The sequence below is a fragment of the Scatophagus argus genome, chromosome 16 (assembly GCF_020382885.2).
Source record: "Scatophagus argus isolate fScaArg1 chromosome 16, fScaArg1.pri, whole genome shotgun sequence".
In the NCBI taxonomy this organism is placed as follows: Eukaryota; Metazoa; Chordata; class Actinopteri; family Scatophagidae; genus Scatophagus; species Scatophagus argus.
The window spans coordinates 4,824,099-4,926,425 of record NC_058508.1 but is presented as its reverse complement, the minus strand read 5'-3'; the positions used below and the strand labels follow the sequence as shown (position 1 = coordinate 4,926,425).

The 102,327-nt window shown below is 41.2% G+C and overlaps 2 protein-coding genes across 7 annotated transcripts; one reads left to right on the top strand and one right to left on the bottom strand.

The window, feature by feature from the left end:
* The first annotated feature begins 789 nt into the window (after nucleotides 1–789).
* On the top strand, nucleotides 790–15,305 carry traf7 (TNF receptor-associated factor 7). 2 transcript variants are annotated; one of them, XM_046414074.1, is made up of 22 exons: nucleotides 790–945; nucleotides 2,488–2,659; nucleotides 2,817–2,874; nucleotides 2,993–3,081; nucleotides 3,389–3,505; nucleotides 3,678–3,770; nucleotides 4,111–4,144; nucleotides 4,300–4,522; nucleotides 4,655–4,789; nucleotides 5,014–5,109; nucleotides 5,278–5,399; nucleotides 5,879–5,952; nucleotides 6,149–6,197; nucleotides 6,564–6,691; nucleotides 7,126–7,208; nucleotides 7,320–7,359; nucleotides 7,469–7,585; nucleotides 8,509–8,631; nucleotides 11,040–11,159; nucleotides 11,535–11,666; nucleotides 12,124–12,243; nucleotides 12,540–15,305. In XM_046414074.1, the coding sequence occupies exons 2-22, from the start codon at nucleotides 2,546–2,548 to the stop codon at nucleotides 12,552–12,554; spliced, it is 2,082 nt and encodes a 693-aa protein (XP_046270030.1). In that variant the 5' UTR covers nucleotides 790–945; nucleotides 2,488–2,545; the 3' UTR covers nucleotides 12,555–15,305. The 2 variants fall into 2 exon arrangements, with proteins under 2 accessions (XP_046270030.1, XP_046270029.1); XM_046414073.1 differs by having other exon boundaries at nucleotides 2,814–2,874.
* A 2,125-nt stretch (nucleotides 15,306–17,430) lies between these two features.
* caskin1 (CASK interacting protein 1) lies at nucleotides 17,431–101,177 on the bottom strand. Of its 5 annotated transcripts, none has more exons than XM_046414068.1 (24): nucleotides 100,008–101,177; nucleotides 59,692–59,743; nucleotides 50,268–50,365; nucleotides 50,000–50,145; nucleotides 47,895–47,990; nucleotides 47,653–47,783; nucleotides 45,694–45,802; nucleotides 44,473–44,581; nucleotides 43,877–43,971; nucleotides 42,969–43,086; nucleotides 39,939–40,184; nucleotides 35,910–36,014; nucleotides 35,019–35,137; nucleotides 32,305–32,386; nucleotides 31,596–31,705; nucleotides 28,783–28,893; nucleotides 25,550–25,651; nucleotides 25,280–25,418; nucleotides 24,669–24,812; nucleotides 23,242–24,473; nucleotides 22,836–23,144; nucleotides 22,006–22,624; nucleotides 20,930–21,434; nucleotides 17,431–20,653 (listed from the first exon to the last, which is right to left on the bottom strand). In XM_046414068.1, the coding sequence occupies exons 1-24, from the start codon at nucleotides 100,099–100,101 to the stop codon at nucleotides 20,557–20,559; spliced, it is 4,968 nt and encodes a 1,655-aa protein (XP_046270024.1). In that variant the 5' UTR covers nucleotides 100,102–101,177; the 3' UTR covers nucleotides 17,431–20,556. The 5 variants fall into 5 exon arrangements, with proteins under 5 accessions (XP_046270024.1, XP_046270025.1, XP_046270026.1 ...); XM_046414069.1 differs by having other exon boundaries at nucleotides 22,006–22,600; nucleotides 100,008–101,175; XM_046414070.1 differs by lacking the exon at nucleotides 35,910–36,014.
* Between the last annotated feature and the right edge of the window lie 1,150 nt (nucleotides 101,178–102,327).

Sequence of the window (102,327 nt, the reverse complement as noted above, 5' to 3'; positions counted from 1 at the left end):
AACAATCCCACAAAAGTCAAAGTAACATTATGTGACCTAATCTCTCACTGCCTGTGCGCTTACTTGCTTTGTGTATTTTCTGTGTATCACCCAGAACCTGCATTTTAGTGTCCCATTTATTTCCTTGATAGATTTCCACATACTATCAGAATATGACGTGCGAAGTCTAACGCCTTCACTGCAAGTTTTGATCTGATATGTATAGAGGTTGTGCATGGACATTCTGCCCAATTATGGGGCTGGGCGATTAACTTTTGCATGATTATAATACTATGCAATTTATATGGATCTGTGTATTTCTCATAGTGTTTTCTCATCAGGGAAATGGTGCAGTATTTTCAATGTATTTACTGTGGATGCTGAAACACTTAATAACAACTGTTGATGTATCCTTGTAAAATGTAAATGTATGTAAAATGACAATATGCTGACAGGTCTTTTATGATTTCCTTTTCTCTTTCGGCATTGTACTGATAGTCTTTACCCACGTATGCAGCTACATGATTTAGTACTACGCTTTTTTTCTGCAATGATGATCAGTATCTTCCCATATCACACCACCGAGCACGTGCGTTCATCGTAAAACATGATGGTGGCTGTCGCATGACACTTTGGGCTCTAAAGGAACCAATAACGTCGCGAAATCAGAGCACAAGTGTATATAATGTGGAACAGTCCGCTTTGCAGTTGGTTTGTGGAATTTACTGACAGCAACGAGTCCAATGGCAGCTCCGCGAAGTGAATTGTGGGTGGCGTAGTCCGACAGCGGACAGAACTACGGTACGGCGGTACGCCCTCTACTCAATGTCCCGGAAGTCATTGCGGCATTCGTGCTGTGTGTATGTGAGGAAGAGACAGAGGGAGAGAGAGAGGGGGAGAGAGAGACACAGAGGAAGATTTAGGAATTCGTCTTCAGACTTCAGACTACGCTGTTACAAAATGATGGTAAGTCTACAAACGTAAATCATTTTATTCTTAAATAGCCATCTTACTATCCAAAAAACAACGCATGTTTTCGGTTGGTTGTCAGCACAGTTTGCGAAAGACAGGTACCAGCAGTAATTGCCAGTAGAAAATGTAACATTAGCTAACTTAAGCTAACAAACAAGCCACTTTAGCTAGCTAGCTAATTATCGCAATTTAAATTGGTTGTTGACAAGATTGCAGTTGATTAGAAAATGTGTTATGAGCTGCCGTTTGTAGTAGCACACGGCTAAAACTGTCATATTTTAAAATGTTCGGCCTTTAGCTAGCTAGATGTCAGTCTTCAACTTTGGTCCGTTGTGTGTGTTCCGCCCCCTTGTTCTGTGTCGAGGCTTCTCTTTACGGGAATCTCCTGGCTTGTGGGAAAAAAAGACAGTGACGCTGGTTGCAGCAGATCAGAAGTCCTGGACAGTTTCATCGGCGGATTCTGCAGCCTGTTACCATATGAACTGACAGCCCGCATACCTTTCTGTTTACATCAGTATCTAGTTGTCCGGGTCACTGGTTTTTGGCTGTCACTTTTCCCTCTTCTCTTTGTCTCTGTGTTGCTCCCTCCCTCCCTCCCTCTCAGCTTTCCCTCTGTGTGTTTGAGGGCTTGCAGATGCTGGCCACTTTTCATAGTTTTCGTCATTAAATGGTTCATGAGTCTTGGTGTAAGACAGCTGTTATGTGTTTTTCCTGCTGCCTCAGCTGTGTGTATGTTTCAGGAGGAGGCTTACTAACTCCTACGAGAGAGCAAAATTCATTCTTTTGTAGTGTCAAGATGCTATGTACATTTGTACGACGCAGAAAGAAAACTAATTACTTGCAAATTTGAACTTCCTCTCTGCGTTTGTGTCAGGCAAGACTTGTGTTACTTTTGTATTTAAGTCATTTACATTTCTATCTCACCTTTTTTGTTTTGGAGAATTAATGCCGCTTTCTAAACACAGATATGATTCTGATATGAAAATATACTTTGACAAAGTGCTGGAAAGACAACATAAGTATTTGATGGATATCTTGCCCTATTCCAATGAACATAATTGTTCTCTCTCTGTAAATAACTGATTGAACTTTGAACTTCCTGTTCTGAGTTATTCCTGACTGAATATGTGCTTAGAATCTCATTTTCTTTAACACTTCTACAAAATATGAAAAATAGTCCAGTTGAACAAACTAAACTATGAAACAGTTTTACTGCAATAATGGAAGTGGACTTGTTATGTTTGAGTGTGTTGTTCTTCTTGGAGCCAGTAAGGTTAAACATTGATTCAATAACATTACCTTCACAGTGCAAGTTCCACAATGCACTGTGGCTCTGTTTTTTTTCCAGTTCAATCGTAATGCCAGTTTACTGCTAGCATTACATATTCCTGGTTTGAGCCAGGCTCCTGCAGCATTGCGCAGAGGCAGCTGACTTATTATTTTTGCATAAAGTGGTACAATGTCTGTCTCCTGCTGTCTTTCTCACCAATACACTGTATTTCTCCATAACAATCTCTTTTTCTTTCTTCTTCCCAGGCCTAGCAGTCCAGCTAGCTGCTAGTGTTTCCTTGTGCATTAGTGTGTGCTTTGGGTTATGAGCAGCGGGAAGGCGCATCGCTACAACCGATACTCAGGTGGAGCAGCAGCAGCTGCCACAGCAGCCATCCCCAGTAGCCCCTCCACCCCCCCAGCTGACTCCAGCACCGGGGTGAGAGACATGGACATGTGACATGGAGAGAGATTTTAATCACATACCCAGATTGTACATGTGTTGCATTACACACTCCTAATTACTGCTGTAAATTTAATTACATACTGTTTCTTTACCATCATCTATCCTTTCAAACCTCCTTTCTCCTCAGCAGAGCAAGATGGAGGCCTCATTTGGCCCTACCTTCTCAGCCGTGACTGCTGGAACTAAAGGTAATGCACAAAATCATCTTCCCCTCTATAAATGTTTTTTTCATTTTCTGCATTATAGTTTGGCAGTTTTGCTCTTGGACTTGTTTTTGTTGACTTTGCTTTCATATGTTTTCAACAGAAGGGTCCAGCTCCTACAAACAACATAGAAGAACTCCCTCCTCCTCCAGCACACTAACCTACTCCCCCCGAGATGAAGATGATGGAATGGTACACTCTCACACACACAAACACATCCTCTTACATTTTAATTTTACATTTTTACAACCCCACCTAATGAAGTCTGACGCTAAGAGACATCAACATTTTAATGACGCTTATCAAAGCTGATCGTTTCTTTGGTCCCTTTGGTGAAAAATACATCTGGAGTGGGTGGGTAGAAGTGACCATTTTGTCACTCACCAGTGTGAAACGTCAAATTTTATCTCATAATGGTGGAACACATCCAGATGTTCTGTGATACTGTCAATGTGTGAGTAGATTATGACCTCTTCACTGCTTCCTCTTACTCCCTCAGCCTCCTATCGGTACACCTCGGAGGTCAGATTCAGCCATCTCGGTCCGATCTCTTCATTCCGAGTCCAACATGTCTCTGCGCTCCACTTTCTCGCTACATGAAGAGGAGGAGGACACTGTATGACTACCCAGCAAAAACATATACCACATATGCCAGCAAACACAAACACATGGTCACACTTAAACATTAAAACACAGTACAACAATGGAACGATCAGTTATGGAACTGAAACCCCACCACAAACTTAGCATATAAACAAATATGTGTGTGTGTGTGTGTGTGTGTGTAGGAGCCCCAGGTTTTTGCTGAACAACCCTCAGTAAAACTGTGCTGCCAGTTGTGCTGCAACGTCTTCAAGGACCCTGTCATCACCACTTGTGGGGTGAGTTTACTTTGTTACTTTTCAGATACTTTTCTGATAAAACATGCCAGCGACAGGTGTCCTTATAGCTGATAAAGTAATGAATCGCTGGCAAGATATGAGAAGCCTCCTTTTGTCTGCATCTGTCTGTTGTCAGGGATGTGTTGATTCAAAAGTCTCTGAAGAATTTTAGGTGGTGAATCTGCCAGTGTTATCATTGTAACAGCTTGACAGGCATACCGACAGTAGCCAGTGGAGGCAGGTCTTAATGATGTCCAGCTGTATTAAAAGTTATTATAATAACAAGAAGACAGTGTGGACTCATAAAATTTCATTATTGCTGTTTTTGCTTCTTCCTCAGCACACCTTCTGCAGACGATGTGCCTTGACTTCAGGTGAGCCTTAAAATGTGTGAGAGTAACAGACCCCTGCTGTGATGGACATCTTCACTTATCAAACACAGAGGGGGCATTAATAACATTAAGGGCCGTGGTTGTGGTTCAAAGTGTAGTTTACTATAACCTTACAGTTAAGTCTGTTCTCTTCACAGACAAGTGCCCAGTGGATGCAGCTAAGCTAACGGTTGTGGTGAACAACATTGCTGTAGCCGAGCAGATCGGAGAGCTGTTCATTCACTGTAAATACGGCTGCAGGGCCACAGCCAGTGGTGCAGGCGGGGCTGCGGCCTCCACTTCCACAGTGGCTGGGAAACCTGGAGCGTACGAGGTGGACCCACTGGGCTGCCCCTTCACCATCAAACTGTCTGCACGCAAGTAAGGACTGCAGACAGGAATTTAATGGGATGTTGTCCTCCTGCTGCTTTCCTATGAATGTAATTTGATGTACTGTGAAGCAGCAACATAAGCATTCTTCTTTTCACTCCGCTCCTCACTGTACCTCTGCAGAGAACATGAGGCCAGTTGTGACTACAGGCCAGTCCGTTGCCCCAACAACCCATCTTGCCCCCCACTGCTCACCATGAACCTGGAGGCTCACCTTAAAGAATGTGAGCACATCAAATGTCCACACTCCAAATATGGGTGAGTCCTAAAAGCGCACATCCAGACATTTTAACAGGTCATCCTTTCACTGTTTCTTACATGTTTGCAATATCTCTTTTAGTTTGTCTCTTTATTTCACCATAGCAGTTTTCAACTGCTTTGTATGAAACAAAGTAGATGACTACTTTGTTTCATGTCAAGTCAGTCACTTTCTTCTGTTCATATGCTTGACTTTCCACTTACCTGCCTTTCCTTTCCCACAGCTGCACCTTCATTGGTAACCAAGACACTTATGAAACACACCTGGAGGTGTGTAAATTTGAGGGTCTAAAGGAGTTTCTGCAGCAGACTGATGACAGGTGAGCAGACATGTTGACTGCCACAAGTATGCCAGACTTAACTTATTGTTATCTGAAGAGCTGAGTGTTCAAATATCCAAATATTTGTAATCCCTTTTAAATACAGTAAACTCAGCATTGTCTTCATCGGTGATCTGTATGAAATCTTTGACCTGTGACCCTATTTAGGTTTCATGAGATGCAGCTGACTCTGGCCCAGAAGGACCAAGACATTGCTTTCCTACGCTCCATGTTAGGCAAACTGTCTGAGAAGTTAGATCAGCTAGAGAAGAACCTGGAGCTCAAATTTGGTAAGACACAATAGAAGAAGAAGTTCTTCAGTTATATCTGCTTATTCCACGAAACAAATCTATGTTTTATATATAATATTTAGAGCAGTTATTTGCATGTTTACACAGATCAGGAAGTCGTTCAGCTCCACTGAACAGGTTGCTTGAGCAGATGGGTCATTAGTGTCTAATTCAAGGGCACTGCAAAGGTTAAGCCATGTGTCTGTGTTGTGCTCACGGAGAACAGCGACTGCAGCATCACCTCTGATCATTGATTATCACAGCAGCTCAGTCTATTTGTAAATGCTGAGGCACAAAGCCTGTTTTTCACAGGTATTAGAAATAAACACCACTGCACTTAAAACATGATTTTAGTACATGAACTATTGACTGGAGAAAGTTTCCTAATCATAATGGGCCACCCTGCTTGATCACATCATCATCATTACTGTGTTTTCCCCATTTTTCTCAAAGTTATCATGCCTGTGTGTGGTTTTTAGACGTGCTGGATGAGAACCAGAGTAAACTGAGTGAGGACCTGATGGAGTTTCGCCGAGATGCCTCCATGCTTAACGTAAGTGTTTGTGTGCACCTTATCAAGAGACAGATGCAACTGTATGAGAGAGAGTAAAAGTTTGAATTTATTGTCCTTTTTATTTAGATAGCCAGAATGAAAGGACTGGAGTAGGTGTGTTAGTGTAGCTCTTACTTGATATTCAGTCCCACACAAGTAAAACAAATCCCCCAATTTCCTGTCTGTGTCTCTGCAGGATGAGTTGTCCCACATCAATGCCAGACTCAACATGGGAATCCTGGGCTGTAAGTATCTGGCTGTCTGTCCTCCTTTTCTCTTCCTCAATATTCACTTCTCTCAGCAGAAGAGCACCTTTGATAACCACCTTTGATGACCTGGAACATGTCAAAATTTGACATGTAATCGTTAAAGTTGATTTGAAATGCAAAATCCAGTTCTGACTGGCTTTTCAGGCTATTCCTTCCTCCTCTCCCTTGCTCTTGCTCACTCCCTTCTCAAGCCTCTGTCAGCCTTTTCCTCCCTCTTTTCCTCATTTATTTCCCTGTCCCTTCTTAATCCTCCTGCTTTCAGCTTCAATTATAGTCCTCTCTTATTTAGCTTGGAATGAAGGGCACATATCCAGACTTACCCATCTCTGTGCCTGTTTGTAGCATACGACCCCCAGCAGATCTTCAAGTGTAAGGGGACATTTGTTGGCCACCAGGGTCCCGTCTGGTGTCTGTGTGTCTACTCTACAGGAGACCTGCTCTTCTCTGGATCCTCAGATAAAACGATCAAGGTAAAATCACACACACACAGGCACACAAATGAAAGACTAGCATTCACACATTCACACCTTTCATTTTCTTGGCACCGTCTCCTTGATTTCATTTTCCTCATCAACCACTTATGATCTTTTTTTTTATTGTTTTGTTTGTTTTTTTTCTTTCGTTGCTGCAATATTTTTGGCCTGAACATGGCATTCGCCCACCTACTTAGTGAGAGATTCTGATAACTTCTGCCCACACCTTTGTTTTGTATTGGAAACTTGGAATTACATATTTGTTTCCATGCTAATGAAGGTACTTAAGTGTTGAAAGGCAATTTTTAGGGACATGAACTGAAAAAGGCCAGTGGATAAAAAGAAAGACAAATGCATAGCGTGAATTCTTCCAGTTAAGTTAGTCTTTAGGGTCTTAGTAGTATGTCAAGCTATCTCTCTTTTCCCCTCAGGTTTGGGACACTTGCACCACTTACAAGTGTCAGAAGACCCTTGAAGGTCATGATGGCATCGTACTGGCACTGTGTATCCAGGGGTAATAGATTCCACACATGTACATAAACAACAAATCAGTCATTATCTGGGAATCTGGTAACCTGGGAATGACCTGAAGCGTGACTCTGTGTTATCTTTTTTGTCTCTGTAGAAACAGACTGTACAGTGGCTCTGCAGACTGCACCATCATTGTGAGTTATATTCATCTTCCTCTTCCTCTTTTCATGGACTAACTTACAGCCTGAGTTGTTAGCATATGCTATAATTGTTGTGTATCTTGCTGCTGTGCATCTTGCGTAGGTGTGGGACATCCAAACCCTGCAGAAAGTCAATACTATCCGTGCCCACGACAACCCAGTATGCACACTGGTCTCCTCCCACAACATGCTGTTCAGCGGCTCCCTCAAGGCCATTAAGGTACACTTTTGCACAACCATCAAAGACAAAACATCTTTAAATCAATATGTGTGTGGTAGGTCCAGCAACAGCCCTGAAAACTGATGGATTGGGTCAGTTTTGCCATGTGCATCATCAGCATAGCAATGAAAATAGGCACAAAGTTTACAGATAATATAACCTTATTGTAGCATGCGTGTACTGAAGAGAAGAGCAGGGATGGAGCCCCGACGTACACCAGATGTAATTAGGACACAGTCAGACCACTCAGGTTATTAGGATTTAGCGACTTCTGAATGAAACCATTCCAAAACACTGAGATAAAACAATAAAACTGGTCAGGTTGGTCAGTAGCACAACAACCTTTCCAAACCTATTTTGGCATTAAGAATGTTCGAATTCCTTCTTTAGTTGTGGTGATTTAATCTTCTTTAGTCATTTAATAATTGCTGTTGTTTTCCCTGGCCTCATTGCTGAGATCCGTAATAAAGAAGAGTGTAAAAATGTGGCTCAGTGGAGAAATGGAGAGACAGTGAGGAGTGATGACTGTGGCCTTGTCATTGTTACCATGGTTACAAGTGAGCGAAGAGAAGGGAAGGGGATGATTGCGGTGCTGTGTGTGTGTGTGATGTCAGTCCTCTTACACAGGGACTTTCCTTTCTTACCCAACTCCACTCTGCCTCCTTTTCCTGTCACCCACAATCTCCCTGTTTCAGCTCAATGACATCATGTACTTTCTCATCACTGTGTATTCACTCACTGAGTTCCACTCAAGGTGCAGTATGCATACTGAGTGATTAAAAAGTCAATGAAAGCACATTGTTGTTACTTGAGTAATAACAGTAAGACAAGTTTTATAGAAAAAAATAGTTTGTAACAGTTCAGTTTTTATCATTTCCATAAACTTGGTTTGTGTGTGTGTGTGTGTGTGTGTGTGTTTGTAGGTGTGGGACATCGTAGGTACGGAGCTAAAGCTGAAGAAAGAGCTGACCGGTCTGAATCACTGGGTCAGAGCGCTCGTGGCCTCCCAGAACCACCTGTACAGCGGCTCATATCAGACCATCAAGGTTGGTGGGGGGATGGGGAGATAACAGTACTTTACACACATGTACTTCAAATTCATGTTTTGATTGACTGGTCATCGTTTAGCAACCGTAACTTGACTCAGCGGGACTGCTGAGCTTTAGATTTGGGGTTGTGTAAGTGTACATATGATGCTAACTAGCTTATTACCTGCAGTAGTAACATTGAGTTTTCATTCCCATTTCCTCTATATGGATGATCAACTAGTGGAAATTTTTACTTTTTCAGTCTTTCAGCACAAGATTGAGTGCAAATCTATGACCCTTTTAGGCTTTTTGTTTTAAAACAAGTCAGCTCTTAAACATTAAAAAGCCAGCTCACAGACATTTAGCATTAGCATTAGCTAGTAATATCTGTTAGTAAAGGTCATTGTATAAGCTGTCAAAATCCTGCAATGAAATGCAATGCTGAAACCCACTGTGTAAAGAGAGAATTTTAAGTGTCTGTATATAATATGTATGTGTCGTGCTGATATCTGAATCACTGAGTCTGTTGCAATGTGAATTTTTCCAGCTCAGACGCTCTTAATCAAGTTTTAGTTTTATCGTGAGGTGCAGCAGAATGAAGATCTCAAAGTGTTGTGTTTGGCAGGTGCTCCAGATTTATCTGCCAGTGACAGATTTGAGTGGGATTTGGATGGTGGCTCGTGTTATTTTGGAGTGGGAGCATTAAAATAAAGAGCTGGAAGGAGGAAGAAAAAGGCCCTACAGCCCATACAGGCCCTGTGGTTGTTGTAGAGTTGCCCAAGCTACAAAAATAGCTCCACATGGTTGATAGGAATGATCAGCGTACAGAAGACTTTTTTGGTCAATAAATACATTAAAATACATGCTCTCCTGTGTGCGTGTGTGTGAGAGCACGTGTTACCATGTAAAGTCAAGTCCTTCATGTGATGTTTAGCTATTGTGATTATCAGTGTGCCCCTGTTGTTGTCACCCCTGAACACACAGTCTAGGTGTACATTAGTCAGAGTGCAGAAATGTTATTCCTGTCACTGTGAAAGGGTGTGTATGTATGCATGCGTGTGTGTGTGCATATATGTGCACAGTTAAAGCTGTTTGGCTATATTGTGGTCAGTAATTGGATTCTGTCGTCTCTATATATAAAAAAGGCCTTTGTGTCTCCGTCTGACTGTCATCTTTTATTCACTGCTTCACTGCTGAAAGTACTCTGTGTGTGTGTGTGTGTGCGTGTGTGTGTCTCCTGCCGTCGTGCTCGAGTTGGTCACTAATGAATACCTCAGGGACGCTTTAGAGAGATAAAAAGAAGGACTGAAAAGAAAGCAAAGAAAGAGCGACTTTTTTTTTTTGGAATGAGGGACATCTGTGGAAGACTGAGGGGCGAGGAACGAGAGATGAAAAGACAGATAAAGTAGACTGTGCTCCTTTTTATGGTGCTTATAAGCAGTGGAGTTAGTCTCTAGTACTTAGCTGCAGAAGTCGTTTAGAAAATGTTTTGCTGCAGAAATTGCCATGAAAAATGTTGCCAATATTCATTGAAAAACATCCCTTTGAACATTTTGGCAATTAAAAAACTCTGACACAAAGCAAGTTCTGAGTAGAGAGTTTAAACATAAAACTCTTTTTACTCTAAAATGCAAGAAATCAACTTCTTTTAGTTTATATTTTTAATGTTTGATAAGTTGGACTTGTTAACTGTGGCAGTGCAGTATATATAGTACACAGATGACTTACGGAGTTGGGGTTCACTTTGCATATTTGAGTACTGACACCTTTTTCAGTCAAGAAGTCAGCGCAATAATGTTATTGATATAAAGATATTTATGAAGTTGTAAACCAGTAAATAGTTTGTTTGTGTTCTTGACAGACAGTTGAAACCTTGAATGGCCTGTAATTAATGGTTTCATATTATATTTAACTATACATATCATATCAGTATTATTATATGAACAAGGAAATGACTTGGCAGTATGAAAGGAGTCCCTCACAGTGGTGAACCTACAGAGTCATCATGTGATGACTCTGCCGCTCCCTTCAGTTTAGTGTCTTTTCACACCACGTTTTCTTGGCTGCAGCCTCGCTGTTTTGGTTCTCTCTCGCTGCTTTCTTAAAGTAGTTTTCGCCCACAACACGCTGCTGATTTCAGGGAAAAAGTTCTACTTGCTCAACAGAAACAGACAGAGTAACCACCTGGCTTGTAACATAGTGCGGCATTTAGCAGTGGTTAAACCGGCGTCATTGTGATGAAAATTAACAACTTGCAGCTGTTGAGGAACTCATGTTTCCCACTGCTGATAACTCTGTTTGATATTTATGTGTGTGGGGGGACGTATCATCTTTCCCTTTCCAAGAAGTGCTCACCATCCTCTTTTGAAGTGTCTTTTTTTTGTTTAATCAGCCTCTCTGCCTCCCTCTTTTTCTCTCCCTGTCAGATTTGGGACATCCGGTCTCTGGAGTGTGTTCACGTCCTGCAGACCAGCGGGGGCAGCGTTTACTCCATTGCCGTCACCAACCACCACATTGTCTGTGGCACTTATGAAAACCTCATCCATGTAAGCAACATGCGCACGTACACATAGGCTTTCGTTTTTGATTTCCATTTTACTTTTCTACATTCCTGCCTCACGAGCAAGACTAAAATGTGTCTTGTCTTCCTCCCCCAAAGAATGAGGTCGTTTCTGGCTCCGTTTGTACTTGGCTGTTTGTGTCTCATCCACATAGTGGCAGTGTTGAATGACTCAAGACACATTACACCAAACTAAGATATGAAGTGGGTCAGAACGTGCAACTGGGCCACAATTTATCTGCCCAAACTTCCAACTATTCCAACAAGTCAGAATGCTTTCTGGGACACAGGCAAACAACAGTGATGTCGATGTTTTCATGACGCTGATTATGACGGTGGCGTGTTTGTCTCTCCTCTGTAGGTGTGGGACATTGAATCTAAAGAGCAAGTGCGGACCCTAACAGGTCACGTGGGAACAGTTTATGCTCTGGCTGTCATCTCCACCCCTGACCAGACCAAAGTGTTCAGCGCTTCCTACGACCGCTCACTCAGGGTGAGGACGGACAGTGTGTGTTAGTGGGAATTATCTGTGAACGACATTAAAGGAATGATATTTGGCGTGACATTTTGTGAAAATTAATCTGACCCTCAACAGGAAGGCAAATGAGCTACTTTCCCAAATCATTGTTACTTTGGAAACTTGTAACTGAGAAATTGCTTTTGAGTTTGAACATAAACCTCATGAACCTCCCCTCAGATGGCTGTAGCTGTATTCAGTTTTTGCTAGTTTTAGCTAGTATGACTACTTTGAACTGTGCTCCTTTGGCGTGGAAGATACAAGCAGCAAATACAGGTCGATGGTTGTCGCTGAGCTATGCAGATATTAATCCTCGTTTCATACTAATATAATGGAAAAATAATATGTAAACAAGGTATGTGAGAAAACCTTAAGAGGAGATACTTCTTGCTCATACTGAGACATGCTTAAAGGTTGTGTATGTGTTCTGCAGGTGTGGAGCATGGACAACATGATCTGTACACAGACCCTGCTGAGACACCAGGGCAGCGTAACAGCTCTTGCCGTCTCCAGAGGGCGCCTCTTCTCCGGAGCTGTCGACAGCACCGTCAAGGTACGACTCCGTGTGCTGTACAGCTCTGTCTGCTCGTGCTGCAGGTTCCCTCACACCATTAGAACTGAGTTCTCTGCTCCAATAGTCATAATAATACTAATAATAGGAGGGACTGTAAACCAGCATCGTAAATCGCGTATCACAATAAAAGCACTCTGAAATGAGTTCATATCTCAAAATATATTTATAGCTGTTGTGAATACATCCCATTATGTGTCCTCTTTCTGCGCTTTCTTTACGATATGTTGTGAATTTTCTGGATCCTTTATCGTCATTCCTCTTTTTCTTTCTCTCAGGTGTGGACATGCTAAGAAAACGGTTTGCACTCCAGTCGGTGAACGGTAACCTTTCCACGTGATTTCCTTCTCCACAGCTGTTTATTTGATTGTGATTTAACAGCCACAGACTAATAATAACCGCCACCTCACAATCAAACTGCATCAGGACTATTTTACCAAGCGTTGCTTTTAAAAGTTCAAACTAACTCTCTGACACCTGGAGCTGATCGTCAGGGTGGAGGTTCAGCTGGGGGGGGGGCACGCTCCTCATCGGCGCTGCGTTAAGGGAGCAAAAATCAAACAAGCTGCCTTACAGTTGCACCGCACTGCACCAGAGCCGACGCTGACTGGACGCTGCATCCCCGTAATCGGAGCAGAGAATCAACAGAGATGGTCCTGCCTGCTCCCCGTGGACACACCTGCCATTTAAAAACTCTGCTCATGATGCCTAATGAATACTGTTCAAGTAAGCGTAAGGGCTGGTTTCATAAGCGAGCAGCGACACCACACTCACTACAAATGTTCATTCATCAGGACAGAGACGAGACATTCAGATGTGGACGAGGTTCATTTTGCGAATGTGTGAAGGTTTCTTGGACTCCTACCCAGAAATTTGCTTCACACAAGAAGAAAAAAAAATCTGATGTGTTTCTCAAAGACATCAGGAAGTGACAGCCTGATGATAATGATAGTAGCAGGAATTCAGAAGCTAAAGTACCATTGATTTGGTCTTCTGTTCGGATCTGATATCTCTGTTTCAGTTTATACGGTGGCCGATAAGTAACAGGAAAAACTGCAGTACACATACATTTGCATAGATTGTCCATTAGCGCGTAGACAGTGTTATTTTCATGCTGTAAAACATCCCCCTCGTTCCATTATCCCAATCTCTAACAAGATTGTTTATTCATGTCAAAAAAGAAATAATATCGTCAAATAAGTCGTCAGACTTCTCCACCTGCTCATAATTTTCATGATGAGCACAAAGAAAAAATCTGTCGTCAGTCAGAAGATAGTAAGCGGGTCAGCGTGTGGATTATCACTGATACTTTCGAAAGTGAGAAACGGTAAAAGCAGAAGTGTGCTGTGTATTCTGACAGCTTATTATCTAAGAATTGAAGTTGGCACACAGTAACGATCCTCTTAATATTACAATCATCCTGTTTCTACCTGGCTGTCTTCACTTAGAACTTAAAATCCACTAAGTTCTTATTCAGACTGCTGGCCTGGATCCGTGTTTTGGTGTGTCCATATTGGTTTTAAACAGTCTGGAAAGCAAAAAACCACATGTGATCCGCTCAAATCCTGAGTGACATGTGCATCAGAGCGGCAGAGCTGAATCCATGCAGCTGCGAGCAGAGTGACATGCAGGACGACACAAATAAAAACAAACACACAGTCTGCTCCACGATTTGATGGGATCATAGAGCTCCATTACTCATTTCATTGTTACCACAGCAACCCATGCAGATAAAGTCTCAATTTATAACATTCATAATCAGTTATTTCTTTGGTGAGTTCTTTGTGACACCAGAGAACAAAAATGCACATATAAGAAGCATTAAAGTGCTGCAGTAGTTACCACAATTTGATGTCTTCATGTTGGTGCTTGTTCATCAATGAGTTGCCCACGAGTCCCCCTAACTTCATGCCCACTGCTCTTTGATCAACAGTGGGAACATAAAACACAACAGTTTTCCTTCAGGCGTTTGAACTGCAACAGAGAAACACACGTGAATTTTTTCTTCAGTTGGCACAGATGAGAAAGGAATGAGAATTAATGATCCATGAAAGGATGACGATGAACCCTGGAAATGAAGTGTCTGCACTCTCAGACCCGCTAAAAACTGAACTAAAACCAAGTCCGGCTCTCGGTGCAGATACTGGATGGAGTAGTAACGCATTGTGGTTGTCACCCAGCCGAGCTCTGTGAAACCAGCCTTTATAAAATAACTTTTAATAAGTGAGGTCTTAAAAGAGAATGACAGATCTATAGATTTCCTGAGTTTTGTATCAGTGCCATGACAGAGCTGTATTCAGCCACTCAATGGTTGTACAGTTGTGTAAAATAACAGATCGTGCCGAGCCTGAACGTGTGCCCATGAGAATGAGACACAGAGACACACACACACACACACACACACACTGGGCCTACATAACAGAGAGGGACAGGGAGAGACTAAGACGCTCTGTGTGCATGTATGTGTCTGTTATTGTGAGTGTGTTTCAATGAGTGCCATATGTGTGGATGAAAGGAAAGACTGTAACGATGTGTCTTTTTCTCCCCTCTTCCTGCCCCCACGCCCTCCAGATCTCTAATCTCAACTGGCTAGAATGAATATAACTAATTAACACTGATTGTTGTTTTATGACTGTAGCACTTGATGGACTTGCAGCAAAGGGAAGCAGTGATGTCTAATTAACCTTAAGACTCACACAGGCAAATGCAGAGAGAGTGCAATAGAGCTGAAGTTAAGTCCTGCTTCCCTAAATCATGTTTCACAACCCATATTGGGTTGAAGTTATGAGAAATGACTAAATATGCCTGGGAGGGTAGATTTAATTTGGGCTAAATTAGGCTTACACAGATGCTCAGAAGTATTTTGCCTTTATTTCAGATGCAGATTGCAGATCTGGCCACTATTTACTATAGCCTTGGTGAGAAGGGTAGTGAGGAAGAGGGGGACGCGTCTTCGCCGGTCACAGTTTCAGCGATTTCTTGTATACTTGTAATCATCTAAGCTTGAGTTGACCATTGATCAATAAAACTGTTGTACACTTTGAGAACTGTTTGTCTGGTTTATTTCAGCAATGAAGCTTGCTGCTGTCTGATTAATTATTGGTTAAAAAAAAAAAAAAAATCAACACAAAAATAAAACAAAACTCTGTCCACTGAGCTGTTTCAGGACTTTCAAATACATAAAGGTCTTCATCATTCATAACAACTGCTATCATGTGATCAAAGGTTCATAAATCACTTGAGACAATGAGAAAGTTTTGAATGAAAAAAGCTAATAAGTTTGGACTTTTTCTAATGTGGTCCTGCGGATGGATGGGAAGTTACAGAATGTACATAGCAATAGTTCCTTTTTAAATGTACGCATATAATTGGGACATATTGCATATTATATTGTCTTAATACTGCACCTGCAAACCACATGTAGAAGGAAATCCAGGCATTTTTGGCATACTGCTAATATACTACTGAAATATTGGGACATACTAAATCTGGCACAGTAAGTGGTTTGGTTGGGTATTAGAATGCAGCCTACTGCTCTGTTTCAAGGACCACATGCAGAAAACAAAACATTGACCTACTGGTTTGTTGTACAACTCAGTGGAGGTAAAGGAACTAGTATTGGGAGAAATATGGCAAGAGTGTATACCTTCTCCAAAAGTCTTTATTTATCAATTGCCTTCTTGCCAAGAGTCACTTTTCCTTCTGTACATGACATCAGCTCTAAAAATGAAAACACCAGAGAGAGCCTAACATCACCGTGGAAAGGCCTTAAAAGGAGTCACAAATCACTGACAGCAGAGTGGTGTTTTGCTGCCCCCTGGAGGAGCATTTTGAAAATAGTTCACATCACAATAGAAAGACAGGCTTGGGACGGTGCCGTTTGTATAGAACATTTATTTATTCAGAGCAGATGGCCATAAGATGCAGTCACTGCAAGCACACCACTGTCCAGTCACTACTACACACACACACACACACACACACACACACACATACACACACTCTCTCACACACACACACACAGGTTTCATACAGTCAATAGCAGAGCAACACATAACACACTCGGCCTCTCTCAAGTATTCACATACAGTCACTGCAGAGCAGAGGAGACACCCGTTTGGTGTCCATTTAGGTAAGCACAGGCGGAAAATCAAATAAAAAAACAGCTTGACTTTTGTCTTTTAACAGAGAAAATGAACAGCATTTTTTTTTTGCTCCACAACATACTTGACCATCTGTTTTGTTTTGTTTTGTTTTTTTTTTCACCATCTGTATTATTTCACCTTTGTAGCCTGAACCCAATCCCCAAACACCCAAACACACTTCAAAGTAACGCCTACAACATGAGAGATGACCAAAGTGAGACCCAAGGAAGGAGGACAAAAAGCAAAACGTCCCTTGAACTCAACAGGGCTGAGTTTATCAAGGCAGAATGTCTGGTGGTGAGACTGGACCATTTCTGTGTTGCTGAGGCAAGTGAGAGAACTCAGGTGTGCCCCCGTGTGTAGGAAAATTCAAATCTAAACCTGCATTTATCACACATCTGGTAACAGCTGGACCAAACATCGTGACTGGCATTTCGCTGATTAGTGTTCATTACGGACACTTTTTCATTGACTCTACATTTAAAATAGTCTGACAGTATCTCATGCCCGTGTGCTATATGTGAAGCTACTGTTAGCTGCTGGTTAGCATAGCGTAGCACAAAGACCGGAAACATGAACTAGTTATGCTAGCTCTGCCTGAAGGTAGTAAAAAACTACGATGGTACACTTGTACGAATTAAACAAGATATAACTAAATTTGTGCACTAGCTAACTTTCCCCCTGTTTCCAGTCCTTATGTTAGGCTAAGCTAACCAGCTGCCGTCCATAGACTGATATTTACTAAAGACATAAGAGTGTTAGCAAGAAAACGAATGAGCGCATTCCTGAAAGTGTGGCAGTAACACTACATTTAATATTTCTGAATAAAGTGGCGCATGACTTTTGCAGCTAACACGGGAGATCCAGATGCTGCGTGTTCCTGCTGGCACGTAAAATCAATGCGTGAGAAAGTATCTCTTTTATTGGAATAAGTTTGTTTCTGAAAGCTCAGTCAGATGGAGAGAAAATGTGTTAAAACTGATTGTGAATAACAAAACAGCACAATGTCACACAGTTAGCCGGGTGTTGTTTAGGTCTGATGGTTTTATGTTTTGATGATCACGTCTCATTGGGGTTGGGAGGTGGGGGGTATACTTTTTATGATGGCATATGAAACAATAAAGTAAAAGAGAACAACAGAGAGATCCCCATATATTGTACATACCCATCTACTGTATTGTAGTCAGACCAAAATCACAAAGCAAGGCACATGTTTCAAAGGAAAATAACTGAACATTGCATTTAAAATAATACAAAAATAATAAAATAGAGCAACAAGAATAGCTTGTATTATACACATCGCCACATCTGGACACATATACACAAAAACAAACAAACAAACAAAAAATTAAAAAAAACAAACCAAAACAAAACAAAACAGAAATGCTTCCTGGAAATATCCCAACATGGTATCCTACAATGATTCATCAGCTCGACCACTTAAGCATGGAGAAGCAAACTGATTCAACACTCAAATTAGATCTGATTACTTTGAAAAATAATTTTCAGGATGACACACAAATCATAAATACACTTCTTTTTTTTTGCAAATATCCATATATATATAATCTCTATGTGATCATAATTTAAATACCACAACTATTATCTGTATTCTTATCCATTTATATAAGGAATGTGGCCGCTATGGGACCGTGAATCTTAGATTTTCTTAATGGAACTGAGGTGCAAATCGAACATCAGAGTGTTCCACCTCACCGGATGCAGTTTCTTGTTGGTTTGAGGAACTTAAAGGGGCAATCCAACAATTTCACACATGAACCACCAAAGTGATGTCACCAGGGTTATTTTAGCAAGTGCTTGGAGAGTATGAATTTAAAGCAGAAAGCCTTTGTTTCAAACTGTAGTCACGGAGATGGAGAAAGACATGGGGGGGTTACCAGGCACAAATGGTCCTATGAAAGACACTACTGAGTTGCATTGTAGGAAGTGTAGGATCCAGTGCCAGGCCATTAACTTTACAGTGAGATACTGAATCACTGGAGTGCCCCTTTAAATGTTGCACTGCAACAAACCATCCAGCTTCACAGATCTCTGCTGCCGCTCGCTCAAAGCACATTTTTAGTTTATCCCATGAACACGCTGTCATGGCAACACAATGTGTAGTAACTATGGAGATGCCAGTGAAGATGGTGAGGGTGATAATGTAGATTGTCATGACAACACAGGGTGGGTGGCTAGGAGAGTGTGGGACAAGAGAGATAGAGATGTGAAGAGGACAGTTGTCCACTGAGGTGTCAGGAAGCATTTCAGTTCTAATCTATTTTCTTTTTTTATGTTCTGGTGAAGAAAATTCAGGGATCCCGCACAGATTCAGGGCAGTTATGGATGTTCAAAAGATAAATTAATAAAGGGTCTCAAAAGTAGGGACCCAGGGGCCAGTACTGACCATATAAACTAGATCTGGTATCAACCAGATGTGACCAATCCACATGACAATAAAGTAATTTCATCTATGTTATTATAAAATGCAGTGTTTCCACTATCGATTACATTCGCTCACTCAAGGCAGGCTGCTGACAGGCTGAGGTTTTAGTGTCACAGCACTCAAAGGCCTCACGCTACCTTACATAAACTAGATTCGGGATGTGCCAATGAAGGAGAAAAAAGAGGCAGAATTTTAATATTTCTCAAGTAGGTAATTAAACCTGCAGAAAAAAACACATCAGACACAAACCACTATTAAAATCTGATTATCTAAAACGTGTCTGGACGGGATCGTAGGAATAACAATCCTGGATAAAGAATGTGCGAACACTGGTGCACTCATACTTAAAAGTATTTGAATATGAATTCATGTTCATTAAATTTCATTAAATTTTTTGAAATGTTTATCATGAGCGAGTGTGGGAAACCTGAAGTTCGTTGCTACACCCTTGTTAATTCTTGAAATAACGGCAGGTATCCTGAACAACTGACCAACTCCGTCACCTTTGCGTTGCCTTGCCGAAAACCTTGCATCTTGCATCCTTTTGACAGCATCCTGAAATTCTTCTCCACAACTTTATCCCCAACACCCGACATCGACTTTCAGACAAGCTGCTGTAGCCTTGCTGTAGTTTCCTCCCTCCCCGGCTTCCCGTCTCTCATCTGAATTTATCTTGTGCAGGCTCCTGTGTGTGTGCAACCTGGCTGCATGGGTCCTTGTGCTTCTCCTAAGTGTGTGTGTGTGTGTGTGTGTGTGTGTGTGCATTGTGGGTGATTATGAGGATGGAGGAGAGTGTGTGGATGCAGCCAAGGCAGGAAACTGAATTTGATCCTGAATTTCTGACATGCTCACCTACACACATCTGTCACACTATCCTTTTCTCTCTCTCTCTCTCCAACACATGAACACACACACAGACATGCACACGCACACACACGCACACACACACACACACACACACACACCTCAGGAGTTAAATAGTCTCATTTTGGTCACAGATACAAATCTTTCCACCAAATCATTTACATCGTCACAACACCAGAGGTCACCATTCCACACAGAACCAAGACATCAAACCAAAGAGCTAGAGATTCATATTTATCAGTATATTATATATTACTGTGCTAATGCAGGACTTTTTCATTAGATATAAACTCTCCATGCTTAGAATGTACACATACCATACTATGATTCATTACACAGTTGGTTTTTCAATCAGTATTAGTTTAGTTTATTTGTTTGCCATGATAGCTTCAAGAGTCCATGTGAAGTTCTGAAAAGACCCACGTTTTGATTGCTGTCTCCATTTTGTTGCTTTTCTTCATCTCTCCATTCAGTTTTTTTTCCCTCTCTACATAAGTCGTTTTTGGTCCTTTTTTTGTTTTTTAACCCTTTCACTTTTAATGTCTCTTTGACGTTTCTTCCTTCTTGTGCTCTCTCTGCCACACGTCTGTCACAGGCCTGTTGTGCTGCTCCATCATCATTTCATCATCAGCAGCAGGAGATGAGAGGAGGAGGAGGAGAAAAGAGGTTTTCCAGAGCAGCGATGGATGGACGACAGGAAGAGTGAGAAGAGCATGAGCACGACAGAGAGAGAGAAGGATGAAGAGAAGAAGAGAGATAGAGAGGCATATCGCCCATTGTGCCATCTGAGTCAGTCCTGATGCAGCGTTACTGTGGAGACATGCTGACTGGTTTCTGTGGTTACTCCAACATGGCGTCCAGCTGGTCAGCCAGGTCATCGAACATGCTGCCGATGTCGTCGAGGATGCTAACTGTGGTCTTCTGCTCAGCCACAGAACTGAATGACACACACAGAGGCACAGCAATACACTAAGTGAATACTTAATGGATCACAGTGGTATGTACTGGTTGGAAAGAAATCTTCCACTCAGTACCAACAGTGAACTGAGGGGTTAACAGCTAACCTGAAAACACATACGGCTTATCGGCCTTTACCACCAGTTCCGCCATGAAGGTAGAAAATGTTTGGGTGTGTGTGAGTATGGAAGTGTTTGTGATGTGTGTTTGTGAGGTGTGAATATATGAGACTGTGTAGGAGTGTGTGTGTCCTTACTCTTCCTGCCGCAGTATCTTATCCTCCACCGCCTGCAGAGCTGCGGCCAGCGACGCACTCGTCTCCTCCAGCTTCTGATGCACCAGTAAATCCACACTGAAGTCCACTGTTGTGGGGGCCGGCGTCGTGACCCCGCCTCCTGTCATCCCGCTATCCACCGACACACCCCCGATGGAGGAGCGAGGGGGCTTGACGGGTGGCGGGGTCGGGCTGGGGGTGGCGGGAGTCTGGGGCGTCTGTGGTGTAGTGGGAGTCTGCGGGGTGTGGGGGCTCTGAGAAGATGGGCTCAGTGGCTTGGCGTTTGGCGGGCTTGGGATGTTGGAAGGAGGGAAGCAGGGGGGTGAACTGGTCTGTCGGGCCACTGCAGTATGATGCTTGACTGGGGCAGGGGCTGGGGTCGGGGATGGTGGGCTGGTCATGGAATGGATGAGCTTGGCCGGTTTGGGCGCTGTGGGCGGTGGCGCAGGTTTGGGCGAGACAGGTGGAGGGATCTTCTTTCCTTCCACTACAAAAATAGAGAGAAGGAAAAAAGAGCAGGCTAGATCATTGATGGGCATCGGTATCCTGATATATTACCTGCTCCAATTATATTAGTTTTGTCTCATCATACTAGAGGTAAGTATGTTTCAAACAAAGTGCTTTTCATATGTTTTGTGTACTGTTGTTCTGAAATCACTTATCTGACATTCACACCTTCTTCACACAGTGATTGCTAAGGTAGTGGTTATAGAGCTTGCAAATGGTTAGATGTTGCACAAACAAATTCGTTTCCAGCATACTGACACCTCTCCAGGCTTAGGTTGCTCTAAGGTATCCGTATGCTTCAAAGAGTCTGCCAAACAGTATCTAAAACCCTATAAAAACCCTGTGCCGAAGCCTTTCTCCTGTCAGAATTGAGCGACGTGTAACTTTTCAAAACAGACAATTCGTACAATTCATCATGTCTCATCCCTCGCTATGACAGCAGGGTTTTTGCCCCACTTTCCAGTGAGGTAATTTCCAACAGCCATAAACACACTGTACAGCACTTGTAAACATCAATCTGACACAAACACACAATTACACAACGTAAGTACCTGGGCTTCCTGGTGTCCCAGGCCCAGGCAGAGGGACTCTCTTGTTGGAAGCAGGGTTTGGGGGGGTCTGTGGGCCTCCCTGTCTCTTTATCTGTGCCACAACAGGCTTTGGGGAGACTGGAGGCTTTGGTTTTCTCACAGGGCCTCCTTCATTGGTCAGTGGGCCTCCTTGGTCAACACTGTTTCTGCGAGGAGCAGCAGTCACTGGTGGTTGAGGTTGTGGTTGAGGTTGTGGTTGATATTGGGGTTGGGGTTGAGGTTGTGGTTGTGGCTGCTCTGTCACTCCAGTATCAGACACTGGGCGGCGTTTCACGGTAGACGTGCCATTCTGGTAAGGTACAGGCTGCATGGTGTTGGGCTCGCCAGTCCCCACAGGCTCTCCGTTAGCTGCAGCCAGGTCCGTGAAGCCTTCAGGCTCCTTGTCACGGCTTTTGGGCCTTCGTTTGACAGTGGATGACTCTTGGAGGGTGAAGTCAGAGCCGTTGGGGTGGGACTTGGAGCTGCGGGGACGTCGTTTTAAGGTCGCTGTGGCTTCAACCCTGCAGATGTCCTCCTGTGTGTAACTGCCATCTCCCTGGGGAGCCTCGCCGTCACCCTGCAGGCATACACAAAATACACACTAACGGAAAGTTCATACATTCATGACAAGAGGTTATTTTTGCACAAACATTCAAAAACATCGATAAATGGATAACACAAATAAAGCTTACAGAACACTGAAGCTGACTATGGATTTGTAATACATTAGAGCACACTTGATTTTAGCACATTACATTACATAGATAGATAGATAGATAGACAGACAAACATATATATATATAGATAGCTACCTGTCCTTCTCCTTCTCCTCGACCCTGGCGACGGATAGTCAGGCTTCCCTCTTCTGCGAATGGCAGGTTCTCTGATGAACTGCCACTGCCTCCTGAGCTGGGGTGTGGGGAAGATGGAGGGTGGGGTGGAGAGGAATTTACAGGGACAGGAGAGTTTTCAGGTTGGGGAGAGGAGGGGGGAGGGAAGGCAGAGGGAGTTGGCTGGTCACGTCTGGCAGCCGCTACCAGCTCAGTGACAGGGCCACTGATAGTCCGCCGTCGGTTCACCACTTCACCGTCCAGACCAATGGCATCACGTGTTTTACCCACCTGGCAATCACACAACCTCTGATCACGATTTAGCTACATAAAAATGTGTATACTTTGCATTTTAGAGAAGCAGATGTTGAAGTTTTATCGATACTACCTGCAGGAAATTCTTCTGCAATGCCATGCCTTTGACACCACCCCCTATTGAAGACATCTCCAACATGGCGGCAATGCTCCTCACACTACCCACGCTGTTCGTCTCAACAGCACCTGTTTCCACGGACACCCCCAGGTCGCTGGCACGCCGTTGTTGATGGTAAGGCACATCCAGCATCCCCCCTGTGGTAGTGAGTGTCTGTGGCTGTGCACTAGCATCTGTCAGGTTGGAGTTGGAGCTGGAGATGGCAGAGCTGGAGCGTTTGGGTGGCGGAGGGGGTGGACCTTTTTTCTTCTGACGCAAAGCAAAGGACTGTGTCTGGTTGCGGTTGACGGTCTTGTCCTGGTTGCGGACAGAGTGACTGCGGCTGACGCGGTGGGTCACTGTGGCATATTTACCTCCTTCCCCTCTGATGACAGCAGAGCCCTGACCTCCTACGACCTCTGCTTCTCCTTCTCCACCTCCACCTCCACCTCCACCTCCACCTGTCTTCTCATCACACTCACTATCTGAGACAGCATATCTATTGAGGCTGTGGGCACGTTTCTTCTGGAGCGCTGAAGGCTCTGCTCCTTCTCCGTCAGCTAGCTCAGCCTCTGGAGGGAGGCAGAGGAGTGGGACCTGGGGCTGTTGGCTCTCTCTAACCTCCATCACCTGTGTCTGTGGATGGTGCTGAGGGTGTGCCTGGTGCTGCGGCTGGACTTGAGGCTGCTGTTGTTGCTGGGGTTGAGGCTGGGTACAGGGAGCTCCACGGTGAGTTGGGGACTGAGGGGGCTGGGAGCGCGGTGATTGAGGTCTTTCCCCCTGGATGAACTGGGGGGATGGCTTGTGTTTTGCCTGCGGGGAAGCTGTGCTCTGGACGGAGGAGGTGGAGGAGGAAGATGAGGTTCTAGTCTTGGTGGGAGTGTGAGGAGGTGTGTAGGGAGGTGCAGGCTGAGAATGGGAGTGGGAGTGACGGTGTTTGCCTTGAGAAGAGACACTGCCTCTGTGAGAGGAGGTGCTTCCTTGGCTGCTCTGTTGCCTCATAGTCCGCGCCTCCTTCTTCGGTGGGCCAGCACCACCTCCTCCTCCTCCTCCTCCTCCTCCTCCTGTCATCATCTCATCGTGGTCTTTGCTGAGGGTGCGTGTTCGCTGAGCTTTGTTGACTTCCTGCCCTGGTTGGGTCATGGCACTCTGCAGCTCAGAACTCAACTCGCTGTCCTGGAAGGTGCTCATCTTTGGAGACATGACCTCTGCAGAAAAAGAAAGTGAGCTTTAAAATGAATTTGAATCTTAATAGGACAGAAGGCCATGGTTATCACAGAAATAAAACTGTAAGGCAAAAGTATTTGACCACTGAGAGATCTCCGGCATACACATACTTCAGTAGATTTAATCTGAACCTTGTTGACATTTCATCATTATCAGACCTTTATCTGTTAGCTCACCGTCTGGAGGTGGGCTGTCCATTGACATGACTTCCTGCTGCTGTGTGATTGGCGGGGGCTTCTTTCTGAGGGAGCCCCGTCCCTCTGAACTGCGCTGCATTTCAGCAAGTCGCTTCACTGCTAGCATCAGCTTCTTTTGGTGGCCTAAATGTGGAAAGATGGAAATTATGGTTCTTTCTTCAATTAAGATGATTAGAATAAATCCAAATAAATATTCCAAAATATATTATTATTTTATATCCATTATTATATCCATTATTATTACTGTTTTCTATGCCTATGTAGATCAACTGAATTTTGAAGGAAAAGTATAAACCTTAACTCCGTTCAATTCTTTGACTTGATAATCTTTTACTGAATTTGGTCAGTTTTGGACCTTTATGTCTATAGCACACTGAAGTTATTTTGAACATCTTTTGATCTGTTAATCTGTTATAGGACAGCTGCCTCACAAAATGCATCACATAGAAATGCTTGCCACAGATGACAGTCTACCTTGGACTCAGTAATTTTAAGTGTAGTTCAGTAGGCTAACAAAGACATTGCATCACATGCTGTCATAATGGTTGTCATATGTTCTGATGTGTACAAAGTATATCTGTATGCCTTACCTAGTTTGGTGATGCCTATTTCCTGCAGGTCTTCCCACGTGATGTCGGTGATGAATTCGATATTCTCGTAACCGTTCTGCACTAGAACCTGGTGGTACTGGCTTAGACCTATAGCAGACAGCCACTCTCCTAGACTAGCCTATAGGAATACCAGAAACATTACTGCTCATCAGGCTAGATGACACTGATGCTGGTAGCTTTCCTCTGAAAACAGGTTTAGCATCTATCTGGTCACTAAGCCACAATGTCCATGTGTTGAATTTTACTCACAGGTTTCTGCTCAGGCAGCCACTCGGTGACACTTAGCTTGTTAATCTCTGAAGTCATCTTCTTTCTGTGACCTGGTTTAGTTATTCCAATAGCTGTCAGATCCTTCACACACACAAGAAAACACGCACACACACACACACATACACAAGTAAGATACAACAGTGGCATGTTCAGGTTCTTCCTCCATGGACTGAATTAAAATGTCCCCAAGACTCGAGCTGTATCTCTCACTCACTTACTCTCACTCCCACTCGCACAGAGGAAAACTTGCAACACAAAGAAACAAATGACAGTGTAACATCTGATGAAAATTTCTGCCAGTTGAGGAGGATAGAGCAGAAATGTAAATGTCTCAAAATCATAAGAAAGGCAAAGAAAGTAAAAGCAAATGTCTGCAGTGAAAATGAAGCAGTTACGATAAGAAATCAGCTTGATTCTCCATAATATGATCCAGATTAATTGCTTTATGCTCATTATTTCTGTCATAAGAAAGTAAGCTCATACTTAAATACAAAATAAAAAGTAAAAATTACAGTGTGCGGGACAAATAGACTGCATCATCATGTCTATTTGTCACTGTCTGTTTACTTTTGTTTTTATGTATTTCAGTGGTAGCTGTAGTGGACTTTCAAGAACACGCTTTTATAAACATACATGAACAATCATAGCACTCACCATATACACACACTCACACACTCACATGCTTGGTCATAAATTATTTGCAAATGCAACACAAACATACTGTACAGTAGAAGAAGGCTGGATCTACAACACATCTCTGATGACAAAACCCAGCTCAGCTCTGCATGCACAACACTGGAGTGTGTGTGTGTATAAGAATAATTTATGTATGCCATAAATTATTTGTATGTAGGTGAGTGTGACAGAGAACATCTGTCTAGTTCCTCAGAGCAGGCAGCAGCAGCAGTGTTGAAGGTGATGGGAGGGTCAGGAGTTTGTGTGGATATATTGGGCTAATTTTTCATTCTCGAGTTTTCTTTCTGCTGTAATTCAGATTGACTGGGAAATTTCCGTGGTGCCACTTGAACATATGATGTAATTATGTGAAAGAGTAATGTGTAATGTTTAAAGGGGCAGTCCAACTATTTACCATTGTATTTTTATTGAGTTTGGAGACTAACAAGAGAGAGAATTTAAAAAGAGAGGTCAAAATCAAACAGCAGAGAACCCTGACCTTTAGGTCCTGGTATGAGTCAAGCTATAAAAACAATGGGTACTACAGTTCCCATAATGCAACTCAATTGCATTTTTCATTATACTTCCATGTTTGTAAAGGTCAAGTTTGTAAAGCAAATAAAATCAGACAGAAAGACTTCATGTAACCCAAATTAAAGCAACAAACACACATTTGTCTTATAATCTAAATGTATTAGCAATTTGGTCATTGTTATCTGCATATTCTGTTATTTTGAAGGTTATTTCTGTACAACCAACATCTACTCCATGTCTGTCCCTCCTGTGAAAGGGATTCCTCCTGTATGGCTCTTCCTGAGATTATTGAGACATTGTGATTTTTGTTTTAATATATTTTAAATCTGGTTTAGCCATTCATTTACCTCTGCTATCCCATGTTTCTTGCATGGCAGGTAACCTCCACTCAGATTGTCTGACATTAGTGGAAATGGCTTTTCTAAGGTTTTATGTTGATGTGATTAGAGAGACACACAAGACTCGACTTGCATTGTACGTTTACACCAATCAGCTGTAACATTATTAACAATGACAGGTGAAGTGAATAACAGTGACGGTGGCACCTGGCAGTGGGTGGGATACATTAGGCAACAAGTGAACATTTTGTCCTTAAATTTGATGTGTTGGAAGCAGAAAAAATGGGCAAGGGTAAGGATTTGAGCAACTTTGACGATGGCCCAATTATTGATGAGCATCTCCAAAACTGCAGTTCTTAATGGGCACATGAGCAGACGGACTACAGAGCAATGGAAGAAGGCCTGGTCTGATGAATCACAATTTCTTTTCCATCTTGTGGATGGCCAGGTGCATGTGCATCCCTTACCTGGGGAAGACATGGCACCAGGGTGCACTATGAGAAGAAGGCAAGCCAGCAGAGGCAGTGTGATGCTTTGTGCAATGTTCTTCTTCTTTCAGCAGGATAATGCGTCCTGCCACACTACAAAAATGATTCAAGAAAGGTTTGAGGAACACAGCAAAGAGTTTGAGGTGTTGATTTGGCCTCCAGATTCTCCAGATCTCAATCCAGTTGAGCATCTGTGAAATGTGCTGGAAAAGTAAGTGTGATCCATGAAGGTCCCACCTTGCAATTTAATGCTAATGATAGCTTGGTACCAGATACCACAGCATATCTTCAGAGGTCTAGTGGAGTCCATGCTTTGATGGGTCAGGGGGACCTACTCAATATCACTGAATATAGCCAATATTAGGCGAGTGGCAATAATGTTATGACTGATCGGTGTACATTAGCAAAAGAATAGTTTGACTTTGTTATACTTAATTTTATGTGAATAATAAAAAAAAAATAGAACTACTTATTTTTCAGTATATTACTATATTAATTGTACAGTCACACTGTGGCTGTATCATGCAAATTAAGTTATGAGAAATTCATCTTTCACTTTCCTCAAATGTGCTGGAAATGTACCTTTTTAAATACTCTAAAAACCTAGTCTTTATGCTAAGCTAACCAGCTTTTGAGAAGAAAGTGAAAAAGTGTGTTTTCCAAAAAGTCCAGAATGTCAAACATTATACTTTTTTATCTTTAGTAGACATGGTCCAACTACAGTCCATCAGCCTTGTAGAATTGTGAGGGGATGCTTTGTTTATGCCTGATACATCAACAGCACTGAAATCTGATTCTACTCAACCTTTTGAATATTTTGAATTTACTACACTTATAAATGAATCATTACTTTGGACATGAATACAATATTTTTATGAACTGTACTGTGAGGTTTTGATCCCAGAACATAATTTTGAACAAGATAATCAACATCAGGTCAAGGGTGACAGGTGAAAGGTGCAATCAGGACAGATTTGGCGGGAGGCAGGGAAAAATCAACTTAATTGAGTGGTTTAATTGTGCTCATTTAAGAAATTTTAAAAGGAAATGATATACATGCATCGTGGTTACATCAAGGACGGCACAAATCAAAGTCGTGCAGACTCGTTTGCATTGTGGTCTTTGGAGGTGCTTGTGACCTCTCTGGGATTCAGGGGTCAGGGTTCATTTGCCTTACCTCTGGGGTCATTCGGCTAATGGTGGGCAAGTCATACCCAGCGCCCAGGAAGTTTGGAGCGTAGACCTGCAGCTGAAAGTCGCTCAGCCACTGGACAACAGCCTCTGAGTTCTACGGAGAGAAGACAGGAGGCATGCTGTCACTGGCTCCGTGTCTGCTTCTTCAATAGCCACTTTTTCTCAGAAGGGCCAAACAGTAGCCAAAGTTTAGATATTGTTCAACATGTTTGTCAGCAGGTCTGCACTATTGCCACAAAGCCAAATCTTTAAACAGTTATGGATCATTATAATGATTCAGCGACATAACATAGTTGGCTCCCAATAAAGTCAATGAAATAGCTCTATTGAGCCCTGCTTGGCCCTGGAGTGAAAACCAGGCTAAAGTTAGGAAGGAGAAAGGCCCTACCTACGGTATTTCAAATGCTACAGAAAGAGATTCAGATTCGCAGCAGCAAGCTAATTTACAATTGACACTTCTGGCAAGTAAAGACAAAACAGAAGTGATGTTTCTTCTTTCCTGAAGGCGAGAGGCCACAAAACACAGTATTACTGTGGTGATAACTCTAAAATAATATGCATCATAGAAGTGTACACGCTCATTATCATATACTTGACCACAAGAAAACTCTCCGCAAATAATCTGTATTGCTACATCGCTAGCTACTCTTAATTCAACTTAATTTCTCTTACTTCTTAATGAATTACTTTCAAAAATGTACTGGAAGAGTCTTCAGTGTAAACCTGATTGAATGACTGTATATAAAGACGGACGACACGAGAGCCTAATGGCAGTTAGAGTGTAATTCTAACTGAAGCTGGCTTGACATGACTTAAACTGTTGTTAGCAAACAGTTGCTAATCTATCTGTTACATACAGACATTATCATTCATTTGGAGGTGCACGAAGAAGTGATCAAAACTCCAGCAATGCTGGTATTATAAAGAATAACTTTACTGTTTGACCAACATGTTTTGGCTTGTGGCGTTCTTTGTGGTCATCATAAAGCACATTACACAGAACATTTAAATAAGATGGAGATCAAGTAAACGCCCACACACAGGTGATCTGTGTGTTCATTACAAACATCTGCCTGCTGCAGCTGAAGGCAATACTATGAGAGCAGTGAGAGTAAGCAGCTAAACAATGAGCTGAAGCCGCTATAAATCTCAATAAAACTGGAGGGGAGCTGCAGATTCTGGTGATAATTTTTTGTACATTACAACACAACCCGTCAAAATAATAGTTACAAAAACATGGATTAGCTATAGCCATTTTAAATGTGATATTTTTTTGACTTACTAAATCTCTTAATTTTGGGAGTTATGTTTGTGCTGCTACAGTGACAATGCATTGGTTGTTTTTGACCTGACAGCTTGATGAGAGTTTCCTTACAAGTGATTTACTTAAGTCTTAACTGAGACAGTTTTCATGGTGCAACCAGATTTTGTAAATCACTTTTTTTTTTTATAACTAAATGGTAGTTAGAAAGAACTTGGGAAGGACTTGACAGAAAAGGGTTTTTGAACAGCTGGTACAACCCACTCCTGATTAGCTGCAACCAACCACAGATAAACAATCTGATTAAAATAGTTTGTGATTTGCTGCAGTGTCTGCACTAAATGCAGACCAGCGACCACAGTTACAGAGGTACAGGAATGAGTGTAACTGTAAAACCACTGCATGTCTTCTCACACACTTCTATTTAAAGTCTTCCTGTCTTTCTCTATTCTGCTTGCCCCCTCTTCTTCACCTTTCCCTGAGACCCTCCTCCTCCTCCTCCTTGCTGCTGCCCCTCAAAGATGATTGGATTTCCCTTCTGTCTTCCAACCTCTTTCCCCTGCCGAGGGAAATATTAGGATGATGGTTGAGGAATCAGTACTCTAGCTAACAGATGGCTGTGAGAACATGGCTTACATGACGGCACACATACTCACACACACACACACACACACAGCAGGAAAGCGATGCACACACAACCACCACGACCACCTGCTATTTAAATATGCTCACTGGTTTATCAAGCTTGAAATTATTATAAGATATGAACTTAAACATGAGCCCACACATGTACATACACACAGACACACATACACACACACACATTCTACAGTAAATAACAGCTTACTGTACGTGATGTAAGCTCAGATTTCACAGTTCTTGTGTCAAGCAATTCCGCCCACGACATGAACACTGCTGGGCACCTGCCAGCGCACACACACACACACACACACACACACACACACACAGACTGATACCGATATCTCAACTCAAGTTAAGCTTGCCTGAGGTGCACCTACCAACCATCAATTGAGTGACAATTATCTCTGCAAAAGAAGAAAAATACTGCAATGGAGGAAGAGAAGCTGCAACTAAAAGAAGTGAAAGACAATGGACAGCAGGTAGCAGATAAACAAGAGAAGGATTCTGTCTCTCTCTCATTCACACACACACACGCACACATACACAAGAGTTCTCATTCACAGATTCATACAAGATCGATCCAGAGATCTTCCAATCACACACTCACCGTGTCATGGCTGCATCCGAACACTCGCAGCACGGACGAGGCCAGTTGTGAGAGAAACCGCTGGGACATCTTGGTATGTGTGTGTGTGTGTAAATAAATATAGTCTGTGTGTGTGTGTGTGTGTGTGTGTGTGCGTGTGTGTGTACAAGACTACGAGGGTTGTAGTTAAGATGACTGATGAGCTACATTCTCATCATGCTGCAGTTAGATGTTGATAGTGGTGATTGTGTGTTTGCATGAAAGAGGGAGAGAGGACTGTATCTGTGGGAGTTTGGGACTGTCCTACCTTCCCCTCGCCTGGCCCATCCCCTTTCCTGGTTGCCGTGGCATCGTAAGGCGGCGCTTCATGGAGTGGACAGCCCGATTGGCTTGATGTCCGAGAGGAGCCGGCGGACCCTGCCGGGAGAAATACCATTGGCCAGTTTCAAGCAGTCACCCTATCATCGTAAACTTCTGATCAATCAAGTTAACGCATCTTCAAAATTGACTTTTCCACCAATTGATTTTTGGTCACTCCCATTTGTTGCTTGTGAACCAATCAAATTTTAGCTTTCCAAGATATAACAAACCTTCTTAACCAATCACACCCTTCTACACTTCCTCCTACATTCCTGCCTTGGCCATCTGTCTGTTAAGCAAGCCAAGATCTCTGTGTGTATAAGTGTGTGTGTTTGTGTGTGTGTGTGAGAGAGTTTAGTGTAAGTGTAATGATGTCATTTTTTAAAAGATCAGTGCAAGACTATAGACTATTAATATAAGACTATTTTTCTAATTTCTTCTTTTTTCTATTTCTCTTTTTTCTCCCTCTTCAATCCTTTCTGTATTTGAATCATTCCCTTCCCCGTCGTTCTCACCAGTTTCACAGTTTCAATACTTAACAAGTATCATTACAGCACTATGAATTCATATCAGAAAGATCTATATTTAACCTCCTACTGGAAGTAAACCTGCTAAACACAGCAATTGGGTTAGAGAAGGATCACCCTCTGTCCTACCTGCAGGCTGGTCCACAGACTTCGACTGCTCCAGGAGATGCTCCTTGGCTTTGGCAGACTGGGACAAGACTGTGGCTAGAAGCTGCAAATACATTCACATGAACGGGTATGTAGCACCTTACACTTTGCCGTGTTAAAGCAGTAATTTGTGGTGTTTTTGTTTTTTGATCCCTTGGGGTGATGACACAAACTGCTAGCACAACATATACAAAATACAACCTTTGTAAGTTGCTGCAGCTAATGTGTTAGGATGAAATGTCTTCTCCAGGCAGCACATAGGTGAACATGTGTTGGTCTTAGACACAGTTATGTAGTTATTGGTTTTATACTTGTGAGCAGCACATTTACATTTATTTGTTTTCATCTGCATTTCAAACCTGCCTCCTGACAGGAGTTGAATCAGCCAATCAACTTACTTGACATGTAATTGAGACATTTACATGTCTCACCTCAGAAGCATATTTCCATCTTTAGCAAACTGTTGCCTGTTTACACAACCAGAAGAAAAACATTAGCATTCATTTGGAGTCATGTCTGGTGAACATCCAATATTCATGTAGCTGCTCTTTTTTTGGTAAGGCCTGAGAAAAATAACTGGCTCCTTAACTGCTAAATGCTCCACTATTTCAACAGTTAGTTGCTGGCTGTGGTTGGCTGCAGGGCAGGTGTGTTTACCAGATGTTTATCACAGAAAACAGCAGGATGCCAAAACAATGAGTTGAAATATGTTAAAATGCTCCACAGAGCTGAAAGGAATCGGGTGATAATTCTCTGTGGGTCTGTCACTTCAACAAAGTGAATTACTAATAATGTGAGAGCAGCTGGATTTAGCTATCATCAGCCATCATGAGCTACTAGTCATACCAGAACTCTTGACTGTGTTGATTTGAACAAGAGTGAGTTTTATACTAATGAATTTAACTCTTAAATTGTTAGACAAATAACATGTTATTTCATCTTTTAAATGTTACACAGACTTGCCTTAATATAACACAAACTCACTGGAAAATTGTCACTAAATTACTGCCCTTAAGTTAGTTTATCCTACTGTAAATCTTTATATACGATGATTTACTATCTAGCGCTTCAGGCTGCACAAACGCCATTTCGTGCTCATGTATTCTCGATGAATGGCCTGCCTTCAGTGAGAAAAAACGTAATTTGGTTGGGTTCCTTTCTCCCTTTTCATTAAGAAAAAAAAATGACAATTTTAAAATCTCATTACCTCAGTTAAAATTGATCTGTGTGTCTGGAAAAATGATGTATGCTGACCATTGCTACATTAGTTACATTTAAACCTTGTTTCTGAAGCTTTCCGTATGAGCGCTGCAATAAAATCTGGCTAGCGCTGATGAGAAGTGAATGGAGCGAGTTGCAGAGAAGACAGATGCTACCAGCCAGTCGCAGTTGGGTCTCATTTTGCTGTGTGGATGTTTTAGTAGGTTTAAAAAGTGTCTCACTAGCAGTTTCTTACAGGATATCTGACGTGCAGCTGGCTGTTTTTATGAGTAAATAACTTCCTTGAGAGACAGCTTCACACATCCAGTACAATGTGTCTGTACTTCTACTGTAAATGTGTGTGTCTATCTAAGAGTGTGTAAAAAAGACATGAGTGATGAGCATCCAGAACAGCTTTAATGCTTCTTGGTATAAAGATTCAAGTTTGCATTATGAGATATGGTAACTGCAAAGGACATAGCATGTGATTCTAAACTTCTATGTGACAGCATCTGCATTTGTTTCACTCTATTATTTTTCCCTTTAGTTTGTCTCCTGCCTGTGTGTGGATGTTTGCACTGTCATTCCTAATGTCTTTTTGTGATTTAGACTTTGTTTATATCAACAATGATTTATTTAACAGGTCCATACCCATACCCTGCTAATAATTACATAGTTCTTAAACTTCCTAGAAAATTATAATTCCTAGGACATTTTCCTGGAAAAAAAATACTATATGTAATTTTACACTAATTGCTGGGTAACTAGGAAATGGGAATTTCCTTGAAAGAAGTGCTCTATTAAAACCTAAGTACAAATACTTTCTTTATTCATCAGTGAAAGATTCAGATTATTCATGTAATTCAAGCTGCTGAAAACCTATTTTATCATTTGGTTTAAATAGGAGCAATCAGTTCATTTCCTGCCAAAGTTAAAACAACTGATTATTTCCTATGAATTAATGATTTCTATATATTTTGTGTGCTGTCTGTACTCTCCTCACTAGTTTGAAGTGGATAGGACTCAGTCGGAAGTGTACTTCTGTGCACCAATCAGGATTTAGCAACATTTAAATCAACATGTGATCACAGTCGTATGTCGTAGTTTAAATCACTGAATCAACCTTCAACAATGCATGATACGTTTTACGTATGTTTTTTTACTTTTAATCTGAAGGTAACTAGTTACTGAAGCTTATATTACTCAAGTAAAAAATCTAAATTGTACTCAGAGTATTATATTTTAAATTGTATTCTTGTCTGTATAAATGAATATTACGTTCAGCTCACTGCTTTGACTGACGTAGCTTTTAAGGGAAACTTCCTAGGAAATTACTGAGCTGTTAAATCAACATTGACGTGCTTTTCCAGCAGTTAATAAAGTCTTCTAAATTCTTAATTTCTCAGCAGCTGCTTTTTTTATTTTAATATGCATACATATTAAAGGAGAGTGTGTGTGTGTATATGTGTGTGTGAGAGAGTACATGTGCGTGATACCTTTACACCCTCAGCCTGTGCATGCAGAATGTGTGCTGCACTGCCAGCACTCTGACCGCTGCCTGAAGACCTCACACTGGTCACACTGCCAGAACTACCCACACTGCTGCGGTCTCCACCTGCAACACACACACACACACGCATTCGCACATACACACAACCGCCCAGACGATATGTATAGATTTTGTGCATGCAAATGCACACATGCAACAAAATGCAACAAACAGATGGAATGGACGCATACACACCCACACAAACAAACAAACACACACACACACACACACACACATATTGAGTGGTTTAGCTGATATCCAAAGCAATGTGGTAACAGGTGTGACTCTCTCTTGAAATGCACTGGGCAGCATGTGATTGGATGAACAGGACAGTCAGACAGACAGACAGGGTGATGGACGACTGAGAGACAAACACAGGAATGAAGTACACAAGACGTACCGTTAGCTCTCTCTCTCTCACACACACACGCATCCATTACTTTTCTTTCACTCTTGCTCTCTCTCTCTTTCCTAACTTTTCTTGTTCTCTCTCACACAAAAACATCACATCCAGCTGGAAAGACACACAGACTGTAGACCGATGCAGATGGCTGCAGTCCTACACATAAGGCCACTGAGTTCAGCTAAGCTTCAGATGGAGGGATAAGCAGGACATGGAGGACTGTCAGGAGCAGGTCAAAGAGTATCTGAAGGCCTTCAAACAACATCATTTTTAGCTTAAAGAAACAGATGGGTGGGTGAACTCTGCTTCTCGGGGACACTTACAAAATGGTGCCAGGCAGAGAAGCCTCAATGAAAAGACGTCAGATACTGTTTGTCCCCTGATCAAAGATTAAGGATTAAGGTTTGAGGGTTCAGCGCAGCGCGGCTTAGTTACCTGCCACAGGCTTGCGCAGTACCCAGATCTCTTCGTTGGAGCCTCCATGGGGCCCGCTGGATGTGGTGGGAGAGCTGTGAGGACTTGCCTCTGTGCCGCGACAACCTTCAACACAGAACACCACTGTTAGCCGCTAACCGACCCTAAACTGGCCTTGGGGGCATTTCCACCCGTTTACTATCGAAAGTGAGGATTTCAAACTGCAATGACTGATGTTTTTCAAAATTGGGGAAGCCAAACAAGCTGAAAATAAGCTGAAAAATGATTACCTTATAATATAAAGTTGATATGACTTAATGTGTTAGCAAGCAAACAGCCTATTCACTCTTTGGCAGGGGCACATTAGCATTAATCTGAAATGTTCACTCTACCATCAGCTATATATTTAACGCTCCAGCTGCTAAATGCTCCACAATTTTCATCAGCGAGTTGCTAACTTTGTCTGTCTGCAGTTTGGTGCAAAGTAAAGTTGTGGGCCGTAAAGCCAAAACAGGTTACTAAAAGAGGCTAAACGGTTCCATAAAGTTAAACAGAACTCTAATTCTCTAAGGTTTCACTACAAGTACACATAATCATTTGATCCATTGTTCATAACAAAATGATTGACTAGTGCAGAGCCTAGATTTTAGGCTTTTGTCAGATAGTTATGGAAATCATCTAAAATGTGGTGTACTGGATTTTCCTACAACTCTCGGTGCTGCATAAGGTATTTGTCCTATACAAATACACCAGCATACACAGCAAACTACCTCACTTCACTAACGACTGACACTCCAAATTACTTCTGCAGATTAGAGTCATTCTAATCTGCTTGATAGTTTTAGAAAAAGAAGTGTTAAGTGGGGTTAATTAAATAAATTCCAAACTTATCTGCAAAAAAGGCAGGAATTACAGCGGGGCTAGTAGGAGAGCAGGGTGATGGGATAAAAGCGGATAAGGGAGGTTTTTTTTCTTTAATAGCAGATCCACGCTCTCTCACACACTACACTTTCATTCTCACATATAGTCCACGCTCATACACAGAAAAAAATACAGCATATATATATATAGATAGATATATGAAAACATTTATATACGCATAGTACATAAATAAATCCATAACATGTATATCTGTGTATCTACACATATATGCCATAATGTACATACACATACACATATATAATACATCCATACATGTGTGATTATATATGTAAACCTTGTCAGAATGGGGCTGCTGTAGTGCATTTGAAGAGTGTGATAAACCATTATAACCATCTTAAAAAGGGTTTATAAATGGTTTACATGTGTAAGCAAACAGTGCTCCAGGGAAACACACACATAGAAAAAGTTCCGCTTGGTTTCATATAATGTTGCAGCTCCTTCTTGTGGCCATTTTGCATCCGTCCAAGTGACCTCGAGCAAATGACTGAACAGTCTGATTTCAAAGACTTTGAAGAATTTGGATTGAAAAATTTCTAAGATTGAAAATAAAAGGACTGTTCAACTAGTGTGATCAAGTCTTGGGGTTATATGTGATGGCATAATATTTTTCTTTATTTGGGAACTCCATTTTTGGGCATATCCATTTTTGGACTTACTGTGTGACAGGAAATGTGTGTAATGTGATTTATTCGCCTGGAGGAAACAAAATGGTGTCCAGTGAAGGCTCCCATTCACAGAGTAGAGAGTTTACAGCTGATAGTCAGTGAATGCCTTACCTGCAAAACATCCTGGGTGACATTTTCTAACAATGCATTAACACTTGACATTTTGCAATTGATGTGTTGACAGATGTACAAAAGCTAAAGACTGTTATTGTAGATCACATGACACTGGATCTTTTAGGAAGACAGAAAATATCCCCTGTTAAGGTCCGAAAAGCTTGCCTTTAAAGCAACACCTGCAACTAAAGCTCTAACGAACATAACTAGCGGTAAAGCAATATTTTTTCTAGAGTTCACTGAGACTCACTGGGTTTGTTTTTCTCCTGTTCAAAACTTGGTATAGATGCTCACTTTTTACTTAAGTAATCCCACCCTTCATCACCACCACACACACTAACACACACACACTGATGGTAGGTGCAAGGAAGGTAAAAGTGGAGTTAATATGATCAAACTACACTCAGGACGAGGACACAACAGAAAAACACAGTTGCACACACGGTCTGATCAGGAGAGAGTTGTGTCTGATGAGTGTGTGTGCATGTGTGTGTGTGTGTGTGAGTATGTGTGTGGTTGGGACAGTGGTATACAGGGGAAGAGGAAAGAACGAAGAGGAAAAAAGAAAGGGGAAAATAACTGCAAAAAAACAATGAACCAAGACATTAAACCGAAACATAAAACTCAGGTGAACAGAGGTCTGTGGCAAAATGCTAAGCTTTCCTCCCACCTGACATCTATTCTTTCTTACTAGCAAAGAAATTTACAAAATATTATTTTGTGGAATGTGTCAAAGTTGCAGTAGTATTACAACACCATCCTAAAACAAACCCAACAGTGCATCTGCATTCGCAATTGACCAGCTGTTTATATGATTTTTCCTTTCCTACACAGCTGCAGAAACTGTACCTGCATGAGAGGACCATAACTTTGCATTATTTACATGTCATGTCTTATTGCAAAGCAGGCAAAGAATACATTCAATTACATACAATTTAATTAAAGTACGTTAGCTGTTTTTGGTTAAGTTTGACCCTATTGGGCCTCATTGGTAACATTAGTCACCTAATGGAGAAACTGGTATAATCTTGTGTTCAAAGGATCAAAAGTTATGGCTTTAAATTGCAAGTAATTTTAATACAGAGTAGAAATTGCGAACTCCACCACTGTCACAGAAAACTACTACCGGTATGTCTCTATAGACATAGAGAGGAGACAGAATGTAAACACACTGAATGTCTGTTGCACTGAAAAAATGCAGACCATAAACAGCATCAGAAATTGGGTATGATTTTATAGTTTTTTAAGGATTACAACTGCAATGGCCCATTTACACTTAGCCACTTCATCATAATCAGATAGCTATTCGAAATGGTGAATACAACCAATAAACATGAAAGACTACAATTACAGTTAGGAGGCGGATTACAAACAACCTCGGGCGGTGGATGGAGACATATTCTAGCCAGATGGTGTAAAGGTATAAATGCAACCATCTGATGTTGAGCTTTTAATGCTCTTTCTTATTCATTTTTACAACCCAGCACCCATGGATCAGCTGCACTCCAGTAGGTCACAAGTCACTGCTTGACCTGTAGAAATATTGTATGCTTGGTTGTGGCAATGAAAATAAAACTGATAATGAGGAGCAGCACTATGCAGTGTCCTCAATGCCCTCTGAAAATGACAGTATTTATGACAGTGATAGAAATTGAAGGCAGTGTTGCTCCCATCAGTTCACTACAGTTTCAATATAGTATACCCTAACCCCAAACCGTGTGCGGCAAAGTGCAATGGGGCTGCAATAAATCACATTTGGAATGTCTCCAAATACAAAACAGTTCAAATGACAAGCTGAATATGGCCTTTTAAAACAAAACTTTTTATCCTTTTTGTGAGATATTTTTTTAGACATATATTGTCTTACTGCTTGTCTTACATATTTTAAGTGCAATGACCAAATATTTTTTCTCTCTCTCTGTCTCTTTATTTATACTTTTTTTTGTTTATAGTTTTTAGTATAGTTTTTTTTATCTTCCATAACATGTCTTTGCCTATGACCCTGGACCCCTGTCTGAATGCTGATGCTGGCTCTCAGTAATGGAGATGACAACAGCAAAAACAGAAAAACAAAAGTTATACAGTATGAACAACACAATTACAGAAAATTACATAAATAATGACCCATAACAGAAAACTTCAATGGATGCCTTCTGAGAATGACATTTATAATTACAATTTTACATGACCAATTGGAAATAGAGTTTTTTACAGTGGTACTTTAAAATAAACACCAGAGGAAAGCATCTTTTGAAGCTTTAATAATAATAAGAAGAAGAAGAATAATAATAATAAGAAGAATAATAATAATGAGAAAGGGGCTGTGTACCTGGGGCAGTGGGTGTGTCTCCCTGTGGGGTTGTCACGGGCGACTTGTTATAGCCAAAGGAAGTGAAAAGTGGAAGCAGTGGCTGATGGGAATGTGGTGGTGGAGGAGGCGGTGGAGGCAGGATATGGATCTGATGGAACGTGGTGTCGTTGCCGTTGACTACCGCGTTGGCAGGGGCAACCGTTGCCGGAGGAACCAGCGGTATCTTTTGAAACTGTTGAGTGCAAATGACTGTGCTGGCCAAACCTAGATAACACCCACCGTGACGACACACCGACACACACGCACACAACCAGCCAACATTGAACCACCGTAACAAACAAACAAACGACAAAACAGAGAATTACACGTAAGAAAAAGGGGGAAAAGAAAAATTACAAACAAAGGCTGAAGTTACAAAATCAAACAAAGAAATCAACAAAGGTTGTGATGGACATGGCTCGTGTTAAAGGGGCGTAGAGAAATGAAATGAAATATATGAGAGGTGAAAAGGGAAGTGATGGATGGTGAAAGTAGAGATGGTTCCAGGGACTGATAAACTCATAATCAAGGCTGATCTTTTTAAAATCCTTATCTTATAATCCAATCAATATGTGTACTGCATGTCATTAGCTACTAGCACACATCAATATGCACATGGAACAGGATTTGTACAGCATTTTATTACACTTGTCATATATACGCAAGTGTTTATTGGCTCACAGGTGTCCTCACAAATGTGGCTAATTCATATAGATAGATAGATAGATAGATAGATAGATACTTTATTGCATATGCACTCAGCAAGAACAAGAACATGTATGCAACTGCAACAAGATACATGACGGCGTAACTTTGGAGATGAAGCCAAAGAGCCAGTTCATACGATCATCTCATGTCCATGCTGCATTCACATGACATGTTTAACATTTATGATGATCAACAAAGCTAGCTTTGTCACTGCTCCCTTGCAGGGAGCGTCATGTTCAGAGCATAGACACTGTATATTGACATGCATGTTCTGCAAACACTTAATAATCTATTCCATGTGTTAACTTAGTGAACTTTGCTGTACAAATTAGAGTTACGTAGGTTAGATTAAGATACTTATACTTATTAGTCTTGTTCTATTACACTTTTTGCAAGTGTGACAGAATCTAAAAATCTGTGCAACATGTTGGTAGTGCTATAGTTTCTGTGCATTCAGCAGCATTTAATCTTTAAGTTAGCAAAGCCTGCCCTTGCCTTAGAACAATGACACTGAAATATTTAACTCCACCTGGGCTCTAGTAGTACTTTGCTGACAAGCGCTAAGAATGTGCCAGCAAAGTCTACTTTCATGGTAGCTACTGTTCTGCACAAGGATGGTCATTGCAGAAATCAAATAAACCTTCCCAGATTATCCACTATAAAGTATTAACAGCTTGCTAAGAGGACCTTGCCGAGATTGCTACTCAAATACAGAACTGCCTTGGAACCTGTCCACAAGCTAAATCCTAAATTCCATCAGTCATCATCGTATTCATTTGATTGGTCTTTGACTTGATACAGCAACTTTTTGAAGTTTATGTGATGTGTAAAGTTATCTAATAGTTTCCCACTGTGATTGTGATGGCTTCTGGAACATTACAGTCAAATTAATTAATTGACTACTGCAAAGGAAGACAATTTTGTTCATGTTTCTGTCTAGTTGATTTCATAAATTGGCCATTTATGCTGTTTGAAAAAAAAGGTAAATGTATCATCCTTGGAGGAAAAATAAGGTTCAAATTAGCAGTAGATTACATGCAGAAAAGACTGACTGGGGAGAGATGTTGGGAAAAAAGAGTAATTAAAATTTGATGAAACAGTTGAGTAAATGAAATCCCTTGCTAAACCAGCTGCCATAACAAGTGTGAGGGTGGCAAGCTGAGTGGAGGGTGCTACTGCATCCACATCTGCTCTTTAATGTACTGTAGGTAAGCACAGATGAGCTACGATGGCATTTTCCTCAACTTGGAGCAGGTCCCATAGTTGGCAAATGGACTATAGAGAGTACGTAAGTGATCAAAGAAGAGAATGATGACCAGAAAATGTGACTACATGAGAGAGGAGAGATAATGTGAAGGACAGAGGTGAGTGAGGATTGTGTGATCGCAGGGGATGAAGACAGACAATAAAAAGAGGAACAGATATCCAGACTTAGACCAAGTAGACACATTATAACGGAGAGACAGACGACTGGACAAACAGAGATACCAGACCTACAGACAGACACCAAAAGACAGTTAAAAACATCTGAGCCTCTTTGTGATAGCGCTGATGACATTTTGGGATGACAGGATGGATGTGAATGTGCTCTGTAGTTCACTGATGTGATATAAAATAGAGAAAGGACCTTTGGAGATTGACACATTATCTGCTCAGCTTGCCTGTTAAGTCAGTGAAACACAGAGACGACACCAAAATCGTACCGGTAGCGCTGTCCCATCTTTGACTCGATTAGCATATCCCTCATTATTTCCTGATTAACTTTCTTGTGAGAAGTTACAGAGAAGATTGAGACCACTCTCGTGTCTGTGCTGCAGATATGATGCTCCTAACTGCCACTTCATAGCTTTTTTCAACACTGGAAACAGATGTGAAATACGTAGCCTGTTAACACTTACCTTTGGACAGAGCCAGGCTAACTGTTTCCCGTTTTCCCAGGATGGATGTATTTTAGAACTACATACCAGAAACAAACCTGCCGCCTATTCAGTCCAATGAGTACTGCTTGCCTGATGCATATGCCAAAACAGTTTCTCGGCCCCCCCTCCCCCCCGGCCTCACCCACAGGTTTTTATGATGAAGTCCAGAACATTAGTCATTCACTTAGCTTGGCTTTTGTCAGTCTTCATCTTCTTTATTTCCTTTCTTTTTCTCCAAGTTCTTCTTCTGTGTTTTCTATAAATATGTGTCACACATTCCCAGAACACTTGGCTGACTCTTTATCCAGACAGTCAGCTTGGTCAGGACCTTAATAGTAACTACAGCACACTCACATACACACACATAGGAGTTCACACCCACCTGTACGCTTGCTGATGACCTCCACCATGGTGGAAGGGAAGTAGCCCACCCGGTCATTTCCTGTTCGGTTGTCGTGGATACAGCCTTTCCAGCGACCGTCAGGATGCTGCTCCAAAACCTGAAGGGTTTCACAACCACAACGAATGACAAAAACATTGATTAATTGTTTTATTTACTTGTATTCTATACACTGTACCTTTGTGTGACTTTAACACTCCAACTGGCTTCATAATATTTACAATTATTTTTTGCATTCCAGAAGTGCTAAAAAGCCTCAGAAAATCTCTAAGAACCATCTTTTTTGAAGTGAAATTATTTTTTCTCTGTCAAATTTGAAATGCAAAACTGCATTTGTGTCAGACAGCAGCGAAGACAAATTGTTCATTCAGACCCTGAGGGAGACAGCATAGGCACAGCATGGCTTCCTTATTACTGTGTTAAGTACCCAAAGGCTTCATAAATGCTGATTAATATTCATGAGTGGTGGGCGGGCTGCAGTGTAGCAAGTGAATACATGCTTCTGTAAAACATATTGGTAGCAAATGAGGGACACTGAAACAACTCCTTCTTGCATATTCATTAGGAGTCTCACCAAATCATGGAAGCATATTGACAACAAAAGATTTCAGAGAGCTGCTCAGTCTGCAAACGGACGTGCGAGCACACAGGTGCAGTCCCAGCCATACACGCGTGAATCTGCTCTCTCTGAGGACACACAAGGTCGCCTACGCTGAGTGGCGTTTTTCTGACACATCAGGACCATGTCAAAAAACTCATCCTTTTTCACATATTTCTCCTTGATAAGGAGCAAGTAAAAAACAGACAATACTTAGACACTGTTTCATTTGAGCGTGATCGTTAGGGTTCTGAAAAAGTTTAAGTAAACAGGATAATATACGCAGAGTTACCGTAATGACGTCCCCCGCCTTGATGTTGAGGCTGGTCAGGTCGTAGTTGTTGCAGTAATCCTTAAGAGCCCGGACCTGAAGGGCCGCTGAGGCATCTGACGGGCAGAGAGCAACACTAAATCATGCTGTACTTTGGAATTTAAATAAAAAATACTCTATAATTCACATTATCATGTCTATACTATGTGCAGTACAACAGGTTCAGTTATGGAGAATCTCTTTAAACCAGAAGGCTGTGCAATCCCTTCAAAATGTAATGGCAGCAGGGGTATCTTTACTACTAAATTAATGTAGTCATTTCATATATTCTGTGTTTGGAAAGTATCAGCCAAATGACTAGGTTGACTTTTTGTTCTTATTTGAGTACTTGCTGAGAGTTTGAGAAAAGTTAACCTGGCAGTTAGTCTTCTCATCTAACCCACAACACGGAAGCCAATGACTGGATTTCCCAGCATGCTAGTAGTAGTAGCTTTTTGAAGTAGTTCTTCAAAAAGTTACTGCACCTTCAAATTCTGATAGAACCTTCCACCCCAGCATGACTTTCTATTCTGTCTTTTTGCTTTACTTATTCATTTCAATCCATCAACCCATCCTACCCCTCAGCAGCTGTTTGATCTCTCGGCTGGCTTGTGTTGCAGTGAACTGGTAGACGATGTCCAGCGCAGTCTGGCTGTAGGTGTTTCTCACTGTGGCATTGATACCACTCTTTACAAGGGAATAGACAATTGATATGTTGTTATGTTGACTTTTTCATTCCAGGTTTATTCATGCAGACATAAAATGAGATTTTTCACATTTTCCTGTGCCAGTTTACATAGAAAAAAAAAACAAAAACAAAACTCACATCAACTTACTCAAAATTCATAAATTTGTTTCTTCGTATTAACACATCAGGTACATAATAATCTACCATCATGGCAGAAAATAACCCATGCTTGCTCTTGTTTTTCACGTGAAAAAGCCAAATGCTGAAGAGCAATACTGTATTCAGACCTGCTAAATCAAATTCAGGCCGACAAACAAAGATGAACTCAGGCTCAAGATGCTTTGAGATAAAGATTCGTAACCTTTCACCACTGGGGGCCTAAGTGATAAAATTAGTTTTTCATGCTGTAACACACTCAGTCATTAAAATGGGTAATTTGTATCATCTCTCTGTTGCTTTGCTGTTTAGTTCTCATAACTGTGCCTTAGTTTTATCCCATGGTGATGTAGGGATTTTTCCAAACTCTTTCAAAAATAGGCAATAGGCCTCAAAGCCCCACTGCATTTAATGCATTTAATACTTCCCAAGGAACCCTATCTAAGTATATTATCATAACACTGAGACTGGGAGGGCTCGTGAGAGTATAGCATCATAGTGAAACCCTTGACTGAAGGAAATAAAACCTATTTTATATTAATATTTTGGCACCTTTACGGGGTCCTTCAATGACATATACTGGGCTAGATCTTATAGGCACATATGTGGGTTTTTTTTCACCATTTTACATATTTTCCTACTGTTGACTCAGTGTTTAAGGTTTATTTCATTGACAGTTACAGTTCAGTTGAACAGTCTGCCCAGAGCCATTTTCATATGCTGCCTAAGTACAGGATGTCATCCACATTTGTTTTATTGTAATTTTAGAGAAAAAGTGACCTTAAGTGTGTTTCTGTCGCAATTATGATAGGGGAGACAACTATTGAACGGACATTTCAGCCTTGAAGTGTACGTACACTTTATGCTGTAAAGTTAAAATTAGATTGTAATTTTTCCTTCAGTGAACTCAACTCTTGACACAGTGCCAGAACGTTGTCAGTAAAGTTCCACTCACGTCCAGCAGGAGTCTCACTGCCTCGGTCTTTCCACACAGGGCAGCTTCATGCAGGGCAGTGCCAGCTTTGGTCTGTCTGTTGATGTCAATACCTGCCTGGATCAACAGTCTGACAGTGTGGGCACAGGACAGAGGGAAGGAAAAGTGAGTAAGGGAAGAAAGTTGGAGGCGTAGTAAGAGATGACAGCGCAAGGAGGGAGTTGAGAGGAAGAAGAGTGTGATGAAATGCAAAGGAAAGGGAATGAGGAGGTGAGAGGTTGAGGAAGCAGAGAGAGGTGTCAGAGGAAACACAAGTTCAGATACGCAAGGATGCAGAGAGAAGAGCAGATGAATGAGGTGGAGTTGAGTAGGAAATAAAGGAAAGAGAGGAAAAATGTCTTTAACAGGTAACAGCAACACAACTTACTGAACATAAATGACTGAAGAGAAAAAAAAATTCAAGGTAAAAGGATAAGGCTGGTATTTCTCTTGCTGCCAGCAAATCCAATGAGATGAACAAAACCAAGAATACTGTAGTCCTGTAGTACTGTAGACTTCTCTGACCTCTCTGTGCTTATTTGTTCCTCCCGAGGATGAGTATTTAAAGCACCAAGACAGCAGATGAACTTAAATAATGAAGAAACATGTTTCTCTTCAGCCACACTATGGTCTGTCTCACAAAAGACACCTTGATATCAATGAGACTTCTAATTCAATTACAATTATTGGCTTACAGATTGAAATTAAAATCGATTACATTTAATTCATGAATGAAGTATGAATAATGTTCTTGCCATCAGCGAAGAATAATCGACTTGCTAATGGCTGCCGGTCCCTGTGGTCACTGTAGCTTCTGTAACCCCAAAGCATAGCTATGTTTTTGATAAGGTGCACATCACCTATGATGCAGCCTACAACACAGCTTTGGACGCTGCATGCATCGGCTCTGTCGCTTACATCTATAAATCAAGCTTAAAGCAGGCCGTCAGTTCCCAGGCGAATAGATGCCTTAATCAGGGAGAGAACCAAGAACCCACTGGCCATTTCAGCAGAGCTTTAGAAACTGGAGAACCAGTCAAAAGGACAAGACTCTCAGAAGAACTCCATCAGTCAGGCCCTTATGGCAGGGTGGCTAGGGAGGTCATCTCCTGGGTAAAAGGCAGCCAAGTTTGCTAAAAGCCAGTTGAAGGACTCGATTGGTTTGAGACTCGAGTAAATTGAACTGCTTAACTTAGCATGCTGACATGGGAAAATAAGATGCTGAACACGGTCAACATTACACGTGTTAAACGTGACTATGAAAGTTATTCTCTTTGTATTTTTCTACTCCTCTCTCTTCTTCTCTCTCTCATCTTCCCTCATTTGCACTCTTCTCTCATCTTTCAGTGTCTCCTTCCTTCGGTCTCTCTGTCTATGTCTGCCATGTAAACTAACTTCTGCACACACACACACACACACACACAAACTTAGCCCTGAGTTACTGATGAGGGGACAAACAGACTTTGCGGTGTGTGTGCTGATGTGCCATGGCACGCCATTCTGTTGGGACAGTTCATCCCAAAGCTTTGTACTAAATGCTGACATCACCACGGCAACAAAAGTCACTTTGCCATGTTGCTCTTTTGCACAAACATAAACAAAAATTAGACACACATCCCCCATTGAGATGAGATTATAATGACTTGACATTTAGTGTGACAGAGTGCCATGCAGATCAGCAGTGCTTCCAGCCTCCAAAATGTATTTAGGAGTATCTGACTGATGCATGAAGTCTCACTGTATGGCAACACATTTGTTCCATTATCCCTTCAGTTAATTGGACCATATTGTTCCCCTGTTGTGTTATATATCTGTTTTCTCAGCAAGCTCAAGAGGACATTTAAACCCACTGATTCATTAAGAGTGGTATCTGTGTGTGTAAGAAATGAACTTCTGTGCATTTATGAATGAATCAGGATGTAGAAGCTCCTGTGTGTGTACCTGATGATGTCGATGTGTCCGTTCTTGGCGGCCAGATGGAGAGGAGACGTCCCGTTGGGGTCGGTGGTGTCTCCTTTTTTGGGCTCCAGCAAAGCAGCACACATGTTACTGGACAACAATAACTGGACCACCTACGCACGCACACACACACACACACACATAACGAGAACACAGGTGACATATTTCATCATTTCTGTAAATTGTCTGCTTTTTGATTAAAGACTAAAACCCTAAGTTCTTACCCCAACTCTGCCGAACTCACAGGCCAGGTCCAGAGGGGTTTTCCCTGCATTATCCACAATACATGGGTTTGACTGGTGCTGCAGCAGCATCTCTGACTGGAGGCAGGAAACACACACAAACACAAGAGGAACAGTAACGCAACAACCTATTTATTTGCCATAATTTCCACCAGACATTTTGCCCGTTGAAGGGAAGGGGAAGAGAAAAAAAAATATTATACTCTAACCACTCCTCCCTACAGCGTTTGTCCAAAGCTAGTTCAGGCAGAGACATAAAATCAAATTCGTGACATCACGTCCACAGTAGCTTCTGATTCTCAAGCTTCTGTAATTCAGTGCAATCTCTCATTCATCATGTCTTTGAACGGACTTTCTGAAAAATGAATGAACGTGTTCCTGATGTTCATTTTGTTGGCATCCACCACAGCTGTAGTAATTATAAAGTACCCGCAGTTTCAAAACTTGTTAAGGATTGTGAGATGCAAATCTGTCAGTGTTGTCATTGTTAATTGCACTGTGCTGTGTGAGAATGCTAAGGTGTAGCAACAGTAACTAATGAGGTTGGGACATAGTGGACAGTTAACCTTTGTTTCTGTGGACTGGTGGGATTCAACCAAAGCACCAGCAGGAGACATAACCACACCACAAAATGATCACACGTCTCCAGCCATGATCACAAAAAGACATGATCGTGCAATTCAAACACAAGACTAAGCTTGTGTGTGTAAGCTTATAGATTCTCATCTAAAAGAACATTTTAACGTCTTTGGACAATAAATCACAACTTCAGTGTTTTCTAAGCGTGTTGTCATGTTAAATATGTACATTTGTTTCTGTTTGCTAAAAATCACAGTATGGTAATGACCCAGAGAGGCTGAGTGTATATCTAATACAGAGACATGAGTCTTGCTTGTTTTCATCCCCAGGTGAGTTAAACAGAACCCATTGCTGTAGGCACAGCAGCTTAAACCTGTAAAATGACCTGAGAGAGAAGCTTGGTTAAAGTGGTATAAGAAATTCCCCCTCTGCAAGAATTAGTTCATTGTGCTTTCAGTTTTCTAATGCAGCTTCAAAAAGTGAACAAACTAGAACTCAAGTTATATTCCCTCGTCTCAGATAAAAACACAGTGTCGCCATCCTTGTTTTTTTAAAGCAAACGTCTCTCAAATCTTTTCTATGTTTTGCTTTAGCCTCACTGGATGTTAAATGATTCATTTTTTAATCTGCGGTCTGTTTCAGAGGTTGTAATTTTTTATTCATTTGCCATTGCACACTGGGAGCAGCTGTGGATTAGAGCTTCAGCCCCATTTTGTTGCCCTGTATAAATCATGGTTATTTAATCAAATGGAAGCAGTACTTCTTCAGTTTCTGAGTCTATGAATGCTGAGCATTGCACTCCTCCAGGGTTTGTTAGCTACTGTGGTGAGTCTGCTATATTTCATTGTTGTTGCTTTGGCAGCCTGTAGAAACACTGCCGTGTTTTTTTTAAGCTGGAAAAGCCTCTAAGACGGAATTTTATTTTTACCTCCCGTGTTCCATTTTGTTTCTTATCACATCTCACATAATGTGCTGTGATCTAGGAATTGAGGGTTATTATAGGTAATACTGGACAAGGACGAGACATAGCTGACAAATGTCAAAATGTGGTTAAATATGGTAAAAGGTAGCCCAATTCCAGAGCTATGGAACCCCTGAAAACTGGAGGCTGGATCCTATTTTCAATGGGGATCTTTGGCTATCATAGGCTGTGGATAGGGCATGGAAGCTCCAGTCAGTAGCTTAAAGTGTAGCCGTTTGTTTGATACCTAGATCTCACTGATATTCACATGAACAATAGTAATAGCGATAGTAAAAGTAATACAGGGAAATACTGGAAGATTCAGGCATCTGCGAGCTGATTTTAAATGATGCATGTTTTTCCAATGGCTAATGACTATGCATTATCCCAACACTTGTGACAGCTCATTTGAGGATTAAGAATGCTTAATTGCATCTGAATTATTGAATTATGACAGATGGCTCCATCAGGTGAATCGTGTTGTTACTACACAGACAACCTGCCCGATCATCCGCTTCAAGTTTTTGGAAGAACTGGTATCACTCACCACATCATAGTGACCGTGCTGAGCTGCCAGGTGGAGAGGAATCTGTCCTTCATCTGATTGGCCATTTACAGATGAACCAGATTTCAGCAGCATCTTCATAGGCTCTGCCTTCCCTTGCCAGGCCGCGTAGTGCAGCGGCCGCATACCTGCACACACAGGAACACACACATGCACAAAATCCATGCAAGAGGGTGACACATTTTCAGTATGTGCAAAGATCAACCTTTTCACATGTTTTTTTCTGTGTGTGTGCATCCCCCCCCCTCACCTTTCTGGTCTCTGATGTCGACGGCAGCCTGAGACTCAAGCAGCAGAGTGATAAGCTCCAGGTTACCATTAAGTGCTGCATGATGCAGCGGAGAAAACCTGCCGTGCACACACAGATGCACACACATATCATCATTTCATTCGTCATTTGTGAATTACATGTATTTGTTATGTTATGTTAAGTTATATTTTCCAACTGAAAGACTGCTGCTCTTTAGGGTATCTAAACCAAACAACCACATAAAAGTAGACCACACACACAGGTCAGTAAGAATGGCAAAGCTTAGCACGAAAAATAGATTTAATAGCAGTGGATTAGGACCAATAAAATACGAGGAGATGGTATGGTGGGAAATGAAAAAGTATGCACAAGGGGAAAGGGATTTAATGGATAAAGAGTGTGTGTGTGTGTGTGTGTGTGTGTCAGGCCAGAGGGTGTATGCTGAGTAGATGAGACTGATATGTCAACCTTGGTGGATAAGCATGAGAAAGGGTAAAAGGAGGAGAAACCAATACATAACCTCAGGACAGACATAAAGACACGCAAACACAACTAAAAACCCCCGTCTGTGTCTTCCTGACACACACCTTCTCTCTCACTCATATCAATACTGTCACAGACAGCTTCACGAGGGCTCTGACCTTGGAGTGACGACCCATGAAACTAAGGTGGCAAGTAAGTTCACATAAACAGTCAAAAGTGCAGTAAATGGAGCTGTTATCAACGTTTGCTCCTGTGCCATGTTATCACAGAGGAGACTACTGAAGAGATAAAAACTGACGTCAAATGAGGCTCCACGGCTTTCTGGACCTGTGGCCTCACACCACTGACATGAACATATTGCTGCCCTCTCATTCTTGCTGAAGTTACTACTACATGCTGAAACTGTCCTTTTGTGGGTCACAGTCAATTCCTACAGATGTTTTTGGTGCTGTTATAACATATATGAATAGGCTTTAAAATAAACCTATCATTACCTTGTTCTGCCATAGTTTATCATTGGAGGAATCAGTGTGCTTTATGTGTATGAAGGTTTGGTGACCTTTGCGAAGTGTCAGGTTAGCTGTTTCTCTCCATTCACACTCTTTGTGTTAAGCTAGGTTAACCAGCTACTGACTGAAGCCATGTTCATCCATCCAATTTCTATACCTCTTATGTGTGCAGGGTTGTGGGAAGCCTGTCCCAACTGATAACGGGTGAATGGCGAAGTACAACCTGGGCTGGTTGCCAGTAAATCACATGGCCGACACACAAGGACAGACTATCACACATGCTCACACACTCACACCTAGGAGCAATGTAGAGTAGCCAATTGACCTAATGTGCATGTCTTTGGGATTGTGGGAGGAAGCCGGAGAAAACCCATGCAGGCACAGGGAGAACATGCAAACTCGACACAGAAGGGCCCAGACCGGGACTTGAACCCAGAACCCTCTTACTGTGTGGCAACAATACTAACCACTGCACCACCGTGCCACTACATATTAAGTAATTTATCGCCTGCCTTTGTCTGGATTCAAGGACCCATCATTTCAATAGTAAAATAAAAACAATAACAATAAAAATAAAAATAAAACAATAATTTTGACTGTTATTCTAAATAGCACAAATGGCATGAGAGAAAAGTGTGATGAAGTGCAGGCCTGTTCTAGTTTCTAGTCAGCCTTCAACTCAGCTTTGCTCTTTTGTGATTGGACACTGAATGTTCTGTGGCAATTAAGACAGGCAGCACCTGACATGCAAACTATTAAATCTCTATGTGTGAATATTTTGTGAGAAACCTTGTTATATTGAAAGATACTACGAGATATAGGAGTCACATTCAGCGTGTGTGTGTTTGAGCGAGGCTGGAACAGCATACTAAAGAGTGCTGCACTCCCACAGTGACCTGCTCTAGTTTATTCACTACAGATCACCCACTGCCTCTCCATCCCTCTTCATCTCTTTTTAACTGTCTGCATATCCTCCGTTGTGCTTCTTTTCTTCGTCTTCACCACTATCCCATTTTCCTCTCCTCTTTTCTATACCTTTGCTGCCTTGTCTCCTTGTGATTATCCTGTGATAGTCCCATCTCTTCCTTTACAAAAATATTCTGAAAGAAAACCTGTTATTAACCACAACATAAGCTGCTTTTCATTGTTACATTGGTGAGGGTGGAATAGGGAGAATACACAACTCTCCAATCGCATTTATAATTAGTTCGGTTAGGATAATTGGGACATAATTGGTCATTGTGCCAAAACTTCCACCCTCTTGTGACTGTTGATGTTAGCTCTTTATTTTTCTGTTTCAGAATGCGCGTTGTGGTGCTGGCTTCATATTTGCAATATCATTTAGAAGTGGCTCATTCATGGTCGGAAAAGGTATCATTGACAGGGTACTTGTACTGTAAAATTCCATGTTTATTGCTGCTACTCAAAACAAAGTGTGCTTCAAAATGAAAGGATTTCTTTGGGAATTCAATATATTTCAAGGTCAACTTTTTCTGATAAAGCAGACCTGCTCAGAACGGACCCGCTGCATACTAAGACACACTAGTTGGAAACGATTACATTAAAGGTCCATGCATGTGTAGGATTTAGGGGGTTCTATTGAAATGAATCATGTTTTCATTGGCGTATAATCACCTGAAACTAAGAAGAACTGTGCTTTAATTACCTTAGATTGAGACTTCTTTCTGCAGAGGGAACAGGTCCTCTTCCACAGAATCTGTCATGTCCGCCATATTACTGCAGTAACCCAGGCAGGACAAAGCAAACACTAACCCTAACCCTAACCACCAAAGTAGATGGTAAGGCAAGGGGTGTTGGTAGCAATCTGCCATCACATTACTAGATGCCACTAAATCCTACCCTCTGGACCTTTAAAGCATAAAGAACAAGCATCTCTTGTTCCAAGTCGACAACACAGACTAAACCAAAGACTCTCACATGAGTGGCTGCATTCTTAATCCCAACCTACAGAGTGATACTTATCTCTGGTTCTTCTTAGGTATGTATACGGTATATCCTCCTACCCAGTGGTTGGTAAACACACCACAGTATTTTCACTTATTCTCGTATGTATTTTAATGTAAACCAGACAGAGTTTGTCATTAAACTGCTGCAGAATAACCTTGTCTGTAAATCCTTCTTGTAACTTTTGATTTGAATCATTATCCTTTTGTCATATTAGATACCAATATCACTAAAATCACCAAGGGGGGAGCACTCCTATGGAAGTCCAGTATTAAACTGTTGGAGACAGCGTTATTAAAAAAGTCCTTAACTGCATTATAAATATATCAAGTGAAGATGTCAAGCCGCATCATGATTGAGCCTTGCAGCAGCCCAAAATTGGTCAGTGGCACATTGAACTGTCTTATCACAACACACACTGAGCAAACAAAGGATCATTCTCACTGTGCATGTGTCATCACCCACTTCTACATCTCAGCCACCAATAAGTCCTCTTTCCTTCGTCTTACCCATCAGGGTTAAATAGGGATATCATTACACAATGCTGCACAAGGCTAAGTAAAACAGCACTCTGTGTGTGTGTGTGTGTGTGTGTGCATGTGTGCAGAGTGTGTCAGGGGGCTGCATGTATGAGGCAGGGGGAGGGGAAGGGAAGCCCTTGCTTTTGCCAAGTAGTAAAACCTGGCATGCAATATTTATACCCCACTTCCCCTTCACAAATCAGCCTCTCTCTCTTCCTCTGTCTATCCATCTTCCTCCAGATCTCTCTCTCTCTTTCCCTTCTCCTTCCACTTCAACCTTTGGCATTCTTACTACTTCCCTCCACCGCTCCATCCTTTCTCCTCCTATACAACCTGAGGGGGGGCCTTCATCTTAGCTGCATCGCTACTTAGCATTGTCCACCATTGTGCACTGAATCATGTTGCTAGACTAACATACTAAAATAACTAGATCATCTACTGATGACTAATCACCCTTTGTCGGCTGAAAAGGCAAAAACTCTGCAGTTTTTAGTAGCAGGCTAATTAACGTTCATCACCTGTAGTTACAAACCAAATATGAGCCAAGCAGTAGAATATATGAAATGTTAAATAAATGTGTCTGACACATTCTGTTAACAGCGGCAGCCTACAGTACACGACAAGCTAGCACCAGGTTAAAACTGAGATTCAAAGGAGGTGATCAGCTAGATCATTTCTCTGGAGAACAGACACCACTCCTTCCTGTACAGTCGCTAACTGCTGTTCAGTGGTGCTACAGAGTGACAAGTCTTTTAACAAACAGTTTCAACAATACAGACACCAGCTGCAGAGAGTTCATTAACCAGGGAGCAGCCAAACTTTTCACAGAATTAAAGTTAATTTACTACAGCTGATTTTATCTGTCAGCAGTAATGTCTTTAAACCAGCCACAGTGAGCTAAAAAAAGAGATTTGTGTGTGTTTTTTTCTTGGGCTAATGAGGAGAGATAAAAAAAGGCTTGACAAGAGATTTATTTTGTTGTAACTTAACAAATCTGGGTATTTTACAGAAAAGAAACTTTCCGTCTGAACCTAATCCTAGCTCTCTTAAAGGAAAGCTTCAACATTTTTGGCTTTCTTGTCATGAGTTGGATGAGAGGCTTGGTGCCAATGTACAGGCAGCTTAGCTTAGCACAAAAATGGAGAATAGGGAAACAGACTGCCTTTGCAAGCTAGCAACAACATATGTTAAGAGCACCTCTATAGCTCATTAACATGTTATATTTTCTCCAAACAACAGAACAACAGAAATGTAAAAATGACAGAAAACATTTTGGACTATTTATTAGCCAGCTGTAGTGTCTTCCTGGAAAAAGCTTTACACAAAACCTGCCATAAAACCACAAATGCTTTTACATTTTTTTCCCCAGTCTTTATGCTAAGTTAATTAGAAATATATTTACTATACAGGAATAAGAGTGGAATTCTCATAGCTCCTGTTGAAATATTCCTTTAAAACACAAATATTGTGTAACCTATTTACAAATATGATGCACTGACACCAAGGCATATTATCAATTATAGTTTACCAAAAACATAAATCTTTCTCACAATGACACTAAGACAGTCACAAGCTAAAGGGAGAGGCTTTGCCTGAGGGTGTAGGGGTCAAATACAAGCACGAGTTTGTTTTCATGTTGAGACATAGCCACAGTAAACCCCACTAATCAAGCTTTCACTGCATCAGGGCCTCTGAACCAACATCTGGTGTCTTTCATAAGGCAAACTCTCTTTTCACTTCTTCTGATCAGCTGCATCTGTTTATTTATCTCTGTTGCTTATCTCTGTCTTCTCACGATCCTCTCGAACTGTCTCTGCTCTTCTTGTTTTAACCCTAATACAATCTTTTAGTGCCATTCTGTTAATGAACAGTCACTACCTTAAACAAGTTTTACCTCTCTCACACACTAACATATGCACAATTTGAATTTTCAGTAATGACAGATTTTATGCCTCTTAGACCTTCTGAAAACACACTTCTCCAACAATCACACACTGGGCCAGGATGAAAGGAAAAAGGCTCGTGTATCAGCTTGTGTTTTGACTCTGTACTGTCTGTCAGTGCTTGTGATGTGTGTGTCCCCAGGTATCATCTGGCCATTATACCCATGAGTTACTCACTGTCATTATTTCCACGAATCTCAGAAGGAGTCATGTATTTGATGTATTTCTGTTAGAACATGATATCTCTCGCTCTGGCCTGGAGCTACGTTAATGCAGACAAGGACTGATTCAGGCTTTGCTTAACAAGGGCCACAATATATTCTAGCAAAAAGTTCCTTCACGTCAAAGGCCTCATGGCTATACTGTCAAAAGGCTATTTTGTAAGTATTAAGATGACTCACTTACTTATCTCATCATTTACCTTTAAGGCAGCAACAGCTCCACACGGAGACCTATTTTTATTCAAGAATGGTTATTTTGATGGTCTCGTTATTTCCTCTTTAGCTTTTAAAGCCAGAGAACCACTGAGCACAGAAACCAACCAACAACATTAATTACCCATTTGTCGATAACACTCCGCTGTGTCTAAAATGTTTCCTTTCCAATGGCAGGCTTATACCCACAGCCTACTTCTCAGAATAGGAATCTACAAATCGATTTACAGAATTGTTATTTGGTGTCTGTGTTTAGGAAAAATACTATTTAACTGCAGATACAGGCATGAGGACTGAAAAAAAATATTTTTTTTCAGGAAAATTCTGGATAGTACACCTTTAAGCAGACTTTACCCTGTCAGCTCACTAGTACATAGTCTGTATCATGTCTGAGTGAACCATGTGTAAATAGATTGGTTGGCTGTCCAGAGAATTCTCAGCCAGCAAGAGGATGTGCCAATTACACTGATGGCATTGAAGGAGCTGTAGCTACTTCATACTCTTCTCTGGTTGTCTGTACATCACTTTCCACTCTTTCACTAATATTGTGAATAAGTCTTAATACATGTAGTATTAATATCATTGCATAAACAGTCCTCATTATGGACGAGGCCTGCTCAACCAGCATGCTCTACCTGCAGGCACCAGTGTTTCCAGTAGAAGATAACACATCTGACATGGACAATCTCCTGATGAGTCCAACAAGACAGGGCAGCTCCATGTCAGAGCGGTCTGAGGTGTTGTGCATTATTTAAACACTCAATACTACAACATATAAATATGTGATATTATACCTTGCACAGGCTTTCAAATATTTTCAGTCTTTCCTTTCTTTCTTCTAGCATATTTTGAGTCCTTCTGTTTGCATTCTCATTTACATCTGCACAAACACACTCACATACAGTGTATGTATGTGTGTGTGTGTGTGTATATGTGTGTGTGTGTGTGTGTGTATGTGTGTGTGTGTGTTTGTGTGTAGTGGAGCTCTCATTTAACATACTCTCAGGTCTCAGAGGGTATCCTAAAGAGGGATCCAAGTGTTTGGTTTGTCACAGCTGCACTCACACTATGTTCCTGTGGGACAAACCCTCTCCTGTTATATTTCTCTTCTTCATATCACTACATGAACACTCTGTCCACTTTGCTCTGACTCTGCTTTCTAATTATCTTAATATCATAAACTGACCAGCATTTGTTGCTATTTAATGACGGTGTAACACTAGCTGGTTGACGCCACTTAGGAAATACTATTATGCAAACAAACACACACAGAGCAGATGAGCAAAATCTGTAGTGAAAGATCCCAATTAAGAGCATTTTTCTTACAGAGCAAGTTCATTAAGAGTCTCCAAGCAATTGCTGAGAACAGTAAATGAATCTAAAATGAATACGCTTGTGAAGACTCATTAGCCCTGTGTGCTCATTATAAAATAAAATTCAGCTGGATGCATGCATTTCTATTATAAACTTTATGTATGACGTATTGGTGAAACAGACAAACACACACAGCCTGTTAATATCAGGCAATAAGGAGAGCTTAATATTGTGGGAGGAATGACAGAGCAAAGAGGCAATAACAGTAAACTCACTAATTAGATTAGACTGCTCATATTCACTTACAGAGGCAAAGCAGCACTGAGAGGATTACTTTTGATCTTTATCTTTACAAAAGCCACTTTATTCGGCACACTTTTCAGCCTTTTTGGCTCAGTTTAAATTATTCTCACAAGCGTTGAAGCCTGCATGACTTGTGGTTGTAGAAAGCTGCTTTTCTACCTTGCATCTCTACTGCACAGTGCAACCAGTCATGTATCATGGATGAACAGGTACTGCAAGGGGTACGTTAATTGAAAAAATAAGGACCACCATAAGCATCTGGAACGGTTTCAGTGTCAGCTCAGGGCTCTTGGAATTCACTCCTGAATGTATAAACGTCTGTATTTTTTTTTTACATTAGACATAAAATGAGCATTTAATGACATTTAATTTGTCATTCACTCTGTCTTTACATACATATTTCAAACCTATTTTCTGTTTATGTCACATTCTCTCCAAAGTCTGCAAAGGAAGTGAGAGAATTTAAAAAATACTGACAAGACAGTGTGCTGACTGCAGAAATTAAAGTGAGTGAAGTACTACCACAAAGTAACTGTAACAGCATCAATCATAAAGGAGGTGCAAAATACTTGCAACATTCAATCAATGTGGGAAAGTCACTCTAAGTATTGGAAATGTGGCTGTTGAAATACACTGAGTGGACACTGCACCCAGAATAACATCCTCAGGAGGACCAAGAACTTTTTGAGGAGCTCAGAAGCAAATCCTGTGTTTTGACCAGAGGAAGCAGAAACTTAGTTTAGCTTAGTTTTAGTTTGAGGAGCAAAAAAAGTCCCTTCTTTAGGGCTGAATATCCATGATGGGTTAAACACAAAGCACATCAACCACTGGGTGCTACTGCTGTAGTATCACTATGGATGAGGGGTGCAAACAAGCTGACAGCTGGAGCAAAGAGACAGCAAGAGAAATCAATCTTTATTTGCTGAGTTTTGTGGTGGTTACGGTGTAAAGCAGCAGTAAATACCCATCAAACTCTGAGGAGTTCTCAGTTTCCCTTTCCACCTCTGCCTGTCTCGTTTTTGATCATTTATTCGGTCCAACTCAAACAACAGAGTCACGCAACAGAAAATACAAAGAATAATATGATGACCTTGTATGATTCTTTCCACGTGTACAGAAATTGCATTTCAGACTTTGCCATTTTTAATCCATCATCTGTAATTTTCTGGTTTTTCAGATGTGCTCTCCCAAAATGACTTATTTCTTAGTTGAGTTACTGTGTCTCTTCCATGTTTCCAACAATTATCTGGGGGGTTCAGCTGGGTTGAGATCTGGTGATCATTTTCGTACTCATCAGAACATTCAGTGACCTCTTGCATCTTGTCTTTTATTTGTCAACCATTTTCATTCGCATTAACTATGAAATCTCCTCAGCTTTGGACTGCATCCTAACAAAGCATCTGATTTTACACTGTGATGCTGTTTTGTTTCGGCTCTGCATTGTCTCTGAAATCAGTGGACGAGTGTGTCTGCAGGGTCTCAAACCTGCAGACAATAGAATTGCTCTCTGTCTCTCCAATCGCATTGTTTATTATTGCTTTAAAATAGCTTGGAAAATGATCAAATGGCCTAAGGGACTGCGGAACACTGAGGTGAAGTTTTATTGTTTGAAGCAGTATCTCAAAAACAAGCGCTCACATAGGCACATAGAGACATATTGTATACATGCAAGGCTTTTAATGACATTAATACTCTGTGTCACACACGCACAAACACACCATTTTAATCTGAACTCTAGCTGAGTGGTATCAAGGCTAATCCTCCAGCTTTTAATACTACAGAGACACAAGTAAAACTACCAGGATAATACAGCTTTTATATGAATGGGACCAGGGGGAAAAGTGGGAGGGGGGAGTGGGAGAGGATGGATATTAAAAGGGGGGAAGTGAGGATGAGAAACAATAATGGAAACAGATGAGAGGTACATGGGAGGAGTAAGAAGAGGCACTCACCCATCTGTATCCTGGAAGTTGACATTCACTTTCTTTGCAGAACCGAGGAGCTCTAAAACACAAATAAAGTGGAATATCAATTGATTTTTGCAAACAATAAATGATAATCATAGGCAGCTGATACCTTTATATAGTAGAACACAATATCAGTGTTGTGTTTAATATTTACAGCATTACTGTAAGAACAATGCAAAGAACCAACATTTGTCACATTTTCTTAATGCATCTCTCCAGAATGAAATATCTTCTCAAATGTTAAAAAAGTCATTTACTATGAGTCATGCTGTCATCATATTCCCTCGCCCGCTGTTCGCAGGAAAAGACTCAGTCATTTCCTCGAGTTCAGGCCCCCATGGTGATAATACCTGCCTCTCATTCTAAATATCATTCAGAGCATGCTTGCCACTTTGTGTATGAGGTTAGGTAAAGTGAATCCAGGCAATTCAAAATTAAAACCTAAAATTACAAATATTATTAATAAAAAAGATTGTGTAATTAGCATGCTAAGCTAGCTAAATAGCATCCTCCTCACCAGATCAAATTACCAAAATGTTGTTAAAGAGTAACTAAACCCCTGAACCACTTTTTTTCTGTTGAAAATCAGTTTAAATCGGTATTTAGTGGGGTTACTGATTGATTCAGGTCCAAATCTTGACATTCTAGTGGAAAGTATTTGAATTTTCCATTTTGACTACCCTCTGCAGGTTGAAACTGATGTTTTGCAGGCAGCTTAGGTCACCCGCCACCGCATATGTAGTATGAATGTTGTTGTTAGCATAGATACTTTGGTGTTCACTTTACAGTTAGTTCTGTGTTTATAGTATTCAGTGGGTTAGTCAGTGATTTTAGACAGTTGCTGGGTAGCAGGCTAGCTTCAGCTTGAAGTTTAACTTTGTGTGAGTTATTTGATTTAGCATCAGTTAGTTTTAGTTTTAGTATTCATTAGCTAGTGGCAAGATGGGTCAACACTGTTGCTTTCTTGGCTGCAAAAACACCACTGGCTTGCTGCCGCACAAACAAAACACAAATATAAGTTTAGCTATGTTGTTGAATACTATTTTCAATCATGCACTTCTGCCACATTTCCTCTCTCTTATCATGTTGGCCTCAGATATGTAGTGAAATTAACAAGACTAAGAGTCTACAGACATGCTAGCTGCTCTGTGAGGCAGAGCAGTGCTTTGAGCTAAATGCTCATACTTGCATGGTAAAACAATCTCATGTATAGCTTCCTGTGTGGGAGGAATTAGGTTGTTTTGACTCTCTTTTTGTCTCACAGTGGTGATGTCCCTGATTCACTCAATGCATCACAGCTAAGCAGGCCTGATGACTGGCTTGCTGCCAGAGCAATGTCATAGGTCGTTGAGATCTCTCATGAAATGACACTAATAATTAACACCTATGCAGCTTCTAGAGAGACTCATTTGCAGGAAGAGGTCAAAAGGTGAGAGATATCTGGTTTAGGTTATTTTCATTGTAAACACAAATAAACATGTGCATCACATGCAGAACACACTGTCTGCACTCTACTCAACGTTCTTCTATTCTCGCTCATTTTTTGTTAGCTGATGATGCAGAACCGAGGCACGGCCTAGATGAGTCCGCACTCTCACTCTTTCTACACACCCACACACACACACACACAGAAACACAAATGCACAAACACACACTCTCTCCAGGGTGCAGGAAACAGGACAGTCCCTCTATTGTGGAGGAGACAGCTCCCAGCGCCACTGGGAGAGGAACATTGATTTCCTAACAGGCTATTTCTGGCTGCTAAATGCAGGGATTCACTCACACTCACACACACACACACACACACACACACGGACCAAGAGCTTTCAGAGGCACTATCTACATCCTCTGTGTGTATGCATTTGTTGTGAAAGGGGTGTAATATCACAGAACCTGATAAGCATCCACTAACATGCACTAATACATGGTGAAAAGAAGTTCAAGGGGTCAGCGTCTTAGATACTGACAAAAAAATATTTTAAGGGAAAGAAAAAGACATAGGATGGAACAATTAGACACAATTAGTCATCCATAAGCTCCATACAATGACTGGCTTCTTCCCAAAACACATGCTCACAGATACACACCCACACAAGTCTTTGTTCACAAGCTTCCACATCTGTCCAGCACCCATAAACTGTGACCTTCTGACTGCACAACGTCATCAGACCATCAAACCTGACCCCTGGTCATATGTAGCCCTGTTATGTGACAGGAAAATAGACACACCCAATCAAACAGGACAAGAATTCCCTCGTTTGAGCTAACAGTGGCTTTGAGACAGACCTTGGTGAGAAAATCTTTTCAATAAGTGCATCCGGGATCCACCTCGCAAACAATTTAATCTTTGTTTTTCAGTGGATGCACTTTTCCTTGGGCTGCCATATCTGTGTCAATTCCCACATTTCCCACAATGCCCTTTTTCAACTACCTTTGAGGAGATGTCCCTGAACTTGATAAAATAACTGTTCGTAAAGCTCGCCCTCGCCACACCTGCATGGAAAAAATTTTCAGTTCTCTCTTGATAAATATACCATCACAATTCTGTGGATTTTGTGAACAATGTGTCCAAAACAGGTTTGGAGTGGACAGGTAAGTGGACAGTTCTTTCATGATAAAAACTATGCCTGAAATCCATCATATGAATTCATAGTAATTATTAACAGCTGTTGGGTCATTAATAATTTGTGTTGTTTCTTTCAGTTCAGGATGATCAGTAATGGAACTTACATGCTGCATGTTGCTCAAAGCAGCCTAATAATAAGCTTTAAACAGTCCTGTGAGCAGTGTACACAGCTTAAATGGAATACACTGATCATTCTCAGTGAACTAATCGGGCTGAACAATTTAGAGACAATTGGCTGAAGACATACTCACACACAGGCCTGGTACAGGGGCAAACTGGGTGATAAATACCTCTTGTCAAAGTTTATGCGATTGCATCAGTGTGTCCATCTCTCTCTCTCTCTCTGTGTGTGTGTGTGCATGTGTCTGTGTGTGTGTGTGTGTGTTGCTCAGGGATGCTGGAGAGCAACATAAACCAGTCATAACAAACAGTGAAACCATGGTTATGGAGAAGGCAGCCAGTCGAAAAAACATGTCTTTAACACAGTGCAACACTCCACGCCCACATAGCTGCAGTCACATTGGATGGACACACACACACACGCACACACACACACACACACACACACACACACACACACAGCACTATGTAGAGCCAAAGTCCTGACATCTCTGCGATCGCTCCTGTTCCACTGAAGCAAGACGTTCACAGATTTTGCAGTACATTTAAGAAGCAGATTTAAATATTTTAGAAAGACCGATAAACAAAATGTTTTTGTTTGTGTATAAAAAGCCCACGCTCCCAATAAAATTTGCCGGTGCAGCAGAGTGCAGGTCCTCATAACTTGGATCCTTCCTCATCCACCGACTGTTTTATTTACTTCATCTTCCAAACTGTTGCTGTAATCTCTTCTGTTTAAAAGAACAATCTCTGTCCTCTGCTGTCATTACTGCCTGACACAATTAGCAGCTAAGATCACAACAGGAATATCTGAAAATTGTTATTTTAAGTCTACAAGCATGCTAGTGCCTCTGTGAGGCTGGCAATGCTAACCTGCTGACCTCACCTCTTACCATGTGTATACCATGTTCACCATCTTCTTTTAACATGCTAGCAACAACCACTAATCTGCATTAAGCACAAAGTATAGCCGAGGCTGATAGGAATTTCATTAGTTTCATTAGTTTTTTCAAAGTGTTGGACAGATTAAAATGTGTACCTGATAATAGCAAATTAGGGGGTGGCTAAAGTTTTTACAATTTATCCAAGGGGAACATGAACATTTGTACCAAGTTTCAGGGCAGTCCATCTGTTTCTTGTTCAGATATTTCCATTAGGACCAAAGTGATGGATAAATCAGCACTCGCCACCTTCAGAGCCGTGCAGATGCAATGACTAAAAACAAGCTTTAAATCCCTTTTTCAAACAAATTAAACTGCACAACCCTTCAGTAAGGTTTCTTACTACCAGAACAGTTCCTGTTTCACTTAGTCACTATACATAATTGACATTTTAGTATCTGTGTGTGTGTGTGTGTGTCACTCTGGGGGAAAACCAACCCACCAACTCAAAACTGAGTTAACACCACAGTCCACATGTCCATCCTGATGGAGTATCGATCTCCCCTGTTAACGCGCCGCTGTAAAGGTCAAAGTTCAGGGAGAGCTGAAAGGCATGGTGGGTTTTCAATTGTAGAGCTTGTGCACGAGCAAGTATGTGTGATAAAAGCTAGTCCAGATGGATGCATATACCAAAGGTAGAGGTAGAGAGGAGCCCTATGTGTTTTTTTAGAGGGATTATTTGCAGTCTGCTGATTCTCTGTTTCCTTACCCCTGGCTAAAATGGGCTGATTTTATCATCATGTGAGAGAAAAAGGGAACAATGTCACTGTTTTTCTTAATATGCTGTTCTGTTATATAATATCTGTCCTGGGCAAAGACTGAGTCTGTTGCACTTTTAAATGAGGGACTTTATTTTGTTCTGTCTACATTACAGAGAGGAAAGGAAAGGAAAGATTCCTTATTCCTTGTTATCTTATAGCCTCACCTCTTTGCCTTTATCCTGTCTCTCCAAATTTCTTTTCCCGTCCTCTCTCCCTCTGTCTCCCTGGCATTGAGGATGGAAAATAGTGTGCTAGACTCTGGAGTGCTCTGTGAAAGTAGACCTGTTGTCTTGGCCCTGATCGATCTGTCCCCCATTTCCCCTCCTCTGACGAGTTCCTTCACCTCTCCACCCTTCTTTCTTCATTTTCTCCTTTATTCTTGTGCCATCCTTCCCTCCAGGAGCAACGAAATGAGAAAGGTGATAGCGTTTCTTTTCTCTCTCTCTCATGCAATCGTTTTCCTCTCTGTTCCTCAATTGAAGCACTAAAATTACACTGCAGGCGTTGCAGCAGGTTCTGCCTTCATGCATTTATCCTGCATTATTAAGGTAGACTCTTTGTCTTTGAATGTTAACCAGAAGAATCAGCAATGTTGTGAAATTCCACTCTCATGTTGGTTTAACTTTTCCAAACTGTGGTTTAAACTCTGTACCAACAAAAACAAAAGGTCTCTTAACTGACCTTTGAATAGATGAAAATTAGTCAAATGTGTTTCTTCTTTCCTCTTTTAGCCTTTGTAGTCTTATTCCTGCTGCGCAGGTGTTCAAGTCTGGCACATCCATGAAGACATCATATGGTAGAAAAATACTGGAATAACAGTAACATAATGAAAGAGACACACTGTCAAAGCAGTGACTCCGTGACTAAGTGATGAGAGAATTATGCCCTGAATGTGCAGCTCTGTGGAAAAAAATGTTTTGTGTGTGTATTTTCAACTTATTGTTTTGGTTTTCCAGCCTCTTATGTTCCTGTTTTAGAACTCACCAGTGACAGTTAATCCATTGGTTTCAGAGATAAGCATTTTGCATAATCTAGCAAACTATCCCGTCTGGCCTGTTTGGCTCTATTCCATAATTGGGAATGCAACAAGCACACAATAACTTTTAAACTGACGCAGTTACAAAGTGGGTTAACCAATATAACTCCTCTTGTCCTTTAACAACCAGACCTTTAAAAAAACTTTAAACTTGTTCAGTAAGTCACGCTAGCAGTGCCAGTATCTGATCAAATGTGTTGTTGCTTATTTAAACAGCTTTGTTTATCCATTCCTGGTAAATTGTTCAACTATTTATATGGAGATGGGCCCTGGCTATCCAAAATACTTCCCACCCTCGACTTCAAAACTCCATAAAGCTCATGTGAAAACACACACTGACGTGGTGACAATGAGCCGGTTTAGATCCAGTTAACACATCTCTCTCCTTCAGGCCTGTGTGCTGGTGTGTGTGGGTTGAATACTTGTTTTGGTTTTGACTCAATGCACTCAGCAACCTCCCTCTACATAAAAGGACACGGCCGCCTCCGTGTCATCAAATAAGGACAGAATCTTTGTACCAGACATCATATAAGGACAGAGTTGGTAAGAGTGGGAGCTCTGCCAACATCATCCTCAGCCTGCCAGCTGTACACACACACACACACACACACACACACACTGACGCTCACACTCAATAAATCAGCCAACTACACATTCCCACAAAGTGTTATATCATGAATGTATACACACAAAGTGACTAGTAACTTCACATCCAAACCAAATACACACGCCTTATAGTGATTTGTGAACAAGTACATAACACTGAAGACGCAGTATAAATAATTAGTATTAATAATTTATCTGAATATAAATACTACTGGGAAGATGAAAAGTGTGTGTGTGTGTGTGTGTGTCAGCACGCTAACTGCAGGAGCTGTTTGATCCTCATTGACCCTCTCTGCTTCCACCCTCCTCATCAACTCATCCTGGTCGGAGCTTCCTGAGCAGGTAGCACGCAAACACACACACCATCTGTTCACATGCTCACTCACACACACAGTACACTTAAAAACAACACACATACACTAGGACTGCATATTTCAGTCTTCAGTTCACATCAAAACGCACATATATAATAACTGACAACATGACAACATGTTCACATATCTGCTCCGTCTCATTTGAGTTTTTGGTTATATAACTCGATAAATAAAGCTAAACAATAAGCAAACATCTTGGTTTACAAAGTGTTAAAACCAGATCTAACTGTCAAACACTGAATTTCCAAGAGCAGACATGAGCCAACTATCATAAAACATGCAGAGATGCTCAAAAAGTGGGTTGACAGATCAAATGTGCAGCACAACTGGAACTCAGTGTTCCGCCAAAGAGCAACTCCAGCCAGGAATGGCGTAGCTGCGGGAATTGCTGGTAATTCTGGTGTTAGTCCCACATCTGTTGCTGTTTCCATCCAAGCAACCGACACTCAGACGGAAACAGGTCATCCTGCTCAGCACAAAGGCATTGGATGGGCTGTAGAACACAAAGTCTGGGACATTTTGAATATTGAGAAATATATCAAATATTGGAATTTGAATATATTTGGAATATTTTCTTCTTATAGTGTTGATATAATGCGATATTAATGCATTATCAGACTTCAAGATGTATGTAAATCAATGCCTCCAACATAAGTGTGTTCTTTAAGTCTGATAATGAACTTTAAGTCACAGAACTTTAAGAACCAATAAGAATGAGAACAGGGTTGTTTGTCCCAGCAGGTGGAAGGTGGAAGGAGCTGTCAGTCAAGCTCAGTTTGTACACCTCCAGACAGTCCTGGTGATGCTTTATATAAGGAATCTTTTCATAGGGATGTAAAGAGACAATCATGGCATGAACATTGATGTCAATAGTTTTATTTTATTACTAGAAAATGTATGTGTGTGAAATGTAATAAGTCATTTGTTTTTTAGTTATTAAAAAAGCAAAGTTCCATGTTCTGGAAATTTGACTTATTATTCCAGTACCTTAAATCGTGTTTCAGGTTCTTGCTGTGGCATCACTTCAGTATCGAGATATTCAGAGAAGGTGTAGCATTAACGTCATAATTTTGGTGTCGTTACAACATTGTTATGTGCTTGACGCAAACACACGCACATGAAGTGTCCTGCAGATGCATGCAGCACACACACACACACACACACACACACACGCACGCATGCACAAAATGAGTAACTAACTAACACTATTTTGTATCCTGTCGCAGCAGAAGTCTGGGAAAATACTGATTTCATGGTGGTGCTGCAACACCTCAGCCTGCAGCTCTCTGTTTCCCTCCCTACACACAGACACACACATATACACACAACTAGGGAGCACTGAGTTGCATAGAGGTGGTTGCTAGGCAACAAGCATCCTTTAGCTCTCCCTATACACAAAGAGGCACAAGGATTCAGAATCACAAGCACGCGCACGCACACAGACACACACAGACACACACACACACATTCACATTGATGTAATGAGAGTGGCAACAGCGAGAGAGTGTGACATCTTTATTTCTAGGTTGTCTAAAACAACATCTGCTTCCTCTGAGTGAACAAATGTGACTTCATAGAGACTCCTCCACTCAGACATTCAGCCTTACCCAGATCAGCTGAGCTCAATGCAGCGAAATTGCTTCAGTACAATACCACAGTTCACTCATTAATTACTCTAAGTATAGACTATCTCCGCTCGCCGTCGACCCATATGGGCCGCCAGTAGTAAACACACTAATTGTGTATTTTAGGGTCTCTCAAACAGCCCAATTCTCATTTTCCGGTGAGCTCTGCGTATATCAAAGCAAGGCAAAGGGGAGCAGTAAGCCGTTAAAACAGAAGGCAGTGCAGTTATAATCATAGTCGAGGAAAACAAAACACAAACACATTAGCGCAAACCACCAAGACATTAGGGATAAACAGCAGCATTCATGTTACAAATGAGTGATTCTAATTTAGGTTTTTGTTGTGGATTATTTCAAACAAATGCTTCAAGTGATTTGTGGGGTGCTGAGAATGTCCTGTTACTGTGTGGAGGAATTAGCTGCTCTGTAATGGAGTGCTGTAGTGCACAGTTGTGTAGAGCTCATTTATCAACCACAGCAGTGACAAATTGCTTCAGATAGTATTTGGAATATAATGAATCATAAATTAAAAATGTCTGGGATACATAAAGAGAGGGCTGACATAGTTTACAACATGTGTATGTCATGTAGTACGTTGAGTTTGTCTTTTGTAAAGTGTATCATTCAAACATGGAGGGTCTTTTGTAAACCAAATGCCCCTTAAAAATGACCAGTGTTTCAGTTTTTAATGCAAGATTTCCTGACTGTCTTTGTCTGCAACTTTCAACTGCCTTCATCAATTGTATCCACTGATGAAGGCCCTGACATTTAGCTTTACTTCTACATGTTTTCCTTTTATAAACACATTTGTCCAAAGCAACGTGCGAAAGGTCTAAGCCACAGTACATCAAAGAAAAGCCTTTGAGCACTAGTGTGAACATAAATATATCAGAAACAAACTATTATTCAAAGCAAAGTATTTTTAGATGTGTTAAAACATCTCTGGAGGGGATCTCTGAGAAGCCTCTTAAAAGCCTGTTTCAAAACAAACTCATAAATTACAAACATATATATTTTTGAAGCTTTGTCTCTACATGATTTGCTCTGTTATGCCTTTTCACCTGTCAAATACTTGTTGTTGACTATATAATCATTCATAGGGGTTGGAGGAGCTGTATTCAGAAGAAGGAATAAACCAGACATTGAAACTTCATTAGAATTGCTTGCTACCTAATTGACCCTGGACCATGTCACTCAGAGTGCTGCCACAGGACGATTTCATTGACTGACAGCCTAGGACAGCAGCAGTCAATAATTGCATGCTGTCAGACTGGAGGACGTCACATGATGGATACATCACCACTCACAAACACAGCACGTGCACGCAGTGGTGAACGTGTAAACACAACATCATAAACACACAAAAACGTGCTCCAACACATGCAGATGAGCGTTATTCCGAGTGTGCCAAAGGAAGTCAGGAGTGCAGCCAGTTGAATTCGTTTACTATAAATACACACATCGTATTCATTCTTACTCTCTCCATACACACACACACACACAATAATGAGAGCACTAACACTTTGAGAAACTCCTTTGTGTGCTCCCTAACACACGTGTGATCCCAGCACATCTGTTTCCGAGGCCTCTGACAGAGGAAGGAGGATGAGAGGAAAAGGAAAAAAAAAACACAAGACAGAAGAAGAGAGTGAGAGAGTGTGAGAGAGAGAGAGAGAGATAAACTGACTCCCAGATGAAGCCAACAGACCAACCCATCTTTCTGATTCTATTACCTTCGTCAATTACTCCTGTCTCCTCTCTCCTCCATATCTGCCTTCTTTTCTCTCTGATTTCTTCTTCGTCTCCTCCCGCTCGCCCCGCCCCCACCCCACCACCCACCCAAACACTATCTTTGTTCCCCCTTTATTCTTCATTTTAACTCACACAAAAACATCTCTCTATTCCTCTCCTCCCGTCTCCCACTCATATGACCAACAGTATCAATGCTTGCAGTTCAACTATCACATACAGGTGTAATGTCTGTCCATATATTTTTGTCACTTAAGTAGAATTTCTCTGTTCTACATCTCTCTTCCCTCTTCCCCAGTCTTTAAATATGTAGGAAGTGTATATGCAAATGATCCCCTATCCTCTGGGTGCATGAAACTCACAGAAGAAGTGAACTTTAATTTTCACAGCACTACACAAGAAAAAAATTAATTATTAATAATGTTCTGATTCTGGTAAGCATCCAAGAGCCCAGCAGCTGACTGAAAGTAGGCTTTACTGTAGGTTCAACTGTAACAGCTGTGGAACAAAGAGTGATGTGCCATCAAGTGTAAAGATCAGGTTATAAGGCAAAGAAAGGCACCACTAACAGGGATGGAAGACTGCTTTATTAAGTGTGAGAGTGATGCATGCCGTCACGCGTAAACTAGTTAGCATATGACACAACACATGTGTGTCCATTACCTTCATCAATAATTCAAAAATCATTTCTCGATGGTTACTTTGCACTTTGATGCTTTTTTTAAACCATGCTAGCGGGCAAGGCTCTAAGTAGGGCAATGTGGGTCAGCAGGCAGTCGATCCAACACTTTGGTCCAGAAATACCTCAACAACTACTAGACTGATTGACACAAGAATGTTGTGTGGATATCCAGGGTCCTCTCATGAATTTTACCAGTGTAAATATTAAAAAAAAATGCTCGTCTGGCCCTTTAAATGTTAAACGCTCTTCTAATGTTAAACCTCGCTTAGTGTGAACTTAGTTACATCTAAACAATGTAACTAAGTTCACACTACACTAAGTTTGAACTTGCACATAGCTGGTGCAACAGCCTGCGGGTTCAGTATGAATTACACATTTCTGTGCATGTGTGAATGAGTGTGTTGATGTTTCTGTGCGCAACTGTTGGCAAAGTGCACAGGACAGGATGACGAGTGGTGATTAGTTCCGAGCTACCGATCCATATTTACTCAGCTGCACGCACACAGACACGCACATACACGCACTGCCAGGAAAACAGGAAGTAAGGTGATTGAATTAGAGAGGAGAGACTTTCCAAACACATACAGGTCCAGTAGAAAAAGACAGAGATGGATAAAGAGGTAAAGTAAAAGGTGGAACAGGAAGCACTGATACAGCAAGTGATTATAAGACAAACTGATCAGTGGAGGCAGACTCTAACGAACTGCAGTGCAATTGCACTACTGTTTAACATTATTGTGAATTTGCACGTGCACGTGTGGCTCATACATGCTGACAACCTGAGGTTTTCATCAGTATCTATTAGTGTCAATTGTCAATTATCACTATACTTCAACAGTCCTTCAGAAATCCTATTTCTGCTCTATGCCAATAAACTTAAGTGTACTAAACTGAAAGTTAAAGATAGACAAAGAGTGGCAGTGTTTCTAGTTTATCCCAAATGACCAGTCACGAAACCCATCCTCTGAACAGTGATTGTCTAATCATAGTTTAGCAACTGTAACCGGGCAGGTCGTTAAGCTTTGGGTTCTCCATATGTTGAAGCAATACGGCACTAGTAATTAGAATTTAAAGAATTTGGGGTGTGTCATTTTTTAATCCTGTCTAAAATACATGAACAAAAGTGTAAGGAATGTTTCCATGTGTCTATCTGCAATCTTTAATATATACCTACAGTAGTTATCAAGCTGCAATTTGGGACAATCACTGCCCACAGCACCTTTCAACCACTGAACCAGACCAGCCGGACCTGCCAGAAAGGGGAGGAAAGAGATCCCGGACGGGAGCCATGCTGTCCAGTTTAGACTTAAAGCTGCTTGTGACTAATGTCTGCTTGCAGAGAAATGCTGGGCATGTAACAGAAAATCAGAGACCGTTGTGCTCTCAGCTTTATGGAGACCTGTCTCCATCACAACATCCTGGATCAAGCTGTCACACCTGACAGGTGGACTGTGTTCTGAGCAGGACTTTGGCAGGATGAGGGGAGGTGGACTCTGTGTTTACATCAGCTTACATCATCATCTGTTGGCTTCATCTGGTGCTCAGACAGTCAAAGATGATGGAAGGTGACTGCCATTGTGAAGATAATGAAAATTCTCAAATCTGTGGGTGATATTTGTCATTGGCATTGTCTTTTATTTGGATGGTTGTTTTCATTTCCTGTTTTTCGAGCATTATGTCACAAGAGTTCACCGGAAAAGCATGCGGTGGTAGTAGTGTGTGGTGCACCGTACTGTACACTGCAGGCTTTTACCAGGACAATGGGTTTGTTTCCATTATAACCTGCTATTTATACACACAGTGAAACTCTAACCCCACACGCTCGCACACACTCAGCTTACCATGAGCGGCAGTCTCCATGGATACAAGAGTGCTCATCGCCTGAACTCCGGTTGAAACAACTCTTATTATCTAACCAACATTGTTTCAGGCCCCACTGAGACCAATCAGAATGGAGGACGCCTTGGGTGCCTATCTGTGAGCTGCACAGTGAGGCAGTGCAATGGAGATAAGGTGAGCTGAACACATAGCACAGAGCTAAGAGGTCAAATGTGGCATCTTATTGACCTCAGTGTGCTGGGACACACCTACCTTCATGTGAGAAGCTACAGGGGAGGGATGAGGGAGCAAGGGGGATATTGAGTTTCCCCTAAGATGTCTTCACCTAAACAAAATATGTCGTGTTATCTCGTTAGTTAATTGTAAGCAAAGGTGTCATATTTAACCAAGCCTTCATGTGTTTAGTAACATATATTTAGCCACCTTTAAAAACCTGGATGATGGATCAATAATAGCCGAGTACATTTAAAAAAATGAGCCTTTTAACAGGATAATAACAAATCGTTCTGCTAGAAACAGCAGTGATTTCCTGTAAACAACTGTGTTACTGTCACTGGTACAGAAATAATCAGTCTGATGAGACATCTCTGTGTCACAGAGCAGAACCGAAGCCTCACACAGACGAGGAAAAGAGAGACATGTTTTTTTAATCACAACTTCTATTAGTAGAACTGAGCATCAGGCACATCTTAAAGCTCCGGCTGTCTATTACAAGCATCCTACTTCTTTGCCATTTCCTGTCAAAACACTTAGATCCAGACAAACTTTATATTAAAATTCATAGATTCACAGAGCTATAGCAGAACAGATTAAAGTGGAATTTTGTCGGGGGGGTCTCTGTAAGCAGGACCCGCCAAAACTAAATTAAACAACAGATAAAATTTGTGTGTTATGTATTGATTTTCAGTGGCCATAACACCTTAGACTGGAAGCGTTACAACTGCAGTCAGGGGTACACCAGCAAGTTACCTAGCAACAGCTCTCTCACCTGCTGTCAAGGTTATCTCCCAGATTGAGTACGTTTGTCAGAGACACACACACATACACACACACACACACACACACATGCAGGTGTGAATACCATGCACATTCCTGAAAATAAGCAAGCATTTGTTCTGTTCTGCCTCTTTTTACACTATGAAAATGTTTCCAGTATATTACCGTCACTGCTTTATCTGATATTTTTTCCGTGAGGTTTCACATAACATTTAACTTGCAGCCACAGCGTGCTCATCATACATCATGGCAATCATTTGTGAAAATATAAGGAATTTATTGCTTAAAGTTGTCACAAGACATACTCAGACAATCATGTGTGTATATTCCAAACCAACTGTAGCTGTTGTGCAGTTACTACATTGGTTGTGAATAGAAACATTCCAGCAGTCAAATTTATGTGAATATAATAATTATGTGAATATTCACTTCACTTTCTATCTGAATTATCTGAGTTATTTGTTTTTTATTTATCATTGCCATCTATCTATAAAACCTCTTCATGGTGTGATGTGATGTGTTGTGTTTCTGTGACGTGTTTCCTTCTTTTCTTACGCAGGCAGAACTTGGTAGTTTTGGACCATCACAGATAGACTGTTGACACTGTTGATGGTAATCCAATACACAGGATGTGATAAACACTTTTCTTCTTCAATGCACACAATGGTAGCACTGGCTGTAATGAAAGCATAAACCCTGGCTGTGCTAACATTCAGTGTCAAGAGGTGTTTTACACTTGTTTTACCCTGTTTTGCAATTGGGGACCCAAATGAGACACAAAAATTTGCTGATGGATTTTCTCTCTCTCCCCCATTTCAGTCTGATTGTCATTTTACATCTGAGCTTGTTTGCCTGGAGAAATGCTAAACACAACGAAGTCCAAGTGCACACACAGACGCCACTTCCAATCCCCTTATACTTAACACGCTGAGACACGCAGACGGAGTGACGACACCCACGCAGACAGGCGAGCATTACAGAGGACCATAACACACCCCGGGGACAGTCACAAGTCTCTGTGATCAATAGAGACCATGTGTCTGCTGTATAAAGATCCTTCTCTGTCTGTCCTTCTGTCTCTTTCACTGCTTTCACCGCTTTCCCATACTGTGCCTCCTCTCCATTGCTCTTCTCCTGACTTCTATGCTCTTGTTTTATTTATTATTTCATTTCATTCTTTGTCTCATTCATCCCAACAAACTGTGTTTTCTCTGAAGTGGTCCTTCTTGACTCGCTTTCATTCTTGTCAACTCTGAATGCTGAATTATTTCTTTCTCTGTCTTTTTCTCTGATCTTCAATTAGTCTAATCATTTGTGGACACTTTTTTGTCTCCATTGTGACCCTACATAAATACTTTTTCAAATTTAATAAAGCATAAAATAGCCCCCTTAACAATCCAGTATATCGGATACTCTGCCATTGACTCTATACTCAACAGACAGAAAATAGGATTCACATATTTTAAATGAGAACCAAATATATGGCAGCTTCCAATTTTTCAGTACTGCAGATTAGCTACAATAACAAGGCATTGTGTCTCCAACCCAAAATGCTAACTTTGTGTGAGATAGTCGAATAATTGACAGTAAATCTGGGCCAGTATGTACTAAACCACCCAGAATAGTAATGCTGATTCTGCATTACTCTGTAATTCATTCATCTGGATGGGAAAGTAAGGTTTTCTGCAGAGACAGCACTCCTGTTCTCTGAAAATATAGACACTGGTCTTTATCTTCTAGTCAAATATCTCATCTGGGTCCCCAGGCCACAAATTAGATTAGGCGATGGGTCTGTTTATTAATCTCAAAGTAACAACAGATATAGTGCTACCATGTCTGTTGTTATTGTATCTGTTGTATTCATGTAGGTTACATTTTACATTTACATTTTTCTCCATATTTTTGTTGCAGCTTCCGTAAACAATATGTGCAGAAGCCATTGAGGGATGTGCAACAATTACTGTCCACAATAACGCTGGGATAATTGAGTTTAATGTCTGACCCATAGAAAGACTCACTATTTGCTGGGTAAAAGCCATTACAGGCAAAATTCATGAGAGGCATTTGGAGGTAACTGAACACAAACAGTGCCTTTCATGTATCAGTAAACAGAATCAATACAAGACTAACAGAAAATCCTGCTGTAGTTGGCACACTCTTTAACATTGTATCTAAATGTTGTTAGTGTCCTTTTGAAAAGTACAACAGGATTAAGAAAGACTGTCTACATTAATGCTAATGGCTCTGTGATTCTGTAAGGCACACTGCTAAATTTATAAATGCTCCAGTGGAAATATGACTGGGTGAAGTGAATATTGGTTTAGCTTGTGAGAGAAGTGTGCGGTAGTGACAAACTTTTTCAAGGCTATATAGGAGAAATTCACCAAGAAAGTTCTCAAAGACCCCCACTATCAGCTGTATTGGGATCTCAGACACAAATTGTAGGAATTCCATTAACTTGGTTGTGTTTGACTGTAAAGTGGGACATGGCTGGAGGAAGGAACATGTGATTCCCTCATTTATCTTAACTGTCTGTGCTGCTTAGCATCACCAAAGTATACAGTAACACCACCATAGACGTGATCTTATAAGCTGAACAAAGGGTCAATTGCTGCCTTTGGGTTCTCCCTCCAGTGGTTAGAGCATAACATAAGTGCATAACACTTGCAGCAATGCCCAAACAAAGGCAACCACACACACACACACACAAGCAACTAAGCTGCTAGGCTACAAGTATAGAGGGTATAGAAGGTAACAAGGTTCACCCATTACAGTGTAGTATCATTTCACAAATGCACCAGTACGTTTATGTCACAAATGTATCAGTATTTGTATCCTCCATATCAACCTAAAACTATCTACACAAGATGTCTCCCATAGCTTAGAGGCCACGTTGCCTGTATTTTAGGCCCATTTGTGTACATTTAAACTGTGACAGTTTGGATGATCTTCACATTCATATAATGTCTTCTTCATGCTTAATACTACCCAGACTATCCATGCCCATGTTTTGTAGATGGAGAAATTTACGTCACACACACACCCTTGTGGCCACAACACAGATTTAGACCTTGGTAGTTGGCTTATGAGATGGCCTACATTCAGACGTATTGATACGTGCAGTAACTATGGCCAGACTCACACACAAATGTAAACACACAGTGAAATCTGCTGGTGTTAATAGCAGAGCTAAGCTGCAGCCTATCGACTTGAGAGGATCTCATTATTGTCAGATTACACAGCTCTGGTGTAGACTGTTGACTGTGATACTGCCAGGACTAAACCCAGTGAAAGCAAATCCCTGAAATCCTATAGAAACATCCACTATAAGGGCCAGAGATGCAGAAAAGGACGATAGAACAAAAAAGGAAGTAACTGAGAGGTGACAGATGAACAGACGAGGTCATGTTTTCTGGGTTTGGTATCAGAACTCGTATGGAACCCACATAAATGCATTCACACTGGTCATATCCTTGCTGTTTGTATGTATTCATTAATTTTGTAAATGAAATAGAGTGTGTTATAAAGTGTATTCTCTTATGGTTTCAGTTTTTCATTTCATCAGGCTTCAATGGGAAATTGCTGCTTTTTTTGGTCTGTGTTTGTTTTGTTGAGTGTGATAATTATCTAGGTGGCCTCTCTTCAAGTACAGACCTCAGGCCAGCACCACGATTACTATACTGAACAGACAGACAATGACCTTTTTCTCACATGCACACACGCATACACACAGTGGAAATACTCTACAATCAACACCTGGAGGGCATTTAAGTCACAGGACATCATTATGCGTTCCCCTCTCTGGTTTCCTTCATCACAGGCGCCAGATGTTTGTGACGGACCAAAAAGAGAGGGAGGAGAAGAGAAGGAAGAGGAAAGGAATCAACAACAGACTGGTAAAGTGTATGCTGTAGGAGTAAAGAAGAAGGAGGAAAACAAGACCTACAAGCTAAATAACAAAATAGGTTTTGTTCTCGGAAATGACTCCTATGAGCTTCTTCCAGTGGTAGAATGTAATAAGCACATTTGCAACTTAAACTTAATCTAAGAAGCTAATGTTTATCCTATTATGGTCTTATTCCACTACATTTATCTGACAGCTCTTGGTACTAGTAACTTTCAGATAACCATTTTCCACACCCTTCCTATCCAGACAATCCGACAGGAACCAAATTTGGTGATTTGGAATTCTTCTGGTATACCATATGAGTTGAGAAAATTCCCTGACTTCTTAAGTGAAATGAACTATTTAAAAAGCTCTTGGAGTAGCTGAAAAAGTGGTCCTTATCTGGTAAATGTAAACACAGTTCCACAGTTTAGATATTTGAACAAACAACCAATGCTATCACCGTTCCAGTGAGGATAGTCTAAAGAAAGAAGAAGAGGCAGAAGTGGGAAGTGGGAAGTATAGTGGGAGAAGACAGAGAAAACATTTAAAAGGAAAACATTTAAGAAAAAAAAACAAATGGCAATATAAGGACAGAGAGAGAGAGAGACAGAGAGACCAAAAGAGTGGAGGAGGAGGAGGAGGAACAACTATGCCGAAGGCTGTGTTGAGTGGAGTGAAAATGAGAAGAAAGGGGAAGAGAGACAGAGGTGACAAATTCATCACAAGTGTGGCAGTGATCATGGCCAGGAATACGCCAGTGCTGGATTAGAAAAACAGACTCAGAGCTGCAGGGTTTAACACAACAACAACAAACACTGCCATCTCACCCTGCCGGTTTACACTCCTCTTCCACCCTTTCAACCTCTCATTTCTGCATTCTCCATTTCTCTTCTCTTTGTTATTCATCAACCTATCCCTATCACTATCTCTCCTATCTGACTCTCCCTCCCTCTTTCTTTGTGTTGCTCTCCATCCCTCTATTATAATCCAACAGCGTGGGCTCGGACTATTATGGAATATTGTGATTGCTCACTACATTTAGACTGTGAGAGGAGGAGAGGGGGAGGTGAAATGGAGAGATACTGAGAGATGGAAAGACAAAGATAGAGATGGAGAGAGATTAAAAAAAACACAGGAATGACCTTTCATGTAAAGCTAGTTAGCCTTGGGGCATCAATAAAGTGGAACAAGGTGTGTGTGCGTTTCTGTGTGTGTGTGTCTGTGTGCGTGCAGTGATCTGTCTGGCCTTGAAATGCTGCAGTAAATCTACCCCTTTAGAACAGAAGGGCAAGGGCTCAAAGCAGAGGAGAGATGAAAAGGGGAAAGAGAAGAGAGGAGTCCCAGTTTTACTTTGACCTCTATCTGTCTGTCTGTCCCTTTTCTCCCAGATGACAACACACACATTATGAGAAGCTCCAGAAGGCCTTTTGATGCCCGGGACTGTCAGTGAGCCGTTTCCCCAGCGGCACCCAATGTCCCTGGGCATGACTCATAATGTACACCCGCCTATGCACCACCTCCACTCATCCGGTATTCTGCACTCCAGCTCTCTCCTCCTCCTCCTCCCATCCTCTGCTGCTCACATCCCACCGTCTTCTCCACATTCTAATCCTCTCCTCTTTCTCTCTCTCCTCCTCCTCCTCCTCTTGCTTCTGCACCCCTTTTCTTTCCCTTTTCCTCTCTCTTATTCACGTCTTGCTGCGCTCTCCATCATCCTCTTACTCCATCCCGGTTGGCCTGTAAACTCCTCTTAGATGCTTTTTTGGCTCCCCTATCTGACATCCTCTTACTCCCTTTCCAAGCAGTGCTGTGTTATCTCCCACTTTCAGACTGAAAATTGGCTCTGGAAAACAGCCAGCTCTGGGTTAGCCCCCCCTGCCTGTGCGTGCACACACAAACACACACACACACATGCCCACAACAAGTCAAACACAACAAACCAATAATGCAAACTTAACCTAGCACTGGTGCGAGTTCAGAAAAATTGCACACACATGTCCCTGAACCTTTGTGATGCTCGTGTCTGCTGCTCTTGTCTACTGCTGCTATGGTGTGCTGATAACTATAGCATTTTATCACTTAAAATTAAATTTCATTTGTCATTTGTTTTATCCATTTGTTTTATACAGAGGTAGACAGGCTTCTCATTTCTGACAGTTGTCATTTTGAAAACTGTGAGTAGTAGATTTTGCAAGCTGTAGCTATCTCACAAATTATGTTAATGTTAGCTGAATTAGCCGTGAATTAGTTTAAAACATTTTAAATGCTGAATACGATATGCTTACACATTACACATATTATTTTCTATTCGTTTCTATTTTCTAAAGACTGATTCTTACATCCAAAGATCGATTTTCTTAATACATTTTCCCCTAGTGAACTTTAACCCTACTAGCCGCATCACTGAATTCACGCATGCGCGCATAGTGTTAAGATATTGAAACAATGAACATGGCGTCGGACACTAAAATTAGCCAAACCCTGACTTTGAAAATGCTCAAAACGTTCCAAGCTACTATCTGGCACCATGTCGGGTTCAGAAACGACAAAGAGAAAGATAAGCTTGTCAAATGCAAAGCAGTTTGCAAGGAATGCCAAATGGAAGTGAACTATTGTGGAAATACGACCAACCTCAGGAATCACATGCTGCGACTTGGATCAGATCAGATAGGATGGTGATAATCGATTCTGAATCCTGAAAATCGGAAGTGAATCGATTCTTGAAATTTGAACCGATACCCAGTCCTACTAACAACTGCAACTTATGTTAAAGCAGATAAATACACTGTACTGATTGTGCTTTTGATTTTGTAAAGAATTTAAAAAAGGAATCACATTCCAAATTCTTTGAATGACTTACAGTCAGTCTTATTACAGCAACATGCACACTCTTTCAGCAAGTTGAGAAATCCAAACTGTCTGAGTTGCTAAGCTTTGATAGGGCATTTGGGTTAGAAAGGTCAATTAGGGAAACGTAATCACTTGCACACAGCCAACATACACACAGACACACACACACATTCACATACACGTGATACTGACATCAGCAGTCCCTGAACTATCAGAGCGTTGAATTCAGCAGAGAGGGACTCTCAAATCTGAGTCCTAATATAGCTCATAAACCAGGCTGGCTGCACTGATTCAACACTGGATCACTGAGTCTGCCTGTGTGTGTATGTGTGTAAGAATGTCGTAGCGAAAATGAATGTGCTAGCTGCTGTGTATCAGTGATTAGTGTGCAGATCCATTACCCAGCAGTAAATTACCCTGCCGCTATACTCACATAATTATCAAAGACACAGAACGACAGCCGAGCATGTGAGAGTTTGTGTGTGTGTGTGCGTGCAGGGGAATGTCTTTGCATGTTGATCCTTCAAGCAAATCATAATCAAATATTTTATCATTACAACTTGGTAGTTGCAGGTAGTTAAACTTTAATCAAGTCAACAGCATGTAACTGGAAAATTCAATGATATCCCAAGTGAGCTATTAAATCTGATGGGGGTGTGTACCTAATCCATATAGCATTTCCTTTACATGACTTGCCATAACCAATTATCAATAATTACCAATAATTAAAAAATGGCAATTTTTCTTTCTAAGGAGCTGATAATGTTTGGTAATTTTTATTTTCTTTGTTGCAATTATTCTGATTATCACAGAATCAATTTATCATCAATTGTTGTAATATACATGACTAAATATGTACACAACATTAAAATGAAATTAGGTGGATATGTAGAGGGAAGAAAGAATGTTACAGTATAAAATAGGGTGGGATTAACCTGCTAAACGGTCCTGGGACTAAAACTAGTCTTGGACTACTACTGTCCCATGTGTTTCTCCCACACTCTGTAAATTGTGCATGTATAGTGTTGAGTTTGAATACCCATCATGGTCAGAGCACATAGCAGGCTGCCTTTAGCTTCATATTTTACATACTTCTGTCCTGGGATCTTCTGTGTGTCAGTCAGTTTGTGGTTATTCTATTTAATATATATATAATATATTAATATATTATAATATATTATTCGATTTATGATAGTGCAAGAGCTGCCTTAAGGCACTAATCACTGATTGACACCAAACAATTAAAAATGCAGCAATATCATCAAATTACTACTATTGCTACACAGTAAACCTATATACCTTTGGGACCCTGGAGATTCTGGGGCCACTTTGACCAGTTCATAATCCAGTCTTGGTGTGTTCAAATATAAAATCATATAGGTGATATAGGGGCATAGGTTACTAGGGTTACTAGAATACAGAGAGTGCACAATGAACTGCAGAGTACAAAAATAAAAAAAAATAATTGTGTTTTCTCAAAGGCTACGTTGAGGATACGAGAGGTGATCGATTGTACAACAGCAAATAAGAGTGCAGATTTATGAAGGCTTCAAGGAACAATAACTGACCTGAATATTTTCATATAAAAATAACCTGGGTCAAAAAAAAAAAAAATGCATCTCAAAATAGCAAACGTCTGGTATTAAACTGAAAAGGAAATATGGGAGAAAGAGAGTGAGAGAGTAAGAGAAGGGCCAAGTTTAGAAAGGCTTTGATGTGCAAGATGGTGCATCCTTCTCCAGAGTGTAAATGTCAGGTTTCTAACAGAGAACGCCCAGGGAGAGTGTGTAGTACTGTAACATACACACACACACACACACGCTCACACATGTGCGCGTGCACACAGTGAGGTCCTGGCGTGGATCTACTCCAGTTGACTACTGGTACACATGGAGCTATTTCTGTCTGACTGCTGGGAAACAAGGACACAAATGGATAGATGAAGACTGAGGGAGGAAAGGAAGAAGGGATGGAGGAAGAAATTGATGAATGAAAGGAGGAACAAAATGACAGCAACAGATGAAAAGTGCAGAATTATAGTGGAGATTAAAGCGTTGACTGATTGATTGGCTCATTCTCACTGACACTGATGTTTTAAAAGCAACACATACTGTAGCAACTGTAAACACTATCCTACCACGGCTAGAATCTGATATGATGTTATAACCTAAAAAAAGAGGGTGTTTGGGAGACATTTTCCAGGAATTGCTGGAATTAGCATTGCCATGCTAACAGCTCTCTGAGGCTGTAGTTATACAAAGCTAAATGCTATCATGAACATGTTAGGGGAACACACTGACAGTGCTAACGCTCTGATGATTATTTAGTAGGTATCATGTCTATTATGGTCATGTTTAGCATCATTTAGCATCAACATGGTAACGTTTTCTAATTACCACAAAACACTAAGATGAAAATTGAGATGAGGTTGTTCACATGGCAGTTTGTAGACATTAATGTGTCCTCCTTGACTGAACTATTATGCTAGCTAGCTTAGTTAGCTTAATTAGCTAGCCTCTTTGCCAAGAGTAGATGAATGTTTGCTTCTGCACAGTGAAATGGAAAAAGAAAATAGTTCCTACAAGAAAATGCATAACCAGGTCTTTCTTTTTTTACCTCTACAGCCGGCACTCTGCAACTAAACAGCACTAAAGTTAAGCAGAAAGATATGTATTTTTGATTCTTTGCTGTACTGTCCCATTAAAAAAGTACATGGAGTCACTATCATTCTCAGCACTCTGCTTTTGTTTGTTTCTATTTTTAAGTTTTTAGTATTTTTAAGTATTTTAAGTTTTAAGTGTTTTTAAGATTTTGGTCAGGTAAAAAACAAAAATCAAAATACAATAAATAAAACAAAATAAAAACTCCACAACAATACTGCCAAAAAGATCAGACTGAGATTAAAACTATAAATAATCTTGTATTCTTTGTCAGTTTGCAGGCATTATCCTTTTAAAGACTAATCTTAAAACCTGCAAATAATGGATGGATTTATGCATCTGAGCTGGCGAAAGCTTTTAATGTGAAACAAATGCTGGATGTGCTGTATTTTTATTTGTAGCTCAACAGCCATTGAAAAATGGCAAAGGTGATTGGGATAATTAGTGAATGAAACAGTATTTTTGTTACCAAAGAGGAACTCAAAGCAGTTGAGTGGTGAGAATGACATGGCTTCGTTGCTGTCCTAATAGAAAAAGACAAGATAGTAGATAAACATATAGAAAGAGCTGAGTTTGCAATAATAACAAACAACATCAGCACCAGGTCAAAATAGAAGCAGATGAGAAAACAGGAAGATGTCTATAAAAAATCAGATAAAATAAAGAGGAAATGGGGATGAAAGACTGTCTCTGATATAAGACAAAAGCGTGAAAACAAACAGGTCAAAAGTTTGATTTGCTTCTCTAAAATTTTGACGACACACCCTGATCTCTGGATCACACACACACACACACACACACACATCCATTACAGAGCAAGGGGATAGATTTACAATCACAGGAAGCCAATCCCACAGACACAGAACCACCAACCCTCCCTGGTCTGAACCTGATCCAACAGACAAAAGTCTTAGCTGCTCTCTCTCTCTCTCTCTCACTCTCCACCTCCATTATCTGTTTCACTCTCAAATACATGGTCATTTCAGAAAATGCTTCTAGATGTGTGTAAAACATGCTGATTACATGCCACACACACAGGTAGTTTCAAAGTCTAGCTTAGAGGTCGATGTAGATCTTTCCTAACATCAGTTTTAACCATACCTGCAACTTGTCTCTATAAGGCTTCTGTTACAAAATAAAAGCAGAGCTCAAAACTTAAAGAAAATGTGGATGAACATCAGAGCTACAGCTCTACTATTTTTGAGATTCTGAGTTGATACCTGCTACTGGTTTCTGCCAAAACAATCAGTGTGCAGTTTTTGCTCCCTTTGTATGGGCTGAGATATGAATAGAAAAAAGACAAAAGAGCTTTTATGACTTTTACAGCTGCACTCAAAAAATTCCCTCCAAATAAATGTGCTTCACACAAATGTAATGACATTACCTCTACAGGTACCTCTCTGATCTCATCTAGAATGGAATAGAAGAATGAAATGAAATCTTGTTTAGGCATTTGTTTAGGTCATTTACATATATTACAATAATTAATATGTAATTACATATTAATGTTGGTAAATGAGAAGCAAATTTTAATTCAGCAAATGAGAGGAGAGGAGAGGAGAGGAGAGGAGAGGAGAGGAGAGGAGAGGAGAGGAGAGGAGAGGAGGATGTGATAGGTCTTGAGAAGACTGTATGTAAAGTCCACTGGGGCATGTAATGAAGTGATATCATGCAGTGTCAGCTGCAGCCCCTTAATTTACTACTATAGATTAACCCTCAGAGAGAGTTACACATTGAGTGAGTCACTTAAAAGGGGAAAAAACAGAACAAGTAGAGCTTGTGTTTTTGCTTCAAAGTAACAAAGGGAGGACTTCAGGTACACCACTTTTCAGTCCTGTTTCCCCTGCAACACTGAGCCTGCAATGTAGCCTCCTCTGACTTAAGTAAAAAATAAAAAATGCTGATTCAATAGCAAGCTTTCTTTGTTATTAAAGTTTTTATTTATTTATCTACACATAAACAATCAAACTCAAAAACTAACATTGACACCAATAACATACAGTATATCCAGCATACAACCACATATACAAAGGCCTCCTGTACATCAACATTTCCCTTTCTTTCAAGACCACCAGGATATACGTTCATCAGCACCATGTCTACAGTTTTCCCAATACAGTTTTTACAGTTTTCCCTATGCCCTGCCTACAAAAAAAGAATAAAAAATACATTCCCAGGCCCTCTGAAAATGTTCCTCTTCGTTATTAATTCTAGCCAACATGCATTCATATGATGCAGCTTCTGACATCATTTCCATCCATTTTTTAAAATCTGGGGCAACTATACTCTTCCATACTCTAAGAATTGTTCGAGCAGCTGTGACCATCCCCACTTTTAAAACCCCTCGTTCATATTTAGATATGTTTGGGATTTCTGTTTGGTCCCCTAACAAACACAGTCTCGGTGATACAGGTACCGCCACACCCAACCATATACTCACGTGTTCCAGTACTTTCTCCCAGACGCTAACTTACATCCCCAAATCACATGTAAAAACGTCCCTGTTTCACTCTGACATTTCCAACACAAATTATTCCCTAATAAGCCCATTCTATGTAGTTTTGAAGGGGTAAAATAAAATCTATGAATTATCTTGTATTGAATAAATTTCCCCTTCACCTCTCTCATGATTTTTCCTGTATTTGATAAAACATTTAACCAGTCCTCGTCACTCAAATCACATCCTAGGTCTTTCTGCCAGATGATCCTCAGGTGCAAGCTTTCTTTAGTTTGATGTACAGTAGTTGAAACACATGATTTAGCAGAACGCTGCATAGTGGCCACATGATGCTGTACTTAAATACAGCAGCAAAATCCTGACGAACAGGAGGTATAACTTTTACTGTGATCACATTCTTAGTTGATCATGTTAGCCTGCTAACATTTGCTAATTGGCGCTAGTTAGAGCCACGTAGCTAACATGGCTAAAAATGTAAACTGGGGTTAAGGGAGAAGACAGAAAATTCAAGACAACAAACTTCAATAAAAATTTTAAGTTCAGAAACTGAGTGTAATTTCTTTCTGTTTTGGTCCGACTTGGAATTTTAATCGACTCCAAGTTGCAATAATATTTTTCACTCAACTTTGAATTTACTCTTCTCTCAATTTCTTCATGACTAAAGTAACTGAAATCTGTAAATGATACCAGACACTGCCTGTATTGCTGGTAGCTTTTTCAGAGCAGGGTCAGTGTTGTCTAGTGCGCGTTGTTTATGCTTTACGTGACTGACATAAAAAGAGTGGTTGAAGTAAATACCTAGTAAAAATGACTTACATGAGACATACATAAAGACACCCCGTTTTCACCCTATCTAACTACACCAATTTATTATAAAAAAAATGAGTTTATTTAACATCACTCAGAAGACAATTTTACAGTGTAAAAGCATTTGAAGTGACTTTGATGCAAAAAATGCAATTTTTGGACTGTTTTTATTTGTGCATTATGTTTTGATGTGTATTCTTAATTACTTTATGGGCTTCTCTGGGCTCAGCATAAGCAGACAGATTCTAAAGACCCTGGGATGCTAAAGAGAGCTGAGAGACTGACTTCCTCATTTGAATTTTGGAGTTGGTGAAAGTTAAGGAAGCAGGCTTTTAAACTGATATATCCTGTGTTAAAAGAGCACATTGAGATCTTTGAAACCAGGCACCCATCTGCTCTCTTTCTTTCATTCTCCCTCTCGGTGAATTGTCAGCCTATTAAATGTCTCTTTGTATCTCGCCTATTCAGAAACACTAACCAGTGGAAAGCTTTGGACCCTTTCACTGACGGAGAAAAGGTTTGTTTGTGTGATTGTCATAACGGAGTTGTCCCAGGTTTTTTTTTTTTTCTGCGCAGTGATCGCACCAATGTTATTTTACCAGATGCACTGCATGTGTATGTGTGAGTCTGTGACTGAGACATGGAAGGAGAGGGAAAGGGACTGTTAGAGTAGTGTGTGCATGGGTGGTAGAGTTACATAGAGAACAATAGCCTTATTGTACCTGAGTCTGCAGTTACTGTCTGCCTTGTGTCAATAGTCCAGCTCTGCTTTGAACCTATTTGCCAGATTTTTTATAGAACAGATACTTTACTACTTTAATAATTTGTGAAAAGATACTTTCTTCAGCAAGAGAACTGAATTATGTTACATACAAATGGCATTCCAGGTTTCCCACACTGTATTAAAGCTATTTATACCCAATGTGATGATTTAGTGCCAAACACTTCCAAGGCAATAGAGTGTGTCAACACCTTTTAACAGGTAGCATAGCTTGGCATAGCACAGAGTTAATTTCCTCCAGTCTGTCGGGATGTAGACCCCTTTCACACCTTGTTTTAACACATCATCTGTATCTGGATAATGGCATACCATACCTGTGGTTGTTAAGTGTTTTTTTTATCTGGGATCTCTATATATAAATTAGGGATGAGTTGGGTGACCTGTTGACTTGTATGTGTACGGACTGCATTAACACCTAACTAAGATCTGATCACAATGCAAACCAAGCCATCTCATGATCACAGTGCTTTCTACGGACCCAGATAACATGTTACTGTTATGTTATTATTAGAGAAAAGGAAAACATGACATCAGTAAAAGGGCTGCTCAGCACAGTTAGAATTCTACTTCAAATTTTCATTACGAATCCTTTAGTTCCCATAATGAGAGCATTTTTGTTATTTTGTGACACAGGGTGTCTGTTAACATGTCTAAAAGCGTAACCTGAGGTAAACCTGATGACTTGACCTACGCTGCTATGATGCATCATTGTGCAGTGAGACTCAGCTAAAGGAGCACGGTGTAAGAATGAATGAACAAGGAACTACAACTGCACTAAACAACACCATCCCCCCCTATGTTGGCACTGTAACCACAGTATCACGCAGACGGGGCCCAGGGTTTCCCCACTTGGATGATGGGGGTGGGGGGAAAGAAAGAAGCAGAAAACAGATGATACAGGCAAAGATAAAAGTCTTGAGATCAAGAGTGATTAGCAAAAGCGCATGAAACAGAATTTCTCTTCTCTGATCCCATGAGGGTTAAACAAGAGACTTTGGAGAGATGAGACAAAGGGGGTTAGAGAAAGGAAGAAAGGAGGAAAGAAAGAGAGAAGAAAGAGCAGGATGACAGTCAGTCTGGAAAAGGCAAATGAGGCGGACTGAAGGAAGGAGGGCAAAATGAGGGAGACATACAGAGAGATCATGAGGGAAGAGAGAGGGTGGAAAAATGGATGCCGGGATGAAAAGGATGGACGGGAGAGGGGCATGAATGAAAGAATGGGATGAGTGGAAAGGTGAGAAGGGATGACAGGGAACAGCAGAATAAGAATGGAGGACACAGACAGAAAGGGGGATGAGAGATGCTGAGAGTAAGAAGAGGGAAAACAAAGAAGGAGAAAAAGAAAGAAAAAGTACTTAATGTATAATAGCCAGTGAGCCAGTAGGTCTGCTGTGCTAATTCGTATTGTCAGATTACAGTGTAATACCAAGCTAAAACACACACACACACACACACACACACACACACACACACACACACACACACAGCACACACAGTAAAACCAAAGTGTCTGACTGGACCCCGTGGTACTGAGTTGGAATAACCGTCAGTGATCCAGAAATTTCCTGGCCCGGCACCGTGTGCTTGTTGCCATGGCGATGGCTCCAGGAAAAGGGAGAAAAAGAATGAGAGAGCAGGAACGTGAGGAAAGATAAAAAGAGAGGTGGCGGAAAAAAGTGAAGTAAAACTAAGACCAGAACCAGGCAGGGACACACCGGGTTTGGCTCCAGTCACATACACACACACAAGCATGCAGAGCCAAACCCACATGTTCTGCATGTGTTGAACAGCTGCATAAAACCAGCCCATTAGCCAGAACATACAAACAGTGGTGAACATTGCTCAGGGCTGCCACTACATCTTCCCCATTGGCTGAGGCACTGCAAAACAATCATCTGATTGGTCCAAATTAACACACACCTACTGTTGCAAACGGATCAAAGGAGGTGGGTTAAGTGAACACGGATGTTGGTACCCTACTTTACAAACACACACAGGTTGCACAGAGCAGCTCATGTCTGCTCACATTTTTGAAGCTCTTAGACATTCATTCTAAATGTTAAGATTTAAAATGTTGCCCAAAGCAATTACAAAATTCTGAGTTTTTAATGTTTCCTGTTTTATCTGCTCTTTATTTTTTAACAGCATTTCCTGTTATGAATCACTTGTTTTTTACATATGAGATATACACTGAGAACTAAACAAAAACACAAGTACTTGTGCCTCTTGGACTTGCAAAACTCTCTCCTCATTACTTTCGATTTGACCCCTGAAGCCATGGTGCTAGCATGGACAAAAACTCACTTAAAAATAGAGTGGATTGTACTGCATGCATTTAAGAAGGTCCAGTCTGGAACATTTCACAGGTAAACAGGTTCATTGGTAGCAGGTGATAACATTATGACTTCGTATGAATGAGACATCCTCGAAAGGGAAGTGGGTCAATGTGTGAAACACATGACTGTATTTATGATACTACCACATGGGCCCAGGAACACTTTGTAGAACTAACCAAGTTCGTTTTTAAATGCATTTTGTGTTTTACATAGCATCCAAACTTTTTGGAAGTCAGGGTTTTAAAACACATGCACACTTACTGTACATGGAGCTGCTTGCACTATTAGAAGCAATAATGAGCATACACACTGATGCACACTCATAATCCATGAACACATGCTCTTTTCTGGGACAAAAATATGGGACAGATGTTGGACCATTATAGTGGCTCATCTGGATAAAAGTTGCAGTGTGTTAGAGTCTAGTCCAGGACTTTATTCACCTCACCTTTCCTTCATCCTATCTTTCCACTGAAAACTTTGAAATAAAATGCAAAAAAGGAAAAAGTAAGAAAAGAGTGAGGGGCAGCTGTTGCTTTGGTGGAATCTTCCAGAATCCCTTCTTTCCTGTTGTCAGCTCAGGCTGTCCAGATCCTGGCCCAGTTCGACATGAGTAATCACCCTAACCGGCTCCCTGACAGCAGCACACTGCCAGCCAGACTGATTCATTGGGCAAGCAGAGATGAATGGGGGGGTGGGGAAGGGGCAGGGGAACAGAGCAAACAGAGATGTAAAAAAAGATGGAGGCAGGGAGTGCAGATGACAGGCTGTCCACAAATTTACGATCTGTGCGACCATACTCTCAAATGCAAATGTAACTGGTCTCCACAACATATGTGACAACATATACTACATTTCAAGTAGCATTTGTCATTTTGGCCTCAGAACTCAGGCCTGTATGAACCATCACAACTTTAGAAATCGCTTAACTTTCCATCCAAAGTCACCAGCAGCTTAAAATTCTACTTTCTCCAATACTCAGGACAAACTAATGACATTTCTATCAGTCTCTGGTGTACTTTGATTGGGAAATGTTGATATAGTAACACATTAATCCTGCCACGCAAGCAGCTCTGTAAAGTCAGCCAAACATCAACATGCTAACATGATCACAGTAACATTGCTAACATGCTGATGTTTAGCGGGTATAATGTTTTACCATGCTATCTTGTTAGCATGCTAATTTTTCAAAGACAAAGTAGGCTTATAGCTGAGTCATGGCATGCCATGCATAGTATTTATGTCAAAAGTTAAAGTTAGTTAAATTGCCATTAAACTTATGTTTAACCATGGCTAAACATAAGTTTTTCTAGCAGGGCATGGAAAACAGGGCCATCACCAGATCAGCAGAAAACAATATATATCCATAGATAAATGTGTGCGCGTGTGCGTTTGTCTGTGAAATGAATCACGTCTTGTCAAGGTCTTTGGTGACTTAACAGACAAACAGAGACATTTCAGTTTAAAGAGATACGACTGTGACACACTAAAACCACCAAAGGCAAGGTTCCCTCTGAATACAACTTTCCATTCTGTCTCCATCACTTTATATTCTTTCTAGTTGATTTGTTCTTTTACCTCTTTTCCTCTCTTTCTCTCTCTCTGCTTTTCATTTCTCTTCAGGGAGGATGGAGGCTTCACACTCACTCAATATGCTCACGTCTTCCCAGCTGCACTGGAAAAGGATTGGGTTCAGATGGTCTGAAAGTCTTCCAGTCACAAGTTCACTGATCATCTCTAACCATCAGTCTGTACGCATATTTTAGAAAAGTTCAAGCTTCCTGGAAAATACATCTGACCCAGATATCTGCCTCCAAATCAGCAGGAGAGGGTTACGGTCAAAGAGACTACAAAGACTGAAAGGCTGAAATATTTATGAGTTAGGTGAAGGGGAAGCCTTCATTGGCAGCTTTATATCCCGTTTTAAACATCATAGTACAGTATATAATACTACCAAAAGGCACTCATGTACCTTGTAAGCTCTGATAACAAAACCTTAACCAGTTCACAGGGTAACATTTAGTTAGTGGTGTTAAAACAGTCTGATCCTTCAGTTCAAATGATTAACAAGAGACTGTTATTCACACGAATAAAGTCACATTCATACCATTAGTGTTTTTCAGAAACAGTCTCAAAAGGAGGAAGTAACATGATTTTCCCCTTTAGCATCTACAATAGAGCACCTTTCACTCAATAACAGAACCAGAGGTTTTGAAGGCTTTAGACTGAAATGGACTATTATGTGAATGAATATTTGAACATAATCACCAAAATGTTTTGGGAATAGAAACATGTTGAAACAGGTGCAAAAACTATGCTATTTCAAAAACAGTAGAACAAATCAGTTTTCTCTTACAGGTATCCAGGGGCTCTATGATCCTGATTAACTGTTTTTATTTCCTCCTTCTGTTCAAATTTACATGAAAACCTGACTCATCAAATGTCAGAAAATAATGGAAAGTTACAATATTTTTGTAAATCACCACACGATAAAGAAAGTCACATTTTAGAGGCCCAAGCAGGGTAATGTTGAGCATTTTTGCTTTGTAGCTTTTTTGTTGCTGTCGTTGTTGTTTATGTTTGGTTTTTGGAGTCCCAAGTCTCATTAGTTTAATGGGCCAGTGATTTTTTTTTTTTCATTTTCATTCTGTGCCAATAAATTTTCCATTTATTAGCATTTTAGTTTTTATTCTTTAGCAGGAAAAACAGCTGCACAGTGAAAATATTTACCAGCTGAAGGTTTAACAAACTGTTTTTCAGGAGGTTTCCTGTCAAATTTAAACAACAAAAAAAACATTTTTGACATATATGGGTTGAGTGAAAAACTTATTTTCCAAAAGCGAATACCTCGTAAAAAAAAATGTACCCACAAACGCAATCTAAATGAGCAAAGAAGAAATGATTATTACAGAAATCTGCTGGGAGTGCTTAGAGCTTAGCTTAGAAACAAGAAATAACCATCCCAACACACAATATAATGTTCCAAAAAGGAAAATGTTTTTTTTATTTACATCTGAGGTCCTTTTCCTCAGAGATCCCACAGTGCTCGTGTAGGATGAGGGAGTTCTACAATAGCTATCAGAGCGTGAGGACGTAAGTGCTCAGTTTCGTCTTTAAAGCGACCTGAGGAAGGTTATTATGGGAGAGAGTGATTTCACAGTGCTGACTTTTACGAGATGGAAAGCATCCAAGCAAAGCGAGCAAGGACAGTGAGTTAAAGAAAATACCAAAACAGCAAAAAAAAAAAAAAAAAAATCATGTCTGAGTGAGAAGAGTGTTTAATGGCCTTTAATAAGTATGTATTGTAAAAGCTGGATTTGGCTGAATTTACAGATGATGTTTTACACACACACACACAAACACACACACAACCACAGCACCAACTGTAAGAGCATGCATCAGAGATCAACTACATTATATGGAATCTTTTGCAAATCTGCAGTTGTGTGGGCAGCGATCCAACACCAAACATCTGTTCAACCACTGGATCACATATGTATGGCTATGAATGTGGACACACACACACACACACACACACACAGCAGGCCAGACTCAACATCTGTCCTGCTGGTCAGGTCCTTCTGGTCTCTGGTCATTGCCTAATGTATGAGGAAGTATACACACATATACAGGCACACACAGCTTCCTGCAGATATTTTGTTACAGCAGATGGTGAAGTTACTGCACACAGTAGCATTGATGGACAGCTACGTCTTTATAGAGATTGAGCCAGAGAGGTAGGACCTTATGGTCTTACTGCATATAAATCTGTATCATATCACAAAACAACAGTTCAGGGAAACAGCCTACAACTGAAGTTTTAACATTTATAAAGAACATTTAAAGTTCAGTATTGGAGGGCATTATATTATTTCTTCCCAAAATCGAAAACTCAAAAGCAGATGTGTAAGGAAGGTCTTGAACAGTGTATTGATCTGCTCTAACGTGAGCTGCAATTATTAGTATTTACCTCAGTTACTACCTTAATTAGGTTGTTAGGTTGTAATTAAGTTAGTATTCAACTTAAATTGAAGGAGTCTCCATTATCTATGAAGAAGCAAATGTGTTTTATTTCAAATGCCGGATAAGAATGACTGATTCTCAGTGCGAGTTTCAAGTTTTAACATCACTCTTAGAAGTCACAGAGTGGATTACGGTTGGCTAGACAGAGGATAGACATCTTAAACTCGGATTTGACGAGAAACTTTCTTCCTTCAGCAAATGAATACGAAAACAGCCTTCAAACTCTGCACTTCCATTATTCTGCAGTGACATTCAAATACCCAACAAAAGTAACAATCAACAAAACAAATTTTGAGTGAAGGGTGATTTTATAAGTTACTAATTAACATGGCAACTGTAACCTCCCAAAGACCTAAGGGTGTGTCAGCACATGACACATTTTCCCAAGCCGTGACCCAAACTGTGTCACAGCCCTGTTTTTAGTGGTCCCTCACATAGCAGGAGCACCAGCAGCCATTCAGAAAGTCCCAAGGCGATGCTAAATGTATTTACTGTGGGTGTAGGGTGGAACATTTCTAAAAGGCTCTCATGTAGAGTACAGTAAAACCTTGTCCGGACCGTGTTAGTTTAAGTTTAGGAGTTGAGTTTGAAAAAATGTGATCATTTCCTGCCTTTATTAGCAACTCAAACATTAATTTTCAGCAGTAAGAATACGCTCAATGTTGTGAATTCAGGGCGTGAGTGGAAAAATCCTGCAAGGCAATGTAAAAGCACTGGCACACTCTGCAGCAGCTCTTTAGGAGACACATACACACACATGCACACCTTTGTAAGCTAACATACACCTACACATGCATACAGCTACTGTATTAGTTACATAACAATTCTCAGATGACATGGCTCAGCTGTCTCTCTCATATCTTTGAGATTCAAGTCTGGTGTCTGCAGAGGATTTTGCAGGCATATTAAGCTGTATCTGACTGTGTGTGTGTGTGTGTGTGTGTCCCGTCTGCAATGCTTGACTTCCACCTTAACTGCACACATATTCACAATGTAAGTTCCACCAGTCTGTACCTCTCTGTGCCAGCCCTGTGATGGTGGGGGATGATTGTGTGTGTGTGTGTCTGTGTGCACGCATGCACAGGCCAGTAGGTGGTTAATGCCACTTCTATAATCGGTGCTGATTGAACATGGGAGGTCCCACCTCTGCTGTCCCTCTCATTTTGCGGGTGGTCTTTCTATCAAGACTAATCTAAATACTCTCCTTCTCCTCTTGTTCTGTTAATCTGCACTGTAGCTACAATAGAACAGAACCACCTCCATGCTGCTCCTCTCTTCCTATTATGAAATCCATCTCCTTACTTACATTTCCTTTCCTTTGCTTCCTTTTGTCTCTCTCTTAAGCTAACCATTCTCGTCTATTTGACACTTCCTTCTCTTACTGCTTTCTCATCCTTCCTTGTCCTCTCCTTTTCCTTTCCTGTGCTGTTTTGCCCTTCTCTTTCCCTTCCCTCGTTTTACTCTGCTTTCTTTTCTTATAATTTCTTTTCCTTTCCTCCTTTCCCTTTCTTTAGTCTACTGTCATTTCCTTTCATGTTTCCTGTGCTGTTTCGTCCTTCCACATCCTTTCCTTCCTCCATCTCTCTTCCTTCACCTCTCCTGTGCCCTCTCGTTCTCCCTGAACTTTCTTGTCGCTGACCCATTAAACTATGTGGATGTTATTTTTGGTGCAGTGCATTGAGCAGATGAGTAAGTGTGTGTGCACATGTGTGTGTGTGAGAGAGAGAGAAAGGCTGATGTGTGTGTAGCAGTCAGTAATAAAAGGTGAGGCGGTGAGGTGAGCTATCCCTCTGTTTCATCACCTTGTTCCCTTGTTATTTCATCATTTTCAGACTATCATCACCCCTCCTCCTGTTCCACCCTTCTCCTCCTCTTCTGAATATAACATCTCTTCCTCTAACTATTTCTTTTTTTACTCTCTCTCTCTCCTACTATTCTGGAGTACCATTCCCTTTACCTCGGAGCCAAAATATCCATTCACCCCTCTCTCTCTCTCCCCATCTGTTCTGTAATTCAATCATGGCGGCAGTCTGCAGAGAGGTGAGTGATGATGTTTTGGAGGAAAACGCAGGCAACTCAGCCAGCCAATCCTTCACACTCTCTCAATATTATTATTTCTTATTGCATTTTTATGATAAAACTCAGAATCAATAAAACTGTGTTAAAACAATAATAAAACAAATTCTTAATCTTTGTGCATGTCATAATATCTTATAATATATTTAATAAGAGCTGCTTAAGGCGCACTTTAGTAACTTGCCCCAAGGCACACTTATATTATAAATGAGGCATTTCATCAGCTTGTTATCGTAAATGCAGGTTATATGAAAAAATTAACAGAATTACTATGAGTAAGAATCATGACGTGTTATGTGACAAGTGGCTGTGCTGCTGTAACTGACAGAACACAACATGATGAAATAAACCCTCACATTCTACATGATGTCTTCAAGGCCTTCTGAAACGATAAGACAGCAACAGTCTCAGCACATGCTTTCATGATGTCATTTGCACCTCGTCTCCTCTGAAGGATCTACACTTGTGAAAAGATCATGATAAATGCACTGGAAAATCAGCACATGAATCAGAATGAAATTTAGGCAGAAATTTGTCAAAATGAGAGGATTTTGTCTCCTTGAGGAAGTTGTTTTCAACAAAAAGAGCTCACTCTAACTCATTGTGGCAGACAGAGGAACAAAGACAGACTAAGTTAACAGTTAGCCGGTGAACACGTAGAGCATAAGTCAATTTCCTAGGTGATTTCCAGCTTCCCAAGTGACAAACCGAACGCAACCTGCAGTCGGAATTCCAACTCGTCAACCCGACCTCAGAGGACACCAAGTTCACAAGCCAATATAGCTGCCCAGAGCATCAACTGTAAATAAAAGCAGAGCCCCGAAATATAAATAAATACATACATAAAGAGTGACTATTGAACTCAACAGTGGGACGGTAACATGACTGCAAACAAATTTGATTTCAAGACGTACAGCTTCAGTGAGAGTTGTATTATGGGAACTGCAGGCTACATCTTTTGAATCTTCAGCTCTTCATGGATTGGGAATACATAGAGATGTGCAGGGACACTGAAATACCTTGAAGACTCTTGAATTTGCGAATAAAAGAAGCTTGTTTAAATCACCACTGTGAGTTTTTATCCATTTCTGGATTCTGGATTTCTGAAGACAAACATGTACAGATAAACATGTAACCCTTTAGTTGAAGTTAAAATATGAAAAAGCTGGCATAATAAAATATAATCTCTTGTTATATGCCAGCAAATTATAACAGCACTGCAGCACATAAAGCTGGCATCCTGGGCACCGCATATGTGTGCAATCCACTAGAGTGAACTATACAACATAAGTGAACCAGCTGCAAGAAAAAAGCTCACACACACAAGGTTTCTCTCACTGGAGCACAGAGTTGCAGATAGAGCACAGTTAACCAATATGAAGACTCTGGCTGACAGCATTTGAAGCTTCCTCTCTGCCTGCCTGCCTGATCCTTTGTGAATGTGCACTGGTGTGGATGCAATCATCTGCTCTCCTCCTTTGCCAGCCTTACACATCAACACAGAAAAATGGGCAGGGGGGTGGGGGGGTGGGGGGTATCTCCAGTGGTCTGTGAGCATTAGCATCTCTACTGACTTCAAAGACAGAAAAGGCAGGAGGCAGATACTGTTGTTGTGTAGCAATGGATGTGCGATGTGTCAGTCTCACATGGCAGTAAACTGAGAGAAGGGGGGAGGGCAGTGTGCCAGAGGTTGAATCCTAATCACACACACATGCGCGCACACAGTCTTAAATGACACAATAAACAACCATCAATACAGATTAAACCACCCGCTTTGACACACAAACACTGAAACAGCCCATTAGCAAACACAGACCTCGGGTCACACTCAAGGTCTGCTCCATGTACACAAACACACACACACACTCATGACCTCGTCTAGTGCCACGTGCAGAAGGGACACTGACAGAAAACTGATGATGATTCTCCAGATGGTGCCAGATGTGTCTGCAAGAGTGTATAGTTCTGTGTGTGTGTTACTGTGTGTGTATGTGAATCAGGTGAATATATGTGCAGACTGTACGTCCGGCCTCAGTAGGAGTAAATGAATTGCAGAAGGGCAGAACCTTTGCCAGACCTTTTACACGTGCACATGGATGGACGCACACACACAGACACCCACGCCCACACTCACACAGCTGTCCTGTGAGCTTTGTGTTTAATGCTAGATGACAAACAGGTCTGTGTTAACATCAGCCCAGTGTTACACTTCCCTGCTGTTTGTCTGGGACTCTCAGCTACACTCTGTCATTATTGCCTGGTTGCTTCTATCTGCTCTGTTTGTTTTTTTGGGGTTTTTTTTAGCTGAAAGAATGGCCCTCAGTCTGCCTCATGTAATATCAGCATCCTGCAGACGCTTTGCGGCAATCCCCCAAAAAACCTTCAGCATTTTAGAATCTAAGGTTTAATCTGTTTGCCCACAAATGAAATTTCACGAAGCATATTAAACAGTTTGTCTACCAAGAGGCACTCTGTGTCTGTGGTACCATTAGCTGTCAATTACACAAATGATACGATTCACTGTGAGCCTGGAAAAGCAGGGCCTTGCAGCAGACTGACACAATTTGAAAGAGAGAGGGAGACAGTACAACAGAGCCTATGAGGGACAGAACTTGACATTGAGTTTAAACACCTTCTGTTAGGCTTGATGGCACTTCAAACCACGCCTATAGAACCTCAAGTCGGATCCATAAAATGCTGTAGTCAGCCAATGATGATGACAAGTGATTAAGTGTTTATTGAGGAGTGATGGCGGCCTGCGTCATTAGGTGGCAGATGAACGATTGATCGTCCAACATGTCTGCCTGCATGCTGCTCGGTTAAACATGCAGTGAGTAGAGAAAGCAATAGTAACACCTGACAGTAGAATACAGTCACCCTACCTTATTTCAATATGTATGCTGCAAATTACTATTGAGCAAGTTGAGGGTGGAGGGTTTTAACTACTTTATATGGGACCCCGTGAACGAGGTCACGGCATAAATATGGGAGGCTGTGAGATGATTAATTAAAAAAGAAAAGACAAAGTTCTGCCACACAAACTTGGATCCAAAAACACATAAAGAGCATTGGTTTCATTTATGACCTCCTTTATAAGGCTGTTATATGTTATTTAGTCAAATCTTGTTTGAGGGTTTACCTGTTCTCTGCATCTGGTGTACTACACAGCAGCCTGAGAGGGGCTTCCAGCTGAAGTGCACTTCACTGTAGCCTAAAGGTTATTTTGTGATGTGCTGTTGTGCATAATGTAGTCCACTGAATTCAACAAAAACTATTTTAGGCACTACCTGATTATGCTGCACCCCACCTACTCATTTTTTAGTCATGGGATGTCTGTGTTTTGCACTAGACATCCTGTATGCACTCTGGTCCACTGTTCCTACAAACTGTTCTGGGGTCAAGTGCTGCATTTCACTGAGACCTGCAGGGTGAGCTTTGCCATCTGTGGCACAGCAGCATGCAAGTTATCTCAAGTCCAAACCCAAAGCTATGTTTTCTATACTCTTGAATTACTCTCTGCCTCATTAGGTCAGGTATAAACAGCCAAATTAACCAATAAATGCGTTAAACCAAGCAAGATCAATAGCCCAGTCATGAAATACATCACATCCATTTTCTCCCACAGACGTGAAATGAGTTCTTCACTCTTTTAATGCGTTTTCTCTAGTTTTGTTTCTACTCATATTTCTCTTCTGGGAAAATAAAATTACAGAGGGACCGAGCATTTTGACTAGACAAAAACACCAGCAGGCTATTGAACCTGCAATAAGTGTTTTATGGGTACACGAAAGATTCAATTAAAGACCCATAATAGGCGTTGCAGAGGTCTAATTAGCCAGGTTAATTGAAAATGCTCACTGTCATGTTTAGAATAAGAATAATGCCCTGATTTTGCTCCATAATTAAAGCTGAAATCATCACACACAAAGACCTAATGTTTATACCATTATTTGTCATGGACCCTGGTTACTTTTATTCAAACGGGGTCCACCTTCTGCTTGGAGACTCTACAGCGTGAGCACCAGGTCAGATGCAGTTGGACAACGAGGAGATCCAATAACATGATGCGCTGACTGGAGCTCGTACAGGTCTTTGGAAACGAGATGGTATTTTAAACGCATTTTTAAACTGAAATGCTGGCTGTGTCTCAGCTCAAGTATTTCAAATCGTATCTGCAGAAATTGTACTTCATGCAGTTGGGTTCCTATAACAGCCGTCCCTGATAACTGTATCAGCCAGTTATCTATCAGTGGAAGTAACCGTGTGGCAGCTAGCAGCCTCTACAGAATGATTTATCTGCAGCTCTCCTGGCTTCACTCTGCATTGCCCACACATTGGAGTGGGCTGTGGAAGCGAAATATTGGTGGATGTTGTAGAGCTACATTGCCTGCAGAAAATAAACAATTAGAAGAGCAGAGTCACGCAGAATACAACAGAATAGAATGGAAGTCAGCTCTTCTCTTCAGTTCACACGTACGATTTAACCACCTATGTATCTGTATCCCTCTATGTCCCTGTGTTGTTTATCACTGAAGGTGTAGTTGAACCTTAAACATCACGAGGCCACTGGCATCATCTCTCACTTGTGAAACAGTGCCACACAGATTCCTAATCTCATTAAAAAAAAAAACAAAAAAAAACAAAACACGTTTGTTTCCCTGGCTCTGTCTCTCCCACCCTCTCCCTCTCTGCTGCAGTGCACTCAGGGGTCTCAAGATGGGCTGTCAGTCTCCAATCATGCCACTAATCTTCTCTGATACACCCTGATGCATACAAACCTCCCCTCTCCTTCTATGCCTCTCTCAAACACACACACACACACTTTTCTCTCTCTCTCTCTCTCCCTCTCTCCATCTCCCTCAGACACACAAACATACACACATGCACACACAGACACCATCATCATCAGTTAGGCCTAATTGTAGCAAACAGCAAGCAGTGGTATGTGAGAAATGGTCTTCTAACTATTAATCTCACGAAACCATCAGTGGGTAGGGTTTCACGGGTATACACAGCTGTGTTGTTATCTCTACTCTTTTGCAATAGCACAGAATAGAAGGTCTTACTTGCTTTCCCTGGCCGGGGCCTTTGCAGCAGCTTCTGCACGGTAAGCAGGTCCTCGGTCTTCACCGCCTGCAGCAGTTCCTGGTCCTTCCCCATCTTCCGCTCTGAGCTGCTCTACTCCCGCAGCATCCTCCGACACAGCGGCGCTTCAGCCCAGCCTCACCACGCGGAGGGTGCGTCTACCGCGGCCACGAACAGCCTCCCTCCTCCCCCCGGTCCCTGACAAGATGAGACACCCTAGAGCTCTGGCATATGATGGGGTGAGAGAGGCAGAAAGAGAGAGGGAGGGAGGGAGGGAGAGAGAGAGAGAGAGAGAGAGAGAGGGAGGGATAGACTGGGTGGGATGGAAGGATGCTCTCGGGTTCCCCCCCGTTAAGTGCAGCGCCACCGGATGGGGACAGGACTCGGGGCTACTGGACCGTTCCAGATTCCAGTGACAGCGCGCTGGCGTCGCGTGCGTGATATTTGGACGGTGCAGAGGAAGCGTCTTGTATCCCCGTCCCTTAGAGCTGCGCTCCACAGCAACGATTAACCGAATGGAAGATAACGCCGACCCTTGCTGAAGGAGAGAGAGACGTCAAACCGACCGATGTAGCGAACAGCCTCGCGGGCTCACTCGTAGATACTACGCCTAAGTGATTGTGCATTTAAAAATCGGGTGCGCGCGTTGTCCGTTTCTCCCGCGGTTGTGTCGCTCTCGTGCTCTGCGTCGTAAACACGGTCCGAGGCAGCTGCTGCTTCTGCAGCCATCGCTCCGCGTGCGGCGCTTGGGCTCTCTATTTGCAAAATGATTTTCTCCGCGTGGGGGCAGGAGTAGTGAGGGGGCCACGTACACGCGCCCGCGCGCTCTACAGCTGGCCCAGCTCGAACAGCTAAATGGCTCGTGCTGCAACTTGGGGGCGGACCAGGAGCGCGGTGCTCTCCCGCCTCCCTTTTCATCTCTTTTTCTCTCTCTCTATCTCTGGCTGTGTATCTATGGCCCTCTCTCTTTGCTTTACAGAGAAGCTGCAGAGATTTATTCAGCTGCCAAGGAAGGCACAGACAAAGTGAATAAACAATAATATCATCTTTCTTATTCTTCTTGACTTGATATTGCCTGGTTTTATTAGGCTGTATTAGCTACACTTGCATCGTAAATTTTCCCTAAGTGATGATACCTCGGCTTGGATATAATTAATTGCAGTTAGTGCTCGTTATCTGATGTTTACAAAACACACCTGCCTCTGTAAGAGGCTACAGGGGTGTACCTAGGAATTCTGCTTCTCCTGACATAATGAGCCCCCTTTTTATCCACTGGCGCTATTCATAGCAGCAATGGGCTACTGCGGCATTACTACACATTGGACAAAGCATACATTTGAAACAACTAACAGCAAGACAGTGCTGAGGTTGTTGATTTGGAAAGTGCCAGCAGTGGAAACAGCTTGTTCTTCTTCTCTTGGAGCAGAAGGAGCTGAGTTACACGAGTCAAATTTTTGCTATATGAGAATTTATTCAGAAAAGGTGTTTCTATATGTGCACTAACTGTTTTTTATTGAAGGCAAATACCACCTCAAGCGACTGTACTTCTTTGCATAACTGATGATGTTTTACTTTTAAATTCGCCCCCCCCCCCAAAAAAAATCTGAAATACAGCCATAGACAAAGGGCCATTGTAAATACAACAACATAAACGCAAATAAATAATGCTGCACACACTCTGCCCTTCACACCATGCATACACGCTGTGGTCATGAATGCAAATAGAGAGAGAAGAGTGAATTTCACCCTGACTTCTAATTTATCTTCTTCCTGTGTCCAGCCTCCTCCAGATTTTTAACTTCACTCTCCTGTCTATTGTGTGTGTGTGTGTGTGTGTGTGTGTGGGCAGTGTGCAGTGCTTGGATGCTGCTCTCTGCCTCCTCCACATATTCAGTGAGTTATGTAAGAACACTGAAGAGTAGCCCATATGGTAGTGAGAGAGTATTTATAAATATATCTCTAATCTAATGCAGAAGCATCTCACCAACATCTGATATATAAATGCTTGACTTGAGAGAGTTTACCCCCATCACCCCATCTCACTCCCACCTTGGTGGTGTGAGTCTTCTTCATTTTCTTCTGACATTGTTAGATAGAAACAGTTGGTTTGGGACAGGATTAAATATATGTCCAAGGAGCAAGCTATAGACCTATGGGCCACATATCTATAACACTCAAAGAGAGTCCTGTTCTCTTTATTTATGTGTGTGTGTAACTTCTCGGATACATATTTAATGGTGGCAAATATTCAGCCATCATGGTATTTCTGTAAACATTTTGCTCATTCAATTTAACATCCTC

What these genes read in the sequence shown, in the direction of transcription:
- traf7 (XM_046414073.1), top strand. Translation starts at nt 2,546, where the DNA reads ATGAGCAGCGGGAAGGCGCATCGCTACAACCGATACTCAGGTGGAGCA. An exon ending in GAGATGAAGATGATGGAATG is followed by an intron (nt 3,082 to 3,388) that starts GTACACTCTCAC and finishes TTACTCCCTCAG; the next exon opens with CCTCCTATCGGTACACCTCG. An exon ending in GAGATGCCTCCATGCTTAAC is followed by an intron (nt 5,953 to 6,148) that starts GTAAGTGTTTGT and finishes GTGTCTCTGCAG; the next exon opens with GATGAGTTGTCCCACATCAA.
- caskin1 (XM_046414068.1), bottom strand. Translation starts at nt 100,101, where the DNA reads ATGGGGAAGGACCAGGAACTGCTGCAGGCGGTGAAGACCGAGGACCTG. An exon ending in AGACACACCCACTGCCCCAG is followed by an intron (nt 36,015 to 39,938) that starts GTACACAGCCCC and finishes TCTGTGTTGAAG; the next exon opens with GTTGTCGCGGCACAGAGGCA. An exon ending in TTAGCCGAATGACCCCAGAG is followed by an intron (nt 25,652 to 28,782) that starts GTAAGGCAAATG and finishes GTGTGTGTGAAG; the next exon opens with GATCTGACAGCTATTGGAAT.